General features: G+C 41.8%; 8 protein-coding genes across 10 annotated transcripts in view; 5 read left to right on the top strand and 3 right to left on the bottom strand.

The window, feature by feature from the left end:
- The first annotated feature begins 957 nt into the window (after window positions 1–957).
- Window positions 958–2,849, top strand: LOC140343232 (putative glutamine amidotransferase-like class 1 domain-containing protein 3B, mitochondrial). Its single transcript, XM_072429802.1, has 4 exons — window positions 958–1,117; window positions 1,406–1,577; window positions 1,920–2,121; window positions 2,580–2,849. Exons 1-4 carry the CDS (start codon window positions 1,010–1,012, stop codon window positions 2,770–2,772), a joined length of 675 nt encoding a protein of 224 aa, XP_072285903.1. The 5' UTR covers window positions 958–1,009; the 3' UTR covers window positions 2,773–2,849.
- An 8,678-nt stretch (window positions 2,850–11,527) lies between these two features.
- Window positions 11,528–13,886, bottom strand: LOC140343321 (probable alpha-ketoglutarate-dependent hypophosphite dioxygenase). Its single transcript, XM_072429955.1, has 6 exons — window positions 13,693–13,886; window positions 13,059–13,275; window positions 12,889–12,980; window positions 12,668–12,807; window positions 12,271–12,375; window positions 11,528–11,771 (listed from the first exon to the last, which is right to left on the bottom strand). The coding sequence occupies exons 1-6, from the start codon at window positions 13,883–13,885 to the stop codon at window positions 11,664–11,666; spliced, it is 855 nt and encodes a 284-aa protein (XP_072286056.1). The 5' UTR covers window position 13,886; the 3' UTR covers window positions 11,528–11,663.
- A 6,838-nt stretch (window positions 13,887–20,724) lies between these two features.
- LOC140344082 (uncharacterized) lies at window positions 20,725–26,415 on the top strand. Its single transcript, XM_072431003.1, has 9 exons — window positions 20,725–20,946; window positions 21,041–21,148; window positions 22,143–23,819; window positions 24,081–24,180; window positions 24,790–24,938; window positions 25,147–25,259; window positions 25,423–25,512; window positions 25,593–25,715; window positions 26,123–26,415. The coding sequence occupies exons 1-9, from the start codon at window positions 20,898–20,900 to the stop codon at window positions 26,321–26,323; spliced, it is 2,610 nt and encodes an 869-aa protein (XP_072287104.1). The 5' UTR covers window positions 20,725–20,897; the 3' UTR covers window positions 26,324–26,415.
- Window positions 26,416–37,608: 11,193 nt separating this feature from the next.
- On the top strand, window positions 37,609–44,105 carry LOC140343796 (cis-aconitate decarboxylase-like). Its single transcript, XM_072430673.1, has 6 exons — window positions 37,609–37,684; window positions 39,306–39,360; window positions 40,478–40,665; window positions 40,826–40,930; window positions 41,022–41,227; window positions 42,323–44,105. Exons 1-6 carry the CDS (start codon window positions 37,664–37,666, stop codon window positions 43,242–43,244), a joined length of 1,497 nt encoding a protein of 498 aa, XP_072286774.1. The 5' UTR covers window positions 37,609–37,663; the 3' UTR covers window positions 43,245–44,105.
- Window positions 44,106–46,824: 2,719 nt separating this feature from the next.
- ATP7A (ATPase copper transporting alpha) lies at window positions 46,825–82,830 on the bottom strand. Its single transcript, XM_072431819.1, has 23 exons — window positions 82,713–82,830; window positions 80,750–80,881; window positions 70,551–71,028; window positions 68,873–69,616; window positions 66,691–66,810; window positions 65,958–66,121; window positions 63,643–63,804; window positions 62,193–62,269; window positions 60,713–60,935; window positions 59,767–60,000; window positions 58,548–58,639; window positions 57,988–58,115; window positions 57,224–57,378; window positions 56,414–56,548; window positions 55,111–55,305; window positions 54,058–54,240; window positions 53,569–53,767; window positions 53,091–53,237; window positions 52,622–52,764; window positions 52,329–52,532; window positions 51,902–52,019; window positions 50,574–50,676; window positions 46,825–49,967 (listed from the first exon to the last, which is right to left on the bottom strand). Exons 2-23 carry the CDS (start codon window positions 80,876–80,878, stop codon window positions 49,691–49,693), a joined length of 4,410 nt encoding a protein of 1,469 aa, XP_072287920.1. The 5' UTR covers window positions 80,879–80,881; window positions 82,713–82,830; the 3' UTR covers window positions 46,825–49,690.
- Window positions 82,831–94,641: 11,811 nt separating this feature from the next.
- On the bottom strand, window positions 94,642–97,511 carry COX7B (cytochrome c oxidase subunit 7B). Its single transcript, XM_072429331.1, has 3 exons — window positions 97,354–97,511; window positions 95,583–95,707; window positions 94,642–94,846 (listed from the first exon to the last, which is right to left on the bottom strand). The coding sequence occupies exons 1-3, from the start codon at window positions 97,388–97,390 to the stop codon at window positions 94,769–94,771; spliced, it is 240 nt and encodes a 79-aa protein (XP_072285432.1). The 5' UTR covers window positions 97,391–97,511; the 3' UTR covers window positions 94,642–94,768.
- Window positions 97,512–97,709: 198 nt separating this feature from the next.
- On the top strand, window positions 97,710–109,749 carry MAGT1 (magnesium transporter 1). Its single transcript, XM_072429330.1, has 10 exons — window positions 97,710–97,859; window positions 98,695–98,864; window positions 100,533–100,650; window positions 101,320–101,460; window positions 101,781–101,921; window positions 103,499–103,588; window positions 104,072–104,135; window positions 106,579–106,653; window positions 106,795–106,885; window positions 107,846–109,749. The coding sequence occupies exons 1-10, from the start codon at window positions 97,773–97,775 to the stop codon at window positions 107,859–107,861; spliced, it is 993 nt and encodes a 330-aa protein (XP_072285431.1). The 5' UTR covers window positions 97,710–97,772; the 3' UTR covers window positions 107,862–109,749.
- A 15,773-nt stretch (window positions 109,750–125,522) lies between these two features.
- Window positions 125,523–144,179, top strand: part of ATRX (ATRX chromatin remodeler) — a 57,436-nt gene continuing 38,779 nt past the window's right edge. For all 3 annotated transcript variants that reach the window (XM_072430263.1, XM_072430262.1, XM_072430261.1), the window contains exons 1-9: window positions 125,523–125,690; window positions 126,280–126,329; window positions 126,806–126,918; window positions 127,695–127,814; window positions 127,963–128,072; window positions 128,426–128,493; window positions 128,707–131,042; window positions 131,984–132,059; window positions 142,304–142,443. In XM_072430263.1, the coding sequence (XP_072286364.1) occupies window positions 125,670–125,690; window positions 126,280–126,329; window positions 126,806–126,918; window positions 127,695–127,814; window positions 127,963–128,072; window positions 128,426–128,493; window positions 128,707–131,042; window positions 131,984–132,059; window positions 142,304–142,443 (3,034 nt within the window). In that variant the 5' untranslated portion in view covers window positions 125,523–125,669. The remainder of the gene's footprint in view (window positions 125,691–126,279; window positions 126,330–126,805; window positions 126,919–127,694; window positions 127,815–127,962; window positions 128,073–128,425; window positions 128,494–128,706; window positions 131,043–131,983; window positions 132,060–142,303; window positions 142,444–144,179) is intronic.

Below are 144,179 nucleotides of genomic sequence, written 5' to 3'. Positions count from 1 at the left end.
GCCTGTCGTGTGTAGGTGATTTGTAAAGGTGGCCTGGAAGGTGAAGGTGATTTGTAAAGGTGGCCTGGAAGGTGAAGGTGATTTGAGGAGGGGCCTGGAAGGTGTAGGTGATTCGAGGAGTGAACCTGGACTGTGTAGGTGATTTCAGGAAGGGACCTGGAATGTGAAGTCGATTTGAGCAGGGGCCCGAACTATGTAGGTGACTTGAGAAGGCAGTCTGGAATGTGTAGGTTATTTAGGGAGGGGCCTGTATTGTGCAGATGATTTAAGGTGGGTCCTGGAATGTGTAGGTGATTTGAGGAGGGGACATGGAATGTGTTGGTGATTTGAGAAGGGGCCTGAACTTTGTAGGTGATTTGAGAAGGGGCCTGGAACGTGTAGGTGATTTGAGAAGGGGCCTGAACTTTGTAGGTGATTTGAGAAGGGGCCTGGAATGTGTAGGTGATTTGGGGATGGGCCAGATCCTCCATTTTGGTGAATGCCCCTCCCCCTTGTAATAACTTAATCAAGTTCTTCTGATACACACAAATAAAGATAACAACATAGAGAAATGCGGCACCATATGTACATTGCATTGCTAATCACACATGGAAATTGTGCTAAATCCTCTTCATATAATTACATGTGTCGGAATCACACTGTAAACTGCCTGTAATTGTTCCTGAAATAACAGAGATCTGGATAAAAGTAAATAACTTCCTCATCATTTCATAGATGGAGAGAATTGAGAGCTCTGTAAATGAGAGAATTTCTAGGTGTCCCTGTCATACCTGTGCTGTGTCATGTTATCATTTCATTTCCTCCTCGCAAAGATTAATAATTGAGTGAGGTTGGCTCTTCCTGGTGATGATGCAGCCAGGGAAATCCCAGATAGAGAGGAAATGCTGAGTGTCACCCCGCCTTCTCAGTCACGCCCTGCGCACACCTGTGTGCTGCATGTATAAAGGTGCAGGTGACACAGGCACTGCACAGTTCTCAGTCCTCTCTCTATACCTCCCTCTCGCTCATCATGTCCAGGAAGGTAGCAGTGATTCTCTCCGGTTGTGGGGTGTTTGATGGCAGTGAAATCCATGAATCGTCAGCAGTGTTGGTGCACCTGAGCCGGGCTGGAGTCCAGGTGAGACAACAGGAAGACATTCTGCTTTCTTTTCTCATATGTGTTGGTGTCTGGGTGTGTGTACTGGTGTGTGTGGGGGGTTCGGGTAACACAGCTGTGACAACAGGTATCACCATTCCTAATATATCAGATACAGAACCAGGAACAATGTAACTGGGAACACTTCGGACAGGAAGGTATGGAGTCCCAAGGTTTCTGGCAGGATCAGGGCAGAATAATGTTGATTTTAGATTCTTCTAGATATGTCTTGTGCCCCTCCATGAGAATTTCTTCTTTTTGCCCCCACAGTACACCGTCTTTGCCCCCAACATAGAACAGATGCATGTGGTGGACCATGTAACCGGACAGCCAATGACGGAGAAACGATGGGTACTTAAAGAGAGCGCTCGGATTGCCAGAGGAAAAATCACTGATCTGAAGGATCTGAAAGTCAGTGAATATGATGCATTGATCATACCAGGTACAGTGATCAAACACCCCGCAATCTGTAGAGGAATATACTTGTGGGTTGCCCGCCCCTGTCAGGCTTTTATTGGTGTCTCCGCAAGGGGTTGTCCCAGTGTCACCAGAACTGAAAGTGATAGGAATCCAATGTCATCGTTGTCACTAGAAAAGGAATAGACCTGTGTTGGTGACACCTGGAATCGTTTCCAACTTCCTGTTGTGTCTCTGGGACATTGGCAGGAGAAAGAAACCTGACAGAGGCTCGAACCCTCCTCTACCCCCCATAATACACTTTGCTGTCCCCCCAGAATATTTTGAAATCAGTCATGTGATTGTCGCCCATCTTTTGGTCCTCCAGGTGGTTTTGGGGTTGCTAAGAACTTGTCTTCATGGGCGGTTCAAGGGAAGGATTGCTCAGTTCTGAAGGCTGTGGAGGAAACGGTGAAATCTTTTCACGCCAGTAATAAACCAATCGGGTTGTGCTGCATCTCCCCGGTATTGGCCGCCAAACTCATCCCGGGCTGTGAGGTGACCGTGGGCTGTGACACAGAGTGTGAAAAGTAGGTGAATGTTCTATGTCTATGTATTAATGTACAGTGCTGTGTCCTATGTTGGCGATATAGAAATACTCTTTATTAATAATATTAATAATAATAATAACACCACATAAATAATCAGCCTGCAATCAGTGATTGGAGACGTTATTCATAAATACAATGTAACAACATTACAGTCACATGACCCACATGAAGCTCTTATTACTTCTTCATTATTCCTCCTCAGCTATATTTAAACCCTTCCTGCTCTTCCTCCTCCTATTATCACCCTAATGAGCTTTTATTTTCATCAGTTCAACGCTCACTTTAGTTTTTGGAGATTTTTTTTCACCAATCATGGTCCAGGAAATGTCTTTTCTTTCCTTGTGCCACCTATAGGCAATGGCCCCGGTGCCCGCTCCTCCCTGAGGGCTGTATAAAGCTGTATTTCAATTGGTTGATTCTTGTGATGTCATCCGCAGGTGGCCCCACGCTGGGACGGCAGCAGCTATAAAGCAGCTGGGTTGTAAACACGTCAACAAGCAGGTGAATGAAGTTCATGTGGACACCAAGAACAAGCTGGTGACAACCTGCGCCTTCATGAGTAACAGCCCCCTGCATGAGGTGTATGATGGCATTGGTGCCATGGTGAAAGCACTGCTGGAGATTGCATAGATTGTGCTTTGTATTCAGTTAATGGTGGAGCCATTTTTATTTATTTGTAGACAAAAATAAAATGATTTCATACATCATATCCTCGTCTGTTCATGTGTGCGGATAGGGGGTCATTGATATATGGGGGGGGGGTCAATGTATATGTAGGGCGTCATTGTATATACGTGTACATTTGAATAAAAACCCCATCTAGTTACCATAACACATAAAACAAGAAATTAAACCAAAGAATGAAATTCACATTTCTCCCCATGCAATATCCCTAAAATACAATCAGTCAAAAGAAATACCTGATAGGCAGAAATGACCATTCCAAACGTAATTCTTCTTCTCTAATCCAGACAGTTACAGGTTCTCCTAAGAACCCAACCCATGACCTTATTCTTAGCTGTTTCTTTCTGCACACCTAATATCCCCACCATACTCCTATCACTAAGTGTGTTCAGAGGAGCTCACAATCTAATGTCCTTACCATAGTCCTATAACTAAATATCCTCACAGGAGCTCACAATCTAATGTTGCCACCATAGTCCCATCACTAAATGTCCTCACAGGAGCTCACAATCTAATGTTGCCACCATAGTCCCATCACTAAATGTCCTCACCATAGTCCCATCAATAAACGTCCTCACAGGAGCTCACAATCTAATGTTGCCACCATAGTCCCATCAATAAACGTCCTCACGGGTGCTCACAATCTAATGTTGCCACCATAGTCCTTTTACTAAGTGTCCTCATTATAGTCCCATCACTAAGTGTCGTCAGAGTGTCCTCAGAGAAGCTCATAAACCTAATTTCCCACCATAGTCCCATCACTAATTGTCCTAAGAGGGGCTCACTATCCAATGTTCCCACCATAACCCTTTTAAAAAGTCTCCTCAGAGTAGCTCACAATCTAATGTCCCCATAATATTCCTATCACTAAGTGTCCTCAGAGGAGCTCACAAATGTCCTATCACTAATTGTCCTCAGTGGAGTTTATAAACTAATGTCCCCACCAGAGTTCTATCAATAATTGTCCTTAGAGGAACTCACAATCTAATGCCCCCACCATAGTCCTGTCACTAAATGCCCTCAGAGGAGCTCACAATACAATATCCCTACCATAGTCCTATTATTAAATGTCCTCAAAGGAGTTCACAATCTAATGCTGCCACCATAGTCCTTTTACTAAGTGTTCTCACCATAGACCCATTACTAAGTGTCCTCAGAGGAGCTCACAATTTAATGAGCACACCAATGTCCCATAACTAAGTGTCCTCTGAGCAGTTCACTATCTAACCTTCCTACTAAAATCTTTTTACTAAGTGTCCTCAGAGGAGCTCACAATCTAATATCCCCACCTAACTCCTATCACTAAGTGTCCTCAGATGAGCTCACAATCTAATGTCCTCACCATAGTCCATTCATTAAGTGTCCTCAGAGGAGCTCATAATCTAATTTCCCACCATAGTCCCATCACTAATTGTCCTAAGAGGGGCTCACTATCCAATGTTCCCACTATACCCCTTTTAAAAAGTCTCCTCAGAGTAGCTCACAATCTAATGTCCCCATAATACTCCTATCACTAAGTGTCCTCAGAGGAGCTCACGATCTAATGCCCCCACCGTAGTCCCATCACTAAGTGTCTTCAGAGGAGCTCACAATCTAATGCCCCCACCGTAGTCCCATCACTAAGAGTTCTCAGAGGAGCTCACAAATGTCCTATCATTAATTGTCCTCAGTGGAATTTATAAACTAATGTCCCCACCAGAGATCTATCAATAATTGTCCTCAGAGGAGCTCACAATCTAATGTCCCCACCATAGTCCTGTCACTAAGTGCCCTCAGAGGCGCTCACAATATAATTTCCCCTCCACAGTCCCATCACTAAGTTTGCCTCAGAGGAGCAAACAATCTAATGTCCTCACCATAGTCCCATCACTAAGAGTCATCAGAGGGGCTCACAATTGAATGCCCCCACCAAAGTCCTAACACTAAGTAACCTCAGAGGAGCTCACAATCTGATATTCCCACCATAGTCCCATCACTATTTGTCCTTAGAGGAGCTCACAATCTAATGTCCCCACCATAGTCCTATCACTAAATGTCCTCAGAGGAACTCAAAATCGAATGTCCTTTCTATATTCCCATCACTAAATGTCTCCCAGAGGAGCTCAAAATCTAATGTCCTCACCATAGTACTATCACTAATTGTGCTCAGCAAAGCTCACTATTCAATGTTCCCACCATAGTCCTATAACTAATTGCCCTTAGAGCAGCTCACAATCTAATTTTCACACTATAGTCCTATCACTAAGGGCCCTCAGAGCAGCTCACAATCTAATATCCCCTCCATAGTCCTAAAACTAAGTGTACTCGGAGTAGCTCACACTCCAATATCCTTACCCCAGTCCTATCACTAAGTGTCCTCAGAAGAGCTCACAATCTAATGTCCTCACCATCAGAGGAGCTCACAATCTAATGTCCCCACCATAGTCCTATCACTAATTGTCCTCAGAGGAGCTCACAATCTAATGTCTCCACCATAGTCCTTTTACTAAGTGTCCTTAGAGGAATTCACAATCCAATAGCCTCTCTGTAGTCCAATCACTAAGTGTACTCAGAGGAGCTTTTATTATCCTTATCCTAGTCCTATCACTAAGTGATTCGGACTCTGACTTTGCAGCACTAGGTCCCAGGTTCGATCCCGTCCCAGGATATTATCTGCATGGAGTTTGCAGGTTCTGTCTGTGTGGGTTTCCTCCGGGTACTCCAGTTTCCTCCCACATCCCAAAAACATGCAGTGAGGTTAATTGGCTTCTCCCTAACAATTGACTAACTCCCTTAGACTTAATGACATATGACTATGATAGGGACAATAGATTGTGAGCTCCTTTGAGGGACAGCTAGTGACATGACTATGGACTATGTACAGCGCTGTGTAATATGATGGTGCTATATAAATACTGTATAACAATAATAATAATAATAATAATAATAAAGTGCCCTCATAGGAGCTCACAATCTAATGTCCTCACCATTATCCCATCACTAGGTGTCCTCAGAGGAGCTCAAAATCTAATGTCCTCACCATAGTCCTATCAGTTAGTGTCCTCAGGAGAGCTCACATTCTAATGTCCTCACTATGGTCCCATAACCAAGTGTCTTCATAGGAGATCACACTCTAATGTCTTTACCATAGCCCCATCACTAGGTGTCCTCTGAGGCGCTCATAAACACCCAAAGTGTCCTCAAATGAGTTTATAATCTAAAGTTCCCACCATAGTCCTATAACTAAGTGCCTTCTGAGGGGTTTACAATCTGATGTCCTCTCTATATTCCCATCACTAAGTGTACTCAGAGAAGCTCACAATCTAATGTCCTCACCATTGTCATTTCCCTAATTGTTCTCAGAGGAGCTCACAAACTAATGTTGGCACCATAGTCGTTTTACTAAGTGTCTTCATCATAGTCCCATCAATACGTCTCCTCAGAGGAGCTCACAATCTAATGTTTGCACCATAGTCCTATCAATATTAACCCTTAGAGGAGGTCACAGTCTAATGTCTCCACCAAAGTCCTATCACTAAGTGTCCTCAAAGGAGCTCACAAACTATGGTTGCCACCATAGTCCTTTTATTAGGAATCCTCGCCATAGCCCCATCACTAAGTTTCCTCATAGGAGCTCACAATCTAATGCCCCCACCGTAGTCCCATCACTAGGTGCCCTCAGAGGAGCTCACGATCCAATGTTTCCACCAATGTCCTATCACTTATTGTCCTCTGTGGAGCTCACAATCTAATGTTCCCACCATAGTCCCATCACTAATTGTATTCAGTGGAGCTCACAATTCAATGTCCCCACTTTTGTCCTATTACTAAGTGTCCTAAGAGGAGCTCATGCTCTAATTTCCTCACACAGTCCCATCCCTAGGTGTCCTCAGAGGAGCCCACGATTTAAAGCCCCCGCTACAGTCCTAACACTATGTGTTCTCAGAGGAGCTCACAATAGTCTCATCACTCCCCATAGTCTCATCACTAAGTGTCCTCAGAGGAGCACACAATCTAATGTCCTCCCTATAGTCTCATCAATAAGTGTTTTCTTTTTTTTTTTTTTTTTTTAATTATTTTTATTAAATGATATCAAGGTACATACAGAGAAAAGAAAATAAAGTGGTCGTAACATACAGTTCAAAAAAGAACATACAGCAGGGTTAGGTTCTAACAATACATATCTTCAAGCTTGTGGCTTAACGGCCAACCACATAGAAATGATCCAGTGGTTCTTAGCGTCAGTGGATATCATATCCTCCATGTGATGTATATCAGTAACCCTTTGCAACCAATGTACTTCCGTCGGAGGGGCAGTATTCTTCCATAAGGCTGGGATACAGACCTTAGCTGCACTGAGAAGGTGTCTCAGGAGAGAGTTACTATAGCACCTGCAGGACATGTCCGAAACATGAAGAAGTGCCAGGGCCGGATTGCCCCTTATATCCACTTCTGTATGCTTTAAGATAATATTAGCTACCGAACTCCAATATAATTGCAATTTTGAGCATTTCCAGAAAACATGCAGTAACGTACATCTCCAGCAGGTGCTATCCAACCCTGGGAAAATCTTAGCAACCTTCACCGGTGTCCTGTACCAGCGAGTGGCCAACTTGTAGTTAGTTTCCTGATATTTGTTGCAAATGGACGCCTTATGACAGAAATGAAGTAACATATCTCTCTGGGCTTCAGTAAAACAAGTGTCCAAATCAGCTTCCCATTGGGATACAAATAAAGGGAGTTCTGGCGTATATACAAATTACAGGGTTTGATAGGCATGGGAAAGTGTGCCCCGTACAGGTTGACCAGTTGCACACAAGTCCTCTAGAGGAAGAAGCGATCGGGCTATTGCATTGGGCCGCGGCAAGGATCTCAGAACATAATTGAGTTGTATGTGGCACCAAGGCGACAATGAAGGGAGATCCCTTTCCTTTTGTAGGGTCGGAATATGTTGCCATTCCCCATTGTGCATGAAATGGGATAATCTATACACGCCCAAAGCACGCCATTGGCGAAATATTGAGTCAGTATGGCCTGGGGGGAATCCAGGATCGCCTTGAACAGAAGACATTTGAGACGGGTATATGGTTACGTTTTGAGAGGAGAAGTACTTAGTGACCACTTTCAAGGTCTCGCCAATCAATGGATGGGTGTACATTGCCGTCCTGGCCGCCGGTGTCAATCAGGCCAAGGCCATAGTCCTATTAGTGATATTCCTCTGAGGAGGTCACAATCTAATGTCTCCACCAAAGTCCTATCACTACGTATCCTCAGAGGAGCTCACAAACTAATGTTGCCACCATAGTCCTTTTATTAAGTATCCTCACCATAGTCACATCACTAAGTGTCTTCAGAGGAGCTAACGATCCATTGTTCCCACCATTGTCCTATCATTTATATTCCTCAGTAGAGTTTATAATCTAATGGTCCCACCATAGTTCTATTACTAAATGTCCACAGAGGAGCTCACAATCTATTGTCCCCATCATAGTTTTATAACTATGTGGCCTCATAGGAGCTCACAATCTAATGTCCTCACCATAGTCCTGTCACTAAGTGTCCCAAGAGGAGTTCATAATCTAATGTCCGCACCATAGTCCTAATAATAATAACCCTCAGTGGAGGCCACAATCTAATGTCTCCACCAAAGTCCTATCACTACGTGTCCTCAGAGGAGCTCACAAATTAATGCCACCATAGTCTTTTTTTTAAGAATCCTCCTCATAGTCCCATCACTAAGTGCCTCAGAGGAGCTCATAATCTAATGCCCCCACCATAGTCCCATAACTAAGTGTCCTCAGAGGAGCTAACAATCCAATGTTCCTACCATTGTCCTATCACTTATTGTCCTCAGAGGAGCTCACAATCCAATGTTCTCACCATAGTCCTATCACTAAATGTCCTCAGAGGAGCTCATAATCTAATGCCCCCACCATAGTCCCATAACTAAGTGTCCTCAGAGGAGCTAACGATCCAATGTTTCCACCATTGTCCTATCACTTATTGTCCTCAGAGGAGCTCACAATCCAATGTCCCCACCAAAGTCCTATCACTAAGTGTCCTCAGAGGAGCTCACAATCCAATGTTCTCACCATAGTCCTATCACTAAATGTCCTCAGAGGATCTCAAAATCTAATGTCCCCACCATAGTCCTATTACTTAGTGTTCCCAGAGGAGCTCACAATTTAATGTCCCCACCATAGTCCTATCACTAAATGTCCTCAGAGGAGCTCACAATCCAACGTCCTCACCATAGTCCTATCACTAAATGTCCTCAGAGGAGCTCACAATCTAATGTGCTCACCAAAGTCCTATTACTAAGTGTGCTCAGAGGAGCTCAGAATCTAATGTCCCCACCATTGCCCCATCACTAGGTGTCCTCAGAGGAGCCTATAATCTAATGTCCCCACCATAGTCACATCAGTCAGGTAAGATCATATTGCTGCAGTAAGGACATCACCTGTCCACCTGTGGGACCCCAACCCTTTAATTTTTATATTAACACACATAAGTGACCAGGGACACAGCCTGGTTTTCTGGTTGTCTCTGTCGGATGTTTCAGGTGAATCTTGTATCATATTATATTATCATTTTTAAGACCTTAGCACAGGAAAAGAATTTCATACAACTTCTGCTTTTCATTTGAATTTTTTATTTTTACATTTCATCTCATTATTAAAATGTTCAATAATAAAATACATAAATACCAGAAAAATCATATCCTAGGAATTGTACTGAGGTGCCCTGATTGATAACAATGAATAAATAATATTAAAGGGTTTTGATGAAGAAATTGGGGGCGTGGTTCTGGAAATGGTGATCTTCATCGGTTCCGGCCACCAGGACTGTTGCTGGGAAGGTCCGAGGACGTTCGGGATCCTGGAATAGAACGTGTGACTGTTAGTTCAGAGTGTGTAAAAACGTGTGTTACATGTTCAGTCTACAGACCCTGCCAACTACAATGGAACATGTGGGGGCTCCATGACTGAGGAGTTCACACTCTAATCTATTCACCACAGAGGAGCTTACAATCTAATGTCCCCATCATAGTTTTATAACTATGCGGCCTCAGAGGAGCTCACACTCTAATATCCTTACCCTAGTTCCATCACTAAGTGTCCTCAGATGAGTTTATAATCTAATGTTCCCTCCCTAGTCCTATCAGTAAGTGCCTTCTGAGGAGTTTACAATCTAACGTCCTGTCCATAGTCCCATCTTCAAGTGTACTCAGAAGTGCTCCCAATCTAATGTCCTCACCATTGTCCTATCAATAATTGTCCACAGAGGAGCTCACAAACTAATGTTGGCGCCATAGTCCGCAATGCACCTTGGCACACAAACCACAGCCAACTCCAAGAATCCTTTTATCAAGCTTTATTGTTGGCATAAAACAAGACAAGGGTTGTTCAGAGGTGGTCAGTCCGATAGGCGTGGTACAGAAGGGTAAAGCAGAGGCAGGTCAGGAACAATCCGAGGTCAGGGCAGGCAGCAGGCAAGAGTGGTCACAAACAATGCAAGGTCAGGGCAGGCAGGGTTCAGGCAGAATCAGGTATCAGACCGAGTTGCTATTGGCAACGACAACGGGTTAATATGAATCAACACAGAGAACGCACCCAAGCACTCTGTACACACAGAGGCTAATAGCGGGCAATGGTGTTCAGGACAGGTTCTCCTTAAATAGCCAGAGTGCCCAATGACCTTGCGCCACCTGGCATCATTTGATTGGAGGATAAATGAATCTCCTGCGGTTGATTGGCCAATCTAATGTCCACACCATAGTCCTATTAATAATAACCCTCAGAGGAGGTCACAATCTAATGTCCCCATCATAGTCCTATCACTAAGTGTCCTCAGAGGAGCTCACAAACTAATGCCACCACAGTCTTTTTATTAGGAATCCTCAACATAGTCCCTTCACTAAGTGCCTTAGAGGAGCTCCCAATCCAATGTCCCCACCATAGTCCCATCACTAAGTGCCTCAGAGGAGCTAACAATCCAATGTTTCCACCATTGTCCTATCGCTTATTGTCCTCAGAGGAGCTCACAATCAAATGTTCTCACTATTGTCCTATCACTAATTATTCTCAGAGGATCTCAAAATCTAATGTCCCCACCATAGTCCTATTACTTCGTGTTCTCAGAGGAGCTCACAATCTAATGTCCCCATCATAGTCCTATCACTAATTGTCCTCAGAGGAGCTCACAATCTAATGTCCTCACCATTGCCCCATCACTAGGTGTCCTCAGTGGAGCCTATAATCTAATGTCCCCACCATTGCCCCATCACTAGGTGTCCTCAGTGGAGCCTATAAAATCTAATGTCCCCACCATTGCCCCATCACTAGGTGTCCTCAGTGGAGCCTATAATCTAATGTCCCCACCATTGCCCCATCACTAAATGTTCTCAGAGGAGCTCACAATCTAATGTCCCTACCATTGCCCCATCACTAGGTGTCCTAAGTGGAGCCTATAATCTAATGTCCTCACCATAGTCACATCAGGCAGGTAAGATCATATTACTGCAGTAAGGACATCACCTGTCCACCTGTGGGACCCCAACCCTTTAATTTTTATATTTATTTCCATATTAACACACAGAAGTGACCAGGGACACAGACTAGTTTTCTGGTTATCACCGTCAGATATTTCACGTGATCTTCTATCATAATATATTAACATCTTAAAGACCTTAGCACAGGAAAGGACTTCATACAACTTCTGCTTTTCATTTGAATTTTTTATTTTTACATTTCATCTCATTATTAAAATGTTCAATAATAAAATACATAAATAACAGAAAAATCATATCCTAGGAATTGTACTGAGGTACACTGATTGATAACAATGAATAAATAACATTAAAGGGTTTTGATGAAGAAATTGGGGGCGTGGTTCTGGAAATGGTGATCTTCATCGGTTCCGGCCACCAGGACTGTTGCTGGGAAGGTCCGAGGACGTTCGGGATCCTGGAATAGAACATGTGACTGTTAGTTCAGAGTGTGTAAAAACGTGTGTTACATGTTCAGTCTACAGACCCTGCCAACTACAATGGAACATGTGGGGGCTCCATGACTGCTTGTCTAGTCACTTTTATTTTGTATAGACTGTGGAAGAATCAGAACCACAAATATATCACCAGATCACCTCACAATAAGATTGACTTTATTGATTCATGATAAACATGCAATTCTTTTTGAATCCGCGAGGTCCCAGCATCAGACAATCTGCTTGTGGTGATGTATTCGCTACTGATGGCTATGGTGGACAATATCAGTATTGTGTGATGGAAGTCTTTGGAATTAGAATTTCTGTGGGGTTGTTATTACAAGGATTTACCCCTACTTCCTGTCTTAGTGGCAACATTTGTATTAGACAGGAAATGAGGGCAATTCTCCAATAACAGTAGCTGAGGGGAAGTGGTGAACCCCCCAGATGTGATGGTCTATACATTGGTGGATTGCTGACCTGTATGGGGTAAGCTGTGGTAGGAACATAACGGATCACAAATCCACATCGTCTTCTCTCCGACATGTTTGGCTCACTGGCATGTACGGTCAATCCATCATGAACCTGCCGATAGACATAAGAAAAAAATGAATGTTGTACAGACTCTGCATACAGATAATGACAAAGAGTTGATTTAGGTCTATTCTAATTATGTGAATTATTCATGATATTACATTGTCCTACCTCACTAATATCATTTCACTTTATTCCTGACTTTCACTGACTTGGGGACAACAGTAGACCAGTATAAGAGCTGAGGGCTTTTGGGGAATCCACCAGGGGGCAGCATAGAGGTGGTGGGTTCATCCAACTCATGTATATATTACATTCGGTGCCATCACATTGTCCAACTTACCGACATCTGACCAGCCTTAAGGGGGCACTCAACCAGATCCTCAACCTTCACCAGGTGCTTTGGAATCTCCTGATTGGCTGTCAGCATATTCCCGGGAATCTCTGCGATTCTGTGCTCCAAAATTCCCAGCTTGTGGCTGCCTGGAGGGAGAAACATGGCAAGATGAAAACCAATGAACAATCTTCTTACTAATGAATAAAATAAACGGTCGGTGAAATTACCTGGAATGACTTGCAGAACTCCATTTTCAGCATCCACGTCATCGAACGCCAACCACACTGAAGCCACCGGTCCTCCCTCGAACCCCCAGTATCTGTAAGGGAATTTTAGTTGGATTGGATTTCTCATTGATTGATTCTCACCTTCCACAGACAACTCCTCATATACTTACTTGATATCCTGATGCCAGGCCACATATGGTGCTGTATTTTCTTTGTGTGGGACATCACTGGCGGGATATTTACAAATAAATCTGGAGTCCAGGAGGATGATGTTCGGGCCCAGCACAGCAGTGATCGCTTCCAGCAACTTTGGGTGGGAGGCTAAGTTCATCACCCATTCATACTCCAGGTGGATGTTGTGTAGATTGTACTGAGTGTACTCCTTGCCTGCAAAACACAAAAGTGAATGCTGATCTATGCAGAATGGCCGCCCTAAGTCTGTGCTGTCCCCATGCAGGCAAAGAGTCTTATAATAACCCCTTCCTTCAATTACCCTCTGCTACATTTAATTATCAAGACCAAAGGACATCCCCCATACTTCCAGGTACTTCCAGGTTTGGGGGGAGCATGTGACTCATTCCAGGTGACAGCATTGGGCCAATCAGCTTTGTCACAAAGGAAGTCCATGTGAAGGAAGGGAAGGTGGGTAAAGATGGGGTGGCAGGTAGGTATCTACTGAGGGGAGGGCATTGGGGGATTGTTTTGCCCCATTTGGTGAACCTTGACGGTTAAATAATATAAATGTAAAAAAAAAATAGTTTCCCATTCAGCACCAACCAATCACCAAACATCATGTAAACTCACCAAACTTCTCCTCCAGCTTCTCGTATTCCTGCCTGGCATGCAGCAGCTGCTTCTCATCCAGGACATGGATGGCGGTAAGGTAGCCATTGGCCTCATACAGAGCATTCATGTTCTTGGCATCGACCTTCATTGTGCCGCTGTCAGATTGCTGATGTTCCAATGTCTGAAGATGTGTGAGTGCAGATATCAGCATGAAGCTTCTTATATATCACATCTTGGAGAATTGCCTCACCTGGCTGCTATTTTAGGAGCGGAATCACCACTGAAATAACAAATATTCTTCCTTATTAGTTTCTGGGTAAGTAAATGAATAGCCTCAGGTGTTGTATTTAATGTCATACAAACATCAAATATGAATTTAAAACAAAAGGATTTCCTGCTTTCATTCTCTCTTCATGACTATGCGGTTATATATATATAAGTTTATTTTATTATTCAAAAAATAGGGACTGTATACATACAGACATTTACACACATGGATACATGCAGATATATTTACAAACATAGATACATTATACTTATATATACAACACACATTTGGACACATATAAATACATTTACACACATGTATATATATGGATACAATCAATATCTAAATTGTTAAATACACTCCATCTACTACTGTTAACACAATTATGCCTCATCCCCAAGGATATATGTTTATTTTATTATTCAAAAAATAGGGACCTTACGGGGCTGCAAAATATTTTTTCAGTTGATTAAAATATTTATTGATTAACATATCACATCAATTGTACATACACATTAAAATCCTTTAAAATCATATACATAAATCTCGCTGTATTCTTAATTGATCTTTGTTTATTTACTTTGGGAATCTTTGATCAATAAGAATACAGAGAGATTTATGTACATGATTTTAAGGGATTTTAATGTGTATGTACAATTGATGTGATATGTTAATCAATAAATATTTTTTTTATTGAAAAATTATTTTTCAGCCTTGTAAGGTCCCTATTTTTTGAATAATAAAAGAAACATATGTCCTTTGGGATGAGGCATAATTGTGTTAAAAGTATGTAGATGGAGTATATTCAACAATTATTATTGATATTGATTGTATCCATATATATATACATGTGTGTAAATGTATTCATATGTATCCATGTGTGTAAATATATCTTTATGTATACATGTGTGTAAATATATCTTTATGTATACATGTGTGTAAATGTGTCTGTATGTATACATGTATGTAAATGCACCCTGATATTCCCATCCTTCACTGTGTTGTATGTACAAGTATAATGTATCTATGTGTGTAAATGTATCTGAATGTATCCATATTTCACATGAATACCATATATACAACATCTTATCAATGTTTCCATCCTATTTTATACAAGGATCTCATCACACCAAATTTCAATATATATTTGATGTGCAAGCATATTTTATTGGTGGAAGGAAGAGAAAGATTGACAAAACTATTACATTTTATTGCAGCTCTTCTGATCCTACTTCCTCTGGTGATTGAGCAGAAAGTGAAAATAAATCCCTGCAATGGAGTCCTGAACAATTACAGAGTCTCCAACTTTTCCCAGCTTGAATAAATAAAATTAAAAAAAGTTTTGGTTGGATATAGAAGTCTATGTTCAAAGCCGTGAATCTGACATTCACTGAAATTTTGCCTGGTAGAGAATCTTCCAAGTCCATGAGTTTGTTTGGCAGTAGTTGATTGTCCACCAGGGAATGTTATAGCAAATGTCATATTCACTGCTTTTGAACAGACATAGACTTTATATCAAACAATTTGGATATGGAACCATGCACCATTCCCCCCCCAATACAAATGAATGTGGTGAGATAGAAGGAGGGATCGTGGCCGCTATACATGAATATCTATTGAGATATATTGACCTTGCACCCATTACAAACAACCCCAATATGAGATTGCATGACATCATAAAACGGCCCGTAAAAAGGTGGCTGGCTGAAATTCCTTGTGTATTTATTTCACTTTGATATTTCCTATCCTCTATTACACAAGCATAGAATTCAGAGGACTAAAAATAGATAGAAGCAGATAAAACAGCAATAAAATATGTAATTGCCATGTAAAAATAACTCCCCCATCAGCCATAAAGTTAAGATGAATGATTCACAGTCTTTGATGATCTCACAGATTTTGTATCCTATCCTTACATGATCTCTTATTACATTGAATATACATGGGGAGAAATCACACCTGGAAGGAAAATGGAAAACATGAGATTATGTAATTCCTGATTTACCTGATTATCAGGGAGGGCAAATACTGGGAGCGTGTCAAGTCACAAGAAAGGTGGAATTTCCAAATATATTAAAATCTTTTCTGTATACTGCACGTAGCCCTTTGTGAATATAGAAATACTGCAAAGGTCAGGGAAGATAATTTTTATTACGAGGCGCTCATGGTATTGCCGAACTTCAAAACGACATTTTCTATTTTGAGTTTGTGGAAATTTTTGTTGATGCAAAAATGACACATTTCCTCTTTAAAACTTATAGCACACAATGTGCCCAGTGCTGTACAACATGGCTGTGTAGATGAACAAAGCATGGCTCGCCGTGCCACCAATGCCATGTGATCACATGACTTTGTTTATAAGCTATGGGTTATCGTTGGGATTGGTGTTGGCTCTGATTTAGGTTCAGGATTGCCATTTGATAAATTTTTCATTTACACAAATACAAGTTTTTGACAACTGAAAGATACTTTACTATTTCAGTTGTCTTTGCAACAGTATCTAACAATGTGAGATGACAATTATATTACACTTGTATGTATAACACTATAAAAAAAAAGCACAAAAAGAGAGAAGAAATAAGATATAATCTCATGTTTTCCATTTTCCTTCCAGGTGTGATTTCTTCCCATGTATATTCAATGAAATAAGAAATCATGTAAGGATAGGATACAAAATCTGTAAAATAAACATCAACTAAATCTAAATGAAATGAGAAACATACTGCAAACTTCATTAGAGTAGGGGTTGGGGTAATAAAGTAGAATTATCCCTAACCCTAACCTTACAGTAAACAGAACTAAGGTGGTTTTTGAATGTTTCTTCTCTGGTTATTAGAGAAGCTCCTTCTAGTTATGGAGGACCTTTTTTTATACGTAACATTTCTAACCTCAAGCTAACCCTACCCCCAATGCTGACACATTAGCTAAGCCTAACACTAATAATAACCCCAATGATAACTCTAATGATAACCTTGACCTCTATGTTAACACTGACCTAAATACTTTCCCAACTGCCAAACCTAATGCCAAAATTAACACTGACCCTCGGGCAAACCCAAATCATTCCTCTCATCATGACCCTAATGCTGAACTTTAAACTAATGGTAAACCTAACACTATTAGTAACTATAACTCCAGTGTTGTCCCTAATCCTACTGGTAACCTTAATGATACCCTTGACCACAAATCTGACCCTAACTCTAATGTTAACCTTTGCCTTAATGCTATTATGAGTATACTCATTTAAACCATAATGCTGAGCCCTAAACCAAATGCATGTTACCCTAATCATAACCCTGACCCTATTGCTGAACATAATACCACTCCTATGTGACCCCTAACCCTACTGTAATAATAAATCAAATAATAAACTCAGTGCAAACTTTGACCCCAAACTAACTTTAATTCCAAACATGACCCTTATCCTAACCCCAAACCTCACCCCAGTGCTAATCCTAATATTCCATGTGACATATAAATACGTTGGACCCATCACCCTGACCCATGTAGCACACAATCCTTCTGGTGACATAGTTCATAGTTTTCTTCTGAAGCTCTTAGATTTGTCCACATTTATGAAATGAAATACTTTCATTGTTAGGTTATTATTTAGGATAATCAGTCAGATAACATTTTTAAAACTTTGGTCATTACCGCAGTACCACCATGTCAGATATTATCTCCTATTTACTAAGATGCTATCTTAGTGCCCTTACATTGTGAACAGGAGATTCGGTAGAGTAGAACAATTATCTAATTCCTGGAAAATGCAGAACAATTGACAATGAGTTGTGTTGAGCAATGTGAAAGTGTAGTATCTGTCACAGGTGAGTGCTGATTTCCTGTTGTGATTTTAGACATTTCTTATGTTACATAACTTTGTGACCTATGGATAAATCTGTATCTGTGTGTACCTGCCCACACCTATGGTATGTGGCTCACACCTGGGGCATTTAACCTGCTGTTTCCGCTCCCAGTACATGTGCAGGGTGAGACAATGTGCAATTCTAAAATATTTTTTTGTCTTGTTGAAAACCCTTCTAAAACATCTCACAGCAGCCTGTCTTTTACTTAAATTCCTTTTTCACAATTTAAGATATATAAATGAGTTCTCTACGGACCCCTTCCACATTGAGGAGAGTGGTATTAAATACCTGGGGCATTACTAGTTATCAGTTGTGTTTTTGTGTGAATCTGATTGTTTTAGTGTTTACTTTCCAGTCTGTTCCATAACAATTAATAGTTGATGTATGTTGGCACAGATCAGGGTAGTAGGGTTAGGGTTTGGGGTGTAATGTTAGTGAAGGGTAAGGACAGCAGCTAGGAGAGCAGGGTTAGGGGAAGAGGAAGGATTGGAGTGTTTAGATTAGCACTATGAGTGGGGTTAGGGAGAGAGTAAAGGTTGGGTTGATGTGGTAGTTGGAGTTGGGAAGGTAGGGTTGGGAGTTGAAGGTTAGAGGGATTAGAGTTAGGAAGTTAGGGCTAGTATTTGGGGTGATAGAAATAGTGTTGGGAAGGTAAGGCTGGGGTTTGGGGTAAAAGGGTTAAAATTGGGAAGGTAGGGTTAGGGTTTGGGGTAGTAGTTGGAATTGGGAAGGTAGGGTTAGGGTTTGGGGTAGTAGTTGGAATTGGGAAGGTAGGGTTAGGGTTTGGGGTAGTAGTTGGAATTGGGAAGGTAGGGTTAGGAGTTGAGGGTTGGAAGGGTTACAGTTGGGAAAGTAGGGTTGGGGTGGTAAGGTTAAATTTAGGAAGATAGAGTTAGGAGGGGAGGGTTGAAAGGGTTTGGGGTAGTAGTTGGAGTTAGGAAGGTAGGGCTAGGATTTAGGGTGGGGGGGGGGGGTAAGATTAGAGCTGGGAAGGTAAGGTTAAGGTATGGGGTGGTAAGGTTAGAGTTGGGAAGGTAGGGCTAGGAGTTGAGGGTTTGGAAGGGTTAGAGTTAGGAAAGTACGGCTACGGTTTGGGGTAGTAGGATTATATTCGGGAATGTAGGGTTAGAATTTAGGGTGATAGGATTAGATTTGGGAAAGTAGGGTTGGGTGGTAGGGTTAGATTTAGGAAGGTAGAATTAGGAGGGGAGGATTAGAAGGGTTAGAGTTGGGAAGGTGGGGCTGGGATTTAGAGGGGGGGTATGATTAGAGCTGGGAAGGAAGGGTAAAGATATAGGGTGGTAACGTTGGAGCTGGGAAGGTAGGGTAGGGGATTGGGGTGGTAGGGTTGCAGTTGGGAAGGTAGGGTTAGGAGTTGAGGGTTGGAAGGGTTAAAGTTAGGAAAGTAAGGCTAGGGTTTGGGGTAGCAGGATTATAGTTGGGAAGATAAGGTTAAGATATAGGGTGGTAGGGTTAGAGTTGGGAAGGTAGGGTTAGGGCTTAGGGCTTAGGTTGGTAGGGTTAGAGCTGGGAAAGTAGGGTTAGAATTTGGGGTGGTAGGATTAGAGTTGGGAAGGTATGGTTAAAGTATAGGATGGTTGGGTTAGAATTGGGAAGGTAGGGTTAGGGGGGGGGGTGGTAGGGTTGGAGCTGGGAAAGTAGTGTTAGGATTTGGGGTGGTAGGATTAAAGTTGGGAAGGTAGGGTTAGGGTTTGCAGTAGTAAGGGTAAAAGTGGGAAGGTAGGGTTAGAAGCTGATGACTGGAAGGGTTAGAGTTAGGAAAAGAAGGCTAGGATTTGGTGTGGTAGGGTTAGAGCTGGGAAGGTAGGGTTAGGGATTGGAATGGTAGGTTTATAGATGGGTAGGTAGGGATAGGGATTTGGGTGGTAGGGTTAGAGCTGGGAAAGCAGGGTTAGGATTTGGGGTGGTAGGATTAGAGTTGGTAAGGTAGGGTTAAGCTATGGGATAGTAGGGTTAGAGTCAGTAACGTAGGGTTTGGGATTGGGGTGGTAGGGTTAGAGCTGGGAAGGTAAAGTTTGGTTTTGAGGGTTGGAAATGTTAGAGTTAGTATAGTAAGGCTAGGATTTGGGGTGGTAGGGTTAGAGTTAGGAAAGTAAGGCTAGGGTTTGGGGTAGTAGGGTTAAAGTAAGGAAAGTAGGGCTAGTATTTGGGGAGATAAAGTTAGACCTGGGAAGGTAGGGTTAGCATTTGGGGTGGTGGGATTAGAGTTGGGAAGGTAGGGTTAAGAGTTGAGGGTTGAAAGGGTTGGAGTTAGGAAGGTTGGTCTTGGATTAGCGTGGTAGGATTAGAGTTGGGAAGAAAAGGGCTAGGAGTTGGGGTTTTGAAGGGTTAGAGTTGGGAACGTAGGATTAAGGTATGGGATTGTAGTGTTAAGATTAAGGGCTAGGGGAGGTTTAGGAGGTTTACAGTTGGTTGGGTAGAGTGAGGGTTGGGGGTGGGAAATGAGGATTATGGTGTAGCGTTATAGTTTGGCTTGACTGTTTTCTTGTTGGAATGAATAGGGAATGCACAGTATATTTGCATAGACGCCAAATTTGGTAAAATTTGATGAAATCTCACAATTTGTAACGGATTGTTTTTGGGTAAAAGAAAACTGAATTCTGCTGCCCTGTGTACAATTAATTCCCATAAATGAATATCCAATCCTATATAGGTGATTGTGTATGCCCAGACTGGATAATTCTGAACAATCGTCAGTAAGTGTCAGAAAGACATTGTACCGGTTGACTAAGCTGTATAAGGAAGGTGAATTACCTGACACAGTAAACTACAGGGGGAAACCCAGGCACAGGTGCTGAGGGTGTGACAATGACATCATATAAACTCACTACAGACTCTCAGCACAGGTCAGGTTCTTTTTCTGAGCTCTCAGCATAGAGCAGGTTAACAGTCCCAGGTACAGGGCAGGTTTTCAGTTTGATCCCTCAGTACAGGACAGGTTTTCAGTTTGATCCCTCAGCACAGGGCAGATTCTTGGTCTCAGCCCCTGGTACAGGGTAGGATTTTCCTTTAAACCCTCAGCACAGGGCAGGATTTCAGTGTATGCCCATTGTGTGAAGGTGATCATCATGGCAGAGTCGCTGTATCTCAGTGTCGGTGTTCTGGCAGTCGGTGCAGGTATTTCACCCCTGATATTAACCCATTATGTTCCAAATTGTTTCACCTTTATTGCATTGAATATTGGAACTTATTCTTTCTCATATATTTTTAGGAAGTTTGCTGCTGGCCACACATCATTACAGCTCAGCTGCACCTGTTATCCCTTCTTCAGCCCTGGGCATCCTTCTTCTGATCCTAGCTGCAGTCCTGGCATATGCAGGTAAGTGAAAAACATGACAAATATCATCACTAAATGATTAAAGACTGTTCACTAAGGTCAGTCACCCAGTCATGTACAAGGTACAATTTACTGGGACAATACTTTTTCATGTTACTAGAAATGTATTTGTATTTATATCATGGAGGACTGGGTAGAATATTACTGAAATATCTGCAATCTGAGAGCAGAGAGAACTTGATGTATTATTTCCAACACTCAATAAAATAGATAAGTAATACTAATAGATGAAAGATGTATATATTGCTGAGAATGAATGCCTGGGTGAATGATTGGAGTGATCACATGCAGGTCAGATGTATACATCAGATATGATATATCTAGCTGTCTGGCTACAAGTCATTATAATCATCATGGTCCTGTTGCTTCCATTTCTGTATTTGTTACATATTTAATGCTCATTCATTCTTATAGCATGTTAGCTTAGAACAAATCTATCATGGAAACACATTGCAGCAGTAGAAAATATTGTTAATATCAATATTGTCTTGCCCTTTGTGTACTCTTTGCCAGTAACGTAGAATGTTGCTGGATATTTTTCCTTTGTCCATTCTACCTGTATACTCTATATCTATTCCTTAGGCTGGTTTACCAATTTCTAGTTGGACCATGTCTGTATAATGTGTGTTGAAATAGTTACTCGGGCAGAAGTCCATGTGCCAGGGTGACAACACAGAATAGGAAAACATAGGGTTGTCATTCTTTAAAAAGGGGGCTTTTATGGCAGAATAACCAGGGATTTCTTAGTGAAATTTGCAGATATTAAAAAAAGTGAAGAGTTTTATAAAGCCAGTAACTTATTGAGGATAAAAAGAGATCAGTTGGGATTAAATGTAGGGTACAGTAATTTACTTACTAAGGCTGGCTGGTAAACCTGTGCATGCTCACCTCTCATCATAGGGTTTATTAGTATATCTATGTAGTTTTTGGGTTGTATATGTATTCTTATTTATTTAGTTTCTCTTATATCTTTTAGGGGTGCGGAAAATCCGAGGGAATGTATCGCTATGGGTCACCTTCTTTTGGACGGTGTCAGCCATGTGGTGCTCCTCAGGAATCATCCAGCTCCTGGAAGGAAATCATGTCCTTGCTGTCTCTGATATGAGAAACGCCATAGTCCCTGGCATCTTAGCATTCTTCCTGGGGCTGCTGATTATTGGCATTGTGGGGATTCTCCATGGGGAGGTTGTCTTAGCTTTGATGGCTGTTGCACTTTCCTTGTCAGGCATTCATGAAGTTGTTTTATTCTATGACACCGGGGTGGGTTCTTCTGCTGTTGCATGTAATTATTTGATTGTCACCTTGATCAGTTTATACTTTATTGTTGGTAGGTTGTTCTACGGTGTCAGTAAAGTGAGTTTACCTGGCACAGATCTCCGCAGTGTTAAGGAGAAAGAAAATGGCTCATCCCAAAGCTCAGCCATCATGGCGTTCACAGCCACGTCAATGATCCTCAATATGGTGGCCTCCAGTGTGTTTGCCTGCAAACTTCTGGGAATTACTAACCAGCTATTTGTTGGTCACGTGCCATGGCTTTGGATGGCAGCAGTTTACCAAACTGGTATCTGCATTCTGTCATACCGTTCGTTTTTCACGCTAGACGCCACACATTTTGCCTTTTTTTCCATTCTGAGATATGCAGAGGGATTCTCATTGCTGTATCAGATCCTAAATATCAATGTGTTAAATTACCCCCCGTCATTCCTAGTGGTGTTTGCCATTCTATTTTTTGTACTTGCCATTTTTACCTGCTTTCAAAGTCTTGCCCATTCAGCCTATTTACTTTTCTTTGTTGCCTATTGCATTGCATTAGCCTGCAACTCAAGTGGATTTTTCCATGGAGGATCCCAAGGTGTCAATGTGGCCATATACATTGTATCGGCCTTTATGTTGCTGATCGGCCTGTACAATTCCAAATTCCAAACAAAGATCCCCACTGGAGAAGGCACCATTAGAAAACTGTTTCTTGGAAATACATATTTCAAGCTTCGTCAGTATAAAGACGTCCATGAACCCTTCCTTGGCCATTCCAAGTATGGTGACGCTGAAGCCTTGGCCTTCGCTGCCAGCATCTTGGCTGTTTTTGCCATGACAGTGCCAGGCAATCCCGCTGACCCTTTAGTCACAGTTGTCCTGCCATGGGTTGTAGCTGCTGGCGGGATTTATAATCTGATTTGTGGTGCAGTTGCCTATTCTCGTGGTAAGACACTGGAAAGTAGCGCCTTCATCTTATATGGGGTCATGTGGGTCATTTGGGGAATTTCTAGATACAGTGGCATTTATATTACCAATAGAGGCTTCAATACAGCAGTTGGCATTATATGTTTCATTCTTTTTAACACTTTCATTGTTTTCGGCACCTTTTTCCTATCTAAAGCTTGGTTTGTATATTCCCTTACCTTCCAATTAATCCTTATCAGCTTCCTCCTTGATTCAGTCAATGCTCTCCCAATAGGCTATGATATCGCCGTTACCATTATCTTTGGCATTGTTGGCTTTTACTGCTTTCTTGCAACACTCTTCAACAGCACCATTGAGACTCCCCAAATACCATTCGGCAGCCCATTTATTAAGATTAGTAGCTTCTCCAATGACAGATCAAAGTGCCCCCATCTGGTTGCCTCCAGGACCAGCTCCGTCAGACAAATAGCAGGTAAGAGAATAAAAGGTGATATTTCAGTTCTGTATGTTGTTATATAAAAAGTTTTATATACAAATATAGATACATTGATTATCAGATATAAAGGAAATCGTTAGAAATTAAATCTCTGCTAGATTCATGATCTTTAGAATCAATTCCAGCTACACAAATCAAATAGTGGTAAAATATTAGAAATATTTTGAAATCAGAGAAATTAAAATCTTTTGATTGTGATATAAATATATATATATTTGTTGTTGTGTTCTTTAACAGAAATCATGAAAAATGGGGGAATTTGTGGCATTCCCACTGACACTGTCTACGTATTGGTGGCAGCCTGCAATCAACCTGAAGCGGTGGAGCGAGCGTACAAGTAGGTGAAATTATTATTACACAGTATTTATATAGCGCCAACATATTACGCAATGCTGTACACACATAAAGCAGAGCTATAAGAATTAATTTAATAAATGATGATGGCTCAGCTATGAGCATCTGATAGCACAGTAATCAATGCTTTCTACTATAATCAAATATTTGCAAGATATTAGAAATATTTTGAAATCATAGAAATTAAAATCTTTTGATTGTGATATAAATATATATATTTGTTGCTGTGTTCTTTAACACAAATCATGAAAAATGGGGGAATTTGTGGCATTCCCACTTGTATAGTATCGGCCAACACTCACTGGTGATAAAGTTCTCCAAACTTTTAAGATGGTTCCTCAGAGATTGGAATTTTCAGGTCCTCATCCCCTTTTCTGTTCAGTTCTGGGCGTAAGCCATAGAAGCATAAAATTCTGAGGGTGCAATTCCTTTATTCTTTTTTCTGTTAATGGTATTACCTGCACAATCTCCGCGTTGTGGGGAGGGTTCTGAAATGGGATTTTTGTAGCCCCCCCATAACTTTACATCCCACTCATATTGGAAGAATTGCTTTGGGGTTTTATATTTATCTTTTCTGTTCTTTGATCTGCAGGACAAAACGCCAAGCTCAGGACCGGCCGATGTCTCTGTGGATTTCCAGCTTACAGCAACTAAAACCGGCCAAGCATTTGTTCAGCTCTTTGTTATGGGACTTCATGGAGGCGGCTTGGCCTTCATCCATCAGCCTGGTGATCCCAAGAGGTAACCCTAGACCTAAAGATCAGCCCAGACTAAAGAAAACAGAGTTAGATTATAGGAGAATGCGGGTTCATTTCTCTTCATGGCTCTGCAATAAATCTTATTCTATATAATATAATGAGTAATATATTGGTCCATGATGATGAACCTGTGCCAGCCATTTACTCCAAGTATTGTATATACATTGTAATGACACATGCTTCCTTTATAGGACCTTGGCTGGATGTATTGGGTGCTAAGGATTCTTCACAATACATAGGAACCCCCCAAAGCATCGCCATAAGAATCCCAGACTGCACAGTGACTACACATCTCATCGACATGGTAGGAAGAAATTCAATTATTTAATGTGAGACTATCTGAATTCATATTGAAGATGAAATGCTTATAATTGTAAAAGATTTCTTATAAAATTTTATTATAATGCTATGAACCTGATAAACGACATGGAGGAAATGACTGATCACTCAATGTTCATCATTTATAGGTGGGTCCGATTGCAGTGACTTCAGCCAATCCGTCGGGTGAAGCAGATACAACCCACCACAACCAAGTCTATGCCAAGCTAGGGGATAAGGTGAGCCCGGAATTGGGGTGTACCCCCAACCCTTAGATATACAATAGACAGGCGGATATTGACACCATTTGTGGTTTCAGGTCGATGGAGTTTTGTGTGATGGAGCCTCCCCAGAAAATATTGCTTCCACCGTGGTTGATTGTACAAAATTGGAGTCTGGGGACATTGCATTCTTCAGAGTCGGAATTGTCCCCAAATCTCAGGTAAATTTCATTCAGATTACAGACAGACAAACTGACAACTCATATTATGTCATAAAATCAAATATACGAAAAGAATGTCATGTACAATAGTTACAAAGGACCAAAAATATGACAAATCTGCAGGGACCAAAAGTGAATCCTGACAACACAATAAGTTTCAACAATCAGTAAGCAAGTGAACATGTGACATGTCTAAGAAGTTGCTCGTGGGCGTGGTCATGTCACCCATGGCACTTATAAAGAGGGGTAAAATGTGTCACTGGCTGTACAGGGACAATATTGAATGTGGCATACAGCATATCTACTTCTCAGCAAGATGCATTTTAGGGTATATAGTTTCATGATGAATGTGAAAATATTCTGTAGTGCCTGAACTCTTCCTGAATTCTGATATTTTCTGTTTGCAGGTTCTGCAGATATTAAGTCGTGTTCAGGAAAAGCACTCACTAGGTTACATCAATGCCTCCTTCGCTCATTCCACAGAAGATCTCACAGGTCAGGTAATGGAACCCAATGACCAACCAGATGAGACAACAGAGAACCAAGATGGCAGACATCAGTCACATGTTAATGGCGGCTTTACCATGGAAGAAGAATCATCACATTGATAATGAATTTATTGAATATGACTCATTGCTGTGTAAATGTTCTGTTTATATTTATTACAATTTTATTGAGATTAATAAATTATTATTTTATATTTTGAGTCTCTGATTTTCTGTGATCAATATGTGAAAGTTAGAAAAGAATTTACCTTCAATGAAGCTCAAATAAAAACTATTTGGATTAAGTAAAAAAATGCACAAAAAAACCCATAAAATGTTCCAGAATGAATCCAATGCGTTTCACTGAAAACATAAATTCGACCTCTTTAGGGCAATAAAAATATTCTGCACATTACACACCATGTTCTGCTTTTATTATCCTTCTGAATGACATCTTTTCTGCAAAAGGAATTCACCCAGAAATCCAGCAATCCAGAAATCCAGCAATCTTCACCATGGACAATACCTGGAGAATTTATTGTTATCCCTAAAAGATTTCTGAGCCTTAAATAGCAGATTCCCTCCACCCCTAACAATACACCTAAGAATAACCCTAGAACTAAAACCACCCCCAAATACTTATCAAACCCCAAACACTATTACCCCAATACAAAGTCTATCCCTCCAATCCTATATCTACCCCTGACACCAACCCTAATACTTATTAAACCCCAAACACTATAATCCCAATACAAAGTCTAACCCTCCAATCATATACCTACCCCTGACACTAACACTACCCCTAACACCTATGAAACCCCAAACATTATTACCCCAATACAAAGTCTAACCCTCCAATCCTATATCTACCCCTGACACCAACCCTAATACTTATAAAACCCCAAACACTATAATCCCAATACAAAGTCTAACCCTCCAATCATATACCTACCCCTGACACTAACACTACCCCTGACCCTTATCAAACCCCAAACATTATTACCCCAATACAAAGTCTAACCCTCCAATCCTATATCTACCCCTGAAACCAACCCTAATACTTATCAAACCCCAAACACTATTACCCTAATACAAAGTCTAACCCTCCTATCATATATCTACCCCTGACACTAACACTACCCCTAACACTTACCAAACCCCAAACACTATTACCCCAAAGTCTAAAATTCTTTATTTACCCCTGAATCCAACACCAACCTTAATAATTATCAAACCACAAACACTATTACCCCAATACAAAGTCTAACCCTCCAATCCTTTATCTACCCCTGACACCAACCCTAATACTTATCAAACCCCAAACTCTATAATCCCAATACAAAGTCTAACCCTCCTATCAAATACCTACCCCTGACCCTTATCGAACCCCAAACATTATTACCCAAATACAAAGTCCCACCCTCCAATCTTTTATCTACCCCTGACAATAACATCAACCCTAATACCTATCCAACCCCAAACACTATTACCCCAATACAAAATCTAACCCCCCCAATCCATTATCTACCCCTGACACAACACTACCCCTAATACTTATATAACTCTAAACACTATTACCCCAATACAAAGTCTAACCCACCAATCCTTTATCTACCCCTGACACCAACACTACCCCTATTACTTATCAAACCCCAAACACAATTACCAAAATACAAAGTCTAACCCTCCAATCCTATACCTACCCCTGACACTAACACTACCCCTAATACTTATCAAACCTCAAACACTATTACCCCAATACAAAGTCTAACCCTCCAATCCTCTTTCTACCCCTGACACTAACACTACCCCTAATGTTTATCAAACTCCAAACACTATTACCCCAATACAAAGTCTAACCCCCATTCCTATATCTACCCCTGACACTAACATTACCCCTAATACTTATCAAACCCCAAATACTATCCAGAGGAGTCTCATATACAGAGCAGATCAATAAGTGAGATGAGTTTTATATTCTGTATTACAGTCATATAAAGCAATGTTTAGTTGTACCTGCTTATTTCCATCCCTATTTAGGTCATGTGACATCTTTGTGTTCTGGCAATGCTTTAACTTAAAGGAAAACTCCACCTGTAGAACCCACTGTACAGCCCTGCTCAGCACTTTATAATCTGGGCAGGAAACATATACTGCCCAGGTTCTGTGCCATGTGCCCCATTACCTCTGATGGCTGCTCCATAATGGACACTCCCCCCCCCAGCATGGATTGTACGGGGCCCCAGGTCCAGTCTAGCACAGATGCATGCTGTGGCCCTATTAATTCCGGGCATAGATACAGAACCACCTTCGGATACAGAACCAGAACCCAATATGGATACAGAACTACATATACATACAGAATCAGAACCGCATATGGATACAGAACCCCATATAGAAACAGAACCACATGGGGATAGAGAACCAGAACCACACTGAGATACAGAACTACATATAGATACACAACCACATATACATACAGAACCAGAACCACATATAGATACAGAATGTGTTTTCTTGGAAATGACCGGGAAGATTTATTCCACAACCGCAGTGACTAATTGTAGTGTGAAATGCGCTGCCCTCAGGAATTCCCAGACTCTCTCAGTTTATAATTTACATAGATAATATATACCTTGGTCTATCACACTCATCAGTTCTTCCCGCTTTTCCGGTTTTTTTTCCACGTGGAGTGATACATTATGGATTGTTCGGGAAGTATAATATTAGCACATTTGTGAAGGTTTCTCTTAGTGAAAGGAGGAAATGTCATTTCTTTTCTCATATACTGAATCTGACATAACATAGATGGGGGAGTAATTATCTGATCACTAATTGCCCTTTTAATACATTAATACATGAATGGCCTTAAGGACTACTGACCAAAAGTTGTGTCTCCGCATTCCCAGCACATTGGATGCAGGATTATCGTCCAATCATAATTTAGAGATTATATGAGCATTATACCCTCTGCACATGATTGTTCCTTCAATATTGGAGTTACCACATCCCTCAAACAAAAAGTACAGCTGAACCCACGAGACTGTCCCTGCTTATGGATGTAATAAATATAAATCACATAGATCATTGTAAAACCAGAAGATCACAAAAAGAGAAAACGATCCAAAGTTACAAATGTCATAAATCCCGTAATCCCATGAATCCTATATATCTCATAGATCATACATCTCTTATAACCAATATATCTCATACATGTCATGCATCTCATATATTCCATGAATCCTATATATCTCATATATCTCATGTATTTCATATATCCTATATATCTCTTATATTTTATATATCTCATATATCCCATATATCTCATATATCTCATAAATCCCATATATCACAAATAGCTCATGTATCTCATATATCTTATATATTTCTTATATTCTATATATCTCTTATATCATACATCTCATATCCATTATATCTCATACATCTCATATATCGCATACATGTCATACATCTCATATGTTCTATGAATCCTTTATATCTCATGCATCTCATATATCCTATATATCTCTTATATTTTATATATCTCATATATCCCATATATCTCATATATCTCATATATCCCATATATTCCATGAATTCTATATATCTCATATATCCTATATATCTCATAGATCATACATCTCTTATATCCAATATATCTCATATATGTCATTTATCTCATTTAACTCATTCATGTCATATATCCCATACATCTCATATATCTCATATATCCCAAATATCTCATATATCCCATATATCTCAAATAGCTCATGTGTCTCATATATCCTATATATTTCTTATATTCTATATATCTCTTATATCATACATCTCATATCCATTATATCTCATACATCCTATACATCTCATATATCTCATACATGTCATACATCTCATATATTCTATGAATCCTTTATATCTCATACATCTCATATATCCCATACATCTCATTTCTCTCATACATCCCATATATCTCATATATCTAATACACCTTATATATCCCATATATCTCATACATATCATATATCTCAAATATCCCATATACTGTATCTCATATATGTCGTATATCCCAATAATTCCATATATCTCATATGTCATACATCCCATATATCTCATGTATCTCATACATCCCATATATCCCATACATCTCATTTATCTCAAATATCCCATATATCCTATATCTCTAATATATCATACACCTCTTGTATCTAATAAATCCCATACATCCGATACATCTCATATATTTCATACATCCCATACACCTTATATATCCCAAACATCTCATATATCCCATATATCCCAATAATTCTATATATCTCATATATCATACATCTCATTTATCTCATATATACCACACATCTCATATATCTCATATATCTCATATAACTTATACATCTCATACATCTCATATATCTCTTTTATCTTAAATATCTCATATATCCTATTAATTATATATATCTCATATACCATAGATCTCATATATCTCATACATCTCATACATCTCATTTCTCTCATATATCCCATATATCCTATATATCTCATACATCATACATCTCTTATATCCAATTTATCCAATACATCCCATACATCTCATATATCTCATATATGCTGTATATCTCATAAATCTCATTTATCTCCTATATCCCATAAATCTCATGCATTTCATATATCCCATATATCTCATACATCTCATATATCTCATATCTGCCATATATCTCATACATCTCATTTATCCCAATAATCTCATGCATTCCATATATCTCATATATCTCATGCATCTCATACATCTCATATATCTCATATCTGCCATATATCTCATACATCTCATTTATCTCGGTAATCTCATGCATTCCATATATCTCATATATCTTATACATTTAATATATCTGATAAATGTCATTTGTCCCATACATCTCATATATCCCATATGTCCCATAAATCTCATATATTTCATATATCCCATACATCTCATACATAGATATGTGATATGTAATGTAACTGTGTAACTGTAATGTAGCTGTGACAGTGATAAAAGCACTCTTATTTACATCCGGTATTTTATTCTTTTTCCTTCTTCCTTTACCTGGAAATATTTTCTTTTCTATTTAATGGCGGATACCTCAGCAGACTGTCACCCACCCCAAATACCTCCATTGTTCAGTCAGCTGTGTCACCGCTCTGCTATTGAGGAAGAACTGAGAAAAATCAATATCAATAATGATGACAAAGTTCACAGTTCCGATAACACAGCTCAACCAAAATAAAATAAATTCACATGCCAAGGATTTTTTAATATATTTAGTGTATGTCGGGTCTGCTGAATCCAGAAATGAGATCAGTTACATTGAATTGGCTCTAGTTCTTGTGATACTTAAATCGGAATAGACGATTTTTAACAACAACAAATGTTAACACAACATAATATTATCCATTATTATTCACTCTGATGTTTTGCATTTTATATATTACATGTAGCATTATTTTCATGGAACTTTCATTTGCCTTCTTTTTATTCATACATTTTCTTTTTTTACAGAAATATGAGTTCCTCATAAAGTATATTGTTGTATAAATGACCTAAATGTATTTTGCTACATTTGTGGTGAATATTCCCAGCAAAAACAGAGAAGAAACATTACAGAATATGAGAAACAAGCATATCTTGTATATTTTGGTATTAAACTGGGGGACCAAGATAAGTATTGGGCCCCCCATATGGTATGCAGAACTTGTGTAGAGTGTCTAAGTCAGTGGAAAAATAGAAAAGTGAAAAGTGTGAAATTTGGTGTACCTATGGTATGGTGAGAGCCCAGAAATCATCATAATGATTGTTATTTGTGAATGTAAAAGGTTGCAATCGTTACAAGAAACACAAGTGGGAGTACGGTGATATGGAATCAGCAAGACGACCTGTGCCGCATGGTGCTGATGTTCCCATACCGGTGCTCGTCCCTGATATTCCTGTATCCGACACGGAGGACCACTAGAAGACCTCAAATGTAAATAACACAGAGCAGAGACAAGGACATTGTGACAGCTATCAAATTTATATTCAATTTATTTCAGGGAGTCACAAAGTCCTTCTTCGGGGCTGGAATGTTCATTGGCTGCTGCCCCATCTCAGGGCTGTCAGTGGTTGGCCAACCACAGGTGATAAATCCAATGGAGGCGATTCACTGAACTGACCAATAATATGATGTATTTTGGGTTGGGTGGGGTAGTTCACATATTGGGTTGGGTGGGGTAGTTCACATTTCCAATGGGTGACTTGACATAGAAAGTTTAAATGAGAACATTTGAGGAGCCCAATGTCATTGGAGATTCCAGATAGGGCCCCATCTAAATGTCACATTGCAGCCAATCAGTGCATAGATGTTGAGACTTCATTTGTTTTTATTTTTCTTTCTGATGACTCCTGTCCTTCGGTGACAACACTCACTTTGTCATATCTAGTGAGGAATAGTGTTGTCACCCTAAGTAAAGACAACAGAAGGCCTTCTTTTCCTCCTCTCCATCACAGAGGGAAGCTGATAACACAATTTTACCTTCTCTGTAGTGCTGGGTGAACACAACGTTCCTGACGTCAATGGGAATACAAATCTGTATTGAAGTTAATGAGAGGTGAATCTTTACTGGAGTCAATGAGAAGTCAAATCTCTATTGAACTCAATGTGTAATGTAGCAGATCCTAATAGAAGTCAAAAGAAAAAGGTGAATCTTTATTGAGACCAATAGGAAAGTGAATCCTTATGAAAGTCAATGAAAATGTGAATCCCTGTTTAAGTCAATAAAAAGGTGATTCTCAACTGAAATCCAATGATGTCAATGGAAAGGTGAATCTCTATTAAAGTCTATGAGGAAAATGTTTTATTGAAGTCTTGGGTCTACGGGTGAAAGTTGTGGGATTTTGTGGTGGTTGAATGTCTATTCACTGATGTATAATTAAGATGAACAATACCCAAGAAGACATTTCCTAATAAAGAACAGATCTTAGGTGAATTTTGGAGTGCAGAATTCTGGCATGAATCTGGCACAATAATACTGATTCTATTCTGCAGGGTGAATATCAGGATTTTTAAATACGTGGAATGCTGGAAGGTGAATGTGGTTGTCCAGAGATGGGGCAAAATACAGGTGAATGATGGTCGGCAGAAATGACCCCATACATGGTGACTATTAATTGGATGACATTAGATATAACAATATTCAGAGTTCCTCCCCATCATCCTCATCTTCGCTGACAACAGAAACTATTTCAGGTTTCCATTTCTTATTTTTGTCTTTGTTTGTCCTGAGCTGAGGTCATCAAAGAAAGTTTTTACAAGAGGAAGCTGTTTATTTTATTCACATTTTCCTGGTGGTGTCACCACTGTGAATGATTGGCAGCTGTTTGCATGCGTGTCACCAGGCACCATAAACTGCTGTGACATAATAATGGAAACCTGTCCGGGCCTGTCAGTGTATTGGTATAGGAGGGAGGGGTGTCACCTATAAACTGACCCCACATACAATTACATACATGTACAGGGCCTTGGATCCAAATCATTTATTTTCAAAGAATTGCAGGTAAAATGTAAAAAAAGCTCCAACGGAAGCTCATCATGGCTTATGAGAGCCGAGCTGGGTAATGTTAGGGCCACCCGGATACTCAGATCATTTATATTCACTGTATGTGAATGATGCGAGTCCTTCACATGTAAGGACCCCACATTACAAGAGCTCCCCCACATGTAAGGACCCCACATTACAGGAGCCCCCCCATATGTAAGACCCCACATTACAAGAGCCCCCCCACATACATAGACTCCATATCACATGGGCAGCATGGTGGCCCAGGGATTAGCACTCCGGCCTTTGCAGCGCTGGGTCCCAGGTTTGAATCTTGGCCAGGACATTATCTGCATGGAGTTTGCAGGTTCTCCCAGTGTCTGGGTGGGTTTCCTCCTGGTACTCCGGTTTCCTCCCACATCCCAAAAACATGCAGTTAGGTTGTCTTCTCCCAAAAATTGACCTTAGGCTGTATTAATGACATATTACTATAGTAGGGACATTAGATTGTGAGCTCCTTTGAGGGACTGTTAGTGATACGACTATCAACTTTGTACAGCGCTGCGTAATATGATGGCGCTATATAAATACTGTGTAATAATAATTACTGGAGCCTCTCCACATGTAAGGACCCCACATTAAAAGAGCCCTCCCACATATAAGGATTCCACATGTAGAGACCCCACATAACAGGGGCCCCCCACATAAATGAGTTCTGCACATTGAGCCTCACACATATGACCCCCTGCAGGATTAAGCCATATACCAGAAGCTAGCAGAACAAATCTTTTTAGTCTGAGACTGAAGCTTACTTTATGTTTTCTTTCACCTATCACCCCGGACCTCCCCCCCCCCACATCTGGAGGGCAGATAAATAGTGGGGGTGGGGGGTTCAGGGGTAGATGTAAATCACCTCTGAAGACATAATCTTTTATTATCCAGCCAGGTAGATTGAACTTTTCAGAGGGGAGATTAGTCCACATATCCTTCCCATTATGAGCTTTATGATTTAGATAGAAAACATCTTTTGGAATAGTGGAATCAGGAATTGCAGAATTGAGAATTACATCATTGGGATTAGCAAAATCGGATATTACAGAATCAGTATTTAGAAATTGGATAAGAAAGTACAAAGAAGCGGCTTTTTTGGCAACATGTAGATTTACTTATTAAAACAACATAAAATATTGGCTAGGCAGAGCTGAACTATGTTGAGTACAATCCATATAGTACATATGAATAAGATATATTAGTATCAGATGATAGTCTGATTACACATTTATTCAGTTTACAAGTGTGTCTCATTGTTTCCAACACGTTTTGCCAAATCTGACTTCCTCTGGGGATTTTGAGAGACTTTTTGGAAATTTAGATATTAATTGATGAACAGATAACTTTGGTCAATCCGATTGCATTTATATGAGGTAAGAGGAAAGAATGATACAATTCAGGCACAAGTGATAAAATGTATAAAGCTTAAAGTTGTGACTAAGAAGAGGGGGGGTTTGTTGCAAGATACAGCAGTTGATCCCTTTGATTAAGAGTTGGGGTGTTATGGGCTTATATTCACCGATATTGTGGAATTTAGATGATTGAGTGGTAGGTGGTAAACAGGTACTCTTATGTTTTGTATAGTAAAAAAGCCAAGGAGTCCGTAGTCAGGTATTAAATGTGGTATGGTAATTATGGTAATTACTTATATTCTCAGGTGTTGTAGAATGTGAATAATAAGGTGATAAATGGCAAACAGGTTCTCTTATATTTTGTATAAAGGAAGTCCATGGCCAGCTTCCAAAGGGATGAACTGCTGTATCTTTCCAACAACAAATCCCCCCTCTTCTTAGTCGAAACTTTAAGCTTTACACATTTTAACACTTGCGCCTGAAATGTACAACGCTTTCCTGCTACCTTATATATATCCAATCAGATTGACCAAAGATCTCTCTTCACAGAGTTATCTGTTCATCAATTAATATCTGGTCCACCAAAAAGTCTCTCAAATTCCACTGAGGAAGCAATATGGGCGAAACGCGTAAACTGTATAAATGTGTAATCAGACTATCATCTGATACTAATATATCTTATTCATATGTACTATATGGATTGTTCTCAACATAGTTCAGCTCTGTCTAGCCAATATTATATGTTGTTTTCATAAGTAAATCTACGTGTATGTTACCAAAAAAAAACGCTTCTTTCTATTTTCTTCTCCATTTTCTAAATACATATTACGTTTAGGTTTGGCAACTACACCATCATCAGTTTGAGGTTTCCTTTGGTTCTCAAATACCCCTTTTCTAAATATTGCAGAATCAGGAATTACACGATTGGGAATAGCAGAATTGGGAATTTCGGAATTGGGAAAACTGGAATCAGGAATAGCAGAATTGGATATTGTAGAATTGTGAATCCCATATTCAGGAATAGCAGAATCAAGAATTATAGAATCAGCAATTACATAATTGGGAATAGCCGAATTGGGAATTTTGGAATCAGGAATTGTGGAATAGCAGAATCAAGAATTATAGAATCAGGAATTACATAATTGGGAATAGTGAAATTGGGAATTTTGGAATCAGGAATACTGGAATCGGTAATAGCAGAATTGGATATAGTAGAATTGTAAATCCCATAATCAGGAATAGCAGAACCAAGAATTACAGAATCTGGATCTACATAATTGGGAATTTTGGAATCGGGAATTGTGGAATCATGTATACTAGAATCGGGAATAGCAGAATTGGATATTGCAGTATCAGGAATTACATTATCAGGAACAGCGGAATTGGGAATAGCAGAATCAGGAATTACATACTTGGGAATAGTGGAATTGGGAATTTTGGAATCAGGAATATTGGAATCAGGAATAGTAAAATTGGATATTGCAGAATCAGGAATTACATAATCGGGAATAGCAGAATTGGATATTATAGAATTGTGAATCACATATTTGGGAATAGCAGAATCAAGAATTGCAGAATCAGGAATTGTGGAATCAGGAATACTGGAATCGGTGATAGCAGAATTGGATATTGTAGAATCAGGAAATAGCAGAATCGGGAATTACATAATTGGGAATTTTGGAATCGGGAATAGTGGAATCAGGCATACTGGAATCCGGAATAGCAGAATTGGATATTGCAGAATCAGGATTCAGGAATTACATAATCAGAAAAAGCAGAATTGAGAACAGCAGAATTGGGAATTACATAATTGGGAATAGCGGGATTGGGAATTTTGAAGTCAGGAATTGTGGAATCAGGAATACTGGAATCTGGAATAGTAGAATTGGATATTGCAGGTTCAGGAATTAAATAATCGGGAATAGCAGAATCAGGAATTACATAATTGGGAATAGCAGAATCAATACATTTTGGAATCGGGAATTGTGGAATCAGGTATACTGGAATCGGTAATAGCAGATTTGGATATTGTAGAATCAGGAATTACATAATTGGGAATAGCGATTTCACAGAACTTTTACTCCCCCAGTTCTGGGCCCCTAATTTTCAGATTTTCACCCCCAGACACAAAATATTTCCTTGTTACTATTCTTGGATTTGATGTTTGAGGAAGATAAGTAGTGACATTAATGTGGCCGGTGTCCCCATAAAATACCAATAAATATATTTCTGTATATTTTATCTCTGTACAAACGTGACAACAAAACATTTCTCAAACATAAAACTTATTATTGTACTTTCTGTGAGTCAACAATCAGTTACAATGTGACAGAAATTCCCCAACAAATATTCAGCTCATTTCCTGGGTGTAGAGGAGCTCTGAAGATGACGATGATGATGTCACAGCTCCTGGATGAAGACCAAATAAATATTCCAGCTGAGGAGAAGAAGCAACAATCAGAGAGGTGACAATCCACCAGAAGCCAACAGATCCAACCCAAGACACAAGGCCAGGATGTTGTGTGCAGCCCTGCGGGTGAGTCCATGGCTGGGTGAATGTGTGCTGATCCATGTATTCACTGGTTAGGTGTTATTTCTGTATAGTGATGTGTAAAACATTCACACCCCATCCTTTCTCCAATGTAATGAAATGATGACATTCTCATCATTCTCTTTATTCTACACTTCATAAAAGTTCATATTTTCATCAAATACAATATATATAGATATATGTGTAAAAAATATTCACAGGTCTGTTTTTAAATATTTTCCAGTTTTCAATTTTCCCATGATTCACCCTGTTTTTTCTAAATGTACAGTTTGCTTTTCAGTTTTATTTTACAAGCTATACATTATTCTAATTGAATGAAATGTGAAAAATGTGTGAATGTTGGGGAAAATTTGGGTGTATCTTGGATGAAAACATTTCTCAGTTGAGCCCTAATTGTTGAGGTGAAGTTTTGGGTTTTGCACACAAAACTTTAGAAATATCCAAAGGGGTGAAAAAACAATTTCTACCTCCGACAGTGCAAAAATGATTCTGAAACATTAATTTGGTTTAGAAAAATCAAATAAATCTTATAAAATAATAATAATGAGATGAAGAAATGTTATATAAAATCTTCCTATTGCTGTGATCATTGTAAGGATTCATTGATTTCATTCAGCAAACATTTTACCAAAATTCCAGATATTTTGGGTGAATATTCAGCTATTCAGTATAAATTCATTCAGTGATCAAGGGATGGCAATCACAGAGATTTTCAATGCAGATATCAGCTTTTTTTATTTATTTTGATGTTTTTATTTTTTATAAAATAAAATTAAAAAAAGAAAAAGAATAATTAATTAATTTAAATAATGTGGTCTTTGTAACAGAATTATTTTGTCATTTTAAAAACAATCCAACAAAATTCATTGAAATATAATTAAAAAACAGAATTTGTATCACTTTATTTAGTTGTTTTTATCTTTTTAGTTTTCATTTAAATTTCTGATAAAGTTTTAGTTTTACAAAGAAAAAAATTTACCAAATGAGAAATCTGTACATTTGCCTTGAAATTTAGCTCTGAAATGTTTTGCTTGTCGCTATTTATTAAGCTGAAAGGAAATTTGACAATTTGAGGTTTTATAAATTTTGAATTATTTTAGATAGGTTAAGTTGTACCAATGCCGCGGAAAGACAAAAAAGACAACAAGGGTGTTATAGTGACCTCTTGTGTATGTATAGCGCACAGCATGGCACTGTACGGCAGAACATTACAGAGCTCTGCGACTGCTACAGGACAATGATAGTGTTATGGTGACCTCTGGTGGACATGTAGTATACGACAGCTCTATCAATCTTTAGTTATCAGACTGTACCAATGTTACAAATTAGAGAAAATATTTAGTAAGCCCTATAGTTCCTGATTTTTGATTTCTGAGGGTAATAAAAGAAAACAGGATGAATGCTGAAAAATGCTGACATATGATTGGTTGATTGAAGAGAACACATCTTTACCTCACTCACTAAGCTGAGTGAACACTGTCTATCTCTCCCCAACTTTTATCCAATAAGAAAAAAGCTTTTGTACTATTTGGTAGTTGGTAGATGATGAGAAGATTGGACCTGCAAAATGACATTTACAATTAGTTTTTGATTTTTATAATTGCAGAAAACTCAGAAGCTTCAGCCTCTGTCCAGGCACATCCACAAGCCGGCGGTGAAAGGTAATCACATGAAAATCATTTTAATACAGAAGAATATACTGCGTGGTCACCTGAACTCATTATATCATGTTGTCTACACTGGACTGACACTGCCACCCACTGCAACCAGTCAGATTATAATTCAAAATCCACAGAAACACTGATTGGTTGCTTTGGGCAGCAGATAGACATTCATATCTAATCACTATCATCACATGACCATCACACGACCATCGCATGACCATCACAGAACTATCACATGACCATCACATGACCATCACAGGACTATCACATGACCATCACATACCCATCACATGACCATTATATGACCATAACAGTACTATCACATGACCATCACATGACCACCGCATGACCATCACATACTATTACATGACCATCACAGTACTATCACATGACCACCGCATGACCATCACATAACCATTACATGACCATCAAAGAACTATCACATGACCATCACAGGACTATCACATGACCATCACATACCCATCACATGACCATTATATCACCATAACAGGACTATCGCATGACTATCACAGGTTCATCACATAAAAAATCACACAATTATCACATGACCATCACCGGATCATCACATGACCATCATGGGACCCTCACATGACCATCAAAGGACCAACACAGGGCTATCACATAACCATCATCTTACACCACATGACCATCATATGACCATAAACTTACATCACAGGACTAGTACAGGACTAGTACATGACTATCTCATGACCATCACAGGACCATTGTATGACCATCACAGAACCATTACAGAACCATCACATGAAAATCACACGACCCTCACATGACCATCACAGGACCATTGTATGACCATAACAGAACCATTACAGAACCATCACAGAACCATCACATGAAAATCACACGACCCTCACATGACCATCACAGGACCATTGTATGACCATCACAGAACCATCACAGAACCATCACAGAACCATCACATGAAAATCACACGACCCTCACATGACCATCAAAGGACCATCACAGGGCTATCACATAACCATCATCTTACATCACATGACCATTACATGACCACCACCTGACCACCACCTGACCATCACCTGACCATCACATGACCATGTTGTGTCTCTTTCAGTGACTGCCGGACACCAGCTAGAAGACACGGTCACCAGCAGCTTTGCGTCGTTCATCCATGGGATTCGCCCCGTGCACCTCTCTGATATAGTGCGCTACAGAAGTAAGCGGATGATCCTGGACAGCATTGGCGTTGGATTGATGGGAAGCACAACACACGTCTTCAATATTATTCTGAAATATTGTCAGGTTTGTCTCCTTCTACAATATACCAGTAATTGTTGTCACCGATTTCTCTTTTGCCCAATATTTAACAATTAACCATTTCTGGTGATATTAAGCAATGGATCAGTTCCGATCAGAGCATATACTTTCATCATCATCATCAATATTTCATATTTTCTTTCAGGATTTGCACTTTACAACCTATGGAAATACTTCCCATTGCTCAGTTTATGGACAGAAAGGTTTGAAGCTCTCCCCCACCTTGGCCGCTTACGCTAATGGAGTTGCTGTAAGTACATTTGGGGGTAATAATGAAATACAATTGGGTGTCTTAGGGTTTGGGGACTCTGTGGGGTCTAACTATTTATTTGTTGGTTCAGGCTCATTCCATGGATTTTGATGACACCTGGCACCCTGCTACCCACCCATCTGGGGCTGTCCTTCCGGCTCTGTTGGCATTGACACAAATGCTCTCCCAGGAAAGGCGAGTGACTGGAGAGGAGCTGCTGATGGCTTTCAATGTTGGAATTGAGATTCAAGGAAGACTGATGGGCTTTTCTAAAGAAGCAAATAACATCCCTAAAAAGTGAGTTGTTACAAAATTCATCCCTTTAGATCAAAGCTCTCTGGGCCCCCCATGGAGTCCCCCTATAAGTAGTTGCCCCCAACCCCAATACCCATTCCTAAGGAAGTGCCTCACCATGGCTAATAATGAAAAATGTGTTGACCTCCCATCATTATCCTTTATATGACTTTTCCAGCTACTGATGTTGGAAATTTGCCCCCTATTCGTGAGGTCAGGTACTGATGGTGGGGATTTGCCCCCTATTGGTAAGGTCAGGTACTGATGATGGGGATTTACCCCCAATTGGTGAGGTCAGGTACTGATGGTGGGGATTTGCCTCCTATTGGTGAGGTCAGGTACTGATGATGGGGATTTGCCTCCTTTTGGTGAGGTCAGGTACTGATGGTGGGGATTTGCCCCCTATCGGTGAGGTCAAGTGCTAATGGTAGGGATTTACCCCCTTTAATGAGGTCAGGTACTGAAGGTGGGGATTTGTCTCCTATTGGTGAGGTCCGGTACTGAAGGTGGGGATTTGCCCCCATTGGTGAGGTCAGGTATTAGTGGTGGGGATTTGCCCCCATTGGTGAGGTCAGGTACTAACGGTGGGAATTTGCCCCCATTGGTGAGGTCAGGTACTGATGGTGGGGATTTACCCCTATTGGTGAGGTCAGGTACTGATGGTGGGGATTTACCCCTATTGGTGAGATCAGGTACTGATGGTGGGGATTTGCCCCCATTGGTGAGGTCAGGTACTGATGGTGGGGATTTGCCCCCATTGGTGAGGTCAGGTACTAATGGTGGGGATTTGCCCCCATTGGTGAAGTTAGGTACTGATGGTGGGGATTTACCCCTATTGGTGAGGTCGGGTACTAATGGTGGGTATTTGCCTCCTATTGGTGAGGTCAGGTACTCTATCTCTGTCTCAGAGATCAGGTACTCTATCTCTCTGCAGGACACTGGAGTTCCTCCACACCAAACTGGTGACCCCATGTCTTTATGGAGCTGGCTTTGTACCCTGAGGAACAGAAAAGGGTCTTCACTAAACTATTCTATTGTTCTGCATTTTTTTATTATTGAATTACTAGCAAAATAATGGGAATTGTTTGCTCATTTCAGATTTCATCCCCCCTCTGTGGTTGGAACCATGGGAAGTGCTGCCGCCTCCGCCAAACTTCTGTCATTAGATAAGGAACAATGCATGCACGCCCTGGCCATTGCTGCCTCTCTTGCTGGTGCACCCATGGCAAATGCTGCCACTCTGGCTAAGCCTTTGCACATTGGCAATGCCACACGGCTGGGCCTGGAGGCTGCTATTCTGGCCTCTAAAGGGATGGAGGCCAATCCCCTCATACTGGACGATGTTCCCGGCTGTGCCGGTTTCAGTGCATTTTATGGTGACTACCAACCTAAGTCTCTGTCAATGCCTGGAAAAGTTTATGAGTTCCTTCTAGCCAAGCAAGACATTGCATTCAAGTCTTTTCCTGCACACCTGGGAATGCATTGGGTTGCTGATGCTGCAGTTTCGGTCAGAAATATATTTAAGGAGCACTACGGCTCTTTTGACCCATCGGCCATCCAGTCCATTGTTCTCCGAGTCCCAATCTCCAAATACATAAATAGGCCATATCCAGACTCCGAGCACCAGGCCCGGCACTCTTTCCAATTCAATGCCTGCACAGCCCTCTTAGATGGAGAAGTGAATATTCATTCCTTCCATGACCAAAACATGTTTCGTAAAGACCTCCAGCATCTGCTGAGCAAGGTGGTGCTGGAGCATCCTCAGGACAACCAGGCCAACTTTGACAAGATGTACGCTGAGGTGGCCCTGCTGCTGAAGAACGGGAATGTGATGATTGGCAAATGTGATACTTTCTATGGCCACTGGAGGAAGCCACTGAGCAGAGAGTCCCTGCTGAAGAAATTTGTCACCAATGCCAAGAGTGTCCTGCAGGATGACCAGATCCAAGGGGTCATACAGATGGTGGACCACCTAGAGAATGTTACAGACAGTTCCCAGCTGCCTCTGCTTCTTCAATAATGTGATCGCTAGGAACTCGCCTGTGTGTGATCATCAGGAGGCCTTCAAGTGTTTGTACAACCAAAACCATATATTGGAATGTGGATAGAGTAAGAGGGGGTCAAACCCCATCATCAGACACAAGGGATCCCCATCAGACAGAACAAGTGTCCCAATTGGAGGAAATCCCCTCTATTCCTGGTGACAACTATAGGATTTCCCCAATGAATAGAATAAATCTCCCCAATGGGGACACAGACATCAGTAAATACCTGTCACAGGGCCTAACACTTCAGTCTATGTAATAGTTATAAAACACTCTACAACAATTCTATATACAACACCGTATCACCAAAAATATCCAAAGCTGCTTTACAGCTCACAAGTTTAATTGTAAAGCAGTGATTTCATCATTTGAAGAAATTAATAAAAATACATTTCTAGTAATAAATACCGGGAGGGGGGCGGGTAATATTTAGATATGTGTACAGCTGCCCATTGCCGGGTGATCTCATTCTGTATATGTATATATATTTAACTTTATATTTATAGGTTTTTGGGCAGCCAATCAGAATCTTTATTATTAAATGAAATGTATTGATGAGGATTTATTAGTTGATCAGTAATGGAGGAGGAGGGGCGAGTCTGCACTCAACAGCCCACTCCCCCCAATGCTGCACACTCCCCTCAGTGAATGTTTTCACCAATATTGTTATCTTGTTTTAATGTAAATTATTTTTGCTGTTTTTGTATTATTATTCTTTGGAAGATACAAACTGATTGCTCGTTCATCATGGATGATAAGGATGATGATTGTCATTGATGTGAATGTAACAACATTTCTTTTTGCACAATTTAATAAAAAGCTTTATATTCTGTGAATTTCTCTATTTCCTGTATTTTACATGGGTTTAAAATTTCATGCAAGGTATACGGTAAATCTTGCATCAGTGCTTCCGGACATTGCAGTAAAAATGTAAGCTGACAAAGTCGCTATAAAGGAGTCCTCCAACTCTGCACAATACCTACTTTTTGACTGTATGACTAAGCTCCACTAGAGGGCAAAACTCATCTGGTTGTGCCTTATGGGAATAAGTGGTGAAATTCTTTATTTCTATTGGTGGGTTTTAAGTATTCAAGGTTATTCTTATCTGGGCCAAGATTCTGCCCAATCCTAAACAATGATATATGGTAGCCAATCATTAAACAGGAATAAAAGGGAAGTACATAATGTGGTCTGAGAAAAGCAGCCAATAGCTGATCACATCACATGCACCCTGTTCATTCTGTGTGTTTTTAATACATCTCATATATTTACACAAGAAACTTTCCCAGGTGTCATCACTAGAGAGATTTTATCCCAATTGCTATCCTGGTGATAATCTGAGTGAAGTGTGCTGCCCTGTAAATGGGGAACCCCACCCAACACTTGCCTAGCTATTGAACTTTTCCTGCCCCATAGGTGGAGACCCCACCTGGGGAACTTGTCCTATCCAATAGGTAGAGACCCCCCCCACCTGGGGGAACTTGTCCTGCCCCATAGGTGGAAACCCCCTCCCTGGGGAACTTGTCTCGCCCCATAGGTGGAGACCCCCTCCCTGGGGAACTTGTCCTGCCCCAAAAGGTGGGGACCCCCAATTGGGGGAACTTGTCCTGCCCCATAGTTGGAGACCTCCCACCTGGGGGAACTCATCCTGCCCTGTAGTTGGAGACTTCCCACCTGGGGGAACTTGTCCTGCCCTGTAGTTGGAGACCTCCCACCTGGGGGAACTTGTCCTGCCCTGTAGTTGGAGACCTCCCACCTGGGGGCCCACCTGGGGGAACTTGTCCTGCCCTGTAGTTGGAGACCTCCCACCTGGGGGAACTTGTCCTGCCCTGTAGTTGGAGACCTCCCACCTGGGGGATTTTGTCCTGCCCTGTAGTTGGAGACCTTCCACCTGGGGGAACTTGTCTTGCCCTGTAGTTGGAGACCTCCCACCTGGGGGAACTTGTCCTGCCCCGTAGTTGGAGACCTCCCACCTGGAGGAACTTGTCCTGCCCTGTAGTTGGAGACCTCCCACCTGGGGGAACTTGTCCTGCCCATGTAGGTGGAGGCCCCACATCTAGAGAACTTGTCCTGCCACGTATGTGGAGATCCTCCACCTGGGGGACTTGTCCTGCCAAGTAAGTGGTGACCCCCCCACCTTGGGGAGCTTGTCCTGCCCAGTAGAGGGCCCCCTCCTGGGGAACTTGTCCTGCCCAGTAGAGACCCCCCTCCAGGGGAACTTGTCCTGCCCTGTAGGTGGAGATCTTCTCCCTGGGGAACTTGTCCTGCCCCATAGGTGGAAAACCCCACCTGGGAAACATGTTCTGCCCAGTAGGTGGAGATCTTCTCCCCGGGGAACTTGACAGGTGGAGACCCCCCCTCAGGGAAACTTGTCCTGTCCAGTAGGTGGAGACACCCACCTGGGAAACATGTCTTGCCCCATAGGTGGAGAACCCCACCTGGGGAACTTGTCCTGCTGCATAGGTGGAGACCCCCCCCCTCAGGGAAACTTGTCCTGCCCAGTAGGTGGAGACCTTCCACCTGGGGGAACTTGTCTTGCCCTGTAGTTGAAGACCTCCCACCTGGGGGAACTTGTCCTGCCCCGTAGTTGGAGACCTCCCACCTGGAGGAACTTGTTCTGCCCTGTAGTTGGAGACCTCCCACCTGGGGGAACTTGTCCTGCCCATGTAGGTGGAGGCCCCACACCTAGAGAACTTGTCCTGCCACGTATGTGGAGATCCTCCACCTGGGGGACTTGTCCTGCCAAGTAAGTGGTGACCCCCCCACTTGGGAAGCTTGTCCTGCCCAGTAGAGACCCCCCTCCTGGGGAACTTGTCCTGCCCAGTAGAGACCCCCCTCTAGGGGAACTTGTCCTCCCCTGTAGGTGGAGATCTTCTCCCTGGGGAACTAGTCCTGTCCCATAGTTGGAAACCCCCCACCTGGGGAACTAGTCCTGCCCCATAGTTGGAGACCCCACCTGGGGAATCTGACCTGCCCGGTAGGTGAAGACCCCCTCCCTGGGAAACTTGTCCAGCCCCATAGGTGGAGACCTTCTCCTTAAGGAACTTGTCCTGCCCTGTAGATGGAGACCCCCCACCTGGGAAACATGTCCTGCCCCGTAGGTGGAGATCTTCTCCCCGGGGAACTTGACAGGTGGAGACCCCCCCTTAGGGAAACTTGTCCTGCCCAGTAGGTGGAGACACCCACCTGGGAAACATATCTTGCCCCATAGGTGGAGAACCCCACCTGGGGAAGTTGTCCTGCTGCATAGGTGAAGACCCCCTCCCTGGGGAACTTGTCCTGCCCAGTAGGTGGAGACCCCCTCCCTGGGGAACTTGTCCTGCCCAGTAGGTGGAGACCCCCTCCCTGGTCCCTGGGGAACTTGTCCTGCCCAGTAGGTGGAGACCCCCTCCCTGGGGAACTTGTCCTGCCCAGTAGGTGGAGACCCCCTCCCTGGGGAACTTGCCCTGCCCAGTAGGTGGAGACATCCCCATTTAAATCTTAATTCTGTCAGGAGAATCTCTCTGTTTCTTCCTCTATACCATCTGCCGATCACAGAAAACCTCACAGCCCGCAGCAGCTTAATTTCAATTTATTTTCAGTTTTATTACATAAAATATTTGCAGAATATCTGGACATGATTAAGGCAAATGGAATACAAATTTAAATTAAAACAAATGATATCACATAAAATAATTAAAGCTCTAGTGCTCATTATTTACCTGAAAAGTGAAATAAATACAAAGCTACAAATGTATGTCATGGCAGAACAATGGCCTCGTGTTTATAAGTGTCACAACGTACAAAAGTATCAGGAACCCCAAACATAACACCTACCTATATGGCCAGAAGTATGTGCACCCCTGACCATCACACCTACCTAAATAACCCAATGTATGTAGACCCCTTCAAAGTGGGGTTCAGGTGTTGAACCTACAACATACAAAGCTATTTTACGTAATTGGGCTCCATATTAACAGCCATGGTTTTGGAATGGGAGGGGGAATAGGGGGGTGATGGTCAGGTGCCCATAGATATTTTGGTCATATGGTAGAGAAGGGTATAATTGCCCCATTTTGGTCTGTGTAAATGGCACTTTCTGGGGCCTTTACTCTCTCTCTCCCACCCTCTGCCCAGATCTGCAGCACAGTTTTAGTATTCCCTGTTGGTTGGCACTCCCTGCCCCCATGTAGTGTTCGGTGCCTTACCATTGTCAACTAATCACCAGGGCTGGACATCTGCATAAAACCCGTAAAGTAAGGATCGGGGTGCAGACAGGGGCAGGAAAAGTAAAGAAACTGCAGGGGTTCTCCTACACATGAAGAAGACTGCTGGGGGTTCATTGAAGCAAATAATTGAGGTCTAGGCTTTATATGTCATTGCAGTGAAAATATTGCCCCTCGTGGCCCCGTCATCAGGATCACTGTACCCCAATAATTACTGCAATCGTATAATGAGATTACTCTCCCAATATATCATAAAAATGGACTGATGGGTACATTGCTTCCCTCTGCAGTCTGGCCGTAAATATGTCATCCAAATGATCATACAATGGCAGCTCAGGACACATGGCAGAGGGGTTTAGGGCAAACTCACAATTTGGAGGCTGATTCACATGGCAGGGGGAAAAAAAAAAAAAAAAAAACAACATTGGAAGATTTCACTTCTGGTTCTGTCCACTTTCTGCTACTGAGGTCATTGGACCTCACAGAGGGATCTTGGGGGATCCCAGGGAATCAATTCTTACAAGCTGACATTACTGCACTGTATAGGAACTGTGGGAACCCAACATTCTGAGACCACAGGTGGCACCTCACCTGAAGCAAAGAAGGGGGACTTATACGTTGTATGAATTCCTCCCAAAGTGTAAAAATTTCCTATATTGTAGAATCATGATGGGGGGCAGCCAACAGTACATTCCAAAACAATGGGGAAACTTTACACACAAAGTCGGGCAGTGGGAATGGGCCAGGCTGCGAGAGATATGGGGGGCGAAACTAAAGGAAGTGATCTGATAGGTGGTTACTGCTCTGGGGGCAAAGGGACATTTTAAGGACAATTAAACCAATAGTTCACAGAAGGACACAGAGTTACTATGATGATGAGCCATAAATATCTCCAATAAATAAAAAACAGGTTACAAATTAATTTCCTGATCATTGTACTGTGATGATGACTTGTGTTAGAGATCAAACCAGTCACAGAGAAAAAGGAAAAGAATGACACTCGTTAGTTCATCTGTCAGTTGAATCCCTAATAACCATGTCCAGCCACAATTAACAGACGTTCTGTATGGGGATTTAGAAACAATTTGAATCCCTGTCAGGTTTTACTGCTACCTGAAGTTCCATAGGAGAGATTTCTTCTAACTTCCTGTCAAATAAAATGTTGTCACTAGGATACTAATGAGAGGAAATCTCTGTCAGGAGTTCTAACTCTCCCCAACTGCATCCAAAATCAAAAGAAAAACTTTTGTCCGAACTGTAAGATTCGGGAAGTATGTCCAGTGTCCCCGCATGTACAGCATGTGTTGCATGTCAGCCCTGAGATGAGTCATTTTCATTGTCACACTAAGTGCTGTCTCTGTATTAAAGCTGAACTCCAAGATAAGAAGACATAATTTAAACACAAAGAGTCATGTGTCTTTGTACCCTCTGTATTTTCCTTCCAGATTGGTGCAGTATTAGTGTGACACTTTGCTTCCTGTGATACAGACTGGTCACTGCTGTATCACTTTATGTAGGGTGACCGGACTTCAACCCCTTCTTTAGGTGGCTTGGAGTGGGTGGGCCCATTGGACCCCTTCCACAGCTCCAAATAATACATGAATTTCAATGAACGTTTTGTGCCCAGAGTTCAGCTTAATAAAAAATGAAATAGAACAATTGTGGGGGAAATTTGCACCGGTTTAACAAGAAAGAGAACAAATAATGAATAACAGCCTATTGCATAGGTATGAAAAACAGGTGCGTACTTCCACGTGCAGCGTCTAATTTATGAATAAACAATCCCAGGCAGTAAGGCACATTAAGCTGGCCAGTAGATTTCAGCATTGCATGAACATGACTGTGATGTGTCTACATTGTACACGTATCATCACCGACAAAAGGATGGGTGGTGCACTGTTACTATGATGAGTTTCCTCAGCCAGTGACCAGCTCTTAGGTAGCTCTTAACCACCGGCACAAATAGAAAGTGACAATACTTTGGTGTCTGATAACAGAAAGGTAACCACCCGTGTCAAAATGACGCTAGTGTCCAATCACAGGAAGGTGACCTCCTGTTTCAGGTTCCCCCTGGTGTCCGATCACAGGAAGGTGACCTCCTGTTTCAAATCCCACAAGGTGTCCGATCACAGGAAGTTGACCTCCCATTTCAGATCCCCTGTGGTGTCTGATCACAGGAGGGTGACCTCCTATTTCTGATCCTCCGAGGTGTCTGATCACAGAAAGGTGTCCTCCTCCCCTTTCAGGTCCTCCATGAGTAGGGTGTGTTTGTCAGGGTCATTGAGCGGAACATTCTGTTGGGAATGTTTGTCGGAAAGGAAGGAATTAAGAGACGCACGGCTGTAGTTTACAAAGCGATCAAACAGGCTGAGTTGTGGGGAGCTTCTCCGGTTCTCAGAGATCCCGACGTGAACACTGATTTCTGATGGTGATTTCTGTCTCAGTTGACCTTCAGCTCGGAGTTCCAGTTCCTCTCGACTTGGTTTGCGATAGCTGTAAAAACACAACATTCTTCTATGAGATAATACCTGCACACGTGTCACCAGTTTTTGTATTTTTTTTGGGGTAGGGATAAAAAATAAAATCAGTGAAAGTAAAAAAATTTTATATGACTGTTCTGTATTTTCATTTCTCACATTTTATTATTTTAATCAAGCTGCAAAGTACAGAAAAATACCAGCCGATATCCCAGAAATAGAATACACTCAAACCTATTGCATGACAAAACAATTTGTTAATGGCTATGAATTAGTTAGAATGTGTTGTCAGCCCTGCCAAGCCCATTCGTGATGGATTACAAAGAACACAGACTTCTTACTGCCCCCACCTGACCTCCTCATCTTCCTCCTTCTCATTGCATCACCCCACCTCACTTCCTTTTTAACTCGATTTCAATAATCCCCCCCCCCCTTCTCTGTACCGTCTCTTTATCTCCTAACTACTTATCTCCATAACCCCCTCCTTGTGCACAGTAAAACATTGTAATCACTTCCCATTAATCTGCTAGAAAAATACAAATCCAGATTGCTGTAACTGACAGACTGGTCTTTTTGATATTGGGTGTCAAAAAACTATACTAAATGAATTTTGAAAACTTACAGTTTAAGCAGCAAAGAGGAGAAGACAACAGAGACTGAGGAGGCTGCCATTGCTGCAGATCCCATCCAGGGCTGTAGAATCAAGCCCACAGGCATGAAAACCCCTAGAAAGAAATTAGAAGATATTTAAGACTGCATATCACTAAAAAGCCTTGGGGCAACAATTATCAAATGTTATACCATCCTGCTGTGCCCCTTTCCCAGTGTAATGGTCCCATCTGTGGTGTGGTGCCACCACTGGACCATCTTCCAGGGCAGGGGTCTGCAACTTGCGGCTCTTCAGACTCCTTGTTGTGGCTCCCTTTGGCTGCCGCAGGGAGATCTCTGATGGGGGATCCCCTTCCTCCCAAGACACTGCGGAGGAGGGGGATTCCCTATCCTTATGTTTTGCGGCTCCAGACTATTTTTCTTTAGTGGAAGAGGAGGCAAAATGGCTCTTTTGATAGTAAAGGTTGCTGACCCCTGTTCTAGGGCAATGATGTCTGTGTCTCCGTGCGGTGTCCACCTCCTTCCTGGGGCAAAGTTGCCTGTGTCTTCCTGCTGTGTCCACACTTCCCTAGTTTATTCTGCTTATTCCATCACCCTGTGCCACCCCCACCCCCAAGCTTTTAATGCTTGTTCCCCCCTCATCTTCTGGGCTGATGCTGCCTTTACCACATCTCTCCGTAAGACGTAAGTCTTTCTGCTGTGCAGAGGTACATTAGCCCATTTTCCCAGGCCAATGATGCTCATGTCTACCTGTGGTTCCTCCCTTCCTTGACCTCCTTTCTGAAGTAATGTGGCCTGTATTAGCTTGCTGTGTTCACCCTTTCCTGCCTATGCCTTCACACTGTGTCCCCCTCCACCAACTACTTCCCAGGCCAATGTGTCTACCTACTATCCCTCCTCCTCCCTGCACCACACCCCATTGCCCACTAAGTCTCCCTGCTATGGCCCATCTTCCTAGGCCAATGTCATGATGTTTTCGTGATATGCATCCCCCCCCTTCTACCCCAACCCCTGTATAACTAGTGTGCTCGTTTTACAAAACTGGTATGGGGAGGTCTAATCTTCAGTATGTGAATATGCAGACACATTAGTAGAGCTCCAGAGTGCTGGACTGAAGCAGAAAAAAAGGTGAGAGCTGTTTATATGGCATTAAAATATTATTTTCTAAGTACATAAACTAGCATTTACCATCCTGCAACTATAATTATCTTGACATTAAAAATAAATACATCCAAAGAATTCAAAGCGTGAGTGCAGCATAAAGTATGCAATATACTGAAATTTAACATCGGTGTGAACGCTTCAATGTGCACCCACAAATAAGGCTTTACTATTTCATACCTGCAGCTATTGGAATGCCAACAAGGTTGTAGATGAGAGCAAAGACAAAGTTTATCCGTATTCTTCTCACAGTCTTACGTGATAAGTCTATGCTGGCCACTACGTCCAAAAGATCATTCTGTATAAGAAGAAGGACACGCTTTGTATTAAATGTTGGAAAAAACTTGTCAATCAGTGATGTCTTTTCAACAAAACTATTGGATAATGTCATTCCAGGCTGTTTTATATATATTGCCTGCAGTACCTCTTTGCTACAAGATGCTCTCCAACAGGCTGAATACCACTCATCACTGGACCCACAGGCCCTGATTGGTGGGTGTCACAAAGTCTGCATTGCTTTTCCATGACCAATGATAGCACAACCTGTTTGTGGCATACAAGTAGCACAAAAATGCATGTGTCAGTAAATGATGCCATTTGGACTTACCCGAATGAGAACTACATCTGCAGCTTCAATGGCCACATCAGTGCCAGTCCCAATAGCAATTCCAACATTAGCCATGGCCAAAGCGGGAGAGTCATTTATTCCATCGCCTACCATGGCCACACATGTCCCCTGGTCCTGAAGCTGCTTTACTTTGGCCACTTTATGAGATGGTAGGACTTCAGCAAACACTTTGGTAATGCCAACCTTTGAGGAGAAAAGACAGTATTTGATTACAAAGTGTTTGTTATGAAATCTATGGGCCCGAGGCCCGCTTGTGATCACAGAGACTGTACCTGGGAGGCGATGGTTTTTGCAGTTTTGCTGTTATCACCAGTCATTAGGACGACATCCAGGCCCATTGATCGCAATGTATGAACGGCCAATGCAGCTTCAGGTTTGACAGCATCTGCGATTGCAATTAATCCACAGAGAACCCCTACAAAACAGAAAGGAGAATACTGAAATACAGACACAAGCTGAAGCAAAGGATAAAATCCAGAACTAAGCAGAGTCAAATAATGTAATAACAATGGACAGTGAGGACCAGCAATTACCATTAGGTGGCATATTTAATTTGCATGCAGGACACCTGATTGGCACCCGATTTTGCTTTTTGAAGTACACTGCACTGCAATGTATACTGCACATTTTATGAGCTGCATTCATTTGTCTTCTATATGTGCCCAGAGATCAGTTTTATTGCCCATTCCCAGCCACAAATTGGCACTCATTCTTTTGGTGGTTGGGAAAAGTATACCATACCATCAACAGCCACCAGGACAGCGGTGCGGCCCTTCTTCTCATGTTCAGTCATAAGGAGGTCAGTGTCACTCTTCAGGGTCAGGAAATTGCGGTTCATCCATTCGCGGTTCCCTATCAGCACGGAGTGTGTCTGGGATATGGAGGAAGCTGCACATAATTGTAGATAGTTATATATACACCGACACTCGAAATACGACTATCTATATAATGACTGTATATCTGCACAATATTAATAATAAAGAAAAGCTCATCATTATCTAAGCAAAAGGATACAAACTGTATTATCTGACCAGAAATCTAACCATACTACATTGTGTGTATTAAGTTCATAAGAGCTCCTTGGGGGTGGAGCTTCCCAGAAGGTCCAACCAATAAACATTGAATCTTGTGTTCCTAGGTGACATCCTAGGATTATCACTAGTTCCACAAGATCGATCAGCTATGGCAGATAATACACCAATACAAGCGCATTTCTTACATGCAGATGGGGGATCTATGAAGGGGGAAGAGTCCTCCTGTGGCCCATCGATTTGGACTAACAAGGTGTTTTTGTTGTTCTTGGTTGTCTGGTTGGTGTTTCTTAGAAGTGGCTCAATATTATTGACTTTGCAACTGATTCCACATCCAGGTACGGCCTGAAAATCCGAACAGGTACCCAACATCTCCACGTTAAGCACCTGGATTCAAAAACAAAACAATCACCAATAATGGAATGTTTTATCTTCAAACATAATGGTACATGGTGGTCTATTAGCATCTTATATCTCTGTTCAATCTCTCCACACAGGATGGTACAATTACCTCAATTAGGATCGGACATTCCCTCCAATCTCTCCACACATGATGGTACAATTACCCCAATTATAATCTGATATCCCTTCCAAATCTGCCTACACATGGTAGTACAATTACCCCAATTACAATCTGATATCCCCTCCAATCTGCCCACACCTAATGGTACAATTACCTCTTTACAATACTTGGTGACAGCTGAGCCCAGAGGATGCTCGCTGTTGCTCTCTGCAGTTCCCACAATTGCTAGCAGTTTGTTTGTTGGCATCCTGTTGCTTTCCACTAACACCTTCAGCTGCATAACGACTGGAGATCCGTGTGTGATGGTGCCGGTCTTATCGAACACCACAGTCCTCACCTGAACATACAGGACATGTGTTAATCTTCACGGAACATATAAGTTACATGTAAACAGCTGTGACACAATCATCATACCATTTAGTTGGTTCAGTGTAAAATATATTACAAACAACTGACACGATTTTGTAGTGTAGTCATCTTTTCTTTCTTTGTCGCATCTAAAGTGCTGCTGATTCCCTGTATGCTCTCTACAGCCATCTCCTCCCTACCTGCACTCCAGAGATGGCTGCATTTCCCAGGGTTTCCTGACGGTGACAACAATGGGCTATACCTGTGTAAGATGTGATGAAACAAACACTTGTAGTCTCCATCAGAAGCTTATGTGACAGGGTGACAACGCTGAAATCACCTGAGACAGGGACAGAGCATTGTCACCCTATTACAGAAAGGATACGTACACACGTCACATGATTCTCACCTGATCATCTCTTCAGGGCTGGTATCAGACGAGAATCTGATGTGTGTACAAGCGGCTGACGTTGTTCATGGAATCTGTCCTGGCAGATCCATGAATGACAAAAGAGGAACAATTGCAATGCAATTGAAGAAGAGAGCACAGCCGGGTGCCACTCACTCGTTTTACCCTCATCAAAGAACAGAACGGTGCTGTATGTAAAGTGCCTGAGCAAGGATTTTCATGGCAGGATCACCAAGGATTAAAGTCATGAAAGTCAAAGATTTTATAGGACTGGAAATTACTTTTGAAATGACAACATGTTAAAACATCTATAAAGACTTCAGGGATCCCCCCACAGACTCATGGTCAGTGAAAATATTAAAGCCGCAGTCAGGAACCTGGCATTTTCAGAAAGCCTTTCTATTTCTTGGTTTTTGGGTTTAATCAGCAGGACCATTAACATGAACTCACTTTGTGTGCCATTTCCAGAGGTTCTCCGCCTTTAATCAGTATGCCATTCTGAGCACCAACTCCTGTGCCAACCATGACGGCTGTCGGGGTTGCCAGACCCAGAGAGCAGGGGCACGCGATGCACAGGACAGTTATTGCGTATTGGAAGGCGAAGCGGACAATGACTTCTGTCTGTGAAATGCTTTTGTTATCTTCCTGTGGAGGACACAAAAAAAAGCATGAGTACAGACATTACTGCAAGCACAGATTTAAAGAGGGACATTTACTAAAGGAATCCAGGATTTGAATTATTACCTTTGATCATTCACACAGCCTAATGAATGTTGAGAACATTCACTTTGCAAATAATACCCAATCACATACAAGGAAATCTAAGAGCACATTACTAATTGTTTGAAGTCAGCAGAGCTTCACCTCGTTTAAAACAATAAGTCAAACATCCCCTACAAGGAGATCATTCAATCTGCTATGAGAATGTCTATATTCCTTTAGTAAATCATCTCCAATGGGACTACAGAGAGTACCAGAGCTTCACATTCATAATCACAGTATATGAAGGATTTGGACTTAGGAAACTGCTGCCCTTTGACATGACAATGATCCCTTATCTGTGGGCAGGCAATGACACAACATGGATGGGGCTTTACAAATGGCACAAAGTGAGAACATGCAATTTGACTAAATATTACCAATATTGTAATTTTGTATAAATTTGTAGCCTATTTGTTAGTGTTGGTTGTGGTATTTTATTATACCCCCATCCATCCCCCAGCATAATATTGTGTAGGCCCTCTTGTGACCCCTACAAACATGGACTCCACAAGAACTCTGAAAGTGTCCTGTTGTATCTGAAGCAAGATGTTAGCAGCAGATCCCTAAGTTATACTGCCTATGCTGGTCTGCTTTTTTCACCACAATGCACCCTGCAGCCTCCACCAGCCAGCTTTCTCCCCATAATCTATCCTGCTGAAATCTCTTCATTCTCTTCATGGCCCAGTTACCAGGATCACATACCTACTGTAGGCACTTTCAGTAGTGTACAGGGGTCAGCAGGGGCACTATGACTGGTCTGTGGCTATACAGCCCTATACACACCAAGCTGTGATGTACCGAATGTGGTGACACCTTTCTATCATGGCCCGCATTAGGTATGTCAGCAATTTGTGTTATGGTTTTTCTATGGGTTCAGATCACACAGTTACCCTCCCTACACACTTTAGGGTTCTGTCAGAAGAAAACAAACAAATCACCTAATCATCAAATTATACAAATCATTTAATATCCTTTATGGTCTTCTACTTACACGAAAGTATTTCTCTACAATCTGATAGTTGTGAAATCCAATAACAATCCAGACCAGCAGAGTGACAACAGACACCAGCACAATGAAAGGTACAAAGTAACCGCTCAGCTTATCAGCAAATTGCTGTATGGGAGCCTGGAGGATACAAAACATAAATTACACTTATCTTATCATCCTTCATCTGGTAATAGTCATAGATCAACCACATAAAAAAATGATTAACAAAACCTTCACCTAAACTTTTTCTGAGAGTACCCATCAATCACCATCAATGCATTATGTACATTGTAAATGTATATTCTGCAGCTATACAGGTCACATTCCAAAATTAGAAAAGAATAAGGAAGAGGCAGAAGTATTAGGGAAGAGAAGAGGATGACAGGTAGGTGTTATGAATATAAGTAGGAGAGATGGAGATGTTCTGTAGTCCAGCAGAGTAGTACTGGGGCAGGGCTGACAACACTACATGGGATTTTAGTGCAGAACATATCGTGACCATACAATTGTATAGTGAAATCTGTAATTAATCCCACTACTAGGAACTTAAAGTGGACCTTTCACTGAGAGATGATGTAAACTGACCTAATTCTACTGTATATAACACAGCTTGCCTGGTTGGTGTTCTAATTCTCAGAATCTCTGACCCAGAATTGGTATGCAGTTCATGTGCTCAGTTATCTACCTATTTTAGGTGTGTAATAGAAACTAATGAAATCATTAGATCAGTTTTACGCCCAGGTAATTAGAATTCTATGAAATAGTGTTAGATATTTCAGGTCAGCAGTTTGCTCACACTGCTGCTTTACTCACCTTGGATGTCTGTGCTTCTTCCACTAGTTTCACGATTTGTGAGAGGGTGGTGTCTGAGCCGACATGAGTGGCAGAAATAAGCAAGGAGCCATTTTGGTTAATGGAGCCGGCAATGACACTGCTTCCAGGTTTCTTAGTTACAGGCATGGCTTCACCTAGAAATACAATCAGAACATTAATATCAATTCCTGCAAACACGATAACAGAACTTACCATAGGGATATCCTTACAGGTCATCCCAATCTTCATTGGTCACACAGATAAAACCACATCTCATGAATAAAACCAATACAGGACTTTATAAGGGTTTGTTCATATTTTAAGATTGAACACAAGGCAGAGTAAGATACAAAGAAGCCTTATCCTTTGCAAAGTAACTCCTTAATATATTATAGCCTGAATTTTTTATTCTGGCTCTGCAGTTCAGATATAAATGTGATAATTATGTCTCAGATCTTGGACAGCAAAGTCATTAAATGTAAATGTTTCTTTAATAAGAAATATTTCAGGGAAATGTAAAAAAAGATTCTAAAAAAAAACAGTTCAGAGATCTTTGTTACCCCCAATGGATCACATCCTATAAGCTGATAATGTTACAGTAGACAATCATTGTAATCACCTGTGACCAGAGAACTATTAAAGTGCATAACACCTCTGATATAGTCTGATATTGTTACATAGTCAGGAAATGTCAGTAAAAGGGTTTTTGATCAGAGATCTATCTCTATACTGGTAACGAGACAGAAGAAAATCAGTATGATCACCTGTGATCAGAGATTCATCCACCATAGAATGACCTTCAATCACCCGTCCATCCACAGGAAACTTTCCGCCAGGTGTCACCTTCACAATATCTCCTCGCTGAACCAACTCCACATCCACCTGCACTTCACTGCCAAAAACAAGAATTATTTCAGCCTTTACAGACTATGCAGTGAAAAGACAAAACAAAATGAAAACTGTGCATTTATATATATTCCATCCCAGTGATCTCCCTGGCGCCTTTCAGTAATCACCCGGCTGTTTTTGGGTGGTTATTAAGAAGTTGGTTCACAATACAGGGGCTGCCACCTGCCTACAATTTTTTCCCATCCGGCTCATACATTTTCTGTGTTGAACACTGCATCATAATATTTGTTAGTGTCCCTGACAATACAATTTAAATTGTCCTTAGGTAAATCAAAACACAAGAGAGTAAGAAAAATTTGTATTTCACTTTGGTACAGCTATTATAAATAAACACATTTCATTAAATACAATTGAAAATACTTTTAAGTAAAATATAGTAATGATATAAAATAATAATAACAACAATATATTTTACCTGAGAATAGAATTGTCCGGTCCTAATGTGACAATTGTGGCTTCTGTTGCTTGTAGGGAGATCAGACGTGAGAGAGCTTCTGATGTTTTGCTCTGAAAACATGTAAAGAAATGTAAATTCCTAAATTGTGTCCATTTTCTTCATGAGATGTACCAGCACTATTAACACTGCTATGATTACCAGAACTGTTCTTGTAGTGTCTAAGGCAACTCCATATTTCAAGGTACACGAATGTGTCTGTGAAAAGAGCCTTAGGAATTTATTGTGTCCTGTATTTCTGCTCCCAATATAATTAACCAAAACATACAGACATCCTACAGATGGATTGAAAACTTCAGTACGTTTAATAAAAATGTCCTAGTCAGGTTCTAAAGAAAAGCAACCAAAGGCTCCTCTCTTGTGTCATACCACCCCTCCATTGCAGGCTCCGTTAGTCTTTTTAGCATTTGACACTTCCAGAAGTGTCAGATGCTTGTGCCGCACAATGCATTCTGGTTCATTTTTCTGTGTCCTACCTCACTGTTACTTCTGAGAATGGTGAGGTGGTAGGAAACAAGGGACAACAGATGAGGGTATAATATCTCTTCTATTACAGGGAATAGAGGGGTGAAAGGCGAAACAATATGGAACACCAGAGAGATGGTTACAACTCATCTTCTATTATGGAGACAAAAAGGGGGTATCATACTTTTTTTTCATTTTTTGTTTTACAGGGATTGGTGGGGTCACTGAAGACTAAAGTATAATAGATCTCTTAATACAGAGAATGGTGGTGAGGTAAAAGTCAAGGGACACTGGATACTGAAGTATAATTGCCTTCATTTTACAGGGTCTGGTGGGTAGGTAAAAGACAGGGGACACTGAAGATGGAAGTTTAACACCTTTGCTACTACAGAGAACGAGAGGCGGTGGAAGACATGGGACAAGAGAGAAGCCATTTTGATACTTCTCATATTACAAGGAACAAAGGGAAGCAGATACCATGGGATAAAGGATAGTGGATTATTTCCTTGCCTACTTTCATGTAAATATATCTATGTTTCCATTATGCGTGTTCTGTCACACAACAGAGGCAACAGGGCAAAGGAATGGGGTCTCTTTAAAGAAAGACATCTGCACTGGGCTCATGTTCAAGACACCTATTAAAACAAATTATAATTTTAAAAAATAAAGTGAAATTCTTTTTGGGACTCTGTTCACACCCGGACTTGTTTCATACCTTGGCAACATGTTCCAGCCACCGTCCCAGAGCAATGAAGACAAAGAGCATTGGTGGAGTATCAAAGAAAGTAATTGGGTTCGCTTTGGCTTTTTCATACATGGCAACCAGAAGAACAACCAACGAATAAACAAAAGCAATGGAGGTGGCCAGGACAATTAGGACATCCATATTTGCTGTTTTATGCTTCAGAGCCTTGTATGCTTGAATGTAGAAGTACCAGCCTCCTAAAAACTAAGAAAGCACCAACATTTACTGAATGAGGACATATAAATAACACACAGTATATGGGGCTGACAGAAGTCACAGCTATATTATGATTCCCTTTATATAAAAGAAAACAGATCCGACTACATTTAAAGACATCACTCTACATGTTGTGTCTGATGCCAGAAATCCAAGGACAGACGCTGTGAAACCTTTCTGATACAATAGATATCTGATTACTATAAATATTGGATCTGCTTTTAAGAATCCAAAGCCTTTCATTTTATATAACAACATATCCATTATCCTAATATTTGTTTTATGCTCACATGCTGCAGGCCAAACAGGATTCTCGCATGGCTGAATCTCAAGATATCTCTCAGATTCCACCTGATGCACAAAGCATTAACTATGCTCATTAAAGGTTCAAGGAAACTGAAGGGGGAAAGCAATACGTCATAGCAGACAGCAATCTGTTCTGTGTACGGTTTTATTTGGCAAATAATGATAATGGCAGCAGTAAAGAGGAAGTACAGCAGGCAGAAAGCACGCAGAAACATTTTTACTTTTGCCTTTACTAAACATTATGTACAGTGTTTTGCACAATGTTCACTGCTGTATCTATAAATGGAGCAGAGAGGTCACCCTAGGACAGGACTACAGAAGTTCCTTTACTGATCTCCATATCATGGGGCAGAGCTGTCCAATAATGATGCTTCCTTTGCTTGTGGTCACTTACCTGTACAGGTATACACAACAGGAGGGACAGCAGGTTCATGATGGAAAGGCCTGGCAGTATCTGATACTCCAGAACCATGTTAGGAGCAAATGTAGTTATGTCATCCATGCTCTTATTGTGGTGGTGAAGATTCATTTGATGATCATCCATGAACATCATGTAGATCATTAATCCCATCACAGGAATGCAGAAAATCAAACTAATCAAAAATGATCGTTTCCACCTTGAAAAACAGAAAAATTAAATCTGGTTATTTTGCTTTTACTATGGCAACAGCTGTGATTTGGTTTTACAATGGCAAGCTGTATTTAGATTTTTCATATCTGGGATGTTTATTTCTCTAGTGGTTGAACTTCATGGACTTGTGTCTTTTTTACACCTAACCTACTATGTAACTATGAGACATACAGTAAAATAAAGGTAAAATATAAAAATCCAGAACCCACTTTAACCAATCCGAATAAACTTTTCTGTGATCTGCAGTGAATGAAAATTCAATTAATGTATAGACCTGAAGGCACTGCTGCCTAAGATTACCATAAGAGAACAGTAGTCATAGGAAATGGGGAGACTAGGGAGGTCACAAGGAAGGCTCACGTGGTAGCTGTGTCTCACAGAACAGAACAAGTCAAAAATTTGAGGAAGGACAAAATTGCAAACAGGAATGACTGACCTAATGCACAGTCTCAGCTAACCCCTTATAGAGGCAGCTCATCACACACACATGATCATGAATTAGGAAATCTGAGACCAGAAGTGATCATATGATTGAAGTGTTAGAACACCCTGGGGGGATCCCTAATACCCAGTTAAGTTCGGCCATCAGCATGAATTCTTCTATTTATAACTAAGATGTTACTGCATTCTAAGGAGGATAACCAACAAAAAGTCTGTATGACCCAGGTAATGTCTATGTGCTGGACTGTTTTACAAAGCTTGTGCAGAATTTATTCTCTGCAGAGGAAGTACATAAAGACCAAAAACAAATATAAATTTAATAAGGAAAATTGTGAAGAAGTAAAAAAACAAATGAGTACGGGTGCCTACTGACTCATGGCAGAATGATGCAGATAACAGCACTTACCCGTACTGATTATAAACCAACAGAGAAAATCAAAAGAGGAAATGGCTTGTACATCATGTGACTAGCAAGGATATAAAGATATACATAATAAAGACACAAAGCTGACAGAGATACTCCTAAAATATATACCCAGGACATAAAGAAACATACAATCTTTCTACTAATATGCCAGCACTTTTTTAGCCCAGCACTGTAAGCAATCCTAGCAACAGAAAAATGTTGAAACATTAAAAAAAACTGATACTGTAGGCTTTTCTTTCAACACACTGTGGGGGGACTCAGTACAACCCCTGGCAGTAGTTATTAGGAAGGATTACTATACAGTACATTCATAAGACCGAGCATAAAAAAGTAAGTGGATTAGAAGGTGCTCCAAGTAAGTACAGGATCACTTACCTCTGTATCTCCACCCTGTGATCCAAGTGGCTGGCTGATCGATCTTTTTTAACTAAAGATGTACTGAACCCCAAATCCTAAAATAAAGCGAGAATTTAAACTTACTACAAAGAGCCAGTTAACATATCAAATTTATGGTGGTTATATGAAAACTGACAGCATAATTACAGCTATTGTGCCGGAAATATGTTTATATGGTAATTGCCATGACTGGATAGTGGTCACTTTTCTTTCTAAAGCTTAAACTAGGCAAAGTAAGCAGCTTTTTGCACAAGTGGAATCCTAAAGCCATTGTACCTAACTTTCCCACAGGACCTTCTGCTACCAGGATAACTGCACAGGTTTCATCATCCACAAGATGGCACTGAGCACCTATGGCAGCAAATGTTAACACCTGACATTAATATCACCGGGATCTGGGACTTGTATTATCCATGTTATTATTTGGGAATTACATGATTCATATACCTTGTAGGACTGTGTGCACGTTTGTCTAGGTGTGAACATTTAGAACTAAGAGTCCTGATTGCAGGGAATTAATTTATTGGTAAGAGGGTCTGTCTTTTATTTTGTTATATAATGCAACATAATAAAGAATTGATAAAGATTTAATCTTCCACTGCTATTTTTACGTAAATATAATTACTCCCATAAGCCCTGAAGAAATAGTATCCCCTGGGACACACGGTCAATTTTAATGATTTTAACAGATAAAATATCACATTCCTGACTACTAAACATTACCACGATATTCTGTTACTCCATAAAACAACAACAACAGCCCGGCTATATGAGACAAAACATGACACATGATAAAACCAGCAGCCCTATGGGAGGAAAATGGTAGCTTCACATGGTCTTTCACACGGAAGTTGTATTCCTTAGGGTTTGGCTGCGTTGTGGGGGGGGGTATCACGGGAACACGTGGAAGGTATGTTCTTTGGGGTTTGGCTGTGATGTGGGGGGTATCACGGGAACACATGGAAGGTATGTTCTTTAGGGTTTGGCTGTGATGTGCGGGATTATCACAGGAACACATGGAAGGTATTGTTCTTAAGGGTTTGGATGCGATGTGCGGGATTATCATGGGAACACATGGAAGGTATGTTCTTTGGGGTTTGGGTGCGATGTGGGGGGTATCATGGGTACACATTGAAGATATGCTCATTAGGGTTTGGGTGCGATGTGGTGGGGGGGGGGGGGGGGGTATCACAGGAACACATGAAAAGAACACTCTTTAAGGTTTGGCTGCGATGTAGGGCGGTGGTATCACAGGAACACATAGAAGATATGTTCTTTAGGGTTTGGCTGCGCTGTGGGGGATTATCACAGGAACTCATGCACGGTATGTTGATGTCACCTACATTGCAGCGGTCTAAGCTTAAGTTAGTCACAGCCAATGGTCTTTACAATTGTATTTTCCATAAAGCTCAGACAAAGCAACACTCACATTAATAACCTTCATGAGGTCTCGCGGTCCAATGATCTCTGGATCAAATTTAATGTGAGCTTTATTGGTGGCAAGTGCAACAGAGCTGTACAAAACACCTTTCGTTTTCATCAAACAGGACTCTATTTTATGTACACAGGATGCACACGTCATTCCTCGAACCTGTCAACACATAAATACAGGTGAGTTAGCTAAATAATCAATAAACACAGGAAAGATCTAAAACTATAAGAACAAAGTCTAAGCATGACCTATACATCCACAAGGGCGGCAGGATCACCTAACAACCACCCCTCAATAATACTGAATATACATAATACAGGTCATACACATAGCAGTGACTGCCTGCATTGCATCAAGGGAGTTCAAGGTTCCCGATCAGACTCCGCTGTGACATGGTGGGATGGAGGTGCTTACACAGCAAGATAAATGTAAACCTTCTGCAGAGGATAAGGAGCTTTCATGCCCACAAACACTATAAAGATCATTTTAATTCAAAGAATGATATATAATAATATATAAAGGATTATAATGTATATACTGAGGTGTGGTTATAAGAAGGTCGCTATAGGCAAAGTTATCAGAAACCTTGCTTAGCAGGGCTCCACTTTAAATGCGTCAGATGATGTGTTGAATTATAGGACATTTAATGAACCCATTGTGTTATCAGACAGCTGGGTCACAGCCAGATCTGTCCAAGAAGTTGGTTCATATTTTACATACTTTGGGTTATAAAAAAAGCAGAGCACATATGACCCATAAACCTATATATATATATATATATATATATATATATATATATATATATATATATATATATAAATAAATAACACTTCTACAACACACTAATGATACAATGAAATGGGAAGTAACAAACTTATAATCTAATGTGTAACACTTCCTTAAAGTTTAGAAGTTGGCAGCAAGGTCATTACTGATTGTTCAGGTATTTGCAGTTATAGGGTGAAGTCGCCATGTCCCCTGCTGCTGATGGTGACTACAAGCGGCCATTTCTACACACATCACTCACACACGGTCTACTGTTGTCACCATGAGAGAATACCACCCTAACGACTCCCATGCAAGAACTTGCTGCAAAGAAACTGAAAATCAACAACATTGAGACTGGACAAAAGAAGGGAAAAAATGAAAAGAATAAATTTATCTTTAACAACCTCAAGTATTTATTATACAGGATGCATGAAGCAAACCAAATGTCACCCACACAGGATTTACATTTACTGTATTGGATATACTGTAAATGGTGAAGGCAGGCAGATCGGGCACCCCAGTGGAATCCTCAATCTAAGAAGTAAACAGTATTAAACATGCAGAAAGGTTTTTTTTAGTTTCTGATCCAGCTGGTTTAGTTAGAATGGATTTATTTAGGATAATGAGACCACTCCATATCTCCCCTGCTATTGTGTGATACTTCCCCCAACTCTTAGATTGTAAGCTCTTTGGGGCAGGGTCCTCACCTCCTCCTGTGTCACTGTCTATCATTTACAACCCATATTTAATTAATTAACAGAGCTTCGAAATATGTTAGCACTATATAAATACTGCTTAATAATATTATTGTACAATGTTGTATTTGTAGAGTTGGAGTACCACTTTAAGCTGTGGTGTGCACACTACTTGTGAAAAGCTGGACCCACCAGCAGTGGCTTTGTCTGAACACGTTAAGCAGGTCAGGTAGATGTTCTGCCCAGACACACCCAGAGTTATTTCCTTCTCATACTTCCTCCTCACTTGTTTGATTTGGCTCATTTCTAATAACTTATCGCTGGAGTTCCTTTATTGACTGGGAATACATTGTTAGGATTATATGATTTATGATATGTGAGACATTTAGAGCTTTACAACTCGCACACAGCAGTCGCTACAGGAAGGTGAGGAAGAACAATCTGTACAATTCAGGGCCCCTCATTCATTCAATGTAAAATGAGTGAAAAATGTTTCAGTGAAGGGTAAGTATGAATAGAAATGTCTAAGGAAGAAGCAGGGGGACAGATTCAACTGTACCATGTATTAGGAGAGGGGATCTGCTTGTTCCAGCTTAAGGTTTAAATGATTTCACATTCACCGGACATTGGTTGCCAGTAGGCTAAATGTCCCCATACATTATTTTAATCCCATACATACATTATTTTAATGACATAACTATTAATAAATTGAGTTACGATAAAACGTGAGGTAAGATTTCAGTGAATGCTGTTAGATCTGTTTTAACATTTTTGCCCGTTATCCCGGAGATACTTTCTGCGTGTATGTCACATACTGGATGGGTGTACAGTTCTGTAAAGTCATCTCACCACAAGTTCCAGCACTCCATCTCCTTCATCGCAGTTCTCTAACACAGTGGCTTCAAATCCCAGCTCCTGAATGAGCTCGGCAATGGTGGAGGGTTGTATGACTTCAGCATTGTACCTGACCTCCGCCTTCCCTGCCATCAGAGCAACCAGAATGGAATATATGCCTGAAAGAAAGTATGATAGGATTGTGATAACTGCTACACATATCATACTGAACACCAATCACATTATTATCAATATTTATGGCGACTTTTATCTCTGACCTAGGAGCAGCGTCCATGTCATCTAATATTAACCATGCTATCTCATCCCAGAGACTCCATGCCTGGCTTTCAGATGCAGACATAGAACATGCTACATACAAGAAGCATACAAGCCATGAAATAACTAAGGACGACTTAGGACAAACTGATATAAGTTCATGACTTCCCTGGGGCTTTAAGGCAGTCTTCTGCTTCATTTGGGGGCAACAAGGTGACCAAGTTGCGTTGCTTAATGGTAAGGTCACTAACCTGAATATAAAGTGAATAATTTGAGAATTGTCTAACAAAATGACAAATTCTATAGTAGCTAAAATACCACCCGTACACAGGACAGGAGCTATAGGAAATAAGATTAGAAATATTTCTGATCTGCATGAATGCATAAATATCCGGTCCAACACAACATTAAGGCAATGTTTGGCTTTAGGAAAGCGAAGAATAATAAGTAGGAAGTGATAAGATGAACAGACCGTCCTCCCTGCGGAGATTTCTCTCTATGTTGGCTACACAGGAAGCACATGTCATTCCGGAGACCTGAATAAAACACTTGCTGGTGGTGCTGCTTTCCTTCTTACTGTTCACAGGCGTCTCTGAGGAAATAAATATATGAAAATTAATTCACATATAAATGAAGGACAAAGTATCATCAATTGGGATTTTATCTAAATATCATAAATGATTGGCTTCACAAATTAAATAAATTCCACAAATCCTTTGACTTTAATATAACAATGGTGAAGTGTGTGCCGTAGCTGGGACCACGTGAGGTGGCTTCACATGGGACATCATATCCAGGGTTTATGGTCGGGTTATCTTTCTACATATAGCATGGAATGAACCTTCAGGGCAAGCTGGCCAAACTTTCTCCAGCAGCAGCAAAGTTCCTGAATGTAGCACATTTCCCTCCCTTGTTTGCACTCACTTTGGTCACTTTTTGTTGGATTTCATGATCACCAGGATAGAGAAGGTGGATCTACCCAGCAGAAGATACACATTAAAGCCCCATGTTTACATATGATGGGGGGTGACATTCCCACAGTAAGTGGGATCCTTGGCTTCCCTACGATTTCATGGGTTGCCACCTTTTCCTGGGGAACAATGACAGAAACGGAGTTGTAAGGTGAGTATTTCCCACTTATATTTCTTCCAGGTTCTGATGAGCAGCTTAAGTCTGTTGGTGGAGGTGGGTCATTTTACACGATACAATTAGGAAAGTGTACATAAATGAGTCCAGACTGATGCAGAATCTGGGAAAGTCATTCAGCCGGTATACAGAGAGCTCAGGAATTACACTTTTCAGCAACCACCCAGCTGTTTTTGGGTGGTTACTGAAGAGTTGGGTCACAATTCATGGGCTTCCACCCGCCTACAATTTCTTCCCACCCGGCTTCAAAACATTTCTGGGTTAAGCACTGACAGGGTCTGTAGTCTCTCTATTCAGCCCAGAAAACACATGTCATGTATGTAACTTTTACTTATGGCTGTGGTCATGCAGCTCCAGTCTCAGGCAAATTACAGAAATATAATAAATATCACTAATAAATATACAGGTCATCACATTATATAATAATAATTTTGCTGATGGAGCTCGTGTTCCTTGTGTTGGCACATTGCTAAAGCACAAACAGGAAATTAACTGTATAAGGAACAGAAATCTGCTAACAAGGAACAATATGCACCTTGTGTGCTGAAATGTTCAGCCAAATTTTAACCTGTTCATTGCCAACCTACAACACACTATACAGAAATCCAGCTTAGTCACGTGTTGCTGGCATTTACTTCTCTTTTACATTTCAGTTGGATTCCTCGTACCCTATACAGGGGTCACATGCAGATGTGACACAATGTTAAAGTCAGAGCACCTCTTGAATCTGTGTAAACCAGGGGTCTGCAACCTGCGGCTCCGGAGCCTTCTTGTTGTGGCTCCCTTCGGCTGCCGCGGGGAGATCTCTGATGGGGGATCCCCTTCCTCCCAAGACACTGCGGAGGAGGGGGATGGCATCGTCAGAACATAAAGAACTCTGCCCATCAAAATAATCTACCCTGTTAGGTTAGAAGCCTCCAGCTAATGTAACAGGATGATAGGTTAGAAGCTGGAGGCTTCTAGGGGCATAGTTCAGCGTTTAATTCATTTCAAAGTAGGCCTACACATGCACACTTGTTGTAACAGGTAAAATAAAAAAATATTAAAACTTTTAAAAGTTTATAAACTGTGTTATGTTTTGCGGCTCCAGACTATTTTTCTTTAGTGGAAGAGGGGGCAAAATGGCTCTTTTGATAGTAAAGGTTGCTGACCCCTGGTGTAAACTTAAAATATCATTATGGAGACTCCTTTATACAATTTTGCTTTGTCCCTCTGAAGTAAAATCTTATTTGCCAGGCAAAATGACCCAACAGGCAGACATTTCAGATTGTCATGAATTACATTTTTCTGATACATATTAGGACACATTTATGAAGAACAGAGGGTCCCCAAACATGGACCAGCAAGGAATATTTTACTGAAACCCGTAGATTTAATAAAATAATTAAATTGTCTTGAGAATGACTAAATAATCAATCTGAAGTAGTACTGGTTCATCTGCTGTAATCAGGGTGGATGATGGTAATGTATAGACTGGACCTTTGCTATGGGAAGATGGGGTCACTTACCAGCTAGAGAGGCATCAAATCCCATGTCCTCAATAGCATCTCGGATGGCCTCCTGAGTGGTCATTGAGGGGTCATATTCCACAGTCCCATTATTCTCGGCCAGTGAGACCTGAATGGATCTCACGCCGGGCTTCTGTGAGATTAAACCTTCTATAGACTGGACACACGAATTGCAGGTCATGCCTTGAATGTTTATTACGGTGAACTTGGATGGATTCTCCCGATTTGTCCTCGTGGATGATGTTTTATCCAGAGAAATGACTCCGGATATTCTCTGGCCGCTGGGTGGCTGGATATATTCCAGACCATTACAAAGACTTACTTTAAATGTCCCTGGCGACAATGCTTCTATAGCACTGCACAGTGCATCTGAACTTGTGAGATTTGGATTATAGTTTATTACTGCTGATTTCTTCTCCAATGACACTTCTACATTGGAAACCCCAGGATAAGAGGCCATGTTGCTTTCAATGTTTATAACACATGATTTGCAGTGCATGCCATCTATTTGGAAGACAGCTCTTGTTAGGTCTGTATGCGGCTTTGGTCTTGGCTGTGAGGTGTCCCCGTTGCCATTAATCTGTGCATTTGTCAGTCGGCCAATGTCGATCATTCCCAGTTTTGCAGGCGGTTTGCTCTTAATCGTTGCCACAAAACCTGCTTCTTCGATTTGGTTCCTGATCTCTGCAGGTGTGATGAGGTGAGACTGGTAGAGGATATGAGCCTCCTGGGTATCCAGAGACACTGGAGATAAAGAAAGATCCATCGGTTTCCATTAGACACGTCACTTTTTTTTTTATTATGACATCTAGGCATAACACAAAACTACCCCCAACTTTCCTTCCCCCCCCCCCCATATCATGTCATTTTATCTTTGTTTTTACAACCTATGACATCATCACTGGACTTTTAAACTTCCTTAAAGGGCAGCTGCTGGGATATCTAAAAATATAGACAGACCCTGGAACTACAGTACACCTCCCTACACCCCATTATTATAAACAGTGTGTGGGTAGACTCTTAGGAGTGAAGGTAGCGGGATTTTCCTGGAAAATATACTCATGTATGCATAAAAACAATGGAGTTCCATGAGGGCTTATCAATAGGTCTGAGTAATGTTAAGCGTTGCCAAGCCTGATTTGGGTCAAGAGAGAAAAGAAGGAAAAGAAGAGCAGGCTTTTTATAGCAAAGCGTAGAGTGCAATTTAATTGAATATACTGTGTTCAAAATAAGTTCAACTAAACACAATTTTAGGTTTTTAAGTAAGTAATTTTAAGTAAATTACAAACTAGACTTTTTAGTGTTTAAACGTGCTCTCCTTTTCCTTCTTTTCTCTTATGTATTCATATGTAGGGGGTCAGAGAGATGGATGGAGTTCTGTAGTCCAGCAGAGGGCTGATACTTCTTGGGTTGTCACCTCAGTACAGGGGACCATGACGTTCCCAGTTAGATCTACAGAACTCGGTGAAAAAAAAGCACAAGAAACTGAACAACCTACAGTCATGCTGCACTAACCCACAGACCAGGGAATCCCCCTTTAATAACATTTATAAAATCTGCTGAGTTTTAACTCCTATCACCTAAATTCAGTTTTATTATTGAATGCTATTCACCCAAATCAGATTAGTGTTAGTTTGGATGCTCAGCTGAGTCTGAGCTCCAGCTGCTTCTAGATTACCTTTTATACGTTTGACTCCGTTCAGTTTGCCGATTTTGCCCTCGATGGTACTGGTACAGGAATGACACGTCATGCCTTCCACCTTCATCTTCACCATGTCGTCCCCATTCTGTGAAGATTGATTGTCTACAGGCGATCCTTTCCTGGGGCTCCTGGCTTCGAGGCTCAGTGCTGGAATCCTCAGAATCATGATGTCAGCATTAATAAGTGAGGGTATAAAAGTCACGCTGAGCACTGTGCCCTCTGCGGAGGATTGGGCATCCAGAACCCCTTTGAGTGCCAGCAGCTCAGTGCAGATCGGTTGTGCCGCCTGATCCTGTGACAGGTGAAGAGTCAGAACGTCTGTGGGTGCAGATTGAGGATGCAGAGTGACGGGAGCAGACACAAAGCCCATATCCTCAATGGCTTCCTGGAGTGTGCTTGGCATCTGGAGACTAGGATCATAAATAATTGTAGCATTCCTGCCTTCCAAAGACACCTGAAATGTAAGAAGATATAATGAAGCCAAACAGGAAGCTATGTGGTGGCCACAATCCTGGGGATTAATTCCGGACAACTGACTGCCAAGACATACAGTAACGTTAGAGGAGAAGTAAACATTTGGTGTGCCACTTCATATTAAAATAACAACCATCACTTTTATTGTTATCCTTTGTTGCATCCGAGTGCTGCTGTATCTCCGGCATCCTTCTTAGCAGCCATTATCCACATGCACCAGGGGCATGGCAGTCTTCAGGGCGGATTTCATAACAGTGACAACAACAGAACATGACACTAATAGGCAATAAAATACTTTTGGCAAAATCACTCATTACAAACCTAAAAACCCGTGGAAGGAAAGATACTGGTGAACACTGACTACAACTTCCATAATTCCAGCAACCTACAATGGCAATGTGAAGGGGTCACAACAATGGCTGACACCTAAAGGGGAAATACCCTGCCGAGTACAGAGGTGTAACTGTAATGTGGTGATTGTATTATATACAGAGATTTGTAGAAGAATCAAACAGATGTCAAAAAAACAAAGTAATACTATATCTGTAAACCCGGACTCTAACCCATCCTAACCCACTGACATAGCCCTTAGCTCTACCTAACCCTGGCCCAGACTTAACCCAGTGACATACCCCTAACCCACTGTGTTACTGCAATCATAAACTTTACCTTACCCTGGCCCAGACTTAACCCACTGACATACCCCTAACCCACTGAGTTACCCCAACCATAAACTATACCTTACCCTGGCCCAGACTTAACCCAGTGACATACCCCTAACCCACTGTGTTACCGCAATCATAAACTTTACCTTACCCTGGCCCATACTTAACCCACTGACATACCCTAACCCACTGAGTTACCCCAACCATAAACTATACCTAACCCTGGCCCATACTTAACCCACTCAGTTACCCCAATCATAAACTTTACCTTACCCTGGCCCATACTTAACCCAGTGACATACCCCTAACCCACTGAGTTACCCCAACCATAAACTTTACCTTACCCTGGCCCATATCCCTAACCCACTGAGTTAGCTCCAATCATAAGCTATACCTTACCCTGGCCCATACTTAACCCAGTGACATATCCCTAACCCACTGAGTTACCCCAACCATAAACTATACCTAACCCTGCCCCATACTTAACCCAGTGACATACCCCTAACCCACTGAGTTACCCCAAACATACCCCTAACCCACTGAGTTACCCCAACCATAAACTATACCTAACCCTGCCCCATACTTAACCCAGTGACATACCCCTAACCCACTGAGTTAGCTCCAATCATAAGCTATACCTTACCCTGGCCCATACTTAACCCACTGACATACCCCTAACCCACTGAGTTACCCCAATCATAAACTTTACCTTACCATGGCCCACACTTAACCCAGTGACATACCTCTAACCCACCAAGATAACCCTAACCCTTAGCTAGACCTGTTGTTGGAAACAATATTTTGAAACCATTAAGAAGTATCCTAACCTGAGCTGTGGAGTTGGTATATTTTTCCTGATTCCAGGTACATAATATTTCCTTTAGCAATAATAAGAACCCTGATGGTGTCCCATTCTGAAACCATAACCATACACATTGAAGTTATCGGTCTACAATCTCATCCTGGAAGCCCATTTCAATCCTGATGACCCCATTTAATAATTTGTTGCTGATCAGAGACTCTAATTTCCAAGTTTTTTAGTATGATAACCTTTCTCCCCCCACAAATCAAAAGGAACACAATGCAGCTTGAAGAGTGTCAGAGGGCAGGTGAGATGTGTGAATTCATATAGCGAGACGCCACAGGTTTGCTGTAACAATTCCCCCACCAATAAATTGGGACAATGCTGGGACAATACCTGGGCAGTCCGCAGGCCTTTGTGGGATTTTATTGGCGACTGGAGCCAATGCAGGACTTTCCTTCAGTGTCTGAGCAGCAGAAGAGTGAAAAGGAGGTGAATATATACAGCTAGAGGGGGATTTGAGGTGTCCCGAATATTTAAAGGACAGGTTGACTGAGCCAAGCCGCACCACTCACTTCTTTGTGCCCATAGCGCCAATGAGAAGTGCAGGCAGCACACAAAACTCAATTCCAACCAGCGGCACACAAAAAAAGACAACTTTGCTGCCACTTCACCTTCTGTATGAGACGAACAAATTGTTCCAGGAAAGACTTATCAGAGGGAACAAAGCAATCAGAACATTCAACTCTAATCTAATCCATTTCTCCACCCCACCTGTAACCCGAGGGGTAAATCTTCCTATAATCTAATCCCAGCCTGAGATTTCTTGTCACGCCCTGAGGGGGAAATCATCTTCCAATTACCATCCACACACACAAACCGTCTGGACACGGCTCATCCAATTATAACCAAACCAGACATTAAAGTGACGCAGGACAGCGGCCTGGAAACAGCCCGGGGACAATGTGACGATAAAAGACCACAAATACAGAAGACAAACGGAAGAAAGTAAACTCAATCAATTTATATGAAGTAACAAGGTGCCACATCCCAAATTATCATAGGTAAAAAAGAAGAAATATTACAGAGAGATTTTCATCAGGATAAAAAACAAATATGTTTTATTAGTCATCATACAATAAAAATATTACATATGGAATATTAGAGAACTTCATTCCTTTTGTCCCTCCTAAATTAGTGATTACCCACATGACCAAAATGGGTCCTCACTCCGGGGAGATATTGCAGATTCTTTCTGTACGCGTTTCACAGAAACAAATCTGCTTCATCAGGCGTCATGGAAGTAAGTATTCTACTTACCAAAATAATATATGGGTTATAAATCGGCAACCAACATAACTAACATATCACCAACATATACCAAAACAAAGACAGAAAACAATATTACCTCAAAGTATAAACCCTCAAAGTGCTGCATCAAAAAAGAGATAACAAATTATTATTGTGAAATGTTCGCTTATTCCACAACTCACATTACTTTTACCCTATTGGTGCAAATTCTATAATATGTTCACAAAAGGTGATTTATAGCATATTACCTAAAATGAAGCCAATGTATCTATTGATTTACCAAAGGGGATAAAGCCCATATCAACTCCAACACCAAAATAGGTTTTATATTATATGAATTACAATCCAGCTCTATAGCAGAGTTTCAAAACGACATATGAATAGTAACAATTAAACAGCAACGGTCTATCAATGATTTAATTAATTTCATTTATATTTCAAATTATTTCTTATTGTTATTATTAAGTTAAGTTCTTCCTATGGAAAAAAAAAACTGGTAAAGAAAAAGTTTAAGGGAAAGTACATCATTCAATCCTAGGTGCTCAATAGCATTTAAATCAAATATCCATTGAGTTTTGCGTTGTAACAATTGTTTTCCTGTATCATCCCCTCTGGGGTCAGCATGAATGTGGTCCAAGGCAATGAACCTTAATGAATTTAAGTCAAACAGCCGTTTCAATCCAATATGGAGATTCCTGCAACACACTTATATGTCACTACAATGTTCAAACAATCTTTTGCTTTGTTTTACTGTTATTTCTCGGCATGTTTGCGAAGGTCTCCATGATAATTTTTATTTCTGGCTAGCCTGGATTTTAGCTAATTACTTTGTTTGGGCATTGTTTGTTGTGTTTTTTACCTGCATACGCTATGTGTCTTTTGTTTATCACTTGTACTGTCTTGGTTATATTGCTGTTTTTGTAAAAAACAAAAATTTTATTAAAAATATTGAAATACAATATGGAGATTCCAAGGAGTAACAATCTTTCCATTTGCAATCAAGTACATATGCTTATATATGCGTTTTCTGAGTTGTCTTTGTTTTTCCTATGTAATAACAGCCACAGTTGCAAAAAGAAAGATAAATCACAGCTGTAGTTGCACAATTCACAAAATGTTTGATCCTCTAAGTAACACGAGGTCATAGAGCCCTGAAATGTATTATCTCGGTCCTCATAAATCCATTGACACTATTTACAACTATTTTATCTGAATGTGCCAAACTGACTACATGGATCTCTCTTATCCTTGGAGAAATGTCTTTTAACCAATTTATCTTTTATTGATGATGCTTTTTTATTGAGGTTTGTCAGAGATAAATTGAATAATTGTAGGGTCATAGGTAAGTATTGGCCAGTATTTAGAACAAATCTTTCTCACTGTTCCATGTTCCCTTTTATATTCAGTGATGAAACAGATAGTTTGCTTCTTGCTAGGTTTTCTTTTTGAAAACAATAGTTTATGTCTTTAGACTGTAATGTTTAATGAGCTTTCTTCAAAGTCTTTTTTTACTGTATCCCTTTTTTACTGTATTTCCCCCTTTTTCAAGTTCCTTTGCTTGTAAATTGAAATCCTCATCGGAGCAATTCCTCTTCACCCTCAAATATTGAGAGAAGGGGATGCTTCGAATAAGGGGGGGATGTGCAGTACTCGCAAACAAAATAGCATTCCCTGCTGTTGCTTTATGATAAAGGGAGGAAATTAGTTTATTGTCAATGTATATACGGATGTTAATATCCAAAAAGAAAATTTCTGCATGGCCATAATCCATGGTAAATTTTAAGTTATAGCTAGCCATTATGTTGTTTCTCTTCAAAAAAAGGAAAAGTTTTAGTTCCTATCCATATCATAATGGGAATTGCTTATGTATCTTCTGCATATAAGGATATAGTGAAGGTTCATAGACAATGAAGCGTGTGAAAACAAGTCTCTCTCCCAGCCACCAAGATAGAGATTGGCATATGTGGGAGCGCACCAAGTGGCCATGGCAAATCCCTGTTTCTGCAAGTACACCTTCATCAAAAGTAAATATGTTTCTTAAAATAAATTCCAACAAACCAAGATAAATTCTGCACAGTGCTAAACCGTTTGATCTCTCTCAAATTTTAAGTATCATTAGGAATACATGAATATAGAGCATCATTATCGATAGTCGCCAAAATAAAATCAGAAGGAATAGTAAGATCATCTATTAGTTTTAATGGTTCTAGTCCGTCCTTGAAATAGGATAAACTGTACATATGTGGACGTAAAAACAGATCAACAAGCCTACTAGCATTGTTTGATAGATTTTCTATTCCAGAAAGTATGGGACACCCGGGGAGATTTCTTATATCTCTATGAATCTTGGGCAGTGCATAGAAAGTCGCCAATTTAGGATCGGGGACAAGTAAAAATTCATTGGTGTCTCTATCTATAATCCCATTCTGACAAGATTCAAGGAGAGAGTGTTATGTTCTTTAGTAAAGGTACATATGACCTCCGACAAGATTGGTCTATAACAAGGGTGCCCAACCTATGGCCCGCGGGCCACATCCTGCCCGCAGAGCTGCCAGATCTGGCCCTCTCTTCATTCCCACTCTACTGGTTGTCTTGCAGCAGATGAGGCGTGCCTCTCCTATGTACCTCTATGACAGTGATCGCCAACCTTTTTGGACTGGCGGACAACTAAATTTACCAGCTCCTGACAGCGCATGCGAGCCGGATATCACCAAAGGGGAAGAAACATCCCCCATACTGAAGTCATGATGCCAGAACCCACCCACTCTCCCATCGTAGGTCTGAGCCAACTCGCTCACTTCCCTGAGCCTGCGTTACCTACGGGGAACATGGTCCACGGCTCTGGCCAGTGTGTCCCTCCAACTTGGTCCTTCTCCTGACCCTGCTTGGGGACCACCAATATTTTTTGCTGCCCTATGAGATTGTGCTGCCAGGTGAGGGAGAGAGAAGGCGTGTCCTATAGACCTGTCAATCAGCTGCCCCCCGCCCACCTTGTACTGGGAGATAATCCCAGCATGAGAGCTGTGTCCATGCTCCTGTCATTATCCCCATGTATAAACCTGCATATCTCCTACACAGAGTGTCATACTCCCTGAGAGCTGTTACTAAACCCAATTTCAGCCCCCTAAACATAAAAATCACAAGCATAAAATCCTAATAACAATCAGAGATAATTTCACATTAGGGGAGCTATTTCAAGACCAGAGTTCCCAGATTGAGTTTACATGATAGGGACCCCCGGGGGCCACTTTCATGGCAATGATCATTAGGGTACCGTCATACTCTGTTCTGTGGTGCCCCAAATATATACTCGTTCATTCATTAAACTTTAAGACTAGCCTTTAGACTGGCGGTGAGTTTGCGGTGCAGTTACCCCTTCCTAATGCCATGGAACCCTGCCTAGGGGGAGACGCTCAGTACCGCTCACTGACGCCTGGAGACAAATTTGCAGACGGACTGAGCGGCTGGTGGGGTCCCTGTTACACATAGATGACCACTTACATTCTGTGACCCTCAATTTCTCTGGAACAGAGGCATGTTGGCATCTGGATATGTGGGAGCCAGTAGGAAACTCCTTATCCCCCCCCAATAAAGTGTTATACCGAATATATAATTCTACCTTGTCACACATAGCTATCCTCTTACTCTCTATGAATCCAAATTTCTCTATAAGAAAAGGGAAATTTAATTGCAAGTGCAGGACTCTTATGGCTAACTCCCCCTTACGTTTCATCACTACAGCGTCATCACAATATACCAAAAACTATACCTGTCATACTGAGCTACCCTGTCACATATCTGGCTACTTACCTTCTGCGAACCCTAATTTCTCAGGAACGGGGATCTGTAGAGGCCTGTGGTTGTAGCAGTAAGAATATGTACCCCTTGGCTATCAGTCACATGAATTGCATTTCTCTGGAAGTATACATTGCAGACATTTTGGGGTACAAGGAAGGTTAGCAGCCCCCTATAACTGACAGGGCGCATGGTACCGTGTAATTTCTGCTCTGTGGTACAGGAATGGTGAGCGGGGAACAATGTATGACCAGCCGGCACTGTATGATAGCTCTAATTTTGTATCTTTCAATATTAAAATGAGAATCAATGGGTTAGTGCAGGAAATCTTGATTTATCATCCCTTTTATTTGGTGCATGTACGTTACAATAACTAGAAACATTTCAATTTATTTTTATTTTAAACTTAAAATATTCTAGATTTAAACATCTTTAATGTTTGTTTGCATTGTGACCCGCAAGTTTTATATTAATGTCATCAGTGGCCCCCAAATGAAGAAAGGTTGGGCACACTGGTTTATACCATTCTCGGTTGTTTAATATTTTGTAACAGATCTTTTTATATTGCTCATTATCCAGTACTACCACATTGCCTCTTATCAGCCTGTTTATTAGTGATTGATTCATTGTTTTGTGGTCATTGTAATGCCTGTTTATGTTTCTTAGATAAATTATTGGGATATCTCATATTCAATTCCATTTTTTTGACTTCTTTTGTCACCTGAGTTACAAACGCCAATATTAGTGGATAGGAGTGAAAATTTGGAAATTTGATTTTTTCTTAACATCTGTTTTTTGCAATAATGTTAGGAAGTATATATTGTGGGATCATATCTGGGGGTCCCAATCACCTCTCTATCCTCAAGTTCTACTTCTGTATCATTTTCTTGTAAAAGTTCAATAAGATCCTTTAGAACCTGAAAATCAATGGCAGTAAAAGATTTGAATCCTTCAGGCTTTAATAACTGTATTATTATACAGGGTTTTGCAAACAGTAATAGATATAATATAAAACCTAATTTGGAGTTGATATGGGCTTTATCCCCTTTGGTAAATCAATGGACACATTGGCTTCATTGTAAGTAATGTGCTATAAATGACCTTTTGTGAACATATTATAGAATTTGCACCAATAGGGTAAAAGTAATGTGAGTTGTGGAATAAGCAAACATTTCACAATAATAATTTATGTTATCTCTTTTTGATGCAGCACTAATATTTGGGCATCAAGATGTGAATAAATGTATTACTGAATTATAAATGTGAGCACTTGCAGCTAAACCTGGTTATCTTTGTCTATTGATGTGATCGCTTTCTCCCTTTACCAGCCATTGGTTTGTTGTGCTGCTGTGACGCAGGGTTTACAGCCTTTGAGGTAATATTGATTTCTGTCTTTGTTTTGGTATATGTTGGTGATATATTAGCTATGTTGGTTGCCGATTTATAACCCATATATTATTTTGGTATGTAGGATACTTACTTCCATGACGCCTGATGAAGCAGATTTGTTTCTGTGAAACTCGTACAGAAAGAATCTGCAATATCTCCCCGGAGTGAGGACCCATTTTGGTTATGTGGGTAATCACTGATTTAGGAGGGACAAAAGGAATGAAGTTCTCTAATATTCCATATGTAATGTTTTTATTGTATGATGACTAATAAAACATATTTGTTTTTTTATCCTGATGCTGTTCACTTATGCCACTTAAAAATCTCTCTTTATTATTTCTCCTTTTTTACAAATTCAGACATCATGCAATCTGCTCATCTGACAAATAACGAATCAGAATGTGGAAGAGGAGAATACCACACAAAATAAAACCGATTGTAAAGTTTTTTTCTAACTGCACACAATGATCCTGATTTAATAAAGCTCTTCAAGGCTGGAGAGGCAACACTTTCCAGCACACCTGGAATGGATTTCTTCAAAGTCACTTGCTATTTGTTAGCAAAGGTTTTCAATCCATTCCAGGTTTGCTGGATCACCCAGCTTCACTGATGAAAGTGTATCCTCTCCAGTCTTGGAGAGCTTTAATAAATCAGGCAAACTGAATGATCAGCAAACACACAGGGTCACCCTGCAAAGACTGCGGCCGGGTACATCTAGTGGGGAAGTGATTCTGTTTATTCCAGGCGTATACACAATGTTTACTGGACATACAATGACTTGTAGATATTTCCAGCAAACCAATGTAAATATGACACATGGCTGCAAACTGTAATGAACAAATTCCACTATTTCCTAAAAGCAACAGCCGCATGGCACGTCTCAGGATGGAGGGGTGAATGGTGACAATGGTGGCCTGTATAATAAGTGATGAAATGGTTACTTATAGTCACATGTGATAGGGTGACAACGCAGGAACACAATAGGGAAACAGATACAGAGCACTGTCACCCCTGAACATGGACCTATATGGCAGGATCACCAAGGCTTAGCTGCAGATTCACAAAGATTAAAACCTTCTATTGAAATGATATAAAAATATTAAAGTTTTCAAGATTTTATTGATTGGGATTTCATATAATTAACATTTATTGTAAGCACTAAAAGCCATGAGAAATGATGATGCCAGAATCTGATTAGATAGAATTCTATCAGAATGTCCTCAATTTAACCCTGGCAGCTTAAAGGTGCGTACACACTTCCAATTTTTATCGTTCCAATCGAACGACGAACGATCGATTGGGCAAAAAATCGTTCGTAAAAAAGTAACCAACGACGCCGACGAACGAGGAAAGTCGCTGGAAACGAACGACCGGACCGACGGATCGGATTGGGCGACGATCGTTGAACATCGTTCGTGTGTACGGTCGTTCGTTGATCGTCCATGGGCTGAGCATGCGTGATGAACGAACGTCCGTTCACTTTCCTGTCGTGCACATAGTTCCTCTATCGCTCAAACGATCGTATCTATTGTGTGTACAATATCTACGAACGATCGTGTCGTTAACTCTATGTGCAGGATCGGTGCTATACGATCGTTCATATATATCGTGCATGAACGTTCGTCGTTCGTTTTCCAACGATAATAATTGGAAGTGTGTATGTAGCTTAATTCAGACAAATCAGATAAAGACCAATGCAATACAGCAGCAGTGTGACATGCAGGATGAGGGGCACTTACCGTAATACTGTGAACTCCAGGGAGACCCCCGATGTGTTTCTCGATGGTCTGCACACATGACATACAAGTCATTCCCTCCACAGGAACGACAGCAATCAACGCCCTCACAGCCATCTCGTCCACCTTCATTTACTGTGGGGAGAAACACAAAATGATCATAAAATCATCCATGACATTGTAGGACCACAACAAAGAGATTGTAAGGGAGAAATATTCCAGGAGAGACGCTTCTGCTGTCAGAAAGGAGGAGGTCACATACAAAGAGAGCGAGCGTGTGTTGTCACAGCACTGACAGGACTAATATACATCTATCTCTGATCAGAGAGCGCACGGCCACCTACATCTCCCACCCCCGGAGAACTTCCCACTCCCAGGTGATGACAATATAACATAGTGTGAGATTTATTATACACAATATTTCTTTATCAGTGATCTATGACCTCACATTCATCTACTACTCACCCCAATATTCACTACACACAATGTCACGTACATTCCTCATCTCTATTCACCTACCTCTCCCACAGATCTCTCTATGAAGAGCTGTGTAATATTTGATATGCACAATGACCGGAGCTGACCTGCAGCAGGCTGACTGAACTCTTCTTATCTTCTGCAGGCAGCTGCAGGTGGCAGTTGATAATGCGCTCACTGCCTTCTGTGTGCAGCCGATGGATGGTGGAGGATTCAGTCGGGAAATGATATTTGTGTATATCAGATATACTATCAGCTGCAATCCTCTGTGACCACCTCTGCTTACCCCTCTGGGAAGTGGGCAGGGAACTCACTAATGACTTGCAATGCAGGACAGCCTGTGCAGTGATACACATGATGTGAATGATACACATGAATTGAATATCTCACATGTATATCTGTAGTACGGGGTGCAGACAGGCTGTCTTGGTATGCAGTCGGGGGTCTTCGGTTCATCTATAAGTGCACCTGGCAGATTTGGTCTCCATGGCCATTTGCAGGAGGTTTAGTGGCGGAGCGCCAGCATGGAGGTGCGAGGAGGAGAAGGTGAGGTGTGAGGGGGAGGGGTCACACTAGCAGCATATAATGCAAAGCGGATTATCTTATCTAGAATAAACAAATGGCAGGTAATCAGGGAAAACATTGTGGGAACCTCCCCAGAAATCAATGAGTGGCTGTCACACCTAATGTGAGGAGAACGTGACCAAATTCAGGGGAAACGCCCAACAATCCCCAATATTCTACGCACTCCCAAATGATGGACATTGTGCTCTGCAGACCCGCTCTGCAGTGATGGCTGCCATGTATTTCTCAGGGTGGATTTTCTTATGGTGACAGCAGTGGCTGGGAGGTTCAGTGATCTCCAAAGTGTTTTTGGTAAAGTTCAGTAGCCACCTGGCTGTTACAACCAATCAGGCTCTTACCACTGCCGTGTACTTACCGCTTACCTGTAGGCACAGGACACAGGGGCAGCCAAACTGCCGGGGCAGGACACAGGGGCAGCCAAACTGCCGGGGCAGGACACAGGGGCAGCCAAACTGCCGGGGCAGGACACAGGGGCAGCCGAACTGCCGGGGCAGGACACAGGGGCAGCCGAACTGCCGGGGCAGGACACAGACCGGGGGGGGCTCAGTCACACAACCGGGGGGGGCTCAGTCACATGTCGGGTGTGGGGACACCTTAATACCATGGTTCATCACTTCCTGTCCCACAAACACAACAGGAAATTGTCAGCAGAAAATTGAAAGATTTCCTGTCATTTCCTGTTCTGGTGACAACATTTTGGTTTTCTCATGCCTTTCAGTTGTCAGGATATTCGGAGGGTGAATCTCCCCAGGGGGACACAGACAGCAGCAAGCTTATGTCATGGAGTTTATTTTCCCCTCCACATCTATAACTAAAAACCAACAAGGAGTTTTGTGTGGAGATTCTCTATATATAGAAGGTAACCATACCTCCCCAATAACCCTGTCCTCCGGTCTCCCCTCACCTTCATTCCCCGGTCTCCTCTCCTCACTTTCATCCTCCGGGTTCTCTCACATCCCGAAGCCGCGCTGTCACATTCCGAGATCCGGGACTACTCTGGAACTCTCGCGAGAGCGGTACACCGTCACATGACTAAGTTGCTGGTCACCATGGCCACATGAGGCCAAAGAATTCGAAGGAGGAGCGAATGGCAAACACGTGACAATGTAGAGCGTTCTGAGGCACGTGGATGATAAAAAAAAAAGGAGGGGGGCCTCAGAGAGGGGACGGGGACAGGTCTTCTTTATAGGGTAAGAACTATTAGTGACAAGAGCTCCCCCTACTGTCAGCCCCGCTGGAAACTGTACATCACTATACGGAGTACTCACCTCTGGGGCCCTCAAAGAAGCTGTACATCACCATAGGGAGTACTCACCATTGGGGTCCTCATAGAATACCCTTGGGCCCCCTGGAAGCTGTACATCACCATAGGGAGTACTCACCACTGGGGCCCACATCATTATGGGGGGTATTCACCACCAGGGCCCTCATAGAATACCCGTGTGCCCCCCTGGAAGCTGTACATCATTCTGGGGGGTATTCACCACCGGGGCCCTCATAGACTACACCTGTGCCCCCCTGGAAGCTGTACATCATTCTGGGGGGGTTTCACCACCAAGGCCCTCATAGAATACCCCTGGGCCCCCTGGAAGCTGTACATCACTATGGGGGGTATTCACAACTGGGGCCCTCAGAGAATACCCCGGGGGAGCATACCTACCCAACAGTACCGATAGCCTATAGGGGGAGCATGTGACCCCTCCAATACCAACCACCTATAGGGGGAGCATGTTACCCCTCCAATACCAACCACCTATAGGGGGAGCATACCTACCCAACAGTACTGATCACCTATAGGGGAGCATGAGACCCCCTCCAAAACCTACTTTCCAGTACCAACCACCTATAGAGGGAACATGTGACCCCTCCAATAACTACCCACCAGTACCAATCACCTATAGGGGGAGCATGTGACCCATCCAATACCAATCCACCAATACTAATCACCTATAGGGGGAGCATGTGACCCCCTCCAATACCAACCCACCAATACCAACCACCTATAGAGGGAGCATGTGAACCCTCCAATATTAACCCACCATTACCAACCACCTATAGGGGGAGCATGTGACCCCTCCAATACCAATCCATCAATACCAACCACCTATAGGGGGAGCATGTTACCCCTCCAATACCAACCACCTATAGGGGGAGCATACCTACCCAACAGTACCGATCGCCTAGAGGGGAGCATGTGACCCCTCCAATACCTACTTACCAGTACCAACCACCTATAGGGGGAGTATGTTACCCCTCCAATACCAACCACCTATGGGGGGAGCATACCTACCCAACAGTACCGATAGCCTATAGGGGGAGCATGTGACCCCTCCAATACCAACCACCTATAGGGGGAGCATGTTACCCCTCCAATACCAACCACCTATAGGGGGAGCATACCTACCCAACAGTACTGATCACCTATAGGGGAGCATGAGACCCCCTCCAAAACCTACTTTCCAGTACCAACCACCTATAGAGGGAACATGTGACCCCTCCAATAACTACCCACCAGTACCAATCACCTATAGGGGGAGCATGTGACCCATCCAATACCAATCCACCAATACTAATCACCTATAGGGGGAGCATGTGACCCCCTCCAATACCAACCCACCAGTACCAACCACATATAGAGGGAGCATGTGAACCCTCCAATATTAACCCACCATTACCAACCACCTATAGGGGGAGCATGTGACCCCCTCCAATACCAACCCACCAATACCAATTACCTATAGGGGGAGCATGTGACCCCTCCAATACCTACCCAACACTACCCATCACCTATAGGGGAGCATGTGACCCCTCCAATACCAACCCACCAGTTACAATCACCTATAGGGGGAGTATGTGACCCCTCCAATACCAACTACCTATAGGGGGAGCATGTGACCCCTCCAATACCTACCCAACACTACTGATCACCTATAGGGGAGCATGTGACCCCTCCAATACCAACACACCAATACCATCCACCTATAGGGGGGGCATGTGACCCCTCTAATACCTACTCAACACTACCGATCGCCTATAGGGGGAGCATGTGACCCCTCCAATAACAACCCACCAGTTACAATCACCTATAGGGGCAGTATGTGACCCCTCCAATACCAACTACCTATAGGGGGAGCATGTGACCCCTCCAATACCTATCCAACACTACCGATCACCTATAGGGGAGCATGTGACCCCTCCAATACCAACCCACCAATACCATCCACCTATAAGGGGGGCATGTGACCCCTTCAATACCAACCAACCGGTACCAATCACCTATAGAGGGAACATGGGATCCCTCCAAAACCAACCACCTATAGGGTAGCATGTGACCCCTCCAATACCAATCCACCAATACCAACCACCTATAGGGGGAGCATGTTACCCCTCCATTAAAAACCCACCAGTACCAATCACCTATAGGGGGAGCATGTGACCCCTCCAATACCAACCACCTAAAGGGGGAGCATATGACCCCCTCGAATACCAACCCACCACTACCAACCACCTATAGAGGGAGCATTTGATCCCTCCAATAACAACCCACCAGTTACAATCACCTACAGGGGGAGCATGTGATCCCCTCCAATAACAACCCACCAGTTATAATCACCTATAGGGGGAGTATGTGACCCCTCCAATACCAACTACCTATAGGGGGAGCATGTGACCCCTCCAATACCTACCCAACAGTACCGATCACCTATAGGGGAGCACGTGACCCCTCCAATACCAACCCACCAATACCATCCACCTATAGGGGGAGCACGTGACCCCTCCAATACCAACCCACAAATTCCAACCACCTATAGGGGGAGCATGTGATCCCTCCAATACTAACCAACCAGTACCAATCACCTATAGGGGAAGCATGTTACCCCTCCAATACCAATCCACCAATACCAACCACCTATAGAGGGAGCATGTGATCTCTCCATTAAAAACCACCAGTACCAATCACCTATAGGGGGAGCATGTGACCCCTCCAATACCAACCACCTAAAGGGGGAGCATATGACCCCCTCAAATACCAACCCACCACTACCAACCACCTATAGAGGGAGCACTTGATCCCTCCAATACCAACCCACAAATACAAACCACCTATAGGGGGAGCATGTGACCCCTCCAATACCTACCCAACAGTACCGATCACCTATAGGGGAGCACGTGACCCCTCCAATACCAACCCACAAATACCAACCCCCTATAGGGGGAGCATGTGACCCCTCTAATACTAACCAACCAGTACCAATCACCTAAAGGGGAAGCATGTGACCCCTCCAATACCAACCCACCAATACCAACCACCTTTAGGGGGAGCATGTGATCCCTCCAATAACAGCCCACCAGTTACAATCACCTATAGGGTGAGTATGGGACCCCTCCAATACCAACTACCTATAGGGGGAGCATTTGACCCCTCCAATACCAACCAACCAGTACCAACCACCTATAGGGGGAGCATGTGACCCCTCCAATACTAACCCACCAATACCAACCACCTATAGGGGGAGTATGTGACCCCTCCACTACCTACCCACCTGTACCAACCACCTAAAGGGGAGCATGTGACCCCTCCAATACCAATCCACCAATACCAACCACCTATAGGGGGAGCATGTGATCTCTCCAATAACAACCCACCAGTTACAATCACCTATAGGGTGAGTATAGGACCCCTTCAATACCAACTACCTATAGGGGGAGCATTTGACCCCTCCAATACCAACCAACCAGTACCGATCGCCTATAGGGGAGCATTTGACCCCGCCAATACCAATCCACCAGTAACAACCATGGAGCAGGCAGTGGGCCCCGGGACGGAGCCTAGACCGCATTGGTAACTGGCATCTAGAGCTCGGTGTAGTGCATCATCAATGCCACCCGAAGTGTACAATTATAGTGAATGAAGCACTGACAGGCGGCAGCAGCAGGAGGAGGCGGTGGGCCCTGAGATGGAGCGTGGACGGCATTGGTAACTGGCATCTAGAGCTGGGTGTAGTCCATCGTCAATGCCACCCAGAAGTGTGTAATACAAATATCTGAAATTTGTGAATAAACGTAGAAGGGCCAGACTAAGATGTTTTGTGCGCTAGCACTGTTGCTGTGGTCTGTAGTGCCAGAACCGGTTGGAAGGTAGACGCTAGTTTGCATCATGAAGTGGATGACATGAATGCCAACCCTCAATCTTACAATTCTTAGCTGAAAAATTAGGCAAAGGCAATGGTACCTATCAGTGTGGCAGTACTGGGGGTTTTATCTGCAGTTTATCGGCCTCCCGGAAGCAGCACAAATGTAAAGTAAACTGCTAGCTGGCACAATGGCAGGCATGACACTGGGGATGAATGCCACCCCTGGACGTTGCGATAACTAGAGGAAAAATTAAACCGAGACAGGCTCAGATAACAGAGTGTTTGGTGATATGTAGCCACAGACCCAGCACAGGAGCCGTGTGGGTTCACAGAGGCATCTTGGTTGGCCTAGTGAGTCCGTGTGTCAGTCAATCAGTGACATTTGCATTGGGGAAATGATAGTTGTTAGTAACCCTCCTTTTGTTCATTTTCAAAAAGGTGAGGCGATTGACATTTTCCAGCGACAGTCGTGATCGGTCGCATAGTATTCTGCTCAGGCGGGTCACCTTTTCTTTCTTGCGCCGAGTTGGGTAGAAACTCTGACATTTTGTCTTTGTAGCGGTGATCCAGAAGGGTGGCCAGCCAGTAATCATCATGATTTTTGATGCTGCAAATGCGGGGGTCCCCCTGTAGGCATCGCAATATGTGGACACACATAAGAAAGAGGGGTTCCCTGGGCTTATCCTCCTCCTGTCCCTCAGTAGGTGCCAAAACATCTTCCTCCTCATCACCCACCTCCTCCTATTCATGCTGAAGCAGTTCCTGTTGTTCCATCACCCGCACAATGCCTGGGGCGTGACAGCACAAATGCAGGTTGGACGGGTCCTGTCCCTCATTATCATCATCATAATCATTTTCCTCCTTCTCCTCCTCTTGAAAATCCTGATGCTGGCCAGTGTCCCTTCTTGCTCCTCCTGATGCTGGCTGTGTTCTATCGAGTGCAATGTCACCCTCATCTTCCTCACCTCTTTCTTCCCCTCTGCTCCAATCGCCACTTTCCATCAGGCCACACACGGTATTATCAAGCAGAAAGATGATGGGTATGACATCGTTCCAGCCTGACCACTCCCGACTCACAACGTTTGTGGCCTGCTCAAAGGGGCCAGTACTTGGCACAGCGTCTCCATCTGCAGCCACTGGTCACTGGTAAAATATCTCAGTTGTGTGGCTGTACCAAGGGCCCTGCTGCCTCCATGCACCATGCTGACCAAGTAATGGTGGATAGCTAGCTTTTGCTCACGCAGACGCTGGAGCATGTGCAGGGTGGAGTTCCATCTGGTCCAGGTTTCATAAATAAGTCTATGTGGTGGCAGCCTCTGTTGGCGCTGGATCTTGCTAAGCACCGCGGCGGCAGTAGGGGATCGGCGTACATGGCTGCAGATGGCCTGTATCAGTAATTCCTGCAGTCCTGGGTACGTGCGAAGGAACTTCTGCACCACCAGGTTCAGTATGTGCGCAAAGCAGGGCATATGTGTTATGCGGCCCATGTGCAGCGCGGCCACAAGGTTGGCCCTGTTGCCTGTTTTGAGCCAGGAGGGCGTCAGCCAAGCCTCAACCTCTCAAAGCAAAAGCAGACAAGAGTTCTCTGGCGGTGTGACTTTTCTCCCCCAAGGACACCAGTTTCAGCACTGCCTGGCAACGCGTGTGCTTGAGGGAGCCGTAGTGGCGTGTTTGCTTAACCACAGTGTCCTCTGCTGCTGGCCTTTTAGGAGGAATGTCGAAAAGAGAGGGGTTGCCGGTAGAAGGAATGAAGGAGCAAGGAGAGAACTGGGGTAGGGTGGCCCATGCTTTCCCACCACACCCCTCGGTGGAGGATACCAGGTGCTGCAATGCCTCTTGCAGACTACAGCCCACTGAGCTATGCAAGGCCACCCAGTGAGCGGCGAAGGACAGGTAGCGTCCCACTCCGTGCCTGGTTGTCCAGCTGTCCATGGTGAAGCTTATACTTCATTGCCGCTAGAAGTCTGGCTGGCACCAACCTCCTTAGACGTAGTAGCAATGACAGCTGGAGGTGGAGAAGGAGTCAGTGGAGGTGGAAGAAGAGAGGATGATGCAGTTGCACCTCCTTCAAGAGAACGCAAGTACTGCTTCCACTTTGGTTTGTGGTTTTTGCGCATGTGGGAAAGCAGGGATGTTGTACCCAAATGTAATCCGGCCTGTCCTCTGCGGATGTGCCTGTGGCACAGGATGCAGATTGCTACGCACCCATCATCGTCATCGTCTTTTTGCGTGAAAACACTGGAGAGGTGCGTGCAACCACTCTGCTGGTCTTTTTCCTGCCTCCGCGTCTGCTCCAGCTCAACCTCCCCAACGGTCACATCGTCTTTGACTGTTCCCCTGCTTGTGCCCACTTCTCTGTCTCTTCTTTGGGACTAACATGAGGCAGATTGGCACCCCCTTCTATCCCCAGTCTCTTGCTGCTGCATTTCCTCTACGTTTCTACGTTTCGGAACTGCTGCTAGCCCTTACATGCATCGGTGGTTCCCAGGTGACATCATGGTCATCATCATCCTCATTTTCATCTAAGCCAACATCTGCAAATGCAGCCACTGATCCAGAACCCTCGCCCAGCAAGTGCTGACCGCACTCTGCAGAAGAAGAGCCTGCTGCACTTGAGGCCCCTGAGAACCAGTATACAATAATCTCCGCATGATGTGGCTGTATGACTGTAGTCCGCCCTCTCAATACATCCACCAGCGTACTGGTGCTCTGCACACATCTCAGACCTGTTTGATAACTTGTGCTGCTGCCTCCAACAGTTTGCTGCTGCTGCTGCCCTACAGTGGCAGAGTCCCGGTGAGTATGCCCCTGCCAGATGCGGCAGGTCGCCCAACGTCACACCTTCCCCTGTGTCTACCGCTCATCTTTTACTTATTCATGCAAAAATCCACCTGTACCAAAGGGTCTTCTTTGGTAAATGTGACCCCCTCAATACCTACCCACCAGTACCGATCACCTATAGGGGGAGCTTGTGACCCCTCCAATACCAACCCATCTGTACTGACCACCCTCGGGGGAACATGTGACCCCTCCAATACCAACCTGCCAGTATGCACCACTTATGAGGGGAGCATGTGACCCCTCCAATACCAACCCACCAGTACCAATCACTTATAGGGGGAGCATGTGAACCCTCCAATACCAACCCACCAGTATAAGCCACCTAAAGGGGGAGCATGTTACCCCTCCAATACCAACCCACCAGTATCAACCACCTAAAGGGGGAGCATGTGACCCGTCCAATACCAACCTGCCAGTATCAACCACCTATGGGGGGAGCATGTGACCCCTCCAATAACTACCCACCAGTACCTACTATGTAAAGGGGGAGTGTGTGACCCCCTCCAATACCTACCCACCAATACTGACCATTCATGGCTGAACATGTGATGCCTTCAATACCAACCCACCAATACCGTCCACCTATGGGTGAACATGTGACCCCTCCAATACCTACCCACTTATGCCAACCACCGATGGGTGAACATGTGATCCCTAATACTTACCAACCAATATTGACCACCCATAGGGGAGCATGTGATGCCTCCAATACCAACCTACCAATACCGACCACCTATGGGTGAACATGTGATCCTTTCAAATACACTGGTGGGTAGGTATTGGAGGGGATCATATGCTCCCCAACAGTTCAGGACCAGAACAGGGACACAGAACCTGATACGGTACAGGACACGGAATATGACATGATACAGATCATGACATGGTATAGGGACATGGAACATGATATGGTACAGGACAGAACAAGGTCATGTAACATGATACAGTACTGGAATCAGAACAGAGACATTGAACATGACACAGTAAAAGACATGGAACAGGGACACAGTATATTGACACAGCAGTCACATAGCAGATAGAGGGGGACCCTGTAGGACAGTGGCAGCCACTGGTGGTCCGTGAGAAAATGTTGGTGGTCACAGAAACATTTAGACATTATTCACAATTTTTATGTTTTATTAACCACCCGAGCGATAACCCCGACCTTGGTTCGGGGTTAAAATAATTACAATTATCGATAACCCCGAACTTTTCTCACTGTATGAAAATACAGTGAGAAAAGTTCGGGTTTATCGATCACTTACCTGGTACCGCTGCGATCCAGCGTCGTCCTCCAGCGTCGATCTCCAGCGTCGGGTGCCCTCTTCGGGAAGAAGAAGCCGGCCGGCGGAGAAGAAGAAGCCGGCCGGCTTCTTCTCTGTCCGTAGCGGGTACGTAGGCGCGTACGATGACGTGGGCGCATGTGCGGGAAATTCAAATTGAAAGTCATTCAAACACATTTTGTATTGTCTTTTATTTAATTTTATTAAAAGTATTTTTTTTTTTACATGATTGTGTGTTTCAAACATTTTTTATATTCATGATATCTACTAGACCCCTGTTCGGACATATTTCTGTAAGTTACAGGTCTACAATTTAAAAAAAAAAAATTTCAAGAAAAACAGTGTAACGCTTTTGGTACAGAAATCTAGACCTCAGTGTAACGCCCAGGTGGTTAATAATAAAACAAAAATAATATTCTAATTAATTCATGTACTGCAGTAGAGATGGAAAAACAAGGGAGGCACAGCGTGACGTCAGTGTAGTCTTAAGTTGTATTAAGCAATCATTGCCGAACACTACGGCTCAGTATTGTTTCCACCATTACAACAATCACCCCGCTCCTCCAATACCGATTCTTATCTGATTGTTTTATTTTGTTTGTTTATTTCTCAGATGCTCTTTTAGGTAAGAGTGACATTATCTGTGTATTTTCTTTAACTGTTAGATTTCATAACATCAAATAGTGAGAAAAAGCAAAGAAATATTCTGTATTTCTTTAGTAATACCAAAGATAATACAACTAATGATAATAGCAACAATAGTAATACTTTACCATGAGCTGATCAGAGCCTCCACTGTCCTTGTCAGCACCATTAGGAAGATCAATATTTTACAAAGGTATTTATCTTTTTTTTTCATTTTATTGGACCGTGGGATTTAAAATTATGAATTTAGTGGTCCGTGAGGTCCGAAAGGTTGGCAACCGCTGCCATAGGAGGTTTCCTTCTCTATATCACAGGTAAATTCTTGTTCACTTTAATATTTTGTTGCACTGCTTTTAGATTTGAATCCAGCATTACACATTCACCGTGTTATCCAAAGTCACTTTCCCTGTGTAAAGTTTTCTCCAGCTCATCCCAAAGATTCTCTATAGTGGGGCAGGTCTGTATGGTGGCCAATGCAAGGTTGACAATGATGTATCCCAAATCAGAAAACTGCCCCCACACACACCCCTAGATCATAAAACTGCCCCCAGACACCCCCAGATCATAACACTGCCCCCACAGGTACCCCAGATCATACAACTGCCCCCACAGATACCCCAGACCATAACAATGCCCCCACAGGCACCCCAGATCATAACACTGCCTCCACAGGCACCCCAGATCATAACACTGCCCCCACAGGTACCCAAGATCATAACACTGCTCTCACAGACACCCCAGATGATAACACTGCCCCCATAGACACCCCAGATCATAACACTGCCCCTACAGGCACCCCAGACCAGACACCCGCAGATCATACCACTGCCCCCACAGGCACCTCAGATCATAAAACTGCCCCCACAGATACCCCAGACCATAACAATGCCCCCAGAGGCACCCCAGATCATACCACTGCCCCCACAGACACCCCAGATCATTACACTGCCCCCACAGGCACCCCATACCATAACACTGCTCTCACAGACACCCCAGATCATAAAACTGCCTCCACAGGCACACCACATCATAACACTGCCCCACAGGCACCCCAGACCATAACACTGCCCCACAGGTACCCCAGACCATAACACTGCCCCCACAGGCACCCCAGATCATAACACTGCCCCCACAGGCACCCCAGACCATAACACTGCCCTCACAGACACCCCAGATCATAACACTGCCCCCACAGGTACCCCAGATCATAACACTGCCCTCACAGACACCACAGATCATAACATTGCCCCCACAGGCACCACAGATTATAACACTGCCCCCACAGGCACCCCAGATCATAACACTGCCCCCACAGGCACCCCACATCATAACACTGCCCGCAGTTACCCTAGATCATAACACTGCCCCCACAGGTACCCCAGATCATAACACTGCCCCCACAGACACCCCAGATCATAACACTGCCCTCACAGGCACCCCAGATCATAACACTGCCTCCGCAGGCACCCCAGATCATAACACAACCCCCACAGACACCCCAGATCATAACACTTCCCCCACAGGTACCCCAGATCATAACACTGCCCTCACAGACACCCCAGATCATAACACTGCCCCCACAGGTACCCCAGATCATAACACTGCCTCCACAGGCACCCAGATCATAACACTGCCCCCACAGGCACCCCAGACCATAACACCGCCCCCACAGACACCCCAGATCAGTATATTTGTTCAGTAACCTATCTTGGCTTTTCCAGTATTGGGTCGCCCTCTTGTGGTAGATTTACAGAATACCACATCCATGGCTTCACATTTTTTTTATTTCAATCCCATTGGTATCTGCTTTAAATAATATTTTCTATTCCAGAGCCCTTGGGTTGCTATGGGTAGTGGGCTGTCTCTTAATAGGAGTTATGTAAATATTACATGTTTTGAGGGGTGAAAGTCACTTTGGAGGAGTTGACGTTGCCAAGAAGACTAAAATTTCATACAGATTGCCCTAGGGCAGCTTTTTTTTTTTTTACCTTTCTACCAATTACTTTACCAACAGATCACAGTATACTAGTGTGGTGGTGAGTGAGAAGAATTCCTCTTACATTGCTGGCCATTGGGAAGAATGTCACCCTAACAGATAGCCAGGGAGGTGGCAGATGATAAAAGTCCTCCTGACAGAAAATAGGCTGGACTAGCAGCAGCTTCTAATGTACAATTAATGAAGGATGATGGAAAGCAGATTTATTTTATTATTGGTTATACATTTGGAGCCTAGTTACAGTGCCATGAAAATTTCTGTTCCTGTATTCCAGGTGCAGTAAATGTCAGTTGTAAATAAAGCAGCCACAGTAACACCGGCTGTACCCTGCCAGCATGCTGCAGCAAAGGACCCTCCCTCTGCACCTTGTAAAACTACTGCTCCGAGTCAGCAGGGGACAGTGCTTTATGAGGAGGCGATTATTAGATTGTCACTTTTGGGCATTGTTTCCTGATTATTACTATTATAGGATTTATAAGGGATGACAAATCGCTGTAATATGACATCTGCACAGCAGCTTTCAAGGTGGAGGTTTATATGGGCATTGTATTAACTATGGGAGCTGACCCCAAACTACATCAAAATGGCCCATAAATAGTCTGGGGGTGCAGCAAGGGGAGCCAGCATCCTGCAACACCTAGTGTCACCTTCTGCTATTGGTGCAGGCCATTGGTGCCCTTTAGTACAGGGCAGATGGTGACATGGAAGCCTCCTTCCTGGTGACATCACCTGAACCATCTGAGCTGCAGGCAGGTGTGAGGGTCAAACCCTTACCTGTTATAAAACACAAGGTGGATGCAAAATTTATATGTGTGTCCCCCTCCCCATTATACCCCCACACTTGCTGATTTAGAGCATGCTGGGTGGAGGATGAGCAGAGTAATAATCATGTCATTGTATTCCTAGTTGTGTGAAAACATTCAGCAGACACAAATCTAGATTTCAGATTCATATTTATTACAACAGGAACCTCATTGCTCAACCAGCACATACAGAGGTTATGAGGGAGGGAGGACGATGCTTGACAATGCACAGGCTTGGTTTAGGTCACGAGGGATCTGGTCTATTTGTTATTCCATTCCTTTGGTGTGACTTTCCCCACCGGAGACAAATTCCAGCAGATTCCTGTGGATGTGATCACCTAAAAAGCAAACAAAGATTCAGCCAGTGAGCACAGAAATACAATAAAGTCAGTTCTACAAAATTGTACATCGTCTGCAGCTTATAGTATGTGACATGGTGACCCCTAGTGGTGAAAGATGAACATTACCTACGGCTTAAGGTATGTGACATGGTGACGCCTAGTGGTGAAAGCTGAACATATCCTCCGGCTTATAGTATGTGACATGGTGCCCTCTACTGGTGAAAGCTGAACATATCCTCTGGCTTATTGTATGTGCCATGGTGACCCTAGTAGCGAAAGCTGAACATTACCACCGGCTTATTGTATGTGCCATGGTGACCCCTACTGGTGAAAGCTGAATATTGCCTCCGGCTTATGGTATGTGTCATGGTGACCCCTAGTGGTGAAAGCTGCACATTGCACAAAGGGTGAAGTAAAGGACATGTTCTGGAAAGAAGCTTTTGCTCCTACACTGTGCAGAAATTATTAAAACACCATGAAAGTGCCGATAACAGAACACCTATCCTAAATATTCCTTCACAAGAAACACTTGAACCTCAAACCACAAACAAGTCTCCCCGAGAGTGACAACTACAAGCCACCCGGTGTAGCAGTGTTGTCACCCTATGAGCAGGAAGTCCTAGGAGAAATAAGGGGTGAAACATGTCTGTGATGTGCATTGTATTGTGAGCGGTGTTCAGGCAGCCGATTTATTTACCCCCCCATCTATAAACAATATAACCCCGATACTCACGTAGCTCCAGATGCTAACACAGAACACTGCCCCGGATGCCAGGACGAGGTTGCCATATTTGTCATGAAAGTTGGGCTCAGCCTGGTGATGAGAGCTTCTTGTGATTGTTCTCTGCAGGCTGCGTGCTGGGGGTCAGAAAACACAGAATGAGAATCTACAAACACCACTGCACGGGGCAAATAAATCCCCCAACACACCCAATGTGCCCCTCCCCCCCATACTCTACCCCAGGGAGCCCGCCAACAACACCCAGAGACCTGCAGTGTCGCTCAGAGCCAGCAACACCCAGTGCCCAGGCATGCAGCTTGCCCCGGGATGGCGCCCCCTGCAGTATGAAGCCTTTCTGGTTCTTTTGAGGTTTATGAAAAACATCCAGACAATGCAATGCAGGCACAAGAATCCAGATCTCTGTATAGCAGGATCAGAAAAGTGCCGCTGCAGCTTCTAGAGATCACCAGTCTGTAATCTGCTCAACCCATCTTCACATTTCCTGCATGGGCAGAGGATAACCTTCATGAAGGAGGAAGAGAGAGCACAGCAATGACCCTCACTATGTCAGGACTACAATGACAAGAGAGCACAGCAATGACCCTCACTATGTCAGGGGTACACTGACAGGAGGAGAGAGCACAGTGATGACCTTCACTATGTCAGGGGTACACTGACAGGAGGAGAGAGCACAGTGATGACCCTCACTATGTCAGGGGTACACTGACAGGAGGAGAGAGCACAGTGATGACCCTCACTATGTCAGGGGTACACTGACAGGAGGAGAGAGCACAGTGATGACCTTCACTATGTCAGGGGTACACTGACAGGAGGAGAGAGCACAGTGATGACCTTCAGAGCAGGCTGTACTACTATTACAGCAAAGATCACTGACCGGGGTGTGCTGTATGTCCCCATACAATGCAGGATTGGGACACACGTGCCATGTGTATCTAGGAAACACCAGGGGGTGACAGCCTGGCACAGGAATACCACGACCCCGGCCAATTTGTCATGGACTATATAGTATACCACATGCAGCGTCTGAGCGTCCTCTGCATAACGCAGCAATAGCAGGACGGTCACATGACCTCCACATGCCCCTCACCCCATTAGATGGAGCTTCCACTGATTCAGGGGGCCAGGTTAAGCTGAGGACAAACATGTCACCCAGCACGACAGTCACTCACACCAAAACCCCTCACCCACATGGCAGCCTCCCCCCCCACAGCGCAGCCCAGTCTTTGGCTCCCTAGGGGCCCTTTATTGGTACGCCATCATATTGTGCCCATAGGTGTGAAGGGAGCTGGTTATGCCCACACAGATGACAGGAGGCCATATAATGAGTGTGGTGCAGCAGGGAGACCCCTGGGAGTCATAATACCCACTGTACACCAGAGCCATCCTCTAATGACAGCCAATGCTGTCCCAGCTCCTCACCACCTTTCATATAGCTGGGGAGAAGCAGAGAAGCCGGCATCATGGGGGGAGGGGTTTGTATCTGCTGTGTAATGTGTCAGCGCCATATAATTCCTGATTATTATTATATAATGCTGAGGCCTTACAAAGAGACAGACTGCAGCCATTCCACACACAATAATGGGGGATTCACACAAATCTCTATATTTCCAGGGAAGAGTCACCACCCCCAGGGGAATACACCCTCCAACATGGGGGGTCACACAGACCGGGGTATGAAAAGAACCTATCACTGCCCCCTCACCCAGCCACACAAACCGCAGGACCCCCACAGGCCTTAATCCCCTCCCCCTCCTCATCTCACCGGACACGGCCAGAGCGGATCTTGCCAGAGGAAACATCTCGTCCTTCTCTCTTCTTACCCTTGACACGAATGGAGAAAAACAAAATGGCAGCGAAGGATATCCGCTAAAGAACACGCCCCTTTCAGGGGCTGATTGGACGATGAGGGCGGCGAGAAAGGTGATAGGGTTTCCACCTAGGCTCGCTTATCGCCCTAAAGCAGATTGGCCGCCCGCACGTAACCCCGCCTACTCTCTGTATTAAGAATGAATGAAGTTGTCTGGGTAGGTCAGCCCATCTTTCTGCTGACAAATAAGATAGTAACAACTTACTGGCGAATGATTGGCTAAAGTTTTTTGTGTTTTCCAATCAGAATAAGGCACCTGCTTCCTTGACGTGATGACGTAGAGCGCCGGCGGTAAGGGAAGTTTCTGTGGTGCGATGGAGGCGATGGGTAGACTTCTGGTGATGGCGGGTATGGCGCTGATTCTGTGCGGAGGAGTCTCCGAGGGTCAGAAGAAGAAGGAGGTGAGTCGGGGGTGATGGGATAATATGTACCAGGCGAGGTCAGACATGTAATATGTATTTGAGGCCTGTATTGTCACCAGTGGGCGGGGCTTATAAAGGGGGAAAGTCTGGTAGGTTCATAGAGAGTCTTGTGACTTATTTAGAAAGTTACATGTATTTTATCTGTGGAATGTTGTGCTGAGTTAATATTATTTACCAGGATTTATATAGCGCCAACATATTACGCAGCGCTGTCCAATAAATAGGGATTGCAAATGACAGATAGATACAGACAGTGATACAGGAGGACCCTTGCCCATGGAGCTTGCAATCTAAAATTTATTTTATACAGCTTTGCATGCCCTACTGATAGTTCTGCCCCTTCCTTTGCAGCCCTGCTGCTTATACTGATAGTTCTGCCCCCTCCCGTGCGGATCTGCTGCCTATACTGATACTTCTGCCCCCTCCCGTGCAGCCCTGCTGCTTATACTGATAGTTCTGCCCCCTCCCGTGCAGCCCTGCTGCTTATACTGATAGTTCTGCCCCCTCCCCTGCAGCCCTGCTGCTTTTACTCATAGTTTTGCCCCCTCCCGTGCAGCCCTGCTGCTTATACTAATAGTTTGTCCTCGTACCTTGCAGCCCAGCAGCTTATACTGATAGTTCGTCCCCGTCCCTTGCAGCCCTGTTGCTTATACTGATAATTCTGCTCCCTCCTGTGCAGCCCTGTTGCCTATACTGATAGTACTGATAGTTGGTGGGCATCTTAGGTAGAGAGATGCACATTACTACAGGCAAGAGGCACCATTGATCATTGTACTGCTATCCCTATATATAATGTTGTCATGTTCCTCCACAGATGGTTCTATCGGAGAAAGTTGGTCAACTGATGGATTGGGCCAGTAAGAGACCTGTGATCCGTATGAATGGCGACAAATTCCGACGCCTGATCAAAGCTCCACCCAGAAATTATTCCGTCATTGTCATGTTCACAGCGCTGCAATCACATCGGCAATGTGTAGTGTGCAAGTAAGGAAATTTTTATTCATCATGTATGTCTGCCCCCTCCTTTCATGTCTGTCTCCCACCTCCACCCCACCCCGTCATGCCTGCCATCTGCCCTCTCGTCATGCCTGTCCTCTTGTGTATTCCCGTACATCCTACACTGTTTCCCTGCTGAGAGGTGATGCAATTGTGTAAATTCTGGTGATGCAAATCTGTAAATTATTTTATATAGAACAGATCAGCAATGGCAGCTGTCAACATCAGTGACAGGTCCTCTTTACAGGAGTGCAGCAGCAGATTTATTACTTTTTTGAAAGGGGGGGGCACCAGAAACATAGGAAATGTCAATAACTGATAAACCTCTGGAAACCTCCAAAGGTCTCATTACATAAATGGTCAAAACAGATGTACAATAATAATAATTATATGATGTACCTGCAGGTGGCAATCTGTGGGGGGCGCTCTTTGTTTGCTCTATATGAATTTCCATACTCTGAGAATACGATTATTGCTGGCAGTAATCTCCAGGAAGCTGTTCTCCTGCATTTGCCATTGTTTGTATTTCTGGGCTGACAGGTACCTCACAGAGAATGACAATGAGACAGCCGCCCTCGGGGACCTCACATAGCACACGTGGCACATTCAGTGTCTAAAGATCTCAAATCTTCAATAGGGGTTATATCCCACCTACAGAACACAGATGGGGGTGTGGGGTCCACCCCGTGGGCTCATCCTCCATCTACAGAACACGGATGGGGGTGTGGGGTCTACCCTGTGGGCTCATCCTCCATCAACTTACAGAACACGGATGGGGGTGTGGGGTCTACCCCGTGGGCTCATCCTCCATCTACAGAACACAGATGGGGGTGTGGGGTCCACCCCGTGGGCTCATCCTCCATCTACAGAACACGGATGGGGGTGTGGGGTCCACCCCGTGGGCTCATCCTCCATCTATCTACAGAACACGGATGGGGGTGTGGGGTCTACCCCGTGGGCTCATCCTCCATCTACAGAACACAGATAGGGGTGGGGTCTATCCCGGGGGCTCAGCCCCCATCTACCAAACACAGATGGGGTTGTGGGGTCCATCCCGGGGGGTTAATCCTCTATCTACCAAACAAAGAGGGGGGTGCGGGGTCTATCCTGGGGGCTCAGCCCCCATCTACAGAACACGGATGGGGGGTAGAATCAGATTGGCGTTGTAAAGCCAAGTTGTATATCCATCCTTATATTCAGTCTTGCACGGTGTCCCTGGACTGAAATTGCTTCCTATGCTTTTACTGCACACTGTGAGATTCATTAGAAGCTGCAAAGCCTGACTTGTCTCCTACCTGGAGGAAATCCTGTGTCATCTTTCCCTTTCCTTCCCATCCTGCCTGTCACAGCAGTTTTATTGACTGGATTTCAGTTTTTACCATGGAGGCTCAGCATTGCAGATGGACATTGGCCATCTTCAAATGTTTATCCGCTATCATCCGCCACAAACTGCTTGCTTTGCGCAGAGAAGCATGGAGACCCAGTGATGACATCACATGATCTGAAATGTTATAGAAACCAATATAATTTGTAAAGTTTTTTTGATGTTTCTGTTAATGAACTGGGAGGAGGGGGGTGGGGGGACCAGGGAAGCTAAAATATAAATAGATCAAACATATGCTTTAAGCTTCCATTTACTTGTCTGTGTTTATTTAGGCAAGCCGATGAAGAGTACCAGATCCTGGCAAATTCCTGGCGCTACTCCAGTGCCTTTACCAATAGAATATTCTTTGCAATGGTGGACTTTGATGAAGGATCTGATGTTTTCCAAATGGTAAATCCTCTTCATTCCTCTCTTGGCTCTGTCTAGTCTTTGTTGTAATCATTAGGTGTTTTCGGTGATAAATATTGTCACATTCATGAGGATTTCATCACTGTAATCCCCTGTGTGGTGACCCCATCTGCAGACTGGTCACATTACAGGAGGTTGGGTGGTCTCATCTAATCCTCTACAGGTCCTTCAGTATTAGACAGTTTTCCATGTGGTTATCACACAGTGTCCCCATATGACTTGGGTCTTATATACAAAGACATTGGTGTCGCAACTGCTTTTCTTCCTCCGATATTGAACCTCAGCCAGTGGAATCAGTGGCACAACACTGTGCTAGGGGTAGCTGGGCACCTTGTGTGCAATGTTAGTAATCTTCATCAAGACTATAAAGTAAACCTGTAACATTGCCAGTAATTCAGATATTGCCCTCCACCTTTCATATAATGCAATGAACATAATTTTGCCTTTTAGGCCTGATCTGGCAGATAGTTTGCTTTTGTTTGGGTTTCTCCTGTGACTTGCATTGCTACAGTCATTTAGCAAAAATGCTGATTTTTTTTTGTCACATATTACATGAGATTACATGCACATGAGATTTGACCATGAAATCACAAAAATCTTTACTTTGAATTTCTCATTAATCTTTCTTCTTTTATTGTCATCTTCTTGTAGTTAAATATGAACTCAGCACCGACCTTCATGCATTTCCCTCCTAAGGGGAAACCCAAAAGAGGGGACACCTACGAGCTGCAGGTGCGAGGATTTGCTGCTGAACAGCTTGCTCGATGGATTGCAGACCGGACAGATGTAAATGTAAGATGAGTTTTGGCTTTATATTTTTGGTACAATAATTGTAAATGTGTCGCCTACAAACATTTCATATTTATTGGCTCAAAAGGTCACTGCTGTCCCTAAAACTCAGACAGGATCTACACCCCCTCATATATATATATTTATTTATTTATTTATATTTGTTTTTCTAGCATAAATTTCATTATCATATCAGAATCAAAAATGTTACTGGGCTGTCTGATTGAAAAACCCAGAGTGACTAAAATTCATTCTCATGTCCTATTTAGTGCAAGCTTTTACATTGGGTAATCTGTTACCATATTCTTTTCTGTTTTTCACAGATACGAGTTATAAGGCCTCCAAACTACGCCGGGCCTCTGATGCTGGGCTTGCTGTTGGCTGTGATTGGTGGATTAGTGTATTTAAGGAGAAGTAACCTTGACTTCCTGTATAACAAGACTGGATGGGCCTTGGCCGCTTTGGTATATGAAGTTTTATATGATATTTTGTTGTGGCAGCAATATCTTATAATGTTTGTATTACTCCTGAACCAGGAAATTTATAAAGATAAAAGGTGTCACAATTGGGGAGACAAGGGGCGACACGGCTTGTACAGAAGTGGTGTGAGCTCTAAGAAAGGGCCAAGGCGCAAAGTCTAAGCCAGAGGTCAGCAAACTTTTTTTGGCAACTAGGCTGTTTCAGGGGTAGGCAGGAGCACACTAGACCGGACTCTCTCTTGGGTCCCGCCCTAATGTCTCTGCCCCCTGAAGGGAAATCCCTCTCTTGCACAATGCATATGCAGGAGAGGGAATGTCCCCTATTTACCCTGGCGGCGGAAGTGTTAACGCCAGCCGCGGAAAATGAGGAAGGGAGCCACCACACGGAGGCTCAAGAGGCACATGCGGTTCTGGTAGTTTGTCCTGGCCCCGCTGCGGGAGGAGGCCAGATCCACCAGGGGGCGTTAGGCCTGGAATAAACTACCGCCTAGGCCATATCCGGCCTAAAGGCCTAGTTTGCCAACATCTGGTCTACGCAGTAACCAGGACTCCAGAGCCTCTAGTGGTGAGGATGTTGCACTGCTGGTTACTGCCAGGTTGCGGTCCTTGGCACACCAAGGTGGACAAGATAAAACACAGTACCAAATCACTAGGCAGAAGAATTGTCAAGGAAGGCCAGGGTTGAGGCAAACGGCAAGAAAGGTCAGGGACAAGTAAAGGGTCAAGAACCAGAAATCCAAGAAAAAAGACACCCGTGACACAGGGATCACTGCAGACAGAGGAACACTGGAACACCTCAAGGGAAACAGACTGGCCAATAATGGGTAAACAGTGTGCTGTGCTGTGTCTGATTTAGTTAAATAGCCAGGAATGATTAAGAGGCTATTTCCTGGCCGGCAGGAGGAACAATACTGATAAAATCTGGAAGAGCAAGCATGTCTGTGCCCCAAACTGCCCGCATGCACAGGAGAGATGCGCCTGTGTTTTAGAAGAAGTGTAACAAAGGGCACTACTGGACATGTTTAATATAATAATGTCAGATAGGCTTATGTTGGATTCTGATTTGAATATGAAGGCATTATTATACTTCTGCCCACACTTTTTGACTGTGTCTGGGGGCCTGTTTAAATGAAGATAATAGATTGCAGTTTCTTTGTTCTCCATTTAAATAAGTCTGATCAGTTTTGTAACACCAAATTTATTTAAAAAAATATCATATTTGTACCAATTAGCAGCTAAAATATAGCTTACCTGGTATTCTGGAGTCCCATGTGCCAATTCCTGAATATGGCAATCAGATCTGTGGCAGTGTAATGATGAAGCAGTTGGATGTAACAAGCAGCATAGTCAGCTGTGTCTGTTATCATTCCCATAGTAGAATATTGCGTGCTTCTGCAGTTCTTTTTGGTCTAAATTGCATTTATTGGGTGGCATATGGGTGCCCAATGCCACCTTTGTTTAGTATGTTAAAGTTCAGCTTTGTCCATATTTATTAGAATTGCCTCCACAATATTACTTTCGACATATATAATGCCTGCAACTTCTGTGTTTTCTTTCACCAGTGTTTTGTGTTGGCAATGACTTCTGGACAAATGTGGAATCACATTCGAGGACCTCCCTATGCACACAAGAACCCACACACAGGCCAAGTGGTAGGTACTCATTCCTTCATTATCTGCCATGATTGAAGCAATTGTAGGAACTGAATTTTCCATATGAAAAGCTATACCTGCAAATCCTCGTAATATGACAAAACACTCTTATCCTAAAGAACAGATGTAATAGTACAATAAGGATCCCCCACCCCCTTTGCAGGCCACACCAACTCTAGAAAGCAATCAGCATGAGCTCATTTATTAAGCTGCAACCCACATCACATGTACTGGTGAACTATATGGAGACTACAAGTGGCCATCTGACACGCATTACAATATGTCATGATCTAGTGTTGATTGTTTAATAGTTGGGAAGAAAAGTGCAGAGCTCACAATAAATGTTGCTATGTGTATGTGATGTGCTTGTTAATAATTGTCATATATATATATATATATATATATATTTGCAAAGAAGAAACATGTTTATTTCACTGTTTACGTTATCACTTTTCAGCCGTTTTTTTTCTTTGTGCTCTGCAGAGTTACATACATGGAAGCAGCCAAGCCCAGTTTGTGGCAGAAACCCATATTGTGTTGTTATTCAGTATCCTTTTTACGTTTGCAGTCCAAGAGCCTGAACATGTATGGAGAATTACGCTTACATTCCTAAAAGTTGCTCAAATTACTCATGAGGCACAGTGCATAAAATATATTGCGCTGAACAGCAGTTATACTGCTCAGTGATATTTTAATGCTACTGTGTAGCATGTAGCATAAATACACTGTGATATATTTAATGATACTGTGTAATACATTGGACAGATAGCAACAGTATCTTTTTGGGCTGCAGTATCTGCACAATGCACACCTACTGCCATATGGCCAAAATTTTATGGACTCCTCCTGATGACTGAATGCAGTTGAATCAGTGAAAGGTCCTGGTAATCCTCCATCACACATTGCAGATTGACATTGCAGACAACACAGGCCTGACCTCTAACCTACTGGAGAACTTTAATGGTGAATTGGAATGGTAAGCCAGGTTTCACATCAGTACCTGACCTCACCCGTGGGGAAAAATCCCCATAGATACCCTCTACAATTTTGTGGAAAGCTCTCCTAGAAGTGTGGAGGATAGTAAAACTATATACGTGTGTGTGTATAACTTTTTTCTAATTTTGGTTCTGTACTTTTAAATTAATTTGTAACATTTACAATTCATTTTAAATGAAACAACTCAGATGCAGTTGATCTGCAGACTTTCAGCTTTAATTCAGTGGGTTGAACAAAAAAATTGCATAAAAATGTGAGGAACTAAATCCTTTTTTTAACACTATCATTTCATTTCAGAGGCTCAAAAGTATTTGTACAAATTAAAAAGCTGAAACTAAAATGTTCATTTCTAAGACTTGTTTGAAACCCCTTTGCTGGCATGGAAAGCCTGTAGTCTTGAACTCATGGACACCACCAGATTCTGTGTTTCGTCCTTTTTAATGCTCTCCCAGGCCTTTACTGCAGCGGCTTTCAGTTGCTGTTTGTTTGTGGGCCTTTCTGTCCTAAGTTTAGTCTTCAACAAGTGGCTATATGTTTTGGGTCATTGTCCATCTGTATTATGAAATACCTCCCAATCCATGTGACATTTAGCTGGATTTGAGCAGACAGTATGTCTCTGAACACCTCAGAATTCATTTGGCTGCTTCTGTGTCCCATCATGGATAAACACTAAATAAACACTAAAGTCCCAGTGCCATGGCAGCCATGCATGCCCAAGCCATCACACTGCCTCGGCAATGTTTTACAGATGATGTGCTATGCTTTGGATCATGAACTGTTCCACGCCTTACCCATACTTTTTTCTTGCCATCATTCCAGTAAAGGTTGATCTTGGTTTCATCTGTCCAAAGAATGTTTTCCCAGAACTGTGCTGGATTTTTTAGATGTTTTTTTAGTAAAGTCCAATCTAGCCTTTCTATTCCTAAGGCTTATGAGTGGCTTGCACCTTGCAGTGCACGTTCTGTATTTACTTTCATGCAGTCTTCTCTTTATGGTAGATTTGGATATCGATACGTCTACTTCCTGGAGAGTGTTGGTCACTTGGTTGGCTGTTGTGAAGGGGTTTCACCATATAAATGATTCTGCCATCATCCACCACTGTTGTCTTCCATGGACGTCCAGGTCTTTCAGCGTTGCTGAGTTCACCAGTGCTTTGTTTCTTTCTCATGATGTAGTAAACTGTAGATTTTGCCACTCCTAATATTGTAGCAATTTCTTGGATGGGTTTTTTCTGTTTTAGCAGCTTAAGGATGGCTTGTTTCACCTGCATGGAGAGCTCCGCATGTTGTCTGTTCACAGCAAAATCTTCCACATACAAGCACCCCTCCCCACAAATCAACTCCAGGCCTTTTATCTGCTTAATTTATAATGCCATAATGAAGGAATTACCCACACCGGCCCATGAAAAAGCCTTTGAGTCAATTGTCCAATTACTATTAAGCCCCTGAACATTTTTGTGTGTGTATGTATGTATGTATATATATATATATATATATATATATATATATATACACTTATTTATTTATTGGAAGGGATAGGGTCATGGACATTTTGGGTTTAAAATGGGATGTCCAAGAACCTAATGTATGTGTGGTAGTCAGAGAGGTTTGATGGATTTTTTGTCCTAGTATAGAATGTCTCCCAAGTCTGGAGTTTTCACACATGGCTGGGCCCAATTAGTATACACGTTCCTTACCTGACCAGAGCTCAGACCTGCTGCATCAGACTTAGAATTTGAATACAGAAAGATGTTTGAACATCACTCAACCTAACATCTTATTTACTCCACCCACAAGAAATAATTATGGCTCACCTAGGTTGAGGGTACCCATCCAGCAAATCCTTATTTTCTGGTTGTGATGTCAACCATAAATATATTAAGTAGCTGCAAAGCCCAAAAGGTGGCTTGCATTTAAGACACTGAAGGAGCAGTCTAAAATCTTTGAATAATAGATTTTTTCAACAGATTTGTTCCTTAAATTTACCCTTTTTAGATGGTGGAGTAACATTGGGGATGGTTCTTCTCCATGAAGCTGCTACATCTGATATGGATGTAGGAAAACGGAAAAGTAAGTGAAAGTTTTTATAAGATGTCTGTGGATTATGGGTGAAAAAATCCCTTGTCTCGCCCTTACATGGCATGTATGGTATGTATTTCTGTATTTGTGATGAGATGGTAAAGCTAATCGTATGTTCTTTTCCCTTGGCAGTAATGTGCATGGCTGGAATGGGCCTGGTGGTTCTTTTCTTTAGCTGGCTGCTGTCTGTGTTCAGATCCAAATACCACGGCTACCCGTACAGGTAAAGATTATTCTACGGTCTTACCCAAATTCCACAGCTGTCCATACTGGTATATGATCTGTGTGTGTTCCATACAAATACTTCCATGAACTCCTTTAGTAGACAGTACCACTATAGTAGATCTACAGCTTGTCATTCTGTGATATGACTCATATATGGGACAATTTTGGAAAGTGTATAATGTGTCAAGAAAAACATTAGAGCAACCAAAAAATATTACTTACCTGACATTTCTTGCCATTGCTACAGGAAAAGGCCATCCTGTAAACTTTAGGCCTTTTAAATTTTAAGTAATGCCATCCAGCAGGCAATGTGTTAAATCTTTGATCTCGGTGGCACTGTCGTGGGTGAGGTGTCCCTGGAGGGGATGGCGATGGTTATATTGGTATTACTATTAGCAGTATGGTGTCCCTGGAGGAAATGGTGATGGTGTTATTGGTATTACTATTGGCAGTATGGTGTTCCTGGAGAGGATGGCGATGGTTATATTGGTATTACTATTGGCGGTGAGGTGTCTCTGGAGGGGATGCGATGGTTATATTGGTATTACTATTGGCGGTGAGGTGTCTCTGGAGGGGATAGTGATGGGCGATGGTTATATTGGTATTACTATTGGCGGTGAGGTGTCTCTGGAGGGGATAGTGATGGGTAAATTGGTATTACTATTGGCGGTGAGGTGTCCCTGGAGGGGATGGCGATAGTTATATTGTTATTACTATTGGCAGTAAGGTGTTCCTAGAGAGGATGGCGATGGTTATATTGGTATTACTATTGGTGGTGAGGTGTCCCTGGAGGGGATGGCGATAGTTATATTGTTATTACTATTGGTGGTGAGGTGTCCCTGGAGGTAATGGCAATGGTTATATTGGTATTACTATTGGTGGATCAACAACATTGTGTAGAAAATTTTAAATATTTTTATCTCTATCAGAAGATAAATAAAATTTCTGTCTCTTTCAGCTTCCTAATGACATAGAAGAAATGGGGTCGGCTGTCAAGGAGTGAATCTGGAAACATTGGAACATGCTATTTGTCTTACAAAGTCTGCTCACAGAGATTCAGGGTGGATTGCACCACTCAGGACACTTTCTGCTCAATTTAGAATGAGATTTTCTTGGTATCTGAGAACCAAAGATTTCATGCAGTGCCTTAGTCAGATGCAGTGAGATCCATGTACTCCTACTCAGACAAAATTTCTCTTTCTTTCACACACGACCATGCATTGTTTATTGGCTCCTGTCATGGGTACCTAGATACCTACAGCGCAGTCACCAAACACTTGGTTCATAATGGGATTTTACATCTTTATTCTTCAGATAATAAAGTTGGAAAAGCTTGAAGATTTTTTTATTGTTGATATAGATTTTTATTTTGTAGAATGTAGGACTACAGGCTTGCTCTTTATTTTCTTGGCCGCAGAATATTTGGAGTTGCAGGAACTTTAGCTGTTATAAAGTAGTGTGTACAGTGGGTTTCTAAGAAGCGTCCAGCAAGGCTTTCATCCAGCTTCACACTGCTTTGGAGCATTTAAAGTACCTTTCATTTCCAATATGAGAGTTTAAACAGAACCTAATGGCAGTGCCAACTGCTGGAATGTTTGAGTTTGAGATTAAGCCATCTGGGAGTTTGTTTAATGGTACACCCAGGATTTTTTAAAATATGGGCTTTATGCCTAAATTGGAACCAAATTCTTCTATAAAGGCTTCAACATCCTTGGAACATACTGAAAACCTCCTGTACCCACTGCTCCTGTCCTGGCTAAAGCCTGTGTGGCCTTATTATGGTACCAAATATTGGCTACTTTGATGCATGGACATAATCTAATCTGAAATTTTATACATACTTATAACATTAAAAATCTGTCGGCCAAGAAATAGTAACAATATAATTTAGTTTTTACGTTATGTTTAGGAACTTCATATGAGAAGCACAATATGTGGCCTGTCTAGGGTTAGATACTGTAAATGTCTTTGTAGCTAATTATTAGTTCTGCTTGTATGAGAAGAATCTAGCCTACAGTTTGTCAATTATTGTCATTTGTAGACAATTTTGGGAAGTGACCTTGTTCACATTGCTTTGTGAGGTTGTTAAAATTATTTTTTTTCTGCACAAAGCACCCCTCTTCCTCCTCCTAGCTTATATACTTAGCCAACCACACTCATTACAACCCCAATAACAGAACAAGCTCCCTGGGGCAGGACTGTCTGTGACCCCCTTGAACAGCCAATCACTAAACATTGTCATCTGTGGGGGCATCATGACTCTCTCTCCCCTTCAGCTGCCACTTGAATATTGGGATAATGATGCAGGGAGTGTGGCTGCCTATCTATGTTTCTTTATATGCAGTCAAAACAAGGTGATTGTTTTCAACATTCTGTCCCTTTTGTCTTTACTGATTTGCCATTTTATTCTTCCAGTGGTGGGTGAGAGATCTAAACATATCTATCGCTGCACACTGCAAGAAATGGCAGGTGAGGGTAAATTAAAAACTAGATGCCTAGTGATATTGTAGGTACTGGGGAAAAGTACAAGGGATGCTGGACAGGGTGCGGAGCAAGGATGAAGGTATTTTCATTCACTAGAGGTGGCTACAATTTCTAATATTCATCAGTTGGGTAACTAAGCTATGCAAATACACTTTCCCTGTTTTTTATTCTCCTTGAATGTTTGTAGTGACACAGAAGTGCCTGATCTACATTTTCTATCAATACAGCTTCCACAATTGCAGCTTTTTTATGTTTAGGATTTCTATAAAGAGCAATGAACAGATTCTTCTAGATTGATCTATGATGTAAACACCTATTTAGATGTCGGATGAGTTGCTAAGAATTGGATTTTAATTAAAATCTCAAATTTGATTCTGATTGGAAAATATGTTTTTTCTTTTTCTGTCGTGTTTGATTCTTTATGGAATTAGCTTTAATTTCAATGCTTGACTTGCACAGGCCAATATAACAGGTTTTGTGTAATCCAGACCTGACTAACAGCACATAATTTATCCCCACATTCTCCTCAGATGCTCCAGCCAATGAAGGTAAGCAAAGTTGTGTGTAAGTTTCCAGTGGTTGGAGTCATTGCCATCATAGGACTATGGATGGGCTGCACATGTCACATTCTCCATAATACTTGTGAGGTCTCTTCCCCTCTGGCGTATGTTGGAGCAGTGAAGAGCAAGTGGAAGGTAAGTATATGCTGGGGAAGATAACTCTAAAACAAACATGCTACTTTGCCATGAATGGGTAAAGCAACACACAAGTTTGCTTTTATTCAGCCTTTATCCACCAGGGAAATTGAAAGGATCCGCTTCTACTTCTAGTTTCTCGAATGCACCCTGACTTCTTCAACCAGAGAGACAGACGTCTGGAGAGATATCCCGATAACACACAGTATGGTTTTAGGAATATACTCTAATCTTTATTTGACAAGGCGGTCTTTTTATACACATAGTTATACAAGGAGGTGGTCTTTATTTACACACAGCTGTTTAAGTTTTGGCCATATATAGTGTTATTTTATACATTGCAAGGCATACAATGTATTTCAAAGAATTTACAATTTTAGCCATCTGGTTACAATTAAACTGAGTAGATAGAAGAAGAAATACAACTCCTTATACAAATAAATGTGGCTCAAATTACTCTTAGCTATACAGTCCTGCAAAAATACTTATTTTACCCTTCAATCCCCTCTTAAGTCATGAACATGACTTATTTCTTTCTAACAGGTAAATAGCAAATTTTTGTACAGGATCTGTGGGCTTTGGACACATAGCATGGAATGTTTGTATAAGGGAAGGGATACATTGAATACAACAACATAAAATAATCAAGGAAGCAATTATAATTACAATACTGATAAATAATGTTCTTAACCAACTCAGGTCCGGCAGCCAGCTCACTACCCAGTCCCGCCAAGAGAATGAACCAACATCCTTCTTGATATTATTAGCAATTTCATGTAACGCATGAATATGGGACTGGATTGATCTGGAATGGTCAGATAAATTAAAACAACACATTCCTTTAAAATCCTGACACCCTACGTTATGTTTAAATAACAAATAATCCACAGCAAACTCCGTTTCTAGCACTGCTCCTCTTACTCTTTGTAGATCTAAAAGCATGTTTGATAAGGCGGTAGAAGTATGATTCAGAGATTTAGCCAGGTCACATGCAAAAGAATTTATAGTACGAGTATTATATATAGCCAGTCCAGGCACTCCCAATATAGAGGCCCCCCAACTTGTATATTCTGCACAGCTGAGAAGGAGTAGAGTAGAGTCACAATGGTCTTATTACAACTCATGGAACAATCCTACCATTCTTTTTACAGGTGTCATTAATATAATCATATACACTATTCTTAGGTAATCCTCTTTTTATGTCTCTATCATCACAATATAAGGTCATAGCCTGGGAAAAGGTAAAACAGGTCTCTGCTGTAGTCACATTATTAGTAGTTATTCTAATATTATCCCTGATATATCCTAATTTCTGACATTCCCCACAGAAGTCATACAAGCGAATAAAAGATTGTGTATTTTTAGTCCTCGACCAGACTTCAAGGAGGGATTCATCGGGTGTAGGCACAGCAACAACACATGTTTTTATAAGGTCCCGTGGGCTCTGTAAGTCTTCAAGGCACAATATGCTAACATTTGGGGCATTTGCCATCCTGACTATACTATTATTTTCAGAATGAAAGGGGTTGGGAGCAAAGGGATCTTGCTCCTGAGCTCTTTTGGATACTGACTGATTATTCGATGTACCACATAACAAATTCTCTGGATGATAGATAAAAGTAGTAATAAGCCGGACTGGCAAGAAACCACAATGATTACTAATTATCAACAGACAAACATCTCCCAGAATATTGTGGGGTCATCATCTTGAGCCTGTGGCAAGGCACTTTTCAGGGATTTCACACCGGCTTCACCCTCTTGTCTCCGTTCGATGCCGGAGAAGAAGCCTCAGGGACCCTTTTCACTCGCTGTTCTGGTGACTGCTACCACTCGGGTGGGTGGTCCAAACGGGAACTCAGTCTGTTTTCGTCCTTTTGCCAGGCGCTGGACTATCACCACGTCTCCTGGTTGGAAAGGATGCGTAGGTTCCTGTGGAGAGAAAGGAGAGGCACGAGCCTTCCCATTAGGACCTCAAATGGTGAGTAACCAGTATTCTTGTTAGGCTGCATCCTAATTTCTGCTAGGGCTACAGGCAAAAAGTTTTTCCAATTAGTGAACATGCCTCCAGTAATTTTCTTTATTTTTTCTTTAATTGTTCTATTCATCCTTTCTACTACCCTCGAACTCAGAGTGGTAAGGGAGGTGGAACTTCCAGTCAATCCTAAGGTCTTTGGAAAGCTCCATACATACCCTGGATGCAAAAGCTGGGCCATTGTCTGAGGTAATTTGAACAGGGCATCCCCATCTGGGGATTTTTTCTTGTAACAAAATCTTCACCACAATTTGTGTGGTTTCATTGGTAGTAGGAAAAACCTCTGGCCATCTAGAGAACATATCCACAATCACAAGGGCATACTCCTGCTTTCTTCCTGTCTTTGGAATAAGTCGGGTAATTCAGATGCTGGTGTTGGGCCTTCTTTGAGTTATTTGGGTTTTTTATGAGACATATAATACATCGTGAAACATAGGATTGTACCTTTGATCTAAGGCTTGGTATAAAAAAATCTCTCCTAATGAGGTCAGTGGTTGCCTGTGCGCCCCTATGGGCAATGCCATGATATTGTGCAATTAAAACTGGGGCGCTTGCAACTGGAATACATGGTTTCCCCTCTTTGCAGATAAGACCCGTATGAGGGTCTTGTACTGCACCTACCGACTGCCATTCTAACTTGATTCAATTCTAGAATACCATCAGGGAGTTGAACCACAGCGTATCCCGCATGATAAGTGTTGTCATTAGGGCGGGATCCATTCACAAAAATATCAGGAGCCCCTTTAATGGGTGTGGACTGTAAGTCAGGTCTAGGTGAGGTGTATTCATGTATGAGTTCAGAACATTCGTGGGGAGGAGGCAAATCATCCTGCTCTCCCTTATATCCAAGTAGGGTATTTAGTATAGCCATTGGACCAAATGTGGGTGCTGAGTATTTAATATGAAGTTGGGGGTTAGATAACAGCAAAACTTCATATCCACTGAGTCTTTGTGCTGACATATGTTGCCTATGTATGTTTTTTAATAGGGCCTGAACATTGTGTGAGGTATGCAGAGTGGTAGGATGACCTAGGGTGATAGGCTTGGCCATCTCAGCAACCATGGCACAGGCTGCCAGACTCCTGAGACACACAGGCGTGCCCTGAACCTGTACTGGAACCACTTTTGAGAAAAAAAGCAACAGGGCGAAATTTGCCTCCATGTTCTTGCGCCAGGACTCCTGCCATGGTTTTACAATTGTCCCTGGCAAATAAGTGAAACAGCACCCCATAGTCGGGTAGGCCCAAGCCAGGACTTGAAACCATTGCACATTTGAAATGACCAAAAGCTTGTAACATTTCATCTGACCATTTAATAAAATCAGGCATATCAGTCTTAGTGGCTTGTCTCAGAATATTGTCATACTAGGAACAATCAGCTATCCATTGGCGGCAGTAACCAATCATGCCAAGAAAGGTTAACATGTCTTTCTTGGTTTGTGTGCGTGGCAGACCCAGTACGGTGGTAATTCTGGCATGGCTGATTTTCCTCTCACCTTTACTGAGAACAAAACCCAAATAATCAACACTTTCTGTACACCATTGTAATTTTGACACCTCTTGTCCACATTCACATAACCACAGTAATAAGCTAACACAGTCTGCCTGGCAGGCCTCCCGAGTAGAACTACATATGAGGAGATCATCCACATACTGTAGAAGGACAGAACCATGAGGGGCAGTCCAAGGGCGCACTGTAGCTTGGAGGACAATGGAGTAGACTACAGGGGAATCTACATAACCCTGAGGCATTCTACACCAAGTATACTGGCGATGTTTAAATGTAAAGGCAAAGAGTGGCCGTGTCTCCTTGGGACACGGGACAGAAAAAAATGCATTCTTTAACTCAATAACAGAGAAAAACTCTGCATGGGCAGGAATAGCTGATAGCAGAGATGGCACATCTGGAACCACAGGGGATATGGGTATGATCAGAGCATTTACTGCTCTAAGATCCTGGACAAACCTAAAGGTTTTGTCAGCCTTTCTCACTGGGTTGATAGGTGTAATATAGGGGGAAATAGTTTCCTCAATAACCCCTGCCCCTAGGAATTCCATCACCATAGGCTCAATTCCCTTTTCTTTTTCTGGGGAAAGTGGGTATTGTTTAATGTAAACAGGTGCAGTGCCGGGCTTAAGCATTGCCTTGTATGGTGTACAAGAGATTAGGCCAACATCTTGGTCAGTATTTGCCCAAACCTCAGGAGGAACCTGATCAAGTAGCGGATCCTGTGGTTGGCATTCCAAATATAAAAAACAATTACTGTTTGGTACATGGATGGGCATGACTGAGGATGTGACATGTAGGTGTCCCGTCTTACTAATCCCCAACTGCAACCTCAATAGAACAAACAAATCTCTCCCCAATAAATTCACAGGACAATTTGGAATGATCCTGAAACGGTGTGTGAACATTGACTGGTGGATGTTGGATCGACAGAGGAGGAGTTTTTATAAGATCTTGTAAGTATCCTAATAATTCCCACAGAGGGCTCAGCATTCTGTCTTGGACCACTATAATATTCCTCACATAAAGTGCTACAAGTAGAGGACGTCCTTCTATGTTTAACACAATCCGTGTCTCCTAAACATAAACCCTTAACCATGTCCATATGGAATGAATCATTAGCCCCTCTATCCATCCTGTCATATATTCCACCCAGGGAGTAACTAAATAGTAATCAGTCCCACAGACCCGAGCTACATAATCCTTAAGCTGCGTACACACTTCCAATTTTTATCGTTGGAAATGAACAACGAACGAACGACGAACGACCGATTGGCAAAAATCATTCGTAAAAAATGTAACCAACAAGGATAGTCGTTGGAAATGAACGACCGGACCGGTGGATCGGATTGGACGACGATCGTTGACCATCTATCGTGTGTACGGTCGTTTAGTGATCGTCCATGGTCTGAGCATGCGCGGTGAACGAACGTTCGCTCACTTCCTGTGGTGCACGTCACTTCCTGTATCGTTCAAACGATCGCATCTATCGTGTGTACAATATCTTTGAACGATCGTGTCGTTATCTGTATGTACAGGATCGGTGCCATACGATCGTTCGCAGATATCGTGCAGGATCGTTCGTCGTTCGTTTACCAACGATAAAAATTGGAAGTGTGTACGCAGCTTTACATGTTTCTCCTACATATGAAGGGGGTGGAGAGGCCTTTCCTTGTATTGCACCCATTTCTTGTAACTTAATTGAGACAGAAGCAGAGCTGAACTCTTCCCAGGACTGGCTGTACTGAACCGTAAAGGCTCCGACAATTCCTGTCAACTGGGTACAGAGGACTTATGTCTTTGCTCAACTTCCTTCTCAACTGCCTGTTAGTATTATCCCTTAAAACCGTCACTTGGGTTCACCAGAGTGGTGGGGCGTCTTACGGTTCTCCAGGACACACACAATAAAGTTAGTACAGTTTTCACAGTATCATTTGCTGCTTACCTTCAGCACAAAATTAAAATACTTCATAACATCACAACATAAAAGAGAGCATAAGAAAGCGATAGATAAGAAGCGGTAGGAATTGGCTGACAGGAGAAACCAGGGTGCAGACAATAGTTAAATTCTTTCCCTAAAGAATACCTCCTTTAAATTCTTACCTAAAGAGGCCATTAGTCTATTTAATTCTGGGACTTCCCTAAAGCCCACAGTTTAAAGCCTATCTTCCCTAAAGATAGATACTTTCCCTTTCAGTCTATTCTAAGTGGATTCAGGATAGAAGTAACAGGGAGTTTCGGAAAGGATTGGAATTCCCCTAAGCCTCAAGGCAGGGACTTTCTGTACTCACCGAATTCTTGTGTGCTCTAATCCCGGACGAGCCCCCAGCTGAAAGGATCCGCTTCTACTTCTAGTTTCTCGAATGCACCCTGACTTCTCCTTCACCCACAGAGACAGACGTCTGGAGAGATATCCCAATAACACACAGTATGGTTTTAGGAATATACTCTAATCTTTATTTGACAAGGCAGTCTTTTTATACACAGTTATACAAGGAGGTGGTCTTTATTTACACACAGCTGTTTAAGTTTTGGCCATATATAGTGTTATTTTATACATTGCAAGGCATACAAGGCATACATTGTATTTCAAAGAATTTACAATTTTCGCCATCTGGTTACAATTAAACTGAGTAGATAGAAGAAGAAATACAACTCCTTATACAAATAAATGTGGCTCAAATTAACTCTTAGCTATACAGTCCTGCAAAAATACTTATTTAACCCTTCAGAAATACCCAGTTTATTCCTAATTTCCTAAGGACCATGCTGGTTTCTCCATTTGCCCCCCAAGTGATTGAAATATGGTGCCAAGGCAGAGATGGGAGGAGCCAATGGGTGTGACATTATCCAATATTTGTAAAGTATGTCTGGTCAGTGGATAGATCTATCCGGATAACCCCCTATGCTCTGTACATACCCAAGTGATATGGGAGAAGTTCCTAACAGCTATTTTTTTATCCCTATTATAACTCAATACTTAATATAGCCTATGTACTGGTCCAACATTTTTGTCAATGCTATGAATATTTTTGTAGACAATGTCGTCCTTCCCTCAGCACTGAGCATCAAGATATTTGGGAATTTCACTCAAAATTGCCAATGTAATTTATACCAGAACATATGGATTATTATGGCAACTCTTTTCTGCCCAGGCCACAATATGGTAGCTTTGTCCAAACAATGTTTACCGGTATATTTCTGAAATAAGGCTTTTAAAGTCTTTTACACTGCAGATGGCTTTATCTATTCCTCTGGAGACAACATTCAGACTTTGCTATAATAGGTGGTCTCATATCTCTGATGAGTTTGTGGAAGCACAAAGAATGGTGAAACATGGAGAACACTGGGTTAATTATTTCACTTTGGTGTGGTTAATATGTGGACCAATTGAAGAATTTACTACTCCGAATTTGGAGACTTTATAAAGTGTACTTTATAGGATTGGTGTTTCAGAATATTGATTATTTTTAAATAGCAAATCAAACAAGCAGTTCTTTTTTTAGCCTCCATCGATAAGACCCTGGTCTGACGAATCACATTTTCTGCTGCAACAGAAGAACCTGGTTCCATTACATGAAGGTTACTGTCCGCATAACACACCATGTCACAAAACTCAAAATCATCTCAGGCCAATTTCATGACAAAGGGGTCACCGGATTAAAATGGCCTCCACAGTCACCAAATCTCCATCCATCTTTTTGGGATAAGGTGGACTGGAGATTCCCATCATGGATGTGCACAAATATGCAGCAGCTGTGTGATGTTATATTATGGTGGTGAAAAATCCCTAAAGAAATCATTCGGCATTGTAAAGTCTATGCCACCAAGAATGATTGTATTTCAGAAAACAAAGGGTTAAACCCAGTACTAGCAAAGTCTACCTAATAAAGTGGCCAGTTATCTTAGATCTAGATTCTATAGTATGTCTATGGGAATATACAGAGTCTCTAAGAGTAAGTCTATGGGAATATACAGAGGTCCAAGGTAAGTCTACGGCAATATACAGAGGCTCTGAGGTAATTCTATGGGAATTTACAGAGGCCCTGAGGTAATTCTATGGAAATTTACAGAGGCTCTGAGGTAAGTCTATAGGAGTATACAAAGGCTTTGATGTAAGTACATAGCAATACACAGAGACTCTGAGGTAAGTCTACGGCAATATACAGAGGGTCTGAGGTAAGTCCATAGCAATATACAGAGGCTCGGGTAAGTGCATAGCAATATACAGAGGCTCTGGGGTAAGTCCATAGCAATATACAGAGGCTCTGGGGTAAGTCCATAGCAATATACAGAGGCTCTGGGGTAAGCCTATGGCAAAATACAGAGGCTCTGGGGTAAGTCCATAGCAATAGACAGAGGCTCTTAGGTAGGTCCATAGCAAGAGGCTCTGATGTAAGTTATGGCAATATACAGAGGCTCTGTGGTCAGTCTATGGGAATATACAGAAGTTCTGAGGTAAGTCTATGGCAAAATACAGAGACTCTGAGGTAAGTCTATGTAAATATACAGAGTCTCTAAGGGTAAGTCTAAAGGATATATACAGAGGTCCAAGGTAAGTCTATGGCAATATAGAGATAGTCTGAGGTAAGTCTATGGGAATATACAAAGGCTCTGGGGTAAGTCCATAGCAATATACAGAGGCTCTGAGGTAAGTCCATACAAAATATACACAGGCTCTCAGGTAAGTCTATAGGAGTATACAGAGGCTCTGAGGTAAGTCTTTGAGTATATACAGAGGCTCTGAGGTAAGTCTATGGGAAAATACAGAGGCACTGAGGTAAGCCTATGGCATTAAACAAAGGTTCTGAGGTAAGTCTATGGGAATGAACAGAGGCTCTGAGGTAAGTCTTTAGGTATATACAGAGGCTCTGAGGTAAGTCTATGGCAGTGTTTTTCAACCTTTTTTGAGTCACAGCACATTTTTTACATTGAAAAAATCCTGCGGCATACCACAAACCAAAAATGTTCCAAAATGATACTACCTTAATACAATATATAATGACAATAAAGTTTCTCAATTTATTTATACTCAATCAGTGCGAAACCTAGGTCTTTTTAGAAGACTTGGATCAGGGGTGCCCACACTTTTTTGGCTTGCAAGCGATAGCGAAGCCATGGCTATCCACTCCTAACTTGGATAATTTCCCATGTTACACCTGAAGATCTTTCATGGCATCCTAGTGTGCCACGGCACAATGGTTGAAAATCACTAGTCTATGGGAACATTTTGAGGCTCTGAGGTAAGTCTATGGGAACATTTTGAGGCTCTGAGGTAAGTCTATGGGAACATTTTGGACCTCTGTGGTAAATCTATAGCAACATATTAAGGCTCTGAGAAATGTCTATGGGAAAATTTTGAGGTTCTGAGGTAGGTCTATGGGAACATTTTGAGGCTCTTAGGTAAAAACATTTTGAGGCTCTAATGTAAGTCTATGAGAACATTTGAGGCTCTAAAGTAAGTCAATGGGAACATTTTGAAGCTTTAAGGTATTTTGGAATATATAGAGGCTATGAGGTAAGTCTATATGAATATACAGAAGATCTGAGGTAAGTCTATGGGAATATACAGTGGCTCTGGGCTAAGTCTATAGGAACATTTTGAGGCTCTGAGGTAAATCTTTTGGAGCATTTTTAGGCTCTGAGGTAAATCTATAAGAACATTTTGAGGCTCTGAGGTAAGTCTATGGGAACATTTTGAGGCTCTGAGGTAAATCTTTCGGAACATTTTGAGGCTCTGAGGTAAATCTATAAGAACATTTTGAGGCTCTGAGGTAATTTTGAGGCTCTGAGGTAAGTCTATGGGAACATTTTGAGGCTCTGTGGTAAATGTATGGGAACATTTTGAGGCTCTGAAGTAAGTCTATGGGACTATAAAGAGGCTCTGAAGTAAGTTTTTGGGAATATACAGAATCTCTGAAGTAAGTCCATGGGAACTTTTTGAGGCTCTGAGGTAGGTCTATGGGAACATTTTGAGGCTCTGTGGTAAATGTATGGAAACATTTTGAGGCTCTGAGGTAGATCTCTGGGAATATACAGAGGCTCTGAAATAAGTCTATGGGAATATACAGAGTCTCTGAAGTAAGTCTATGGGAACGTTTTGAGGCTCTGATGTAAGTCTATAGGAACATTTTGAGGTTCTGAGGTAAGTCTATAGGAACATTTTGAGGCTCTGCAGTAAGTCTATGGGAATAAACATAGGCTCTGAGGTCTCCCATTTGGTCATATAAGCATGTTTGACTAAAGACTTCGCAGGTTCACTAGTCCATATCCGGTAAATCTCCAAAATCAGCCCTCTACGAGATGCACCTCCTGCACATATATGTCCAAACAACATGGGCTATGGGAACATTTTGAGGCCCTGAGGTAAGTCTATTGGAACATTTTGAGGCATTGAGGTAAGTCTTTTGGAGTATACAGGTAAGCCTATAGGAACATTTTGAGGCTCTAAGATAAGTCGATGGAAATATTTTTAGACTGAAGTAAGTCTATGGGAACATTTTGAGGCTCTGAGGTAAGTCTATGGGATTATTTTAAGGCTCTGAGGTAAGTCTATGGGAACATTTTGAGGCTGCCATGGGTGCAGTCCATGGGCACTGTATTGTATGCGTAGCCATGGGTGCAGTCCATGGGCACTGTATTGTGTGCGTAGCCATGGGTGCAGTCCAGGGCCCACCATAGGAACTGTATTTCATGTGGAGCCATGAGTGAAGTCCAGGGCCACCATGGGGACTGTATTTTATGTGGAGCTATGGGTGCAGTCCTGGGCTCACCATGGGGACTGTATTGTATGTGGAACTATGAGTGTAGTCCTGGGCCCACCATGGGGGCTGTATTGAAAGGCTGAGTTATGGGTGAAGTCCAGGGCTCACCATGGGGTCTGTATTGAAAGGCTGAGTTATGGGTGCAGTCCAGGGCCCACCATGGGAATTGTATTTTATGTGGAGCTATGAGTAAAATCCAGGGCCCATCATGGGGACTATATTGTAGGCTAAGTTATGGGCGCAGTCCATGGCTCACCATGGGGACTGTATTGTATGTGGAACTATGAGTGTAGTCCTGGGCCCACCATGGGGGCTGTATTGAAAGGCTGAGTTATGGGTGCAGTCCAGGGCCCACCATGGGAATTGTATTTTATGTGGAGCTATGAGTGAAGTCCAGGGCCTACCATGGGGACTGTATTGTAGGCTAAGTTATGGGTGCAGTCTGGGGCTCACCATGGGCACTGTATTGTATGGGTGCAGTCCAGAGACCACCATGGGGACTGTATTGTATGTGGAGCTATGGGTGCACTCCAGGGCCCACCATGGGGACTGTATTTTAGGTTGAGTTATGGTTGCAGTCCATTGCCCACCATGGGGACTTCATTATATGTGGAGCTATGATTGCAGTCCAGGGCCCACCATGGGCACTGTATTGTAGGCTGAGTTATGGGTGCAGTCCTGGGCCCACCATGGGGTCTGTATTGTAGGCTGAGTTTTGTATGTGGAGCTATGAGTGCAGTCCAGGGCCCACCATGGGGATTGTATTGTATGTGGGAGCCTTGAGTGCAGTCCAGGGCCCACCATGGGTACTGTAATGAAAGGCTGAGTTATGGGTGCAGTCCAGTGCCCACCATGGAGATTGTATTGTATGTCGAGCTATGGGTCCAGTCCAGGGCCCACCTCGGGGTCTGTATTGTAGGTGGAGCTATGGGTCCAGTCCAGGGCCCACCAGGGGATCTGTATTTTAGGTGGAGCTTTTGGTGCAGTCCAGGGCCCACCATTTGGTCTGTATTTCATCCCTCAAGTAAAAGTTAGGAATTGTGGTTAGTGACAGGTCCACCATATATATTGAGAGGTGTCACAGATCCTCTTTCTCTCCCTGAAATGTTGTGGAATGTTAAGTCAGCTGTGTGATGGTTGATTGAAATTAACATGAAAGTCAAAATTCTACATTGTACAGCTTCAGTGAGGTGTGTGTTGGTAGATGTTTTGTTCAGACCAAATAGGGGAAAATAGAATCACTGAGGAGGTAATAATTTATGGTATCATTCCCCAAATTCCCCTTATTATTTTCTTGCATTTCTGATGGCTGGAATTCTTTGAGGTACAGGAGTCACCAATGACAACCAATATTCTTCTTTCATTCCCGCCTTTCTTGTATAGCTGATGAAAGGTGTATTTGCTGTATGGAGCACCAGAAATGTACCATTGAATGGATGTAATGGAGGTGATTTGTCGCTTGTGAAGAAAAGTTTTTACTCATTTTGCTGTGTGAGACGAGATGCATTGTCTCCTAGACAAATGATGTCATCACCAAACCTACTTTATTTCACCCATTTTTTTGGGGTAGGAGATTTGGCTTGTTGTCCTAAGGCAGTCATCTTTATATGTTTTATTGGACCAGCACCAACAAAAGTTCTGGCATCACAAATTGATTCCTTACTAAATTGTGACCGGTTGTCTTGCTTTTTTCTCACTTCCTTCAGCTGATTTGTTAAAATTTACAGCACTGTTTGTGTTTTATTTCTTTCATTTTTTTATTCTCCAGGCATTCCATTGCTTTCAGTTTTCTTGTAGTCTTCCTTGGTCCTCCTTTTATGTTTTCCATCTCCCCCTCTTGGTTTGTATTGTCTCCAATCTTTAGACAGCTGACTGGACATCTTTTTTTTGTTTCTGTAACTGTTTTCTAACCCTGGTGGCTGTGTTGTTGGGGGCCGGGTTCCTTTCTATAAGCCGGTTGTCACAATTTTTTTAAAGCGGAACCAAATTCTAAATAAGAAAACACACACATACCTTTATTCCCGCAGATCTATCTATTAATTGGGAGGTTTCTTTATTTTTTTTATACTTTGAGTCCCACATCGTCCCGGTATCTGTTTTCGGCCCGACAATTTTTTTCTTCGAATCGAAGAAAGGGCTCCTTCTGCGCATGCCCAGAAGGTGCAGCCAGAGCCTCCCGAGTTGCGTGACATAGGTATCCCGAAGCCTTTGCGCTCCATTCTGTCTTGATCGACTGGGGAGGTGATGTGTATATATATATATATATATATATATATATATATATATATATATATATATAGTTTAATATATATTTATATTGTGTATTGCTCATCGGTGCTAGGTAGATTTTGGTCTGTATTTTATATAAGGGTGTTTTGCTCAGTGTCAGAGGGGGCCTTCAGTCTGTATTATATATAAGGATGTATTGCACACCAGTGTCAGGTAGCTTTCAGTCTGTATTATATGTATACACCGGTATATTGCTCTCCATTGCTGGGGTCTTCAGTCTGTAATAAATATATATATATATATATATATATATATATATAGTATTGCTCACCAGTGTCAGGGGTCTTCAGTCTGTATTATATTGTATGCATAGGTGTATTGCTCATTAGTGTCGGTTAGCTTTCTGTCCGTGATGAACTATTAGATTGGTAACAAGCGCTTGTGTTGCTTTGTGTGTATATAAAGGTAGTAGACAGCAGTAAACGATTTGTCAATTTTGCTGTCAGTTCAGTTGGTAATTTTTTTTTTTTTTTCCTGTTTTGGAAACACAATAGGAATTCTCTCCTTATGCAGTTGTCACCTGGTCATGTGTCCCTATTGGATATTGCCCTTTGCCTATTGTTCCAGCTGTGAATTGAGTTCTTATCACTTTCAGTGACAATGATCATCAGTACAGGGGTGGTGACCTCAACAGTTGACCCTCCCTATGCAGGGGTATATGACAGTATGTCTGGGCCTTATACATATGTTCAGACTGATGGGAGATCACACACACACACACACACACACACACAAAGAGGTGTATGGGATGTATATGTTCAGACTGATAGGGGATGACACACAGAGGTGTATGGAATGTATATGTTCAGACTGATGGGAGATCACACACACAGAGAGGTGTAGGGAATGTATATGTTCAGACTGATAGATCACACACAGAGAGGTGTATGGAATGTATATGTTCAGACTGATAGATCACACACAGAGAGGTGTATGGAGGAATGTATATGTTCAGACTGATGGGAGATCACACACACACACACACAGAGGTGTATGGAATGTATATGTTCAGACTGATGGGAGATCACACACAGAGAGGTGTATGGAATGTATATGTTCAGACGTATAGGAGATCACACACACAGAGGTGTATAGAATGTATATGTTCAGACTGATGGGAGATCACACACAGAGGTGTATGGAATGTATATGTTTAGATTGATGGGGGATCACACACACACACACACAGAGGTGTATGGAATGTGTATGTTCAGACTGATAGATCACACACGGAGAGGTGTATGGAATGTATATGTTCATACTAATGGGAGATCACACACAGAGAGAGGTGTATGGAATGTATAGTTTCAGACTGATGGGGGATGACACACACACACGTACGTGTATGGAATGTATAGTTTCAGACTGATGGGGGATGACACACACACACACACACACACACACACACACACACGTGTATGGAATATATATGTTCAGTCGTATAGGAGATCACACACAGAGAGGTGTATGGAATGTGTATGTTCAGACTGATGGGAGATCACACACACACAGAGGTGTATGGAATGTCAATGTTCAGACTGATGGGAGATCACACACACAGAGGTGTATGGAATGTCAATGTTCAGACTGATGGGATGTTCAGACTGATGGGAGATCACACACACAGAGGTGTATGGAATGTCAATGTTCAGACTGATGGGAGATCACACACACAGAGGTGTATGGAATGTATATGTTCAGATTGATGGGGGATCACACAGAGAGGTGTATGGGATGTATATGTTCAGATTGATTGTGGATGACACACATAGAGGTGTATGGAATGTATATGTTCAGACCTATAGGAGATAAAACACGTGTTCAGACTGATGGGGGATCAGAGAGAGATGTAAGAAATGTATGTGTTTGTGAGCTTCATTGCCTTCCTGTGCCACACTTCTGTTCCATGCAAATCATGTTGATGCATGTGGTGAATGCTGGGCCTTCCACAATTATATAGGCATGATTTCATTATGTGTAGGGTAATGAATAAAGTGAGGGCTGGTCATACATAAAACAAAACAAAAACAACTTCCGCTCCAAATTTTTTTTTTTTACATGTTTGGTTGCTGTGATTGGCATGCCCTATTAGATATTATTTGAATGTTCTGCTTCCTCTTGATGTTTTTGGTTGGTGCTCATCTGCAGCTGGTTTTGCTGTAGCGTGTACCTGCAATCCAGAAATTTTCCCCACTGTACCCCTCAACCAACTCACTAGGACAGGAAGTGCACTGAAATTTTAATTCTAATGAGACCAATTGTACTTGCACACAAATATATTGTTAATTGCTGCAAGCTTTGAGGGAGTTTGGGTTCAGAGAGTATACAACTATACTGAGCCATATAACCTGAATTAGACTTGGTCTCGGCCTCTTACAGGTATATACAGCAGAGCTCATACCAGAACATGGAGGGGCAGGACTGTGTGTCTGTTAGATGTGCAAATAAGCTAAAAAGGAACTTGCTGAGGGGAAGGGGAGCAAAGGGATAACCTCATTAATGTTGTTCTGCTTGAGCGGCAGTGACCTCCACCTTGCTGCTGTGTGATAGAGCTGTTTAACTCCCTGGTGTATCCTTGTGTTTAGTTTTAAATTTCCCAATAGAAATGATTGAAAATGTTTAATAGTTACTATTGTGCTGCTTAAAATCAGCACTGATTTTTGATTGGTGTGTACACATTGTTGTCTACCCTACACATTTTGTATTTTGTGTTGTGTAATGTATGGCACCAGATCGTGTTCTATTCTAAAAGAATGGGAGGCTTACTGTGATAATGGTGCTGAAGGGGATTCTGGTGTTGTCTCAACTGTATTGCCAGGGAATTATCAAATTACTAATGGGAATCTTTTTTTCTCTCATTCCACAAGTGAAAGCAAATTGAATACATTGGTGCAGAAACTTCACGAATATTTAGCTCACTCCTCAGAAGAGTCTGAAGATACAACTTCACCTACCAGACAATCAGCGGTCAAGAGTGCAGCCAAATCAAAGTCCACACATAGACTGCATCCAATGGAGACAAACGTGGAAGAGGTATGGTTCAATATTCATTTCTACGTACTATGATTGTACAATTTGTAAATATGAGATCATAAATCAGTGAAAAGCATAGCATGCGACCGCCTGTACACGCATGAAGTTCCAGATTGCCATTCCAGGGGGGACAGGACAGCAAAGACTGCAGGGTGGCATTACACAGCCTAGACTCCAGAACAATACACATACATTGTCTCATGGAGTACACTGCTCGAGACTTTGAACAGGACCTCTGTAGAGCTGCTCCCTATCGATTATTGAAAATCTAGGAAAGGGGAAAGTGTGGGGCCATTTCATGTGATGGTGTTGTGATTGACCGATTTGGGGGGGTTCGGAGACTAGATATGGATAGTATCAAGCTATGAACAAATAGAACATCAATTTTCTGTACTAAACAGCTACAGATAATTTTTGCTGTTTTTCTAAAGGTAATTTTGATGAATACATTGTTCATTGAATGCTTATTTTGGCTTGATTAGGTTTACAACCATTTTTGCTTGGCTCTACGTACAATAATTTCTTCTTAAAAGCCCAAATGTCATTTTAAAACTCCTCATAATATGCTGCTAATATGTCTTTACTCCAGGGAGGTTCCTCTGAAAAGGCCAGGCACCTGGAAACACCTCGCTCAAAAAGGTATCGCGTTATATTCATTCAGCAATTTGTTCCACTTATCACTTAAAAGTTGCTTCTTCCTCTTTTTTTTTTCTTTTTTGTTTACTGTTTACTTTGATTTATTGACCCATGGTGAACTTTCTGCAGTGTACATTAGAAGCTGCTTTATGTCAGAACTCCCCTTATTTCCTGGTTGGAGGATGTCTGGCGTAATCAAGCTGTTTTTACCATGCCCGATTGGCATGTTTTTAGGAATTTATTCACAGCCCTGAAAGCCGCTTCCAACAGCCATGATCCTCTCCACAAGTAGCAGGATTATAAGGCTGACAGTTGACCTCTTTATATTGTATTGGTCATCTTTTTTAGCATTGGTTTTGTTTAAAATATTTGCGAATTTTTGATTCACAATATTTGCGAATATGACATATAATGAAATGTTATCATGTTTACTTTAATCCTGATATATCTGTTAATTTTTCTTATGATCTTGTTTATAGGAAACCAAGCTTTGTGACAAAATATGTGGAGTCTGATGAAGATCCCAAGGAAGAAATTATAATACCGGACACAAACTCTGACCCTGAGGTGGATATGGAAAGCTTACCTCTAGGTATGATGGCAAAGATTTTGTATTCCACATTTTTCCTTTATAAGAACAGAAAGTTGTGTGCAGAGGGAAGAAGGTTTAAAACGTTGGACAGGTGTTTACTTCTATGCCACCAACAGGAATATTACTCTCTTCCTTTCTGGTGGGTAAAGAGAGAGGGGGTTGGGGGACAAATGTCCCTTGTTACATCTATTTGAGGAAGTTTTTAATCTGCGATTATGCTGCCACACACAAGAGAGATTAATTTTGTAGCTCAGGATAGCTCCTCTCCCCAGCATGTTGGGTATTTTTTTTTTTATTTATTTTTTTAAGTCAATGGTCAAGATTCTGCACCCTTGCCAATAGCTGGTCTCTGAAGTATGTTGGTAAAAGGGGTTTCCTGGGCTTGGTCCACTGACTTTTAGTGTCTTTTAATGAACGCCAAAAGAAGGATTTTACAGCTTTCCAATTAAATGTTTAAGGGGCAGGGGAATCTTTAAAACATTAGATAATTTGTCTGCATTTTTTTTTTTTAAACACATGCCCTTGTTTCTTGTCCTGGTGTCACTAAGACAAGAAGTCTCCCTAGATGTCACGGATAGGAATCACTTTCTACAGCCTTTTTTAACCTATTTACATTTTATATTAGTGAAACTGCCAGCTTAGGAACATTTTTTATACAGTGGTAAACAATCATACAGCTTGCATACTTGACTCATTGGGTTTCTTAAAAAAAGAGTTCCCTAACTATCCGTTTGTGTTAGTGAAAATAATGGTACAGAAAACATTTTTTTTTCCAGGTACTGTTGTAGTCCAGCCGGAGCCTGTTCTAAATGCAGACAAAGATGATTTCAAAGGACCAGAATTTAGAAGTCGAAGTAAAGTTAAAACTGATCTTTCCTTACCTAAGAAACGTCCAGGTAATCCAGAGATCCCCTATGTATGCTCTTTACTAGAGATGATACCTTCTACTAAGGAAAAAATATCCTTGCACATGTCAGTACACCTATTTGGTCAGGATGACTACATAGGAGAAACGTTTTTATCACATTTTCTCTGATTTTACAGAGGACGGTCTTCATGGAATCGTTAGCTGCACATCTTGTGGCCAACAAGTCAATCACTTTCAGAAGGACTCCATTTATAGGCACCCTGCTCTGCAGGTCCTCATTTGTAAGGTATGGCCCTAAAGTCAGGTCTGTCTTCAATTTATTTAGATTTTGGTGACCAATAATTTTTTTTTCAGTATATTTGATTGTGCTTCTGCTCTGTGTATATTACTCAGTGTGGATCAGATTGAGAACTTTTACATCAATTTTTCTACACTTCAGGAAAAAAATCACCTCTGCATGTGTGATGAAAAGCTGCTGCCTTAATGAGGCAGCTTATATCTGCTGACTGAACGGTTAAGAGTCAATTAGCAAGGCCAACTATAGCTTAAAGAGACACTTATAAAGCAAGTACTTTTCTGTTCTTCAAAGAGAACTTACCTTACATCTAACACTGGTCTTTTCAAAATGTTTATCTTCAGGCTTGCTTTAAATATTACATGAGCGATGACATCAACCGCGATGCTGATGGTATGGATGAGCAGTGCAGGTGGGTAGCAGTGTATTTACTGTATGAAATGTATTTTACAATACATGATAATGTTTGTGTTAATTTTCCTATTTTGGGAAACTCACTCCCATGTCATATCTAAAAACTGCTTTTGGTAAGATGAGAGAGAATAAATCATATTTCTTGCAAATGTAAGTCTGGAAACTGGAAATATGCTATAGGTGTTTATTACTTTTGTTTTCTTGTGTATAGGTGGTGTGCAGAAGGAGGAAATCTGATTTGCTGTGATTTCTGCCACAATGCCTTCTGCAAAACCTGCATCCTTCGGAATCTTGGTCGGAAGGAGCTGTCTAATATGATGGATGAAGAAAGTAAATGGCAATGTTATATTTGCCAGCCTGAACCTTTGTTGGACTTGGTTGCAGCATGTGACAGTGTTTTTGAAAACTTAGAGCAATTGTTGCAGCAAAATAAAAAGAAAATTAGGGTAGAAAATGACAAGGGCAAGACTTGTGACCAAAATCAAAAAAACTCAAGCTGTAACGGACAAGAAAAACTGGGTAGTTCCTATTCTGGTGCAATAACCTATTCTTACAAAGCACTTATGGTGCCTAAAGAAATGTTAAAAAAAACAAAAAGAATAATTGAGACAACAACAAATTTAAATAAAAGCTTTATCAAGTTTCTGAAACAGGAATCAGAAAATGTGGTTATTAACTCCAGTACTAAAATACGACAGTTAAAAGCATTTAAGTCCGTCTTGGGAGACTTGAAGAAGGCACATGACGCTTTGGAGGAAACATTGGCCTTGGAGCTTGCATCTGCTAGAGAGAAAACCTCCTCAAGGAAAAGCAAAGATGTGACAAGCGAGCTAAAACAGCAAAAAGAGAAAAAAATGGATGAACAGGACAGTGAACACCAGAGCACAATATCTAATGTTCATGATGGGGAAAAGGTGACTAATTGTGACAGTGAAAAGCACAAAGCATCTGATGAGAGCCTGGAGAATGATGAGGATGATTTGTTGGGGCATAATGGAAAGCAGATTGAAGATCCAGATGATGTGGAAGACCTACAGGGCAATGTGGAGGAAGATCCAGAAACTACAAAGAGGAATGTAGATGATGGTGCTATGGAAGTGGAAGATGCTGATGCGCAGGTTGTAGAAGACCCTGTAAAAATGGAGAATAGACCTTCTGCCAATAAAGGTAAAAAAAATAAGGGTGCAGTACAAGAACATATATCTTCTGACAGCAGTTCTGATTTTGAAGGGAAGAACCAAAAATCGGAGCAAAACCGAAAGAAAAAGGGTACTGAAAAGCCAAAACACACCTCGAGTGAAAGTAAGCGGAGAGGCACTGAAAAGTCTAGAAAAGAGCCAGTGTCTGGAGCAGAGTCCGAGAATGAAAATTCAACTTCATTACCTAAAAACACAAAGTCACGCACTTCTCAGAATACCAAAAGTGATCAGTCATTCGAACCAAATAGTGGGGAAGCTCTTGATATGGACATAGTTTCTGTTCCCACGTCAGTCCCTGAAGATATATTTGACAGTTTGGATTCTGCAATGGAGGCACAAAACTCTTTAAATGTTTCTACCTTAAAAACAAGCAAAAGAGAAGAAAAGGAAACCAAAACTTTGGTTAAGAAGGAGTTGATTTTGAAATTGACTCCATTATCTTTCTCCAAGGGATCGAAGAGTTCTGATAGTACTCCAACGAAGAAAGCCAAAGGGTCTGGAAGTAATAGTGAAGCTAAAAGCTCTAGTAATGAACATTCATCTGAGAATGAAGGCTCTGAGCGCCGAAAATCTCCACGTGTTAAAACAACACCCAAGCGACGCCAGAATGAAGCAGTGAGCTCATCTAATACTGAGGAAGAATGTAACACTGATAAAGGGAAAAAGAAGTCTAAAAGCGAGTCCTCAAAGACAAAGGAAGCAAAAGAGAAGGTTAGCTCCTCAGAAAATGCTGTAATTTCAAAAAGTAAAAAATCTAAAAAAGTAGGCGAGACAATTCCTAAAAGTTGTTCTGATTCTGATGAAATGCCAGAAGTCCTCAAAAAGGCAGCTTTGATGAGCAACTCCTCGTCTGAACCGGACAGTGGTACTGAGGACAAGCAGGCTAAAGAGAAAGACAGCCAAATGGGTGGGGAAAAGAGAAAAAGGAAAAGTTCCAGTTCTGGCACTGAGTTGACAAAAAGAAAAACTAGACTTTCTACAGCTGCTAAAAAGCCGTGTCCAGAACTATCTGATTCTTCTAACTATGATTCTGAGCTAGAGAAAAAAATTCAAAAGTTGGGAAAAATTGAGGATGCTAAGAAATCCTCAAAGAAAGCTAAAAGCTATGAAGAAAGTGGTTCATCTGCTGAGGAAAGAGACCGAAAAAAACACAAGAGAAACAAACCCACTCAGAGGCGCAGCAAGTCAACGAAGAGCAGGAAACAATCCGCCTCATCTTCTGAATTGTCTGAGGATAGCCAGGAGAATGCAAGCCACAATTCAGAGGATGGCAGTGAGGATGAGCAGAAAATCAAACCCTTAGTAGAAAATGAAGTTCTGACAAAAGCGGAGTTCTGCCAGTCATCAGGTAGTTTATTGCTTTCCATGTCTCTGTTCATACCCCAGTGTAGCAAAGATTTGTGGCTTTTTTTTATGGAGGTGCTTGCATTTTGTGTGCATCTTTTGGCTTTAGTTCTTGTAGCTAGCGAGGTGCAAACATTTCTTCCCCCAAATTGTCACGCACATCGGCAGCCCTGTACAAAGATTTTCTTTGCTATATGTAATGCCAACACCTTCAGATCCTGTTTTTGGATAGAATGGTGAGATGTTAGAACCTCGGTTAGCTTTTATTGCTCTGTCTCCCTATTGGAAGAATTCCTCCTTTTTGTCCTGGTTGCCATTGTTAGTGGGACAGAATGAGATGGGTAATTCCAGTTTCTAACAGTCACCAGAAAAAAAGATGAGAAATCTTCCAGAGGGGACACCCACTGCTTCTTGATTAGTCTCCTGGAAAGAATTTTTGGGAGTATCTCACCAGACACACAGCAAAAAAAGATGTTGGCTAAACATTCACTTTAAGGTAACAAATACATTTTTCAGCACAATGTGGCTTTGTTGGTAAACGGCAATGAAATGGGGATAGGGAATGAATTGTGGCACTTGGCACTAAATATTTTACACCTAAATTTTTTTTAAAGTCTGACTTCTTGTTGTCTTTTAGTATACAATGGTATACAAACTATATGGACTTTTCCAATGAGCGGATAATTTCACCGGCAGATATTCGTTCTGTATTGTGTTTAAAAATTGGTGTTATTCCTGTATTTTTCAGTTCTGCCTCAGCCATCCTTTTAATAGCCAAGTTAAGCAAATAAAAGGATTGTGTGACTGCTTCAAGCTGAAAGAGCTTCCCTCCAGTTTATATTGTATATACCCATTGCCCATTACAGAAATGTTACGTAGTAGCCTGTAATTTTATTTTGTGAAAATTTTGTGTAAATTATTTTTTATTTTTCTTTCTTTTTCTAGGTGATGAAGCAGGGACAAAATCTGGTGCTCATGCTGCGGAGGATGAGGAAGACGATGACGATGATCCTGAGAATAGGTATGATTCCAGTCATACGGACTTTAAAAAGGTTATAACACACCCTAAGCGTGGGTCCAAAGCAAAGCATCGGAAGAGCAAGCAGGTTGTACAAAGCCGGACTTCCTGTCTTGTAAAGACTCGACTCCAGGCTGCTCGCAAGCTTGAACGAGTGGTCGGAAAACCAAGGCCAAAAACCCGCAAACCAATGAAATGATAAATTAATAGCGTATTCACACACCTGGCATAGGGTGTGTTATAAATACACTTCAGAGTATCTGGTGTAAATGCTGATATTGTTTGATTGAGATAAATGAATTGATGGATTGACCAGTATTTATAACCGGTAGTTCAGGAATGCACAATTGGCTCTCTAAGCTTCTGGAATAATGTGTGAGCTCTGGGATGACTTAGTCTGTTCTGACTTTGAGCTAACTGATGAAGACTCAGCCATGATGAGCTTTTGTCCTCTACAGCCATTCAGCTTCCTGGTCATCACTGCACTGGAATATAAGCTGTGTCTGGTTGGCATGGACAGCGCTCTAATTGTTCTGGAGTCTTTATAAATCGGCCCATTACTATACTTTTTATACACGTCACTGCTAATTCGGTGCTTGGCAAAAATATTTTCACTTAATACTTTTAGAATTTTTCTATTTACCTGAACACACTGTTCACATTTTTTCATGTTTGCTGTTCCATATTGTTCCTTTGTGGGCTCTTCTTTAGATACCTGTTTTTTAGTTATATGTATGTAGACATACATAAAGGTTTTACTGTAATACATATTAAGACCATTTTACGTTGGTGTGGATCTCTGCTTTCAGAAAGTAGATGTTGGGAGGCGTTTTAGGAGGAGTTATGTTTGACTTTCTCCTTTTTCCTAATTTACTGTTACATATTTTAAATGCTTTTCATACACTGATAAGGAAGTGTTCCCTCTTGTTTATAGATCAGGTAATGTGGTTAGAAGTTGTGAAAGATGAAAATCTGACAAACGTAAGAGAAGTAGAAATAGATGGTTCTTTCTGAAAATGTAGTTTGCCACCCCTTTGGTCTTAAATGGAAATGAAGTGAAAATAGAAAAGGATGTAGTAAGGTTTTTTTTTTTTTTGTGGTAAGAAAGTTTTTTATATAGAAAAGTATGATTACTAGGAGAAATTCATATTCACAATAACAGTGTGCATGTTACAACAATGTGTAATCCCGACCCCATCCATTTCAGTTGAGTAAATAGGACTAAATATGATTCACCTAATTGTCAAAGTCGAGAGAAGAGTAATTGCCATAAACGTAATTGTTCTCAATCCCGACACGTTTTGCCTAGTATGTGTTCTCAGAGGATAGTGAGAGCCATCAAATACCTAGAGTATGAGAACACATAACACATATCATATTAGACGTTTTTAGGGTGATTTGACATATATAGTCCTTTACCTGTATAGTACATAAAACATCCAAAAGATACTCGGAATATTGTAAAGTTACTCAGGTACATGTAGAATTTAGAGTATATATCAACATCAAGGCAACAGACGCCATGTACCTGGGGAGGCAGCCCAGGTTTAGTAGAGCCTAAAAATTATTTCCTATTTATTCAGTATTTACTCCATTGAAATGGATGAGGTTAGGATTATACATTGTTGTAACAAGCACACTGTTGTTTTAAATATAAATGTATCCCTGGTATCATTATAGTTTTCTAAATAAAAACTTTCTTACCCCAAAAAGCCTTACTACTTAATTTTCTATGTTCACTTTTTTTGTAAAAATCTGTCAAAAATAAATTAAAGCTCTGCTCTTGCTAACTTGTTATGGCATTATTATGCCATGTTCATTCTTTATACAAAGGTTCAGGCAGTGCTTGGCAGTCACTGGATGACATTTTTTGCAATGCTATAGAGATGTGTGGATGGTGAGAAGCTGATCTCACAGATTCCAGCTACTTTTTTTTTAGTTTTCAATGAAACAATACCTTGTAATACCTTCCTACCCTTTCTGCTCATACATACCATCTAGGTGGAGCTTACACAGGGCCAAGGGACCTCCTCACCCCACCTGACATCACATTGGCCTGGTGATTGGCTGTTAGGGCTCCCTCTCCTGACAATACATTGACCTGGGGATTGGGTGCTAGGGCCCCCTTACCTGACATCACATTGACCTGGGGATTGGGTGCTAGGGCCCCCTTACCTGACATCACATTATTGGGTGCTAGGGCCCCCTTACCTGACATCACATTGACCTGGGGATTGGGTGCTAGGGCCCCCTTACCTGACATCACATTGACCTGGGGATTGGCTGCTAGGGCCCCCTTACCTGACATCACATTGGCCTGTTGATTGGCTGTTAGGGCCCTCCACCTGACATCATATTGACCTAGTGATTAGCTGTTAGCGCTAAGGTTGTTAGGGGCCCATCATTGAAGGAAAGGTAGAGAGTCCCACAAGATCTGCACATTTACCTTAATGGGAGCTCAATGCAGGCAAGTGTAGACACGGATCTACAGGGTGGAATGGACAGATTATGGGTTTACATTAGGCGGTGAGTGGGCAACGTTGGGCTAGTGAGGCCTCCGTTACAAGCAAAGCCCCTATGTATTTTCTGGGACATTATTCCCTTGTAAAGCTGCAATGACATCAGCACCTGCAAACTTTACCATTTTGGATCCTAATAGAGAAGGGCTTTGGGACACTCGAGGATGTTTATGAAATGTAAAGCTGTGGAGGGCTTTTTATGATAATGCTGACTTTATAGAAAACACAAGTGTTTAAGTGAGAACTCTACCCCAGAGAAAGTGAAGGGGTTTCTGGGGGTGTTGGGTGGACGGTAGTTGTCTTTTACTGCATTATGTATATATATGTTAGGCCACAAAGCTAACAATCAGTAATGAGTTCTGCAAATGAAAGTCATAGGGCTGAATAGAAGGATCCCTATCAGTGTGTTGTGATTTGAGCCTCTAGTATCCATGCTCCGTCTCCTCAGCTCTGATAACTGTCACAAATACAATTTAGTCACATTATATCTGCAGAGAAAAATTCTGATTCTAATGGATCACCCATGACTGGATCTTTCTGATCTCCTTTGATCTCTGGGTCGGTTACGTCAGAACTCCATGACCAAGATCAGTTTCATGGCTCACAATGTTTCATAAGCTAGATTGCTTTTATTTATTGGTGTGTAAAGTGTTCATGTATTGATGAGACAGATGACTGGATACAATCTTCAATGTTATGAAGTGTTTCATGAGAACTGTGTGATCACTAACCAAAAAAGGGAGCTGATGGAAAATTGGCCACAATTTCCTATTCTTTCAGCCTAGTGCTGTGATCGGTCATACTGATCACCCATCAACTCCTGACAAAATGTGATTTACTGCAATGTAAATCAATGGGGGATGACATGAATGTTCTACAATCCACTTGCTGCTTTCCTGTGTTTTAATACATTTTATATGAATAATATTTATTGTTCAGTGGATGGTTAAATGTAGGTAAACTTTCCATTTAATCTGTAATCTTCAGGAGCATGTTGCTTCTGTGATATTACATGTCTGCTGCTACCGTTTCTTAAATATAGTTTGCCTAAAGAAGTTAATTTTTAAGAGAAAAAAAAATATATATAATATTTTCTACAACAGTTTCTTTAGCAGATTTTCTTTCAGTTTTTACAAGTTTTATTTTCATTATTGCACAACTGCTAAAGACGCTGATTTGTTGTGTTGATGTGTAGCATCTCCGGTCCGTTCTATTAAAGGTTATGGAAACACAGCACTGCCGACACAATGCAAAATCATATGATTCCACCTATAGGCCCTGTCCACAACCATGAGCTGATCCGATATGGCAAGCCTTGCATTCTCATACTGAAATTCCAGTTGAGAAAACCAACATTTTGCTTTATTAAAGGCAAATAGTCTGTACTAGTAGTGAAGGGCGTCCTTGGAATCCCTAGGAACAGACATGAGTTTCCCCGCACTGGAGGATCCATGGTGTGAGCAGGGTCTCTTTGGTGGATACGTCTGTTGTATTGGCATACATTATTTCATGAATGTGCTTAGACATGTTCACAAACTACCCTTGTAGCCATCAACAGGTAAGAATGGTGCTTCTTTTAAAGAAGGTAAAATGGTTGCCCCATTAAAGGGGCATTTGTTTATAAATTGCACAATTGCTTGCACAATCCCAACCAAGGAGATTATTTATACAGGCCTGTTAGTAATGGCTTGTTATATTCCCCCACCTCAATCAAGGAGAGAATAGTGGGGATCAGTAGATAAAACACGAGGTGCAGGCACAATCTCAGAAGGGAAGACTTTGCTAGAAGCTGCAATAAATGGTCATAAGAGCCAAAGTACAACGTTATTTTCAAGGGTTGTCATGGCCCATTTACACGGTGTCCGGGGTATATTTACATTCCTTCAGCCTTTACTTTGGTAGTTGGATATTGCCAGCACTTGGCTCATTTATGTATTCAGGCAATATTAATTCTATGTGAAAACCCGGTGTAGCACTTCTGTCTCCCCATGGTTCTAGTGAACACTCTGGGCTCCATGGCTCCAGCAGCCATTAGACTCTTGGTTTCTGCCCTGGATTAGTCCGGTAGATGGTAGCACCCTGTGACTATCTGACTCGCTTCCCCCCCAGGTTTTACCCCCTTGAAATTTATCCTGTTTGGGGGTTACAAGGGTAGTTTTGCATTAGCTATGCAACCGTAAACCTGACGATTTAAAGAAGCCTTAACCAATAGCATCGATTGAACCGACTTCTCCATATTTGTGTTCTCCAAGTCTGTGCAGTGCTGTGTCCCTTCCAGATATGTCCTTGATCTTACATTTCTGCATCCTTTACCTGTCAGTACTTCAATTGACGATGACATCCTTGTTGAGGTTAATTGTGTATTGAATGCATTTTTATTTATAGCTGCAATAAATTTTTTGAAAAGTTATCTTGTCCATTCATTTAATTTACTTCTTATCATAGATTTGTCCAATGGTCAAGATTTGCTTTGTGGCATATTTATAAAGCAGTGAAGGTGACGTTCACTTAACACTTACTGGTAGTTCTGTAGTTTAAACATGGGTACCTACAGTGAATGTCAGATTCACATCTTTATAAATATACCTTTTTTTTTTTTTTTTTTAGTTCAGTTGAAATGCAACTAGCTGCTTCAATTTACTAAAAATGATAATGCTTTTTGTTAATGGCAAACCCTATGTAGGTGTATACAGTGTGCGGCCTAGTCAGGCCTAGTGCTTCACCCTAAATATTTACAGTTTTTATTCTTGTTCCTCATTAAGGTCTCTTCCTAATGAATGTTACATGTGCATTAAAAATGTTTTGTATTAAACTGGCGGTAATATTCCTGTGCAGGTATACATGAACAAACCTGCAGATCCTGCAAATACAATGAACAAAAATATTAGGGGAGGTTCAAGCTGAATATAGAAAACCTGTTAAAAGGGGAGCTGTCAAAGTACTTCTGAGATTTACGCAGCTGCCACACACAGCACAGCTCGGCCCAATAGCCTGGGGACCTGATTTTTTGTCTTGTGGTCCAGTAGAATTTCAGGATTTGTTCGTCCCCTGAAGCTCATCAGACATATGAGCCCATATTAGCGTGTCCTTTGTTAGCACCCCAAGTACAGCAACCCAACCTATTGGGTCCTTGTGAGGCCTCTCCCTCCCCCTGTCTGAGCTCTGCTACCCTCATGTTGCAAGAAGCTGATACAAGGCTAAATTCAGGCATTTGCAGCGCTTATATTAAAGTTTAATTTACACTGATTTTTTTTTTTGTCTGTCTGGAGTTTACCTAGATTTCTGATTTGTGTCATAAACAGACTTTATGAGAATACAGAATAATGAATGTTACAAATTTACCTGAACCTGACAGAATGGAAACATGGGAACCACCATTGCCTTGTTGGGCTCTGACCCGCTGGCAAAGAATAGAATGTTCCTGTTTGTTCACTCACCAGCTAGTGAAATAAGGGTGAAGGCGGTATACCGTTTTATCTTCTATAAAAGGTGGCAAACCCTTGTATTTCCTTCGGATGCCATTCAGCCAGTCCGGATATTTAGGTGCCCCATGTTGGTGAATAGTAGAGATTCCCTTGCACTAAAGATTTTGTTCGATAGAAATCATTGCTCTACAAAAACGTATGTATTCCTTCCACAGCAAGATTTTATACCTGTTATTGTCTTCATAAACATGAAGTATTTGTTCTTGTTATATTGATGAGCAAATTAATCTTTTGTGAACCTGGAGTTTAGCATGCTTTGTCACAAGGACTCGCCATTAACGTGTGCTGAGGTGGAAAAGATTTCTCTTTTAGCTCCAATTATCATCCAGATGGCATTACATGTTTATGGTCCATTTTTTTTTCCTTGGACATTCCTTGGATGTGATCGCTATTAGTAAACGGAGAACAGAATGGAGCGGCTGTTGCTGCTTGGTGTGAGTGTCTTCCTAGAGGAGCTGAACTTTGGAAGTTATATCCACGGAGGATTATCTGCCAGTATTGCCTGGCGTTATCTCTGCTGCTGACTAACCATACCTTGATCTGCACAGACTGCATACAGACGCCGCCATCTTTGTAGACAAGCAGGGCTTTGCTTCCTCACCGCACAGTTCACCTCCCATTCTAGATCTGAACCAGCAGGTGCGGTGCCTGTCACCCTGTGACAAGTGAACAACTCCATTTCAGGAGGATTTCAAGATAAAAACTACATTTTCAGGTTTCTGTAAGCAGAAAAAAATATTCCTGTTGTTCCCTATAACATGTCAGCGCTGCTCCCTACAAAGGTTATTTATTTCACACCAGGACAGTTGTAGTTAGCTCAGAAGCATCCAAGTTCATTCTGTAGAGCTGGAGCTGCTCTCTAAAAGTATTGACAATTATTGTTTTCGGATCTGATTGTTATACCATTGGTGTAATAAGCTTCCTGACTTCTTTTTTTTTTTTTTTTTTGTATAGCCCGTTAGACATTGTAATATTAGTGGTAGCACAGAACCACACTATGGAACGGAATACATTGCTATCAAAATGTTCAACTAAGGCAAGAGAATATCTGTGTATATAAAGTATGCTTACTTATGTTCACACTGGCAGATCAGACCTTGGCGAATCTTGGGTAAGAATTAAGTAAATTGATGTAGGGCAATGTAACTAATAGCATAAAATACAGATGTTGGCATCAACATGAAGAATGAGATTTACAAATATAGGAAGAAGTAGTGGTATAGTACTGTATAAAATTTAATCCGGTCAATGGTAGGATTGAAATTTTTTTTTTATATCAGGTTCTTTTTTTATACCCACACATGAAAGTTAAATGAGAAGAATAAGGGAAAATTCCTTACAAGAGCCTTGTGTACACATAAGGCGTCAAAAAGATAACTCACAAAGCAGTGGGAGTAGATAAGTGATTTTTATTTGTGTCAAAACTTAATAAGTCTTTCACTACATTTCCAAGTCCCGCTATAGGAGAGGATTCACTTTTGTTTCGCCATAAGCCCTCTTCTGTGCCCATTGCTGGGACTTTGGGAAGCACAGCCACCAGTAATTGGATCACAAACTTCCCCGATACATGCTTCTATGATTTGCTTTTGGAATATGAATATTATGGAACCAAATTTCCAAGGCTAAATGAACATATATCCAACTATTTCTCGAAGAATGAATTATGTCAACAGAAGGAAATGACCAAGATTGGATTTCACTGTATCCAATGATGTTCAAAGAAGATCCATTCAAGAGAATCTGTTATTAAGAAACAATATTACTGGGCCTGGCCTCATTTTTCCTAAAAAGAAGTTAAGTTCTTTGTGGCAGTTATTCTTTATCCCATACATTCCTTTAAGGTTCTGATCCATGGACATTTCTGCAGATTTGTTGGCTGCCCGTGATGCAAATCCTCATTCTACTGCATCTTAATTGTCCTTTATAGGATTCAGGTATTGGACTTGGAACACCATATTTGTAAAAATCATATAAATTAATATCACCTGCCCAGTTTTGGTGGGCCGAGCTTAGTTTTTATTTTGATGTATGTATGTGTGTATGTGTGTGTGTGTGTGTGTGTGTGTGTATATATATATATATATATATATATATATATATATATATATTTGCTTTATCAACAAGAGGCCTGTCCCTGTAGAAACACCCTCTACCTGTTTTATCATTGTAAATAAATTGTAGAAAATCTGAACTGAAACCATTTTAGTTTTAAAATCCCAGATCAGTGGGTGCCCATAATCGTGCCAGAGCCAAGATCAGAGAATATCTGTGTATATAAAGTGTGCTTACTTATGTTCACACTGGCTGATCACAGACCTTGGTGAATCTTAGGAAGGTAAGAGTTAAGTAAATTGTATGTAGAGCAATGTAACTTATGTATCCCATTTCCCCCATTTTGGTGTTTGGCATGACCATTAACTAAAGTATTTTGTTGAATCAACATGATCTTATGGTTTGTGCTTGTTTGGTCACATGATTGGCTTTTTAGATGATTGCATGAATACCGGTGTTCCTTGGTTAGTTCTCACACAAAAATACATATTGTACATTGACTAACGAATTCCCAAAGGTGCTGTCCCACTCTGGATAGTTTATGCTTTAGGCTGGGATAAATGAAACGCCATAATTTTAAATTCAGGCACCTGAGATAGGCTTACATGGATGTTTTCCCCAGCGTTTAACCCATGCAATCCAATGGGCTAATCTACATCAGGACGTTATCTTGAGGCACGCTTACGAGGGTTATCTTTAACCCTGCTTGCTACATTTAAAAAACTGAAATGCTGGAAAAAGTCCAAAAATGCGGATAAACGCTTCCATTGATTTTAAACGTGGTATAGCCATTTTCTAGGCCTTTAAAGGCAAGCTTTAGAACGCTAATAAAAGCACATATAAACGCAGTAGGAACGTTTAGATGCGTTTTAAAAAAACATCCATGTAGACCCAGCTATATTCGAGTCACTTTAGATGACCGCTGGGGCCTACTTTGGACGGCCCTGAATTATTTGAAATGTATGTTGCGTCTTCTCAGAATGATGAATTGTTACTTGTATAGTGCTATTATCTCCCATTGCACATCACAAGTCATTCATATTGCACAGGCTAACAGTATACTGTTGTATGATATGTCCTCCTTGTTTATATGAGCTACTTACAATTGAGAGGGATAACCGGTAGTAATGGAAAAGTAGAGAAAAGGCTTTATTGGGTGTAACTGTAGGTGACAACTTAATGATGGTCTGAACAATATTTTATATCCTATTTTTTTTTTCTTCATAAACGTGTTGGACATTTAAACCTGCCGCCGGTGAGTTGCCACCATCAGAGCACTTTTCCGGTGGAATTGTCATTTCCTCACTAGCATCTGAGAGTCGTCAGTGTTTGCAGCAGGAACACAACATTGTCAGAAATCTTGTAACCTCATACGGAACAACACTCATCTGTGTACAATAAAAAGAAGCACCGCTTTATCACAAACAGAATATATTCGATTGTGTTATAAAGGCAAGCTTCTGTACGGCCCAGATTTGGATTTCTGTTTTGCTTGACCTCCTCCACCATTATGCAGTGATAGCATTGGAAGAATCGGACTGGCCTGGGCAGGTTTAAGCTCAGTGTTGAAAATCTGGTCGAAGAATTGGAGAAATAACTGAAAGCCAGGTCTTTCTGGTGCTTCCCCTAATGCCAGCAAGGTTTTGGCATTCAATGGAAATACTTCACTGAAGAGCAAAAGTGAAATACAGTCCCTTTTTTGGACCAGCAGGTTCATGGAAAATTCTGGGAGTGTTGTTAATGTGGAGCAAAAATGTTGCCAACCAGAAAAGGAAAAAAATATTTTATATACCATATAAGTGATGTATGGTGGCTGCAGCACTGCAATGCAAGATGGGGAAATGCGTGTTATTTCAGTTTAATCTGGCCATCCTTTTCCGCAGGAACCTAGAAGATTTGATTGTTTAAAAAAACAAATCTATATGTGTATACTGACCTAACCCTAAACTAAAGCTTGTAAAAGTGGTGTTGGTCAGCTTGTCATAGGGCAAGGAAGCAACAGGAGACTATTACAATTTAATTACAGGAGGTTACCAGATTGAGAATGGTAAATATGTATTTACTGTTTGTTTTATGGTGATTCCCCCCCCCTTCCTTAATCATTTTAGCCTTTTACATTCCTAACAGGAACTTTTACATTCCTAACAGGAGAATTGAGACTTCCAGTCATGTATTTTTCCTGCTTTTTTAGGATCGCCAAGAAAATGCTTCTGGAGGAAATAAAAGCCAATTTATCATCTGATGAGGAAGTGTCCTCTGATGAGCCTGAAGAAGGCAAGAAAAAGGAGAAAGTGAAATCTCGGAAAGATGGTCATGATGATGATGATGATGGTGAGAGATGGTTTTTTGACTATTGTAAAATGTTAATGTTGGCTTTTATTCACTCATTCAATCACTTTTCAATGGAATGGAAGTGGTGTCTACTCAAATCTTTATGCAAGTGACCAGCACATCACTGGCGTCATTGTCTGTTTAACATATTACTGGTAAAGCTTTTTTTTAGTATTACCAGTAAGGATTTAAAAGCACTAAGATAAAATTCTGATTTGTGTGAAATACAAGCTGTAAATAACTCAATGTTCATGAGAGGCAAGTATTCCACACAGATACAGGATTTATCTTGGTGAGTTTTTATTTTATTTGAACATTATTAGAAGAGAAAATATAAACATTTGTAATATGATAATCTTTCTGAATGTGAAGGTTAAACTTCTTTCTCTTCAAATGCCAACAGTTACCCTTGTAATTCAGTGTCCCCACATTGAACACCCTTTCACCAGGTTTACTGTATGTACCATTTATTTATTGGGCGATTTTTATCTCCCCTTAATTGTTTCATTTGAAGGGAGATTAAATTTGGTTCCTTCCAAGCTGTGCTGCTTCTATAACAGAATGATTATAATAAACAATGAAGGAATAAAAGTCAAGTTTGTAAATAGGTTTAATAATTTCAGCTTTTTGCGTTTCCTGAAACCATAATCTATCAATATCCTATACCTAAAATAGGAGACCTACAAGGGTTTTATTCACATACCTGAGACCTGAAGTACTGACAGCAGACCATGATAATTAGATCTTTTTAGTTGGGGATAGGAACAGGACAGAAGGTATTTCAGTGGCACTTAAAGAATACTTTCCAAGTGTATACATTTTCGATTCAACTTTATTTAGTTCCAAAAATTATTTGATTAAAATTATGTACAAGAGGTTAAAATTGTATTTATTTACACATATAGCATAAGTCTGAATATAGTTTATATATTTTCATAAGTCTGAATATAGTTTAGCTTAATGTGTTCATGTATCTCCCTCCCGATGTCTTTTGCCCCTATATTAATAATAATAATAATAATAATACTAACAATAATATATTAGGCTTGTTCAGGAGATATGGAGGATATTGTAACACACTGAAGAAAAAATAGTACAATTGCATTCTTAAGTCTCAAAGGAACACAGAGTAAGGCAGAAAAGAGAGGAAACAAAGACGTCTTCTAATACAATAATGTGTACTTTCATATCTAATCATGAATAGCCTTATAATTCACATAAAATATATTGTATGCTATCAAAATTGAAAAATTGAGAAGAAAACGCGTCGGGAAGGGAGATACATGAACACATTAAGCTAAACTATATTCAAACTTATGAAAATCAAATGTGTACTCTGCTATGTGTAAATATATACACTTTTTAACCCCTTGTACATAATTTTAATCAAATAATTTTTGTAAATAAAGTTGAATCAAAAATAATTACACTTTGAAAGTATTCTTTAAGTGCCACTGAAAAGCGTTCTGTCCTGTTCCCATCCCCTATCTAAAAGATTTATACATGTAGGCTGGGCACGAAACAGGTCTACCTGTTTTTTCCTTGGTTTCTTTTAGACTTTCCCTTGTGAGTACCCTTTGTTTTTCTCATGACAATTAGATGTTGTTCATTCAGCAGTGTTAGAAAATGTCTGCATGCTGTGTTATTTCATATTACTTTAATGGTAAGACCATTGTACCAATGCATTGTGAGTGGTGGCCATAGAAGTCAAGTATTTTGTAGTATAGGTAAAGCTC

Source organism: Pyxicephalus adspersus, chromosome Z, assembly GCF_032062135.1.
Source record: "Pyxicephalus adspersus chromosome Z, UCB_Pads_2.0, whole genome shotgun sequence".
Lineage (NCBI taxonomy): Eukaryota > Metazoa > Chordata > Amphibia > Anura > Pyxicephalidae > Pyxicephalus > Pyxicephalus adspersus.
This window is presented reverse-complemented; position numbering and strand designations above follow the sequence as displayed.

Coding starts and splice junctions, on each gene's coding strand:
- MAGT1 (XM_072429330.1), top strand. CDS start 97,773: ATGGAGGCGATGGGTAGACTTCTGGTGATGGCGGGTATGGCGCTGATT. Junction 98,865..100,532: donor CGGCAATGTGTAGTGTGCAA/GTAAGGAAATTT, acceptor GTGTTTATTTAG/GCAAGCCGATGAAGAGTACC. Junction 104,136..106,578: donor CCATATTGTGTTGTTATTCA/GTATCCTTTTTA, acceptor TACCCTTTTTAG/ATGGTGGAGTAACATTGGGG.
- LOC140343321 (XM_072429955.1), bottom strand. CDS start 13,885: ATGCTGATATCTGCACTCACACATCTTCAGACATTGGAACATCAGCAA. Junction 13,276..13,692: donor GAAGCTGGAGGAGAAGTTTG/GTGAGTTTACAT, acceptor TGTGTTTTGCAG/GCAAGGAGTACACTCAGTAC. Junction 12,981..13,058: donor GCCTGGCATCAGGATATCAA/GTAAGTATATGA, acceptor ATTCCCTTACAG/ATACTGGGGGTTCGAGGGAG.
- ATP7A (XM_072431819.1), bottom strand. CDS start 80,878: ATGAAGGTGGACGAGATGGCTGTGAGGGCGTTGATTGCTGTCGTTCCT. Junction 66,122..66,690: donor AAATCTCCGCAGGGAGGACG/GTCTGTTCATCT, acceptor ACTTTCTTTCAG/GCATATATTCCATTCTGGTT. Junction 56,549..57,223: donor AAGAAGCACAGACATCCAAG/GTGAGTAAAGCA, acceptor TGTATCCTCCAG/GCTCCCATACAGCAATTTGC.
- LOC140344082 (XM_072431003.1), top strand. CDS start 20,898: ATGGCAGAGTCGCTGTATCTCAGTGTCGGTGTTCTGGCAGTCGGTGCA. Junction 25,260..25,422: donor CTACACATCTCATCGACATG/GTAGGAAGAAAT, acceptor CATCATTTATAG/GTGGGTCCGATTGCAGTGAC. Junction 25,513..25,592: donor ATGCCAAGCTAGGGGATAAG/GTGAGCCCGGAA, acceptor TTGTGGTTTCAG/GTCGATGGAGTTTTGTGTGA.
- LOC140343796 (XM_072430673.1), top strand. CDS start 37,664: ATGTTGTGTGCAGCCCTGCGG. Junction 39,361..40,477: donor CCACAAGCCGGCGGTGAAAG/GTAATCACATGA, acceptor TGTCTCTTTCAG/TGACTGCCGGACACCAGCTA. Junction 40,666..40,825: donor TTATTCTGAAATATTGTCAG/GTTTGTCTCCTT, acceptor ATTTTCTTTCAG/GATTTGCACTTTACAACCTA.
- LOC140343232 (XM_072429802.1), top strand. CDS start 1,010: ATGTCCAGGAAGGTAGCAGTGATTCTCTCCGGTTGTGGGGTGTTTGAT. Junction 1,578..1,919: donor TGATGCATTGATCATACCAG/GTACAGTGATCA, acceptor TTGGTCCTCCAG/GTGGTTTTGGGGTTGCTAAG. Junction 2,122..2,579: donor TGTGACACAGAGTGTGAAAA/GTAGGTGAATGT, acceptor TGTCATCCGCAG/GTGGCCCCACGCTGGGACGG.
- COX7B (XM_072429331.1), bottom strand. CDS start 97,390: ATGTTTCCTCTGGCAAGATCCGCTCTGGCCGTGTCCG. Junction 95,708..97,353: donor ATCCGCTCTGGCCGTGTCCG/GTGAGATGAGGA, acceptor TCTGACCCCCAG/CACGCAGCCTGCAGAGAACA. Junction 94,847..95,582: donor GTGTTAGCATCTGGAGCTAC/GTGAGTATCGGG, acceptor TTTGCTTTTTAG/GTGATCACATCCACAGGAAT.